At 42.8% G+C, this 126,010-nt stretch overlaps 1 protein-coding gene across 3 annotated transcripts; it reads left to right on the top strand.

The window, feature by feature from the left end:
• Positions 1-4,621: 4,621 nt before the first annotated feature.
• On the top strand, positions 4,622-68,228 carry Npr3 (natriuretic peptide receptor 3). Of its 3 annotated transcripts, none has more exons than XM_036207128.1 (8): positions 4,622-5,720; positions 14,498-14,620; positions 25,514-25,680; positions 53,744-53,879; positions 60,387-60,481; positions 63,392-63,527; positions 66,090-66,177; positions 67,173-68,228. In XM_036207128.1, the coding sequence occupies exons 1-8, from the start codon at positions 4,964-4,966 to the stop codon at positions 67,282-67,284; spliced, it is 1,614 nt and encodes a 537-aa protein (XP_036063021.1). In that variant the 5' UTR covers positions 4,622-4,963; the 3' UTR covers positions 67,285-68,228. The 3 variants fall into 3 exon arrangements, with proteins under 3 accessions (XP_036063021.1, XP_036063020.1, XP_036063022.1); XM_036207127.1 differs by having other exon boundaries at positions 4,895-5,720; positions 66,093-66,177; XM_036207129.1 differs by lacking the exon at positions 4,622-5,720 and adding an exon at positions 6,710-6,833.
• The last annotated feature ends 57,782 nt before the right edge of the window (positions 68,229-126,010 follow it).

The following is a 126,010-nucleotide window of genomic DNA, read 5'->3' as shown; positions in this document are numbered from 1 at the left end:
TATACTTTTCAGTTTTTTTTACATTTACATAGTATGAGTGTGAGTGTGTGTGTGTGTGTGTGTGTGTGTGTGTGTGTGTGTTGTGTGCCATGGAACATTTGTGGAGATCACGGGGCTACTTATAAGAGACTATTGTCTCCTTCCACTATGTGTCCAAGGCTGTTGAACTCAGGTTATCAGGCTTGGTGGCAGGCACCTTTACATACGTCTCCCTGGCCCATATACTTGTTTTTGCTACATTAGACAAGTTGTCTTTAACTTAACAACATTATATTGTTTGCATATTTTATGTCAATCCTCAGGCTGAGTCACAGATGGGCGTTATGGGTTTCAGAAATCTTGCTACTGTTATTGTATTCAGAACATCTTCAGAGAATGAAAACAATGTAGTAATAGATGGAAAGCTCTGTACTTTCAAGAGAAGCCCCCGAAGTCACATTTAATTATAGCTTCTAATTAAATTGAGTCATAAGTTTAAACAAAAATACATACTATTATTTGTAATACTGGCAAAAACAAATCACAGATTTGTGTAATAGAAAGGTTCAAATTAACAGAGTCCCCCTAAGGAAAGCTGAGACCCAGAGGAAAAATTTTAAGTTAGGTTTTTTTGTGTTCACTGATTTCTCTCTGACTTCTTGAATAACTCCCTCTAAAACATCAGCTGTCCATTAAAAAATGAAAACCTCCCTTCTCATTAAGCTACAGAAAGTTTCTTGGGTTGTGTCATGCTCTTTCATCTTCCCTGCCTCTAGGGGGAAGTGTGTTTTCAACAATTCTGTCTCAGGGAGGTAGTGCTTGTGGGCTAAGGCTTCACTGTGGTGTTATCTGGTGACTTAGGATCGGCTGGACAGTCCGCAACTTCCTTTACAGGCGTTAGCCAGGGTTCTGAGGCAAGGGGATTGTAGAGAAAATGCCCCAGATATTTTTACTGCATTTCAGAATATCATGGCAACTTCTCCACGTGGTTGTCTGTCCTGGTTGCAGCTGGTAAATGTCTGGACACAAACTTCACTCCACAGAACTAGAAACAAAATAGAGCTTGGATATTGATGAAAACATCTCTGAACTCTATAAAAGCCTATGAGGGTCTGTAATATCACATTTAACACTAGTTTAGGCATTCGACTGGCTAATCTTATTCCTTTTTTTTTTTTTTTATGACAATTGAAGTTGACTATTGAATTCTGAATGCGAAAAACATGGCCCCCTCCCCCAAAGGAGCAATACTTAAAACCTGGGTTCAAGGCGATTTCTGTTTTTCCCTTTTCTTTCTTCCTTCCTTTCTTGTTTTGTTTACAATTATGATTAAAATATTATAAGTTATATCATCAAATGGTGTTATTTTCACTTTTACTCTTCTGGAAAGCCTGAAAATTCATTTTTACACAAGTGGGTATATGTATGTGTGTGAGTGTATGAGTGAGCGTGTGTGTATGTGTGACTCTGTGTGTGTGTGTGAGTGTGTGTTACTAGGCACTGGATTCATCTCAGGGAAATTCCAGTGATCCATATACCCTGCTATCCTTCTCTCTCTCCACCTCTTCCCCGTCTCTCTCTCTTTCTCTCTTCTTTTTTAATCTTTTATTTGACAGGATCTTAGAAAATTAAATTGCACAGGTTGGTCTTGAATCACTCTGTGGCCCAGGCAGCCTTTGAATTTGATAGCCTCCCGAGTAGCTAGAGTTTCAGGCCCGGGTCACCCAGTCCAGCTATACGTGTGATGATACAAAGAATGCCACTTACAGTGGGAATCAGCTTGGTTACCAAACCTGTTTTACATAGTATTATAGGTGATTTTCCCAATAAAAAATATCCTCAGGGGACAAAGAGACATTTAACCACACCTGGCACGCTCTTTGGGCCACGGTTCTTCAACTACAGAAGCAGAGATGTCTTTTCCGGCCTGAGACGGCAGAACTACCTGGTAGTCGCACATGATAGTTCCCGCCGGTGCCTAAAAAACTCTTTGAAGCAAACAAACCCGCCTTACTCAAACCCATAGGCTTGTCTTACTGTTTTTAACCTCGTGCTTGTTTGCGTTTGAAGACATTCATTTATTCATTCATTCATTTATTTATTTATCTATTTATTTATTTATATTTTCAAATCCCAGCTTCTGTTCATTTGGAATCTGTAAGGACGCGTTGAACACAAGGCCAGCAACATTGTGGCCCGCTCCCCGCTGTTTCTGGGCGGATCCGCAGCTTCCTCTTGCTTGTGCTCTTTAGTAACAAGTTGGAAGCTGAGCGCTCCTACCCAAAGGCCACAGGGAGGCTGTGGTCCTAGCCATAACGTAATCGCACTGCCCTGCTGTTGACCCAGGGGCGAGGCTGGGCAGCGCCTGAGATGCGAGAGGCACTCACACAGGGTGCCACTGAAATCCCAGACTCTTCTAGCGAGCCCACACCGTACCCTGCACAACACATCGCTGTTGGCTGGTGTTCTCCAGACACAGGGCATACCGGGTAGTAATAGGAAACCTCCGGCCCTCATGTCTCCTGGCAACCGGTTGGAATCCACTAAGACCCTTGGAATCCAGGATATAACTGTTGTCTTTTTTTTCTTCTTAAATAACTATGAGCCTCTAAACAAATGTTTGCTCTCCCAAGAGTTTAGGAAGGATTTAATTGCTGTAAAGCGCTAAATGTCAGCTTCCAATGTGCGTGGATAACTCTTCAGAATTAAATTTTATATAGAAGCCTCTTTTAGTACTTGTTAGCAGCTCTAATTAAATAAACAAAAGCTCACTCAGGATTTAGAAACTCCTACTTAACAGCGAAGGTTTAGGGACCACAGTGCAGAACTAAAATCTAAATGGCTCCGGGTACGCAAAGTTACCCCGAATTACATGTTCACTGCTAGAAAGGGCGTTGGAGGGAGGAAGTGCTGATGTCTGGAGTTGCCATGTCCCCAGACACCTCAATTTGCCATTTCATAGTCACAGATGAGAGCAAAGACACTTTGGGGGCGCGCGCGCGAGCGCGGGGGTGGGGGGTTGTCTTGGAATTAAAAAAAAAAAAAAGCTCCGGGGGCAGCGGGTGAAGAATCTCTAGCAAGTTTCTGCCGAAAGAGGGCGTACGTTTTAGGCTAACAGAATTCTTGCACACACCGACGCTCAGCTAAATGAAAGAACTTTGAAAAACATTTTACATTAACTTCAGTTTGCGGGACTTTAGTGTCAGAACTACCTCGTGCAATACAGCCTGTTCCTACCGCAAATGTCTTTGCTGCGTGACCAAGAAAAGAGGGCGCACGTCCTTTGGGACCTGCGCAGCTGCGCGGTCCTGCGCGCCGCCGCGCCTCTGGTCTGGGACATCCCCACAAGCGTTTCTACTCGGTCTGCATCGCTGTGGTAGTTGGGACCAGTGGGATGGGATGATTGGGTCTCCCAGGCAGGACCTTTCTGGGCATCCTGGAACAGAAGCGGCTGCATCTCCCAGCACTGGGGTTGGAGCAGACTGCCGTTCGGTACTTAGGGATTCTCTGGGGAAGATTTTTTTTGGGGTGGGGGACGACAGTCCCTTTTAGTTACCGGATTTAGCAAATAGAAACTCGGGGGGGATGCTTTTCAAGGTTTGTGATACTTCCTGGAGTGGAATCATTTACCCACCATTGGAAGCAACAAGTTTCGCTTTTCTGGTCTTGGTGACCCTGCAGAGGGTCTGTGCCCTGAAACACGGCGTGTCCCAGCAGCCCGGAGGGAGAGGACCCACGCCGGGTGGGAGAAAGACGGATGCGGAAACCTCCCAGGCCAGATGGGCATACCAGGTCCGCAAATGAATCTTCCTGCACTGGGACCTTGTTCCCTGTTCCCCGACCTTGCTCGGGGGACCTGTAAGGTCAGGTGCGGGACAGGACTGCGTGCATCCAAACAGAACGAGGCCGCCGGAGCAAGAAAAGAGGTGAGAGCGAGTGAGACCTATGGAATTTTGCCCGGAAGCCACCAATTTGGAAACACCCCCCCCCCCCCCCCCCCCGTTTTTGCAGCGAGAGTGTATGCCTGTGTGTTTGTGCATGTGCGCGCGCGCATTTCTTTCCTTTCAAACATGTATACATTTTTTTTCTTTTCTTTCTTTCTTTCTTTTTTTTTTTTAAAAGCCGGAGGCTAGAGAGAGCAGAGCCAGCGAGAGGCGGGGACCTTAGAGTCGCGCTGCGCGGCGAGGGCTCCCGCGGGTGTAGACGTGGGCGGCTGCGGCTTGGAGCCAAAGCTGAGCACCGGCAAGGAGTGGGGCTGAGGGACCCGGCAAGCGCGAGTAGGCCAGGGGTGCGGGGAGGAGCCCTGATGTAAGAATGTTAATGAGAGGCTCCCCCAGCCCAGCCCCCACCCCTCCCCCCCCCTCCCCCCCCCCACCCACCCCACCCGCTGCAGAGACAAGCCCGGCCTCGGCGCGCCATGTGTGGTAACGCGCTCCGCCGCTGCCACGCTATTTAAACACCGGCTATGGATCCGGGAACCCGCGCGAATCAATGGGATCAAACGCGGAGGAGGTGCACCGTCAATTACAAGCACCTGGACAAGTCTAACTTTTATTTTTTTGCTTTTACAAATAACGCCTTCAAACGCAGTCTTAGCAACGCCCAAATAAGAAGCCACCTCTAAAGCCAAATAGCCTATGAGCAAAGGGAGGGAGAATATATATTTATAATAAGTCTATATGTATATTACAGACGCACAGGTTTACATTCGGTGAACTTTTTTCTTTTATTCTTTTCTTTTTCTTTTTCTTTTTTTTTTAAATTTGAAAACCCAGGGACACTGCAGAGGAGTCTTCCTCTCTCTCTTTTGGCGCGTTACTCAAGGGGGTATTCTGGTTTTTTTTTGTTTTTGTTTTTGTTTTTGTTTTTCTTTTTTTCGGAGCGCCCAAGGGGGCGCAGGGACAGAGTAGGGAGGAAAGAGGCAGGGTGGGCGGGGGGCAGAGGGCGAGCCGGCGGCCAAGGCGAAGGGCTTGCTGGCAACACGATGCGGTCCGTGCTGCTGCTGACTTTCTCGGCGTGCGTGCTGCTGGCCCGGGCGCCGCTGGCCGGCGGCGCGAGCGGTGGCGCTGGGGACCCCGGGCCGGGCAGCGGGCGCCGGGAAAAGAGAGAGGCGCTGGCGGCTCAAAAGATCGAGGTGCTTGTGCTCTTGCCCCGGGACGATTCGTACTTGTTCTCGCTGGCCCGGGTGAAGCCGGCCATCGAGTACGCCCTGCGGAGCGTGGAGGGCAACGGCACCGGGAGGAGGCTGCTGCCTCCGGGCACTCGCTTCCAGGTGGCCTACGAGGACTCGGACTGCGGCAACCGTGCGCTCTTCAGCCTGGTGGACCGCGTGGCGGCGGCGCGCGGCGCCAAGCCGGACCTCATCCTGGGGCCGGTGTGCGAGTACGCGGCGGCGCCGGTGGCCCGGCTGGCGTCGCACTGGGACCTGCCAATGCTGTCTGCAGGAGCGCTGGCCGCTGGCTTCCAGCACAAGGACACCGAGTACTCGCACCTCACGCGCGTGGCGCCTGCCTACGCCAAGATGGGCGAGATGATGCTGGCCCTGTTCCGCCACCATCACTGGAGCCGCGCTGCCCTGGTCTACAGCGACGACAAACTCGAGAGGAATTGCTACTTCACCCTCGAGGGGGTCCACGAGGTCTTCCAGGAGGAGGGTTTGCACACGTCTGCCTACAATTTCGACGAGACCAAAGACCTAGACCTGGACGACATTGTGCGCTACATCCAGAGCAGTGAGAGAGGTGAGCAGGAGCGTGACCTGGGCCCTTGGCTCCGTCCGACCCGGTGGTTCTCGGTGACTCCCCCCCCAACCCCCCCAAACCCCATCAACTCAGCCTTTTTGCAGATCTCGCTCGCCCCCGAAACCCGAGCACCCGAGGAGGGTGCGCGCGGGGACTTGTTGAGGTGTGAGCTGCCTGACCCAGGGGCGGGTTGAGGATAGTCCGTCGCGGTGGAAGGGGTGTGCCTAGAGAGTCTTGGGGAGGTGGACCTGGCCATTAGAGGGAACGTTGGAGCCTACTGCTAGGGCAGTCCCAAGTATGACAGGTGTTGTCAGACACCAAGGATTTCCCCTCTTCGACAGCTCCGGGGTCCTAAGCGGTCCAGGAATTTGTCACCCTGTCCATGGCTGTCGCGCGCCCCCTGATAGGGCGACGCCCGACAGCGGCACGCAGCTTTTTGACTACCTGGGGGTCTCCTGGCTTCCCTGGCTGCTCTTTCCACAGACCCCAGGTCTCCTTTAAAGGCTCTTTGTGTTGCTCTTCCATGCCCCTTCTAGTCTCATATAAACAAGCTGCTGTGGTTTCCACCAAAGTGCGTCGCTGTGTCTGGACTCAGGCGACACTCACTTCCCCCGGGTGCGTTGGGCTTCGCAGACTCGGAAAGAGCGCAGAACTGGGCTTGGCCGGAGCGCGCGCCGTAGGATCCGGTGCTGAGCCTCCTTCCCACGGGTCCCCTTCCCGGGCTTTTCTCTCCGGAGAAGCCCAGGGCTTGGAACAATCGCTAAACTAGACCTAGAGTTTAGGACTGGAGGTTGCGTTTCTGTAATGTAGACAGCTGAAGGAGCCGGAATCTCCGTATAGGGCAGTGAGTTGGGGTGTCCCGGGTGGGGTTCACAACACTGGGGAAATCCCGCCCGTGTTTTCCCTTGGTGCGCAGGCGCCCGGAATGTCAGTGGTATTCTCCCCCCTCCCCCTCTTCCCCGAAAAGCTTCCGATGCTCCCGGGTGCTGTCCGGGTGAGACCTAGGGGGACCCGAGCCAGCTAGGCACCCGGCTTGTCCACAATTTGGACGCCGGGGACCTGGGTCTGCCTGTTGCGGGACAACTTAGCGTGAAGCTTGGAGACTCAGAACAGGTGAGGTGGGCAGAGAGAAAGCTTCAAGAGTGGCGCCACAGCGGCCCCTCTCTCCAACTTGGCCACTCGGTGAGCATGCCCTGTAGAGCGAAGAGGTGTTGTAGACGGTGTGGACTGGACAAGTTTGACCGTAAGAACTCCAGGCTGTCTGCGCAGAATCATTGTTAGGTGCTCAGGCAGGGCACTGGTTATGTAAAAGGCAAGTTCTGTCCTATGGTGGCAGATTTGCCCCTGCTGGGCGAGAAAGCGTCATCAACTTTTCTCCCACTCTCAGTCCTCAGGGTACTGCAGCCTCTTACAGTGCAGTACCCGGTGCTCCTTCAGTTCTGGGCTTCCAGAGCCTGGAGACTCCCTGGGGCAGGCTGGGCATTTGGGGGTGTGTCCTCCTCCTGGCTAGATCCGAGGTTTGCAAACCCTGTCATGGCCTTGTTGACCCCAGTGAGGTGGCGACCTTGGCACAGTGGCCTGGGATGGAGGCCTGGCAGATCTGTCTGTCCTGCTGTGTGGCCCCGGAGCTGGGAGGACCAGAGTGTGATAGCCGGCTCAGGGACTGCTGTGTCCTGGTTTAAAAGGACTCCAGCCTGCATGCTGCCCATGTTATTATTTTTAAATACACCAAGCTTGGTGGGTATACTCAGATCTCTTCGCTTTTATTTCCTCTTCAGTTTAGTGGCGAAAGTTTGCTAGACAGGTGTGGTAAGGTTATGATTCTTTCCCTAAAATTCTCCCCTAACAGTGATATGGCAGATTTTCCAAAATCTAAACAAAAATGTTCCCCCCACCCCCAGGCTATCTTCCTCTCAATTTCCTACTCTTTTGTAGAGAAAGTTGTAAGCTCCGAATCTTTACTTCACCACCGGCAATCAAAGTGTTCACTAGGAGGTTAGTCTATGCTCTAAGTAGAGTTTGTGGTTCAGCCACTTGCCAGCTGCCAGGATCCTGGGCTGTGAAACTGTACCCCAGGGTCTTCAGGTAAAGCAGGCTTCTGTAACAGCCACATCTTGGGGATTCTGGGAGGGTTTAATGAGCTAAGCCACTAGAATGCCCTGAAACAATGCCAGACCCATGAAGGAAATGTGTGGCTTCCTTGTAGTGGGTGTTGTTTTATATATAATAATCACCTTCACCTAGAAGGGGAAGCCATGTCCTGGGAAGCATGCTAGGCCGAGAAACACATATCTCTGGATACAGCTTCTCTGCCTTGCAAGGCGCTGAATTTGGAATGTGTTTCTTCTCTGAAACAAGGAGCTGGATGAGAACTTGGGATTCTTCCAACTGATATTAAGGTCTGGATTAGATGTAAAAATGTAACATAGCATTCTGCCACAGAGGATCTTCTATCCTTATGAGCCCTCCCACTTCCTCTTTTTGGAAAGAACATTTCAACTTTAAACTCAAATTATGGATATCTGAATATCTTTACTGGTACAAAGTGACCTGTGGCCATCTCAGTAATAATATAACTACATTTTCTTGTGGCTACATGATGCCCTTTAGAAAGGAAAACTAAAAACCAACCAACCAACCAACCAAACATACCTTCCCCCTCAATCCAAATAATTCTTATCTCCTAGGGTTTACCATCTAAGTCAATAATTGAAAAACTTTAAAAAGTCTAATATAATTAAAGTACATATACCTGAGCGTGTGTGATTTATTAAAACACCAGTGATCTTACAACATGCATTTATACTAGTGGCCAAGGTGATGGCCCAGAGTCAGTCTCAACTCCCAGGCATGAGGGCAACAGAGTTTGCCAAGAGCTAGCTAGCTTCAGGCGGCTTCTAGAACTAGGGAGCAGGAGATGAGATTTCATAAGGGGCTGGTTGGCAGTGTATGGCAGTGTATCGTATTTATCACAAGATGGTGACCAATTTTTATATATGGGGTTGGGGTGCGTGGTGGAGGAGGAGAACACTGGAGAGTAAATTTTGAATATCCAAGTCTTTTTATAAAGTTTCTGTGTTTAATTTCAGATAAAAATTTGAGTGTAAAGGAGACATTATTGTTTCCCCAGAAATTCCAATGAAAACCGGACAAGATGACTCCTTAGGCAGGTGGCGAGGTCTTGCTAGCTTTTAAAAACACTTAGGATTTGTCTACTTCAGGTACTAAGGATATTCTAAAAACACTTTAGAAATAGATGTCTGTGGCAGAAATACACACACACACACACACACACACACACACACACACACACACAGGGGTGGTGGCACATGCCTGTAATCCCAGCATTTAAGAAGCTGAGTCAAAAGAATTGTGAGTTCAAAGTCAACCTGGGCTATAGAATGTACCCTGCTATCCCAAAGTACAAACAAACAAAAACAACGGACAAATGTTTTTTTACTTATTACTGGATTCACTTGTATAGCTGGCTACTGACCTCGATATGTCAGATGAAATGATACATTTACTATCAAAAGGACAGAGAGATATACTTTTCAAGCAGTGGAAGGTCATAGCTGTTTTGTTTATGTGTTTTCCAAGATACAGAACTAGAAGTGATCTACACACAAATGATTTTGTGTGAAAACTAGGTTTATTCTTTTGTTATTGCTGTGTTACTTCCTTGCACCTAGATAATGACTATGGAGATAGAAATATTTAATGAATACAGGAACAACTTATTTTTAGTAGTAAATGACCAAATAATTTGTCAGCAGAATTTTTAAGCAAAGAACCTATCATAAATCTACTTAGCACATATTACTAGGATAGAAAGTGCTACAGGTCACAGTGTAGAAACTGCGAGAGCCTTTGGAGTGGATAGAACTTTGTGAACTGTAGAAATAAGGGTGTGGTCTGTATTTTGTAAACAACATCCCTTGCCATGTAGTGTAAAAACAGGAAAAACTGCTTTAGAAAGAAATTGGATTTTTATTTTTATCCAAGTTAGGTATCTGATCTTACATCTATGTAAGATCAGAAAATGACATGTCTTATCTGGAAAAAAAAAATCCTTGTCACTTACTCCCTGTTTCGGACTTACCATCATTTCTGATTCTTGTGGATGCTCTATAGCAATTTGCCTTTAAAACTCCAAATAATATGCTACTTTTGATTTATTTTTTTCAGTTTTAGGTTTTATCTCTTGGAATGCCAGTGGAGAATGGTTGAGTTCTCCACTAACATCTACTATCCACTAACTACACATGCAAGCGTTTCCCTCTATCCATCCCTCTAATATGGTCATGTCAGCATTTTTTGCTTAGCTCTGGAGTCAGTATTGATATTTACATTACCTTCTAAAAGCTGTTCACTGTTGATCCAGTTGGTGTTATTAAAAAAAAAAAAAAAAAGCCTTTTTTGTTCCGTCTCCTATGGACTGACTGCTAAATTCATCTGTAAATTCTCTATTCCAGGCTCCTGAGCTGTTTCAGCTTAGTCATTTTCTTGGCATTCTGCACTCTCCTCACTCTGAGCTCTTTATGGAGTGTTTTCCCAAGACTTCCACCATCTCTCATTCTGAGCCTGTTCCCTGTCTCGTTTTGGTGGACCACATCATCCAGGAGCTTCCTGACAAAGGATGGATGAGAGATACATTTTGAAATGTTTCACGACTGAAAATGTTTTTATTTTGCCCTTATACATAATTGTAAAACTGCACAAAGTCAATGCTATATGTAATTCTCCCCCTCAGAATTTGATATCATTACTCCCTTGTCTTCTAGATTCTGAAGTTGCTGTTAGTTTGAATTGGTTTAGATTCTGGACTTAGTGTTTATTATTCCTCCCCCACCCAGAAAATGTTAGACTCTTCTTTTTGCTCTCTATAGCCTAACACTTCACCACGGCCACACTATTGCTAGTGTTTTGCTTATGCCTTGGTCGCCCCATGTCCTCAGAAGCTCAAGTCTTTTAGTTCTAAGAAAACTTCTTAAATGATTTCTTTGATAATTTTATTCCCTTCATTTTTACTATGCATTGTTAATTTGATGTCAGACCACCTGACTGATTCTCTGCAATTCTTGTTTTCTACTTTTTCCCCCCCAATGAAAAAAATGCCTTTTGTTTGGGGATTTCTTTGGGCTGCTCTCCAAAATTACTATCACATTTAAAATGTTTAGATTTATTTTTGTATTATTTTTATGAGCATTAATGTTTTGCATGCCTGTATATTGTGCATCACATGTGTACCTGGTGCCTAGTGCCTTGGTGCCCAAGGTGGTGATGAGCCTCCGTGTGGGTACTGGGAATCAAACCTGAGTCCTTTGCAACAATAAGTACTCTTAACCCCTGAGCCAATTCTCCAGCCTCTACTATTGACCTTTTCATTTCTGTGATCACACTTTCAGTATGCAGCATGTGGTACATTCTGCTCTGCCTCCATGCAGAAGCCCCCTCTCCTGTGTCTAAGTATAGACCTACAGGAACATGAGTGTAAGATTCAGGTGGAGAACATGGGAAATGCCCTTTTTATTGTTCCTTGAAACTAGTTGGAAAGCATGCATTTAAAAATGCTGCCAAAGAGGTCTTCTCACCATCCGCTGTAGGTAGGGACAGCCACAAACCATGGAGAGTGTCACTTACTTCAAAGTCCTCTTCCAGGAGCAACCCTTTACCCACATGTCAACAAAGTGCTGTATGCAAGTGGAGATACCTCAAAGGAGAAGAAAGAGCCCAGCATACCTCTCCTGCTCTTCCAGACTCATCATTAAGATAATTCACTACTTTCTCTCTTGCTGGGACTAGTGAAGGGGCACATGAAAGCCCTTGAGAGACTTACAGATGCTAGTTCTTTGGTCTCAGGGTACAGTCTGTTCTATCCTAGGGCAGGTAGAGCTCTCAAAAGGATGCTTAGGGTCAATACCCGGTGCCTTTGGATACTTAAACCACCTCACCAGCTTCTCTGATTCATATTGACCCCCTTTGTAGCATCCCATGACTTATAATTTGGCTCCCTAGTTATCATGCCTGGATACAGGAGATATTGACACAAGTGTATTCATGATCCTTCTGGCTCCCCGTAGAACTTAAGCAACTCACAGTTCTGACAATCTATAAATATCATGCAGGCTATGTGCCCAACGTACCAGCAGAATCAGTTTCTACAAGTGACAGTTGAGAGACGCTCAATTCTAGACAACTGATGCAGGTTGATAAAGGCTCCTTAGTAGACAGCCAATCCGAGCTTCCTGGGTCCCTCTGGAGCTATCCCCTCTTGGAGTCTGTGCTCTTTGGACTTGCTCAGCGTTAGCCTCTTGTTGGCTATTTTACGAGATGCCCTGCCTGTGATTTTTCCCATTGAAGGGGCTTGATCAAAAATGAGGGCCCAAGTTAGTAATTAAGAGTTTCTTTGAGAGCTTCTTTATTGAGACATCATGGGATTTTTCTAAAATCCCAAATGTATAATTATATTTCCCAAAGAAACAACACACCTACTCTTAGTGTTATGGGCTTCAGGAGTTAGGCATTGTCTCAAAACCATGGTTTCTAAAGTGCTGTTGCCCTGTGCATGAAGCCTTTCTGTAGTTAAAAATGTCAGTCATAGCCCGACACCCTGAGCTAATGTGTACAGTGAACGGTGTATCAGTAGGGGTCCAGGCCTCTGTGCAGAATGTCAAGGCTGTTCGGGTACAGCCTGCAATTTGTTTTATGTCTTTTAGCACCCCTACTTTTACAAAGAGCACACACATCTCAGAGGGCTGGTATGCATCCTGATAAGGCCATTTGCAAGCACCTAGGCTTCCGTGGCTCTTCTCACACTCTGTGTAAGGGGCAGATACAGTTCTCCTGGTCACAGGGCCTGCGAGCCAAATCCCAGCAGATTGACTGGACAGTGGCCAAGACTCCACTTCACTTTACCCTGTGTCACTCTTAGGTCATGGGCAACCATCTCTTACAGCTGTTTAGAGCCTCTTATATTTGACAGTGTGACTACAAACTGAGAGAACATGGAAAGTGAATGTGTGTGTGTGTGTGTGTGTGTGTGTGTGTGTGTGTGTGTGTATGTGTGTGTGTGTGTGTGTGTGTATACATGTATGCTGAGATCTTAATATCCATTTCCTCTGTGTGTTGGGCCTCCTTCAGAATAATGTTTGTAAATGAACACAGAAGAAGGTGTATACCTATGGCTGATTTGCCAGAGGACTGTTCTTTCTGAACCCATCCCCCTGCTTTCCCCGGAGAACGTGTTTACTGTGTTACTAAGAATGAGTACTCACCATTCTCCCCTGTCTGTTTTCATTTGCTTTGTTTTTCAGGCAGGGTCTTACAGTGCAGCTCAGGTGGCCTAGAGCTCACTATGTAGCCCAGACTACCCTGAAACTCATGGCAATCATCCTGCCTCAGCTTCCCTTGTACTGGAATTATAGGCACAAACCACCATGCCCAACTCTTCTTGCTTTAAAGCCTTCACTCAAATTTCACCAATTGTTAATACTTTGTCATTTTGTCTTAACATTTTGCATATCTCCCCCCTCTTTCTTCTGTCTTTTCTGATTTCATATATAGATCTCCCAAGGTAGCCTTGAACTCATGATTCTTCTATCTCTGCCTTCAAAGTTCTGGGATTACAGACATGAACCACAATGATATGAATACTATTGATATGTGTTTGTATAAACATACATATATACAAAATTACAAAGATTATGTTATGAAACGTTTGAGAATAATTTACAGGATCATGCTTCTATATCACTAAACACATTTCCTTTCTTTGAGACAAAGTCTTATTTAACATAGTCTGGCCTCAGATTTCAAGGAGGACCCACACAGAGCTGAGGTTACAGGGGTATACCACTGTACCCAGTTTTCTGTGGTGCTGCGGACCAAACCCATAGCTGTGGGCACTCTAAGCAAGGACTCTATAGACTGAGTCACACCCCCAGCCTTCTCAAAACATTTAAGAACAAGGATATTTACATAAATAACTGCAATAGTAGTCCTGAATGACAAGAGCTTTAATGCAAACACATCCTGCTGTCTAGCTACCGACCTTAAGTCAAGTTTCACCAACTATGAAATGTCTCATGACATCCTTACAGAAGACCTTTTACTTGTATTTTAAGGAGCATGGATGGATCACTCATCCTACCATCTCTTAGGCTGGATTTGTAGCCGCTTCCTTCTGACCAGATGCATTTTGCCTATTTGTATATTTCTGGCCTTCTGTGTGTTCCATCAGGAGGTTACTGTGTCTGTGTTCTCGTAGCGATGCTGCCTCCTAATGCTTGGGTATGGTGGTGTTTGCTAAGTTCCTCTAAGTTAAAGTTATTGTGGATTTCCCTTTTACCTATGGTTTCATCTTAGGATTTAGCTACCCAAAACCACGTGGCTTGAAAATTTTAAATGAAAATTTCTTCAGGCAAACAATTCATAAGTTTGAAGTTACTTTTGTTGTAGTATATTATTATAATTGTTCTATTTTATTATTAGTTACTATTGCTAATCTGTCACAGTGTCTAACTTAGAAGTGAAGTTTTATCATAGGTATGTATGTTGAGGGAAAACATGGTATGTTTTTCTACCCAACTTTTGGGAATGCTCTGGGATCTGGGATTGTACGTCCTGGTATAAGTGGTGACCATGAATTAGGTAGTGTATGAAGAGCTATTCAAGACTACATAAATGTCCTATTTTGCATCTGTTGTAACCTGGCTGTTTGGGGCTGCTGTCAGCCTGAGGTGTTTGGGTAACTCACACACTGTTTCTTTCCCCAGTGGTTATCATGTGTGCCAGCGGTGACACCATTCGGAGCATCATGTTGGCGGTGCACAGACATGGCATGACCAGCGGAGACTACGCCTTCTTCAACATTGAACTCTTCAACAGTTCTTCCTATGGTAACCGTGTCCAGCCTCCCCAACTCTCTTAAAATGCCAGAAAGAGGGATGAGAAAGAGTCAAAAGCTCTAGTGAGGTCTATAGATGTGATTTCAGTTACCACGGGAGCCACGTTTGCTTTTGAAAATTCATGATTCTGAGCACTTCTACAATGCCTCATAGTTTCTCAAGCTTTGCATCTTTTCCAAGAACCCAGTGGGAGCAAAAGACACCATGTGTCTGGGGTGTCAAGGAACTTCTGTGTGGGTCGGCATAGTCCATTCCTAACTCCACAGGAATATACACACAGGCACCAAATGTCCTTGTCATAGCAGATTGCCAGAATAATTTAAGTGTGGCTTGGGAAAGAATTTTAGGTATCAGGAACAGATTAGAACATAAGGCTATATGATAGAATATGTCAATGTGTGCCATAGTTAGAGTATGTATTGCTTCATAAAACTTTTTGTATTATAACAATATGTAAATATAGATAATATTTATTCATATTGCACATGCATCTCTTATAGGCTATAATAGAAAATAAAATAACAAATATTGCAAGTTTTGACAAAAGCACTTGGAAGTCACTATACCTTAATCCTCTCTTAAGTAGAATTTCATGAGCCATTGACATATAGGGTGAAGACATCTTTGATTCCTTATAATGGGTTTAGGGAAACTCCCAAGGTCTGTGTAATAGAGGATTATTTTTTTTTTTTAATAAAATAAGTATTTATCGTATCTGCTTGGGTGTTTTGCCTGCATGTATGTCTGTGCATCACATGTATGTCTGTGCATCACATGTGTGCAGTATCCAAAGAGGCCAATAGAGGGCATAGGATACCCTGGGAACTAGCATTACAAACTGTTGTAAGTCATGTGGGTGCTGGGAGTTGAATCTGGGTCCTCTGAGAGAGCAGCCAGGACTCATAACCCTTGAACCATCTCTCCAGTCCTCCATGTAATGGAAGAATGCTTAAGGGGCTCATCATGATCACAAATACAAGGCTTTTCCTCCCACTGTAATTAGGATGCTCTCAGAAGCAGACACTTCAGGACTGCAGGACATTTCCTCAAACATATACACTGGCTGCTCAAAGCCACACAGCTCTAAAGCTGCAGATCACAGATGGCATGTTTATGGCGAGCTCTACTTGCGAGTGCTTGCCGATGATATATAGTTATTTAGATAGGCTCCAAGCCTTTAAACATTCACTGTGGTTTCCTGCCCTGACTTCCTGGCTTACTTAAGCAGTGATCATTGTGTATATTCAGATAATATAACATACTTCTGGGGAATAAAGAAAAGTTGATGAAACAAAAGTAGCCACTGCTTCCTGTGATGAATAGCTCTGGAGATGTGGTGCTCGAAGGATAAATGCAATATTTCGTGCTGTTCACTGTCGTTACAGTCTCTCCCTTCCTCCTTTCTGTTAAGTGGGATGCTGTCCTCACTCATTGACTTAAGACCAGAATGTCATAATACTAGCAGCTGCAGCCTGGAGTTCTTTAACACAGGGGTCAAAACAGGTTAAACATCTATTCTGTCTTACAGGATGAAATACAGAATTGAAGTTGGTGTGTAAGAATGCATGCTATTAAGAGACACACATTTACATGCGTTATGCATGCAGTACCTAATAACAAGTATTACTACTAGGATTCTATTATTATAATAAATGAGCACTGCAGAAAATTTGGAAAATCTATAAAAACAACTGGAAGAAAATAAGTCAAAATTCTGCCACTCAGATAAAAAGTTACATTGCAATTTCTTAGACATTTACATATCTTAAAGAAAAAAGAAATATATATTTTGTCTTATATGTATGCATATTTCACAAGAATATTTTCAATAAAATGATCATATTATGGTACACCTACCTAGTACATCTTTAATTAATCTCTATTTCTTAACACTGCTCCCAGCCTCTTGTTATAAAGAACAGTATATATTGAATAGTCTGATATGTATATACACTTATAGTCACACAGTTAGACATATATTACATATTATACAATATAAATTCCTCGAGGTAAAAATGCTGGCTCAATTGTTAAATGCAAACATTGATAGGAATTGGTAACTTTCCTCATACAGAGGTTTTATCAATTTATATTGGATAATGATGAAATTTTCTATATTCTTGTATCCTTTATCAATTTTGCAAGTTATAACTTTATTTATTGAAATTTATATTTTTAATTTTTATCTTATCGTGTGTATGTGTGTGTGTGTGTGTGTGTGTGTGTGTGTGTGTGTGTATATATACACTTGCTGTGGTGTTCATGTGGCGGTCAGATTATAGCTTTATGGAGCTGTCTCTCTCCTTCCACCTTTATGTGAGTTCTGGGCACTGAATGCAGGTCATCAGTTTGGGTGGCAGGTGCCTTTACTTGCTAAGCCATTGTACAGGCCCATTTTTGTTTATTTATTTCTTAAATTTTATTACTATTATTTTATATTCTGTGTCATTTCTTCAGTATCACCTTCCAGTTTTATTTTTAATATACACATTGTAAAATTACATTTAAAATTTTTTAGAAATATAAAATTAACCACTTTTTAAATTTACACTTAATTTTTTTGAGCCAGAGTCTCTCTGTGTAGCCCTGGTTATCCTGGAACTCGCTGTGTAGGCCAGGCTGGCCTTGAATGCACAGAGATCCACTGGACTGTCTCCCAAGTGCTAGTATTAAAGGCATATGACACTGTTCCTGGGCAAAACTAACAACTTTAGCTTGAGCAACCTGTGACTTTTAGACTTATAGAAAACTTGCAAAAGTAATAGGGAACTCATGCGTATATATCTTTATTTTAGATTATTTATTTATACATTAAAAACCTTCTTATTCCATGGATTCAATTTTTGTTTTCTTTTCAATTTTTTTTTGTTTTAGATCTGTCTTTTGTGTTATGTGTGTATGTGTGTGGATGTTTACCTGGCATGTATGAATGTATATGTATGCATGTATGAACGTATGTATGTATGTATATGTATGTGTGTATGTATGTATGTATGTGTGTATGTATGTGTGTATATTGTATGTATGTATGTGCATGTATGTATGCATGTGTATGTTTGTATGTATGCATGTTTGTATGAATGTATATATGTGTATGTATGTAGGTATATGTATGTATGTGTGTACGTATGTGTATGTATGTGTATGTTTATATGTGTGGCGCCCACAGAGGGCGAAGACAGCATCTGGTTGTGAACCACCATGTGGCGCTGAGAACCAAACTCAGGTCCTCTGCTCCTAACTGCCAAGCCAGCTCTTTAGCTCCAGTTTTGTTTTCTTGATAATTTAGTTGCAAACACACAAATCACAAGGAATTCTTGATGTTCCTGATGAAATCGGCATCACTTTACATTTGACTGTAATGCTCAGACTTTGGGCTCCGATCTCAATTAGCCTGAAAGACTGACCCACATTCTAAGTCTTAACTGCTAAGACCTAAGAGTTAACACCTAAAAGACAGTCTTTGAACGTGAGTTAACCTGCCCTCCCCTGCCGCCTTAGTCTCTTCTAAGGATACATCATGCCGAGCAACACGGGAACACGTGAGCGGATGTTAGTTAACTACCCGGCAGACCTGAGGAAATGTAGAAACTATTTAACAAATATTTGTTGCTTTCTTTGTTAGTCCTACTTTTCTTTGACCTTGGAAACCTTTGACCTTAGGGATCTGAGTCTATAAGGTCATCGCTGTTACAAGTTTCTGATGTTTCCTGTCTCTGTTTTCATTTATCAAAGACTGTGGCCAGGGGTCATGCCTTAATTCTAGTGAAGCTAGGTCAAGGTTAGCAGATGAGAGATCCGTTCAGGTGGCTCCATTCTCTTGGTTGGCTACCATGGAGGCTCTACTCAACTTCTGGCTGTTTGAGATTGGCTACCCCTGGATAAAAGCCAGGTCAGAAATTGTATTCTCAGTTGGACTCCAAAACCAAAGTGGGATTCTGTGAGTGAGGAGGGAGAGATGGTGGGTGTAGTGTGGTACCTTTCTGTGTCTTCCACAGACCATGAAGTGTCTTCTTCCTTGGAGCAGGAGTGACCAATGGAATCATACAGTGGGCAGAGTCATCTGAACCAGCATTCCAGAGGATCCAGAGGCTTCTTTGATAATTTAAGCCCCCATAACCAGAGCTCTGATCCCAAAAGCTTTCCCTATGGCTCCTCACACAAACTCTATACTAGATCTGGAGCAGTGGTTTCCAACCTTCCTAATGCTGCGACCCTTTAAGACAGTTTCATGTTGTGGTGACCGCCCACCACAAAATTATTTCGTTGCTACTTTATAACTCTAATTTTGCTACTGTTATGAATCGTAACGTAAATTTGCAGAATATCTATCTACCATGTGACTGACAGAGGGGTCACGACCCACAGGTTGAGAACCTCTGTTCTAGAGGCAAGTCATCCATTTTCACTGGTACTTTTAGAAAACACAGTCGACCATGTGTCTATTTTCTTTGATTACTAAATGTCTCAATCTTGGTGAGACCTCAGAATTATCTCCGGACTTGCCTAAATTCTATGGCAACAAGAGTTCCGTGTATAATACAATACAGGGGAACTAAAGTGCTTGAAGGGATTTTAAAACTGGACTTAAAAAGAAAAAAATCTAGAGGGTAGATGATCGTATTGCCTCACAGATGTTTTCACAGCATCGGCTGGCATTTGTCTCTGGTCTTATTAGCTTCCTGGTGACCTTCTCCAGAGCTATACCGTGGGAAGAGACTTGCACAATCCCAACGGCAACTGCCTGGACTGTGGCTGCACTCCCCTTGCCTTCCTGAGAGCTCAAACAGCAGGAATTCAGGGGAGGTCTGAAGGAAAGTCGAACACAGACACAAGGGGAGGGATTGGATTTATAATGCTTTGCCACAAGGATGATATATGCACATTAATGTCAATTTGGAGCAAAGAGGAAAAACAAAGGAATTCTCATATAATCCTTTGGCTGTGGTGGGTGTCTGGCAGCATTTTAGGACTTCTCCTATTTTTCCTGTACTACCATTTTCTTTTGAACCCATGTGCTGTGCACGACACATGCAGTGTTACATCCTGGAGAGCCTCAGCTTGGAGGAGCTGAACATAGTTGGGACAGGGATCAAGCACCTGGGCTCTGGCTTGCATTTGCTCCTGTTTCTATGATTAATCTCCTAGCCCCTTGGTTTCCTTATTTGTGAGGCAATCTTTTTCATAGAATTACTGTGAGCATAGAAAATTGTGGGGTTGGGGGTTTAGCTCAGTGGTAGAGCGCTTGCCTAGCAAGTCCAAGGCCCGGGGTTCACTCCTCAGCTCAAAAAAAAAAAAAGAAAAAAAAATTTCAATGCTTCTGGCAAAGCGGCTGTATTGAGCTGAGCTGTGTGTGGTACCGTTGGGCATGTCTGGGAGTCTAGCCCCTGGTACTGTGTGACACTGGGACAGTGTAGAGTGGGTAAGATGAGGCAAGATTGGCGCTTTCCTTTCACTTACAGTCACTAGAGCTGAAGAGCTGCAGTGGCAGGCAGGCAGGGTAGGTGAATGACAGGCACTCAGTTCTCGGGCAGACATACATTGAAGGCCTACTGTGTGCTCAATCCTTGATAGGTGCTGGGAGTTGCAGGATGTCACAGTTATTGGAACATAGGCAGTAGTCATTGGAGCCAGCTTCCTGGCCACAGAATTGCTAAACACAGACTGTCTCCCCTTTCACACATGTTCAGGGTGTTGTTCACTCAGTGCAAGCTTGAGTTCCTGTACTATTAAAATCAAACAAAGCAAACCCAAGCACATACTTTCCCTTACTCTGAAACAACAGCAAAGAACCCTCCTCTTTTCTACCCTACTTCTCAGGATCAGACTTCTTTTTCTTCTTATTAATTCCTTGGTTAGGACAGTTGTGAAAACGCTACACTAGGGGCTGAAGAGATGGCTCAGGGCTTAAAAGCCCTTGCTACCCAATCGTGAGGATTGGAATTCAGAGCCCAGCACCCACATGTCAATCCAGGCATCCTGCACATACCTGTAATTCCAGTTCTGAGGGTTTTGATATCATCTTCTGGTCTTCATGCATACAGAGGTGTGCACAGACGTGCATGTATGCCTACACTCACATAGACAGATAGACACACAATTTTGTTTCCTTTTGCTGTGATAAGATACCCTGACGTTGATGGGAAGTCAAAGAGACAGGGATTAGAGCAAAGGACAATGCGCTGATGGATACACGCTGATGTTCAGCCTTCACTTTCACACAATCCAGAACAATCCAGGTAGTGATGCCGCCTGCAGTGGCTGAGTCTTTCTACCTATCAAGATAATACCCCCAGACATGGGGGAGCTAATCTAGACAGTCTCTGATTGAGACTTCATTGGCAGATGATTATAGCTTCTGTCAAATTGGCAATTAAATAACCATTGATATGCACGTAATTTTAAAACATATCAATGCATACTGCTCTCCTGAAAGTCGTTCCCATTCCCTCAAGGTCACGAGTAGCTTTATTGACAGATTTCTTAGTCTTGGTAAGGGACATGCCTCCAAACAGTGCTGTTTAATGGGACTTTCTGTTTCATTGATATATTTCATTGGGATGGTATACTCCTCATGTCTCTCCTTCCTCCCTTCCTGCCTTCCTGCCTTCCTGCCTTCCTGCCTGCCTCCCTTCCTCCCTTCCTGCCTTCCTGCCTGCCTTCCTCTCTCCCTCCCTTCCTGCCTTCCTGCCTGCCTGCCTTCCTCCCTTCCTGCTTTCCTCCCTTCCTCCCTGCCTCCCTTCCTCCCTTCCTCCCTGCCTGCCTTCCTCCCTTCCTCCCTTCCTGCCTTCCTGCCTGCCTTCCTGCCTGCCTTCCTGTCTTCCTCCCTTCCTGCCTTCCTCTCTCCCTCCCTTCCCTTGTTCCCTTCCATTCCCTCCTCTCTCTCTCTTCTATTTTTCTTCTCTTCCTCCCTTTCCTGTCCTGTCTTGTTCCATCCCTCCCTTTTTTGGTACATGGTCTTGCTTAGTTGCCCAGATTGGCCTCAAACCTGCCATCCTCTAACCCAGCTTGTTGAGTCCCAGCATTATAGGTATACAGTACCATACTAGGCTAGCTACATTCTATTTTGTGTTGCTTGGGTAGCCACTGGTCACATCCTACACATGGCTGACTATTGAATCCTTGAAATGTGGTAAATGTGATGAAGGAATTGAATTTTCAGTTAATTTGAATTTAAATGGTAACACATGCAGCTGGTGGCTGCTACATGAGATGATGTATGGTTTCTAGCTGCTCCTTTCTGGAAATCTTATGCTCCTGGCTTTGAGACCACTGTTCATTTTCTGGTTCTGTTAGTGCCTCTTTATCTCCCGTTTCTGTTCACTAACAACAGTCTGTGCTCAGCTCTCTCCTTTGCTTCCTGCACTTTCTTCTTTAGGGCAGACAGCCCCTGGGCTCCAACCCTGATCAGTGTAGAAATGGCATCCAGTGCCTTTTCTAGCTTGTCCTCTCTCTGGCTTCAGAGCTGTTTCTAACCTTAGCCTGGCAGTATCCTTTGGGCATTCTGCAGTGACACTAACACACATGATCCCCCCCCACATCACTCGGCCTTTTCTTCTAAGGACGGCTGGTTTTCCTCTTCCCTTTGCCGTAACCCCCTCTCTGTTGACCACCCTCCCTAGCCATTGTAGAGTTTGGGATTCCTCTTGTACAGTTGTCTTGTTTTCATTCTCGTGGGTTCTATCTCGTTTTATGACTATAAAAGTAGAAAAATACTTATTTTTTTTTTTAAATTTACTAACATATCAAAAATGCCAAAAAGAAAATAAAAGAAAAAGATAGAAAGGAAGAAAAGAAGAAAGAAAGAAAGAAAACAAAAGGAAACGTCTTAGTGACCCTGACCTCCTAGAGGCCGGTTTTGTGTTTCCGGCCTGTGACTTGCCACACATGACCTCTCTTATCCTCGTGCTTGGATTACTGTGGCTGCAAATGCTCAGTGGCTCCCCACACTAACCCTATTTATTTATTTATCTAATCCACTGCTGTTTCCTAAGGCCTGGTCCTCATCCTGTCATTCTTCTGTTCCGCTCATAAATCTCCAGAGGCACCTAGCTGTCTGCTGAATTAAATTTGTCCCCACTGATAGGACACCACACCAAATCAATCTTTACTTTCCTCAGGGTGTGGGAGAAGAGCTCACTGAAGAAGTTACAGTTGTGAACAGACACCTGCTTAGGTTGGTTTGAATTTATTCAGCATTATAATTTCTATTTTTTTTTTCTAGAAAATAAAACTCTGAAGTTATTATATTTTAAGTCATGTTTGCTGGCACTATTGGACTGGACTTAACTTATTTTTGAAACGTATTTTCTTCCTGTTTCATTTACTGAGATAATTGCTATTATAGTTCTGCATATATTTTCTAACATAGCCTAAGACCCCCACAAGGTTAAGAATTTCTCTTAAGTCCCTGGAGAAAACTGAACTCATCTCCATTAATGAAAACTATAATTTTGTTTGTCTAGGAAAATCAGTACTTATAAGTACCCCTACTTATGCCCTCTTAACCCTCGTCTGGGGATCAAATTCAGGCACTCATGTACCATAGGGAAGTAGCATATGTTGTACACCAGCTTCAGCAGAGTATTGACACGCTGATTCAATTAAAAATGAGCCAGTAGGGCCTAGAGAGATGGCTCAGCAGTTAAGAGTGTGTACTGCTCTTGCAGAGGACCTGAGTTAGCTTCTCAGTATCAATTTTTGGCAGTTCAACAATCCTCTGTCACTCCAGTTTGGAGAGATCCAATGCCCTCTTTTGGCCTCTGCAGGCTATGTATTCTTGTGGTGCATCTGTGGACAAGTAGGCACACATACACATAATTAAAACTAAATAAAATCGAAAACAAGAGGATTATTTAATTATTGCTTATTTTATGTCTGTAGGAAGAAGGTCCTTCCATGGGAACTCCTGGAATTTGGGACAGTGACTGCTGTGTTGTCTGGGCCTTGGGGGACGGACAACCCTTTCGGGTTCCTTTGCATTTGACGGAGAGCACAGCTCACTGGCTCCAAAGCCAGGCATTGCTTCTTTTAGGCTGTGGTCTCCTAAGGGTTTGGGAGAGATTGCAGAAGAGGAAGAGGAGGAGGAAGTAGGGGAGGAAGAGGAAGGATGGCTTTTGTCAAATTTTGTTTGGTGGCTTGAATTTTAGTTTTGTGGTCATTGAACACAGATTTAGTCTTTAACACACTAAGTTCTCAGCTCTGTCTTATTTATCTTTTAGTAATTCCCCAATTAATTGCTTAGTAGTAAGCAACGAATAAATGGTTGCTATTATTAGAACTCTGATGAAATAGATAGCTTCCACAAACACACTCTCCACTTCTGCCTTTTCTCATCTTCCAGACTGAGATCCATCTTCCATCCACTGTCTGCTGGATGCTATCTATACGCGTTTGCACCTTTGCCTGTGGTGTGAGTTCTGCCAGACATGCCTTTCCACCTTCTTCTCCACCTATGAAAACCCTAGTTACACATTTAGGACTGGACTCATTCCTTGTCTTCATATGAGACGGCTCCTGGTTGGAGCTCATTGCCTCTTTTCTCTGCTTTGTTTTTGTGTTCCCCACTCTTACAGTGTGCTATTTGGTTGTTTACTTGCTTCAAATCTCTTTCTCAAATTTGGTGGAAACTGTTGAAGACTTTTTACGCTGTTGTCTCTGGCTATTGTAGAGTTATGCATGTACCATGGACACAGTTCAGATGCATGTGGCTCAAGCTGAGGTGAGATCCCAGAGTCTTTCATTCTTCACCGACCTTCTGGAACTGTAGAGTGAGTACATGTCCACATGCCAAGAGGTCCCATGAGGTCCCAGAGGTCTCATATGGCATTGAGCTGTGAGCTTCGAGCCATCATCGCAGACTGGGGCTTGAGGTGTACAGTTAACTTTTAAGGTACTGTACCAGGCTGCAATCCTGTTTTCAGAGAGCTCCAGGGTTTAATAATGATGATTCATTCAAAGAGAACCTTTTATCATAAGATAGAGGTCTACACTGTCTTCAAGTCGCAAAGACGAAATCAAGAGAAGAGAAGGATACTTACCCAGGTGATTAGCATTCACTTTTGTGAGGCAGGAGCTGTGAAGCAACAGGCTGCTCAGTGTCTCTGTGCCTCAGTTTCCTTATTTGTCAAGTAGGAAGGATATTATGAGGACTGAGTTTGTGCATAAAAAGCATTTAAGATATCTATCATCCATCCATCATCTATGTATTTATGTGTGTATTTATGTCTCTATTACCTATCTATCATCAATCATCTATTATTTATGCTCAAAATATTCACTATACTTTACACACTGATTTAGCATTGTTTAATGAGAAATTTGGGTGATGCTGCCAACACCATTCAGATATAAACCCTCAAGTCCACGCAAGTCACTTCTCATCCCTGAGCAATGAAAGACGTTAAACAGCCCTAACTCAGTTCGCGTGCAATCCATCCTTATGTCTTACTGTAACCTGCCGTTCCAGCTCTGAACGGCACAATAATAGACTTAGTTCACCTCCATAATGTATTGTAGGGATTGAAAGTTCGTATGAATGGAAAGGAACAAAAGCTTTCCTTTGCTTCTGCAGTGCCGCAGTTCCGGGGATGGGATGAGGTGGGGTGGGGGCTGACAATTGCGGTTCCACAGTTATTATAAGACAATTACATCAACAGAGCTTGTCTGTCTCTCTCACATTTCAAAGGAACATGTGTCCATGGAGACTCCTTCTCCTTTAATGATTTTGACATTGTCACATTACACCTAAGTGCAAAACTATGACAATACCTCTTGCCTCAGCTGTCAGAAGTACCATGTGGGGACACATTGCAGTTGAGAAGAGAGAATGGCCTCTTTATGGTGACTGGCTTGGAATTATAAATATTTTCATTTCTCCCGTAGGAGATGGCTCGTGGAAGAGAGGAGACAAACACGACTTTGAAGCTAAGCAAGCCTACTCATCCCTGCAAACAGTCACCCTACTGAGGACCGTGAAACCTGAGTTTGAGAAGTTTTCCATGGAGGTGAAAAGTTCTGTTGAGAAACAAGGACTCAATGAGGAGGATTACGTAAGTGCTTGATTATGAGCCTCGCCCTTCAGCATCCTGCAAACAAGCTTCCAATTAAACCAGAGGTGACAAAGTATCCCATTCTGAGCCATTCAAAAATTCCGAGTCCCAAGTCTGAATGCCACTGTTGCCTTCTGTGTGTGTTTCTTTCCTGGCCACTTCCCCCTGCCCCCGCACCCCTCCATCTCATCATCGTGCCTGTCACTCACTTACACTTCTTTGCAGCAGCCGCAGGATGGAAAACTGCCTTTTCCTGGGGACCTGTGATGCAGAGCAGGGTGTCTGTAGACTCCCAGCAGTTACTAAGCAAGAAAGGGATTGGGAGGAGGCGGTTGAAGGGATGTCCAAGTTCTGCCTGGCTAATTTGTCCAAGCCTTGGTGGCAGAGATATTTTAGGTTTTGCAGGCTCTTTCTTTTGACAGTCTGTGTCCTCTGCTTGGTCGGTTTGCTCATGTCTCCTGCAGAGCAGTGGAGTTTTTTCCTTCTGCAGCAAGCTGCTTCCTACTTGGGTGTTCTAGGTCTTCCCACTCCGGTAGTGTTCTTGTTACTAATTCATCTTAAAGATGCTTGGTCCTGGCCTAAGGGTCAAGGCCCTCCCTGGGTGCTATTGTTTGGGCAGCCTTTGGCACTTTTAGAGATGTCCACAGTGTTGTAATGGCAAACTCTTTCTCAGAACAGGACGAGTAGAGGACTTCTGAGTCAGTGGCTTGGGGTGGGCATGCTGGTCTGTCTTCCCTTCCCTGACAATAATGAAAATATAAAGGCATTTTATGTTTATCTCTGTACTATTTTACCTAATGGTCCATATTAACGTTAAGATTTGAAAACCCAGTGACGGTGTTGATTTGTTTGGATTTCTCCCTGAAGTTGTTAAAGTTCAATTATTTCATCATGTGGTGTCTGACATTAATGAGACTCACTGGACGACAGTTGGCTTTTCAATATACTTCTTGGATATTCTGGATTATCACTTATTCTTGGTCAGAAAGCTAAATCTTGTTTCAATTGTAGTCCAAGCAAGGTCTCATTAAGAAGACGTTGTTACTGCAATAATTCTTAGTATTTTCCTAACCTGATTCTAGTGTTTTCAAGAGTATTTGCGTCTGTGAATTATAATACTGCCTCTCCATGCTGCTTGACTTTTTAAATAAATATAATTTATAATTTTAAGTAGTATTGGGGTAATTATAATAATTTATTCTAATTCTGAAGGTATTTTCCTTTTTTTTCCCCTCAGCGCGCTCTCTCTCTCTCTCTCTCTGTGTTCCACCACCCAACACTCCACTTTACTTTTTCATGCAGTGCTTTTGAGCACCAGTGGCTTCTAAGGTTAGTTTGTACAGTTGTTAGGCTGTGGTGTGTTGTGGGAGGGAGCAAAAGAATCAGAGTCACGAGCCTGGGCCCACAAGGACTCTAGACCAGTGTAATGGGAGATGCTTCTTCAATCTGAAGGCATCGCGCAGACTCAGCTTTCCTTCAAGACCTTTACCTTCTCGTATTTGCATCCATGGGCTATCCTATCTGTCTGTTCAGAACTGAGTTCACAGAGCCTAGCATGGGCTCTGCACCTCTGTCTTTATGTCATAGCCAGCAACTTTGGTGGACCCATTAGTTCTTATCTGCACCATGCTTTCCCCTGACAATCACGTGGTTTGGTGGCCCCATTTGCATCACGCCCCCCCCCCCCCCCGCCCCAGCATGTGGTCTGTGAGCAGGGTTTTATGGCACTGTAGCATCCCAACATGGTACTGAGTTGTCTGAACTTTAAAATGAAAGCGCATACAACAGATTTCTTATCTGTTTGTGTCACTACAGATGACATCATTTTGTCTGGCTGGTGCATGAAGCAAAGTGCTTACTATGTGGGGCACGAGAGAGCATCTCAGATTGAGAAATTCCCTTTTTATTTTTCTTTGTTGAAGGTTTTCTGATATTCTTTTTTTCTTTTTCTTTCTTTCTTTCTTCCTTCCTTTCTTCCTTCCTTCCTTCCTTCCTTCCTTCCTTCCTTCCTTCCTTCCTTCCTTCCTTTCTTTCTTTTCTTTTGGACAGAATCTCACTGTGTAAACCAGATTGCCTTGAACTCAGAGATCCTCTGCCTCTAGCGTGCTGGGACTAAAGGCATGTGCCACCATGCCTGATGGTCTCTGGATTTTCTTAAATGACATGTTTTCTTAGGATAACTGAAACAAAAATGGCGCAAGTATGGACTGCCTTGTCCAGGGTGAGGAAGGGCCTTGTGCCTTTGAAGTTTTGTTTTAGCACTGTAAACAGAATGAAATCCCTCATCCAACTTTACATTTTTGAGTCACATTCATATTGCCAGCACTCCTGTAAAAGTTATGATCTTTTCAAAAATGGAAAAATATGAAAATAAATTTTTTTAAAACAAACTATACTGCAACATTGGAAGGACAGAATAACAATGATTTCTTTTAACAGTAAAATGATTTGACCACTTTAATGGTACAATGATTTTATATTTTTGTTTACTAAACTTGGATGGGTTAATTCAATTTTTTATGTGTATGTGTGGACACATGTGTGTTCAAGCATGTGTGTCTGTGTGTGAACATGTATGTTGAGTTCAGCAGTTAATATAGGATGTCTTCCTTACTCTCCATCTTATCTATTTATTGAGGCAGCATTTCTCACAGAACCTGGTGCTTGTTGATTCGGCTAGACTGGCTGGTCAGTCACTCCCAGGGGTCTTTCTGTCTCTGCCCTCCCGAATCTGGGATTGCAGGTGCATGCTGCTATGCCTGGATTTTCACATGGGTGCTACAGGTTGTACTCAGATCCTCAAAGCTTTTCCAATACAGACACTATCAAATGAGCCATCTCCCAGCCCTGATTAACACAACTCTGCTTTTGTAAAATTGGTCTTCATCTCCATCACTTACTCCCTATTTAAAAAATATTAACAGTTTAATTAAGAAAAACAGGGGAAAGAGAGCCATTTCCTGTTGAGGATGTGGCCAAGAGTAGGTTGCCCAAGCTCCAGTGGAGGCATGTATATGTAGGCAGCAATAACTGGATTTTAGTGGGTTATAAAAAAAGGCATGAACTCCAAGCATGAAGAGATTAGAGGTGGGTGGAGGCAGATAGGATCACTTTTCATTGTACGAATGTATGAAATTCACAAAAATAAAGGAAAACAATGAAAAAAATAAATGGAGTATAAGAAACCATACAGAGAGATCCCTGCATAGAATGTTCAGTTTCTCCATGGTAACATCTGCGAAGATTATGTATAAAATGCCAGTCAGGTTATTGACACTGAAAAATGCACTCAGAATACTCAAGATTTCTTGTTTTACTTATGCTAGTATGAGTGGTAAGCTCTATGCTTTATTACCTGTGTTGATTTTCGTGTTTGAATTCCATCCAATGCCTTGACTTCTTCCTTCCTTCCTTCCTTCCTTCCTTCCTTCCTTCCTTCCTTCCTTCCTTCCTTCCCTCCCTCCCTCCCTCCCTCCCTCCTTCCCTCTCTCTCTCTCTCTCTCTCTCTCTCTCTCTCTCTCTGTCTCTCTTTCTTTAATATTTGAGACAGGATCTCATGTATCCCAAGCTAGCCTTGAACTCACTATGTAAAGATGTCTTTGAACTCCAGATACTCCTACTTTAACCTCGAAAGTGCTGGGATTACAGGTGTTGTCCACCATACTTGGCTCTATAACTGCTGTGACAATCAGGTTCTTCATCCTGTTATAAGATTATGTATTTGGTGTTGTTTTTCTCATTGCTGTATGTGGTGTTTTTTTTTTCTTTTTTTTAAGAATGGCCTCCATAGGCTCATATATTTGAATGCTTGCTCACTAGGGAGCAGCACTATTTGAAAGGATTAGAAGGATTGGGAACTGTGGCCTTGTTGAAGTAGGTGTGGCCTTGTTGGAGAAAGTGTGTCATTGGGGTTGGGCTTTGAGGTTTCGAAAGTACAAGATGTACTTCTTAGCTACTGCCTGCAACACCATGTGTGCTGCCATGCTCCTTGATAATGATGGACTAAATCTCTGAAACTGTGAGCAAGCCCTGAATTAAATGCTTTCTTTTTAAGAGTTGCCTTGGTCATGGTGTCTCTTCACAGCAATAGAACAGTGACTGAGACACGGTGACAAAATATCCCACAAAAGAAACTTAAGGAAGAAAAGTTTATTTTGGCTCAGGGGCATAGCCCATCATAGTGAAGAAAGCATGGCAGCAGGAGCACAATGAGATGGCGGGAGCACGGTGAGGCAGCGGGAGCACAGTGAGGCAGTGGGAGCACGGTGCACACAGTTAGGACACAGATGAGTTTGGTAGTTAATTTTCTTCCTTCCTTCCTTCTTTTCTTTTTTTCTTTCTTTGTTATATATTCTGGGGAGTCCAGGCCATGGAATGGTGTTGCCTACACTTAAGGTGTCTTTTCACATCAATTAACCGAACCTAGAGGGAGAATCCTTTGCAACTATGTTCAGAGGCTTGCCTCCTAGGTAATTCTAGGTCCTGTTGATGATTACATCAACCAGATTTAAATCTATGAATCACACTACTAGAGTTTTCTTGGTTAATTCTGCCTTCCTGTAGTAACTCCAGTCTCTCCTTTCCTGGTTCATACTTTGGAGAAATATAATGGCTTGGTGGGACTTGTCAAGCCTAGTCCTTTCAAAGGCTACTGGGAACCTACAAACGAGCAACCCTAAATCAAATGTCCCTTCATGGTCTACCAAACTATGGTGGGTGGTTGAAAGGTGCATGTGTGGTGTGATAGAAAGTAGGATTGCTTAGGCTGGGCTGCCATTGAGAATGCGGGTGCTGAACATCTGACTAGTCATGTAGTTATTACTGCATATGTCTTAGATCTCCCATATGTATTCTTTAAGGTTAATATAGTGTTGCAAACCTACAATGTCCTCTTACTTATTAATCTGGTAGAAGTCTATGCCATGTCCATTATCATGCTCTAATGGGGCCCAGTGGCCATCACTGAAGGCAGTATGGTACAGTGGTTAAATATGCATCTTTGAGTCCCAGGTTGTAATATCAGCACTTAGGGGCCAGAGGCAGGAGAATTTTCAGTTTGAGGCCAGCCTGGGCTACACAGTAAGACCTTATTTCAAGCAAAATGAAGCAAGTAAAACATGGGGTTGTATAGATGTGGCCCTGTCTTTAAATAGTTCTTATCTTGGACATATTTGTGAACTCTGCCTTAGTTTATCGACTAGAACATGAAGAAAATCACTAGTAAAGTTACCGAAAGACCCAAGAAACAAGACAAATAATATCCATTGCAGCACTAGGCATCTAGTAAGTATTCAGTGCATGGTAGCATGGTAACTACTATTTTTTTTTTTTTTTTTTGGTGGAGCTGAGGATCGAACCCAGGGCCTTGCGCTCACTAGGCAAGCGCTCTACCACTGAGCTAAATCCCCAGCCTGGTAACTACTATTCTTATTTCTTACATTCCTAGCTTGATGCTTCTAGTGCCTGGTGCCCTTAGTGTTCTACTTATCTTTCAGATCTCAAGGCAAATACCACTCTCCCAGGATGGTTTGTCTGACAGCCATACCACCTCTCTGTACAGTCCCTTTCCATCAGAGAACCCCTCTCAGCTGTGATCATACCCATGTGTGGGATCTTCTGCTGGGCTTTGGCCTCTGCCAAGCTCTGTGAGCAGGAGCCATGCCTGTGTCTGTTTATTCTTACATCTCCTCCTTGTATGCTTGGCACATAGGACGCGAATGACAAAGGTAACTGTTATAAGCCGTTTTGCATCCATAATGCAAAACTTCTGAACTCTGACACTGTCTAAAACTTTGAGTGCTGGGCTGACATCACAAGTGAAGAACTCACAACTTGTGGTGGCTTGCAGTCAAAATGCAGGGTCAGTTAAGATACTGTACAAAATTATCTTCAAGCCACATGTATAAGGTGTATAGGAATCACTGTACTTTGTAATTAGACTTGGATCCCACCTCCCAATGTGTGTATACATATTTACCAAAATTGACCAAAAAATCCAAAACCCTGAATCATACTTATGGTCCTAAACATTTTAGGCAAGGGATACTCAGCTAGTATTGTGCTTACCATCCTTATTATTAGTGAACTGGAAAGACATTAATCCCAACCTTTTCTCCTTCCAATGGCCAATACCAAGGCTCAGGGAGGTGTGTTAGCCTTTCCTGTATGTGTCTTCGTACAGCAATGCCCATCAGCAATGGGTTTTGTGTATCAACCTCCTTAGGAATACAGAGCCAGGGGTTCCTATTCACCAACACTGTAGGAAATGGTATCAGGGTGGCAAAAGGGTCCACCCCAGAGGTTCTGAAGACTCCTTGGGATCACTAGTAATCCAGACTGACAAGTCATGTCCCATTGAAGAAGTCCTTGTGACTCAAGGTCTGGCTCAGACAAGGTTTTGCCAAGTGCCTGCCTGGCCTTTGCCATTGGCTTGTATTGAGTCACCTACATGTGCATTGGCTCTCACTCAAGGGCATTTTAATGGAGCTGCCTGGTCTCTGCCCTAGGAGTGGTTCCAATTCCGGAGTGCTGGTATTTGGTTTTAGAATGCGCTGTGTGGCGGCCAAGCTGAGATTAGTTGTGTCCTCTGACTCCGGGGCCAGTGACTTTCTTTTTCCACTACATCAGTCTGATCCTTTTAACAACGATGTGCCCAATAAGGAGGTAAACTTATGACCCAAAGATTAAGTGTATCAGGCCCTCTGTGTGAGCCTGGCCAGGTCCACAGGCTGAAACATTTCCTTCTTTTCTCTGTACCCACAAGTCCAAAACACACACTTTGAATGTATCATTTTCCCTTTACTCTTTCATATGTTTGACAAAGTGTGGCTAAGATTCAATGTCCTCTTCAGCTGCAGTTGCCCTTTGCCCTTATTTTCTTGATTATCAGATGCTGCTTATTAAGTTCTCTGGGGGGAGCACTTGATCCTGGAAAGTGAGTGCTCCCAGATGGAATCCCGACCGTCTAAAAACTCATGAGTAAGAATAAAATATCCACAGCCTTGAGCTCTGGGGTTCCCATAAGAGATGCATCTTTGTGTCAGTACACAGAAAATGTCATGTTCCTCAGCACGGTGACATACGGTTGGTACTTGTAGCAGGCTGGACAGCCTTCTCCTGAAGAAAAACCGAAACTGTGGGCCCTTTCACAGGCTTCCAGCTTTCCATAAGCACTTTAAGGGGATTGAAGGTTTCTAGCCTTATTATGTATTAACTTTTTGTGATTACATATCAGACTGTGTAAGTGCATCATGTGTCCATCTGGAGAGAGGAGTCAGTGTTTCATTGATGGGATCTGTGTAGAAAAAAGATTGAGAATCACTAGACCACAGCTCTGGCTGGTTAGTATATCTTTTGTCCCGAGTCCTGTTCATTCACATGGATAAGACTGATGTTCATGCAGGGTTACATTGAAAAAAAAAATCATTTTCCCAGATGAAAAATGAGGAAAATGCTCAAGTCCTAACTAATCACATATTAGAGAAATCATTAGTTTTGTTTCTGAGATGAAAGAGGAATCCACTCACTCACTCACTCACTCACTCACCCACCCACTCATTCATCACTCACCCACCCACCCACTCATTCATTCACTCATTCTGGACTAGTGAGTCAGCTGACTTTCTAAGACCTGCTCTCACTACTGTTTCTTAAGACTGTGTAAGCCAAAGTTGCAGACACTTTTTCGGCCCTGGCAGCATCCTGGGGTTCTCCTTCCTGTAAATCCCACTTCTGGCCTCAGTCCATCCTTCCTATTGTGTTTGGCACTTTTGAGACCTTATTCACCCATTGGCCCTTTAACAGTTGGCTTTCTCCTTGGGTGAACTTCACCTTCTTTCCCTGATGTTGTTTAAATAAAAATAACACGTTGCTTTCCAGACTTAAAGGACATGATATAACGAATGAGAAAAGTAATTCATTTAATTAAAGATAATTTATAGTACCATAAGAATTACAGACATACACGAATTCCCCCCTAGTTTCTCCCCCCTGGGCTTCTGACTACACCAAAATGATTATTGTTAGTGTTTTCCTGATGTTGCCTGTGTGCTTTTAAAATTGACTATATTGTTGATATTGATATTAAAAGTTTGGTGCTATATCCTGATTCCTGAAATGGAGAAAAGATTAAATTATTTGACATACTCTTTCTCTGTTAGTATTTCTTTTTCCTTCTATACTCCCAATATTTTATAGTACAATTTCTTGTTAAAGAGGTTTTTACAAATTAAAGTGAAGAAAAGCTAAAAAATTATATTCAGGGCTTTTTTCATTATGCCCATGTAAATGCTTACAGCATAATCACATATTGCTTTATGAGCACCTATTGTTTCTCTAGTACCTTCTCTGGCATTTAATGATAATTTTCTTTTTTGCTCTCATATATTTCTCACTATTTCATTTTTATTGCTTTAGTAAAATATTGTTACATAATAATATTAACATTTTAACCTTATTTCTCTGCTCCAGTTTGGAATAATTTATTTTTATAGCATCAGTTTGGAGCTGCCCTTGAGTTTTCTCTTGTGTTGTGTGACCCTTCTCTTGGATATCACATCTCCTTTTTTGTTCTTAAAATTCTTGGGTGTTTTTTAAGAAAACAGGCATTAATGGAGTTTTTTGATACTTTTCACATCAGAAAACATTTTGTATAATAATAATAATAATATTATTATTATATTGTTATAATAATAATTAAAATGTTCAGTTGATAGTTTAGCTGGGTATAAAATTATAGGTTGAAGATTATTTTCCCTCAAGACTTTGATTACCCTATTGTTTTGTACCTCTTATTGTTGCATTCTGATTTTTTAAATGCTATTTTATTTTCCTCCTTAGAGGCTTTTAGTATTTTCTCTGTATGATTGATTGAGGATCTAGTCAAAAACAGAGCAGTTCAGCAGGAGTTTAATAGAAGGAACAGAGTTCAAGGTGTTGGAAGAGTTGAGATTCCAAATGGAATAGTAAAGCAAGCCAGAGATTAGAAATAGCAGAAAGTCACTAGATCTTAGAGCTAGAAGGACCAAGAAAGAGAGACTTTTAATAGGCCCCCCAAATTAGGACCTATTGCCTACAAAAGCAAGAAGGATGGAATAAATACAGTCTTTGCCAGAGGCATTACTCAAGGCAAAGAAAGAGTGGTGGGGAGACATGTCCTGGCTTTCTTCTTCCTTTTGGTTCTGTGATCCATATTGACCAAAGTAACCAGGAGCCACATGACAGTGAAACACAGCCCGGAGGAGTTATCTTTCCATGGTGTAGAGCAAAGTGAAGCAGAGGAGGAAGGGATGTGAATTAGAGGACAGAAAAACAGAAAACCGGACTGATGAGTGATCTGAAAATTTACAATGATGGGTCCTGGGGTGAGTTTGTTTGTTTATTTATTTTTTACATTTTGTTGTTTGGGGACAGAGTCTGGCATTGTAGCCCTGGCTGGGCTGGAACTCTCTATGTAGCCCACTCTGGTTTGGAGTTTGTGGCGAGCTTACCATCTCAGCCTTCTGAGTGCTGGGATTAGATATGTGAGCTGCCATGCTGGGCTTGAAGTGAGTGTTTAAAAATCTTGCTGCTATGCCTTTAATACCCTCCTTCTGTAACTCTTAGAATTTAGCTTTAGCCATTCATAGCTGGTTCTGTTATTTTCTCTTTTGTCTTCAAGTATATATGCTGTGAAAGCAAGTGTGATTTTTCCAATTCTGCCTTTTTATTTTCCTTTCTAAGAGATTATCTTAACTTTGTCTTCCAAACTACTGGATTTTAAAATGTCTGCTATAGTTTTGATTTTCAAGAGCTTTCTAGGTGGGTGTGGTTGTGCATTACCATAATCTTGAGAAACAAAACAGGAGAATCACTTTAAGTTCCAGGTCAGCTTGGGCAACATAGTCAGTTCTGGGCCAGCCAAGATTGTGGTACAAGACACTGTCTTTAAGAACCAAAAATTAAAAAGAAATTAGAAAACAGAAAGACAAAGAAAAACATCATCTCTTTCTCTTGTTTCCTGAGAGGCTCCCTAATTCAAAGCAGCACCCTGACTTTGATTCTTGGATATGGAAACTCAGCTCCTTGTATCCCTTCCATTAATCCTAGAGCATATGTTTTATCCATTTAATTATCTAAAGATGGGGCTTATTTTGTAATTGATTGTCATAATTTAATAGACAACCTAGGTGTATCTTTTTCTATCTAAAACATATTAAATGACACTCTATCTTTTTCTTCTCTTTCTTTCTTCCTTCCTTCCTTTCTTTCTTCCTTCCTTCCTTCCTTCCTTCCTTCTTTCCTTCCCTTCCTCCCTCCCTCTCCTTTTCTTTCTTTCTTTCTTTCTTTCTTTCTTTCTTTCTTTCTTTCTTTCTTTCTTTCTTTCTTTTTCTTTCTTTTTTTCTTTTCTTTCTTTTCCAAAACAGGGTTTCTCTGTGTAGTTCTGGCTGTCCTGGAACTCACTCTATTGACCGGGGTGGCTTTGAACTCACAGAGATTCACCTGCCTCTGCCTCCTGAGTCCTGTGACATTCTTTTTTTTTAAAATAATTGATAGTATTTTACATTTGTTGAGATAAGATTCTTCCCATCTTTTTCTTTGTTTAATCATCTTATATTGCCCATTTCTTTCAGGTTATTACTTGTTGTTGTTTGTTAATATTTATCATTTTGTCTTTCATATCAGAAGTATTTCTTAAATGATGTTCTGAGTGCTTCCTTCAGCACTTCCCAGGGCTCTGGATATATAATAAACCTGTCTAATGGTGGACTGTATTGTAATTCCATGACTATCAACTTAGCCATTTCAAAGAATTATGCCAAATATTACTATTTTGAGTAGATCTTCTCTCAGATTGGTCCATTTCATTAAAAAAAATTCTCTTCTAACCCTTCTGGAAAGTCATTAGGCCATATTACTTTCTGGAAGCCAGGGAGGAATGTCACCTAAGATCCCAGCCTTACAACTTTTAACATAATTCTCAACTTTGTACTTCACCCAGCCTCCATCTGTTCCAGGCACAGTCTTCTGCTTCTACATCTTTACTCAGTGACACACTTGTCTACTGCCAGGATTGGGGAGGAATAATTTCTTTTCTGTATAAGCTTGGGGGGAAGGATCTGACTCTCTCTCTCTCTCTCTCTCTCTCTCTCTCTCTCTCTCTCTCTCTCTGTGTGTGTGTGTGTGTGTGTGTGTGTGTGTTTACCAGAAGTCTTGCCTTCATTTTTGGATCTCAATACAAGTGTACAATGGTGTTGGCATCTTTTATGGCAGAGAGAAAGAGAGAGAGAGAGAGAGAGAGAGAGAGAGAGAGAGAGAGAGAGAATGAACACTTTTCTTTTTGGTCTAGAATTCTTTTTTTAAATTACATTTAGTTATATTTAATGGCTACTGTTTTCTTGAGTTACTAGATTAATATTTTTTCTCTTCCTCAGAAGCACACCTCCATCTTCTATGATTGTGTGTGTGTGTGTAACTCTTAGTTTTGAACTCAGGACCTTGTGTTTGCTAGGTAAGTGCTCTCCCACAGAGCTATATTCTCAGCCCTCTTTTTACTTTCATTTTACAGCAAGATCTTTCTAAGTTACTCAAACTAGCATTGAACTAACTCTGTAGCCTGGGTAAGCTTTGAACTTTCAATTTTCCTGCCTCAACCTCCTGAGTAGCTTGGATTATAGACCTGTGCCACCAATCCATTTCTTCTGATATTCTTTTCTTTAAAAAATAAACACACAAATAAACAACATTGTGTGTGTTTGTGTATATGTATGTATATACATCCATGCCACATCATGAATATAGAGGTCAAAGGGCAAGTTTTGGGAGTTGGTATTTGATTTCCATCTTTTTGAAATTTATTTTTATTTTATCTTCATTGGTGTTTTGTCTGCATGTATATCTGTGTAAGGGTGTCAGATCCCCTGGAATTGGAGTTACAGACAGGTGTGAGCTGCCATGTGGGTGCTGGGAATTGAACCTGGGTCCTCTGAAAGAGCAAGCATCTTGTTTTAAGACAAGGGCTTTCTTGTCTTTGCCTCTTGGGTGTGTTCTCTAGGCTAGATGCCCCAGTAGCTTCTGGGTGAGTGTCTAGTCTTTCTCTCCCATTGTGTGGTTGAATGCTGGTGTTGCAGAATGTTCCCACTTTTTACACTGGCTCTGGAGGAGACCTGAGCTCAAGTCATCAAGCTTGTACAGTGAGCACCTTTACACTGAGACATCTCCCCAGCCCTACTTCTGGAGATCTTCAGAAGCAATTGTACACAAGCAATAATTAGCACACATTAACTCTAACTCATGAAAAAAGAATTGTTTTCTTTATAGGCTCATATTGTTATATGAAGACTAAAATTTATTTTGCTTTATGCCTGAGGCTGGATTGTTACTTCTATTTTAGTTCTTATGTTGGCTTCTTTTTAAAGCCCTCCTTTTGGATACATGAATAGGAGCAATATAGGGACTCTGTTGTCTGTGGAAGTAGCATTTTAGGTTTTAAAGTACATTTTCTAAAAGCTTGGATGACTCAGTTTTAAAATTAATGAATGAATGAATGCTAATTGGGGATAATTACATAAAAGTAAGTGGAGATGTTTGTGTCCTGGGAGGTTATAGTATTTATCACAGTGTGGGGCAGCATTTGTGAATATAGAATTTCACAGATGCTGCATTGTAAAATAAAAAGATTCAGGGAAAAAAAAGTCAAGACATATGGGAACATAAACCCATCTTGAATACCCTAGTACAGAGCCCCACCCTTCCAACACCATCTGGGCTCACAGAGCACCGCCTCAGTAGTCCTGAGTTGTAGACAGTGCCATCCTCATGCTGGGAGGAAGAGTTCTGGGTCTTGAACTAGTGCAGTGGGTTCAGGCTGAGAGAGCATGCATTCACCTTGACTTCTGGGGCTTTCTCTGCTGGCCAACTAGATTCTAACATCACCCCAGAGAGTTTTTCTGTTCCAGGTCTCTGCCATTCAAAGCCCAAAGTGATTCCTAACTAGTCTTAGTTTAAAGGCTATGTCATTGTCCTTATCTGAGTATGGAATTTATTTATTCTTTATTGTAGAATCATCTCCCAGTCACCACATGCACAGGCCACTGTAGGTTTACACACACACACACACACACACACACACACACACACACACCACTGTAGGAGAATTTTATTACATAGTCAACACACACACACACACACACACACACACACACACACACACACACACACAGAGGCCAGTGTAGGTTTGCATACATACAGACCAGATTGCAGGAACATTTTATTATTTTTTAATTTACATTTATTTATTTATTTATTTATTTATTTATTTATTTATTTATAATTATTTTCTATTGTCAGCTTGATAAAGTATAAATTCTTATCTTAATAGTGAAATGTTTCATTGAGGCATGCTCAGTAATTGAATTAAAACTTATTATAAGCCACAGTCATCCTAGGGTCCCCCCTTCTATATATAGCCTCCATGATTCTGTGGGTTGCAGTCTGATTGTTCTTTGCTTTATATCTAGATTCCACTTATGAGTGAGGACATACCATGTTTGTCCTTCTGGGTTTGGGTTACCTCACTCAGGATGATTTTTTTCTAGTTCCATCCATTTGCCTGCAAATTTCATGCTGTCATTGTTTTTCTCTGCTGAGTAGTACTCCATTGTGTATATGTACCACATTTTCTTAATCCATTCTTCAGTTGATGGGCATCTAGGTTGTTTCCAGGTTCTGGCTATTACAAATATTGCTGCAATGAACATAGTTGAGCATTCCTTGGATATATGCCCAAGAGTGGTATGGCTGGGTCTTGAGGTAGTTTGCAGGAACATTTTATTACAGTAGAGTATTCTGCTGTGTGTAATACTACATCATAAAAGCTTCTTGGAAATTTTATTCTACATTTCAAGTATATAGAACCAGCTTTTCTTTAGCTCTAAGCTGGCCACCAGCCTGTATTGTTTGACTGCAAAGGCAAACTCCAGTGTTGGACACACAAGGTAAGGAATTGCAATGCTCTGTGTCTAGTATGAATTTGCAAAGACACAGCTGCAAGGCTTGTGGATGTAGAATTAGAGCTTAATTTTAAAGACTGGATCAGGATTTCTCCAATTAATTACAACCACAGCTTCTTCTGGGGACCAGAACTTGATTCCCAGAATGCACTTGGTGGAAGGACTCTTGAAAATTGTCCTGATTTCCATATGTAACATTAGCATGTCTTGTGTGAATCCTCTCACAAACAAACAAACAAACATTAAAAGGAAAAAAATAAAAAGAATGTGTGGTGTCCATTTTAAAGTAAGACAAATTTTGGATCCTTAGTGCTTTGGGGTTTTAAATTGAATTTTACAGTTTTCAGTGGGATCTGTTTTTAGCTTGGGGTAGAATTTGGTAAATACTATTTTTATTTCTAACCAGGTATTCTGAGCAGGAGGTGATATTACAACCTGGGGGTATTTGCTCATTTGTGGTTAACAGGCCACCCATAGCTTGCTGTTCCTCCTTATTTAAAAGTTAAAAATTTGACTAATTAAACAAACACTGCAGGAGAGTCTTATGCATGACAGTGTTTTGGGGCAGGTGGGGTGGAGGGTACTGGGGGCAGGCTCCCTATCCTAGGTCTCCCTGTGATGCTCACAAATGATTATGGGGCTAGGGAATGGGAAGCTTATCTAGGCGCAGTGTTTGAGAGAGGCAGGGTTTTGACTTCCAAACCAAACGTGCTGTTTCATCCCTTTGAAGAGGACTCTCTGTTTTGTGATGTTGTTAGTATGTGTAGTGATACAAATAACTTGAGCCACAAAGACATTTTGCAGCAATGGTGACACCACACTCAAATATTCAGGAGTGAAATAGCATTGTGGTGTGCGAAACCATTCACAACTGAAGGGCTAAAGTGAAATAACATTGTAGCATGCAAAACAATTCATGACTGAAAGGCTAAGGAGCTTTTTTCTTTTACTAAGTGGAGTAGAAATGCATGCCTGCTCATCTGGGCAACTTCCTCCCAACTGAAATGCAACATATTTCTTTTTAGAGAAGTCTAATCACCTCAAATCCATACTGTAGACCCAAGACCAGTTTGACCTGTAGGAAGAATGTGCATCTGCTTGAAGAATTGAGTGTGGGAAGGACTTGGAGAGAAATACTAGAGGAAGAGGCTCAGCTTATTATTTTTTTTTCATTTCTCATCTTTTCTAAAGGCTTTGTGTCTTCCAGGGCCTTGGTATCCCTTCTTCCCTTGGTGAGCTTCCTTTACACCAGGATGTTAGGGATGTAGATTAGCTTCACCGGAAGACTGAATTGAAAAGGAGAATCTGGAAAAGGAAGGTCTGAATTGAATGAATCTAGAAGTGATATTGTGATGTTCTTTGAATGTCAGGGCTTCTTCCTCTACAGGAGAGAACTACTCATAAAGTTACCTGATGGCTAGAGGAATATGGTACTTTCATAATTTAACCTTTCTTACATGAAAGTTTGATTTTAACTCAGTGTCACAGCAAAAATAACTCTACACATCCAATCACTTGACAGAAGGGAATGCCATATGTTCAGACTTCCAATTTGGAAGCAAGGAGGCTGACAGGCTACTTCCAGCTTCTCTGGCTACTGCGCTAACAGAGGACTCTGATATTGGATGCTGACAACATATGCAGGGTTTTGTAGCTATAGGCCAGAGATCTGGTCCATGAAGCCTAACCATTGATGCTGTCTGCATAGGTACATGTGGTGGCGGAGCCCACGGTTGTGGTTCAATAATGTTGGTTGATCTTGTTCAGCTCATGACTAGGCAGACACGTTTGTGAGACTTTATGGGTGTAGCTCCTAGGAGACATAACCTCACCCCAAACTCCCTGTTTCTCTAGCTCTTACAATCCTTTTGCCCCTTCTTCCACATCTATGCCTGAGCTATGTTAACATGGAAGAGGTTGGGGGAAGTCCGGGAAGCTCAACTGTACACAAAGAACTACAGGCAGCTCAGGAGTGCTGAGAGTGGGAGAATTGGTCTTCCCTAGGGAAGAAGAACACACCGATTGGTTTTCCAACACCAAATGGTCGGCCCTGAAAACACACATGCAAGTAACGTGTGTGTGTGTGTGTGTGTGTGTGTGTGTGTGTGTGTGTGTGTCTGTGTATGTAACAACAATTAATGGAAACAGAAGCCATGAAATTGAAAAAGAGCAAGGGGTATATGGGAGGGTTTGGAGAAAGGAAAGGGTACAAGGATATGATGGATTATATTACAATCTCAAAAAAAAAAACCCCAAAGAAATAATTTTAAGAAGTTAGTTTGTAGATAGTCCTTTTTAACTGTTATTTTGACACAGTGTGGACCTACTTGAGAAGGGAGATCCACTGAGGAATGTTCCAGATTAGATTGGCCTATGGACATGCCTCTGAGAGATTTTCATGATTGTATTAATTGATGTGGGAAGAGCCAGCATGAAAGTGGGCAGCACTAGTCCCTCAACTGTATAACTAAGAGGAGAAACTGAGCTGCGCACAAGTGTGCATGTAGCCATCACTCTTTTGACTGTGGATTTAACATGACCAGTTTTCTCAAGCTCCAGTCATTGTGACATCCCTGATACTAATGGACTTATGGATACTGATGGACCACAACCTGGAATTGTGAGTTTAGCAATCCTTTTTTTCCTTATTTCATTTTTTGTCAGGGTATTTATACCACAGGAACAAAAATGAAACTAAGACAATGGCCATTATCACAACCTATGACATAAGGGCACCGATATGCCAGAGACTTTAATCTGTTAAATGGACAAAATCTTATTAAATTACTCTCAGGAGTTAGGAAAAATGATTGGAGAGGGATTTTATAACTTTAAGTGCACTGTGTGAGGGTGGCCAAAGTAGAAAATCCCAGGCCCTGCAAGTAGCATGTAGTGTAGGCAGTTTTAACTGAAATTTTTCCTGGGATCCAGCACATAGTTAAACAGGAAGAACAGAATAACATACTACTCAGGATTCAACCCTCTTAACCAGCTTGCAATTTGAAAGTGGGTTGAGCTTTATGATATTATTATAAATGAATCTGTATGTTCTCTTTCCCCCATTGGAGCAAATTATTTAATTTGATAATGATCTAAAAATGTTGGCCCCCAATGGATTGTGATTTAGAGGTAGAGATTTTTATTTTTGATATAACAATTTGACTTTTGGCTTTAATTTGAGACCTTTTATCAATTACCCCTTCCACTCTGCTGCCTCTATGGGGATGCAATCAAATACCTGTGCTGCTATCATATCCTAAATATCTTAAAGAGATTGGAGTTATTCATTTAGAAGTCCTGGATCATATTAACATATTAATTTGAGCCCTTTGGTAGTATAGACTCTATTCATCTTAATCTTTGGGCATTTCTCCTTTTCCATACTCAGAGATGATATATATTGATGGTAACCATCTGCCCTCTCCTTGGATTGACCAGATTGAGGGCTGTCTTATTTATTGGGTGTCCTCTAGTGCATGAACCTTTGTACCAACCAACCACTTGACCTATGTGTCACCAGGGATATGTAGTTGAGCCTGAAGATATTTGTTGACTGGGCCTTTGTGGACTCCATCAAGCACTTACTAAGCTTGAGACAAGGTGTCGTCCTAGGTACTTGATGATGTAAAGAATTCATTAAGAGTGGGTTTAAAATGAGATCTGGTCTGTTTGCCTATCCTTTTAAGTTGATGCTTGATATCTGTAGGTATCTTTAAAAAACGTTTCAGTCCAATGATAAGGAAATGGCACAGAAATGAACGAAAAGTGCTGACCTTGTTGTTAGGATTTTCAAATGTTTTAAACACACCCATCGCTTCAAGAAAAGCTTTCAGAAGTTTCTGCTCCCCCTCCTCCCATTTTGGGAACTGATCAATAAAGAAGCCTTGTAAAGAAGGCTGGGAGTGGTGGCCTGTTCCTATAGTGTTAGCACTGGGGGTACCGAGGCAGAAGGATTGCCATAAGCTGAAAGCCAGTCTAGGCTACACTGTGTGTTCAAGGCCAGCTCTGGGTACAGAGTGACATTCTGTTTCTAATATCAGCAGCAACCCAAACAAACAAACAAACACACACACACACACACACACACACACACACACACACACACACACACACACAAACAAAACAAATACAAAAGTCCTTCCACAAATAGAGAGCCCACTAAAGTGGAATTCTGTGTGCTCACCACTTAGCATGCTTCTCCAGTGATTGGACATCCAATTTCAAGTATAATGCTAATCTACCTCAGACCCCGATAATCCGAGGCATTGCCAGCATTTCACCTGTGAATATTTTAGTATGTGTCTAGAATATAAACTGTTATTTTCTTAAAACTCATGTAAAGTTAAATCCATAGCATATAATATACTTTTGATACATATATATATATAACTACCACTCCATTGAACCCAGGACATTTGCATTTGTATGTGCACGGATGGAGACACACACACACACACACACACACACACACACACACACACACTTCCTTCCTTCATGTTGCTTTCTGCTTACCTCCCACCATCATTATTTTCATGGTTTAATTTTGCTAGTTTCTAAATTCACACAGCACACACTGTAGGAGTGGAATCCTGTATCCTTTTGTGTATGAATTCCCCCGTACCATATGGTGCTTCTGAAGTTTTGCATCCTGTCACAGGTATTTATATTTTATTCTTCTTGTAATGGCCGCATTCCATTCTCCCATATAAACACGCCATGGGTTTGCTTATTCTTTCAGTGGATGTATTTTTTTTTTCCAGTTTGACACTGTTTTGGTCACACCTGTGGTGAGCATGGGTAGGAATCTTTTGGTGTGGATGTATATTTTACTTCCGTTGTATAAATCACTTGGAATGAATCTGCTGGGCTAGTAGCATAGATACGTACTTAATTTGGTAAGAAACTGCTGAAGTAGTTCCATTTCACAGTCCTGGCAGCAGTGTGAGGGCTACATTCATTTTGCAGCTGTAGCCACAGTCCAAGGCACCAGCCTTTCAACCTTAGCGGTTTGGTGGGTGTAAAGCCGTTCCTCACGAGTTTTGGTTCTGTTCCTCTGATGCCTTGAGGCGTGGGGTCTCTTTGCAGGCGCTTGCCGGTTATGTCGTTTTGGTGACCTGCCTGCTGATGTGGGCTGCTTGTTTAAACAGGTTGTTTCTTTTTGCTCCTGGCACAAAAAGCTGTTCTTAAAATATTCTGGGTGTAAATCAGATGTCTCTCGAGTGGATATTTTGTCTCAGTTTTTCGTTTGCTTTTTGGTAGTATTGATTTTCAAGCGTTTATTTATCTGTTTGTTGTATGTGGGACATGTCCATGTGTGTGAATTCTCGCATGCATGCACTCTGGGATGTGTGTAGAGGTCGGAGGACAACCTCCAGTGTAGGTCTTTACCCTCCCCTTGTCTGAAGCAGGGTCATTTATAGGGTCACTGCTGTGTCCTCCAGACCAACTGGCCAATGACATAGATTCTGAGGATTCCCCTGTCTCTGCCTCCGTGTAGGCATGTTGGGAGTATAGGTGCATACTTCTGTGGGTTCTGGGGATCTGAACTCAGGTCCTCACATGTGTGTGACAGTCACATAACTCTAAGCCATCTCCCCAGCCCTACTTTTTTTTGAAGACATTTTTAAATGTTCAGTCCTTTTGTATTTTCTCTGTAACAAAAATTTGCCAGCACCAAAATCACAATGATATTTCATTTTTTTTTTTTCCGGGCTCGATAAAAGTTTTTTTTTCCGGGCTTGATAACCTAGCATGCTTATGTCTATGATTCATCTCAAATGAGTTTTTGTATCTTCTGTGAGAGTCAAATTTTAGTTTTTTCCCATCTTTTTTTCTGAGTCCTGCCATGTGCCGAAAAGATCCCACCCCTGACCCCATTGAGTTGCTCAGGTGTCTTAGTCAAACTCAGATGACTGTATCAGTGTGTGTGTGTGTTTTAGCTTACTTACTTTGTTCTACTGTTGCGTTTATCCTCATACAAACCTCACACTGTAGGCAAATAGTCACAATGTAGCATGCCCCAAAGCTGCCTGTAATTCTTCTACTTCATTTATACATAATTTCCAAAACGTAGAACACTGGGCTTTCTGTGGAGGCAGTGGCAATTAATTTAGTTTTATTATTTTGGTAGCAAACTTGACGGAGAAGATCTCTTAAGTAAAAATCCAGGCCCCTAATTCACCGGTTGAACTTGCTCCGTTCAGTACGAGCCTTTCAGTGTTGCTCTAGAAATCCTTCCCTTCATCAGCAGGTATGGAACCGACATCACAGCCATCTCAGCCAACAATGTGGAAAGAAGGCCTTTGAACAGCGAAAGCACAATGTGACCGATTGCTTTTATCATGAGAGAGGCCCTCGAATTCTAACTTGGAAACCATTTATTCTGTGTCTGTTCTGATTTTAAGATGGGCTCTCACTCTATTGCCTAGACCAGCCTCAAGCGTGGGGGCTCCAACAGTGCAGGGTCTCAGCCTCTGGAGTCCCGGGGACTATGCCCGCTTTATCCTCATGTTAAACATGTAACAAGCCCTGCGACATCTTCCCCTGGCTTACAGCATTTAGCGTTAGCAAGGGACCGAGAAAGTGGCATGCTAGAGGCGAGAGGGGCAAGAAGTGACAGCTGAGAATGGCGTCAACCCAAGTGAGTGCGGCTTCTGTATCAGATGCTGGGCCTCGGACCCAGGAAAAGAACTATGCTTGAGATGTGGTTTGTACACTCTGTAGCTGTGCAGTGCCACATACACAACCATGCACATATGCCAAAGAGCCTGATGAGAGAAACAGTACAAACTCGTACGTAGTGTAGTCTCAGAAGAAAGGAGGGATTGGCTGGCCAGAGAAAGTTTCAGTAAGGACAAGTGTAAGTGGACCACAGAAGGCAGGTGTATCATGCATGTCTCCAGGAGGAAAGAGAAGACATGGAAAATAACAGAACTTAATGAAGGTACTATTTGCAAAGAAGTGGGCATGGAGGAGGAGGGGTTGAGGAAAACCAGTAAAGGATGCCAAGCTGCTGTAATCCTAGACTGGAAGGGGTGAAGGAGAGAGAGAGGTCACCAAAACTGTAAGTCCTATAGCAATTGAAAAGAGCCTTCTGTGGTATTTGTGGAGAACAGCAGGCCCTGGCACCTCAACCTTTGATCTCTCTCTGACCTTCCTGTCTGCCTTTGCCTGGTCTCTCCTCTCTTCCTTTCCTGGTGTCTTTGTCACTGCCTTGCATGGTACCTGTTGTCTGAATCTGCCTTCGCCCATCTGAACATCCTCCCTTGAAAAGGACACAGATCACATGGATTCCACATAGTCATAGGGGGTTGAGTCACCAGCTTTCCAGAGACATCTACCTGTATATAGGTGAGATATCAAGGCTAAAGAAACATATCAGTCACTTGCTCATCTGAAAGCTAGTGACAATTATGCCATTATGGATATTCAACTAAGCCTTCCAGTAACATGAGTGATGAGATACATCTATAAAGTGTGTGTGTGTGTGTGTGTGTGTGTGTGTGTGTGTGTGTGTGTATGTGATACATTCAAAGGACAAACATATCAGATGATGCAGTTCCCCATGTGAACACTGGAAGTGCGTAAAAAAGGTCATTGCCACTTGTGACCTATGTCTGCCCACTCCCAGTGTGAAGCCCTAGAATCCCATTCATTGCTCTTCAGCAGACCTGGGTAGATTTCCTTGCTAGTGTTTGCTCAGGTCAATGAGTTCCACATGCCAGTCTTGTGGCCCCCAGGCTAAGTCTACACTGTCGTTCCAGTTACTATGAGGGATTAATGTGGACATTATTTTATGGTCTTTCAAAGACATTTTTTCCCTAATTCTTTGTGTTCTAGGTGATGGGGAGAAGAAACTCTTCCCCTGTAAATAGCCAACTACTCTCTGGTGGTTGGTCAGAGGGATGGAAGAGGTAGGAAGTCACTGGTGGCTGCTCCTTTGCTTCTCTGATCTTTCAGGATTTTACCCTGATATCCGACTCCTGGTTTTTATTGATAAGATTAATTAGATTTACACTTCACCTTAGCTCCATTGTTGGTAAGACGTCTGAACTTCAAGAAGCTACATGCATTATTTTCTTAGAATCCATGAAAGGTAAGGTGTGCAATGTTTAGATTAACTTCCCTCAAGGCTGAAGTAAGTCAGCAAGGGATCAGGGGTGAATTTTATGAAGACAGAACTGGCACAGAAGAGTAGGGCATCAGTCAGTAAGAGTGAGAGTCTGGTAGTTGGAACATGGTACTTTCTACTGTTGCAAGGTTATAGACTTTTAGCCTTATGATTTCAAGGGAAATTGAATGAAAATGGATAATACACAGAGTACGTTTGTGTGGTGTGTGTATGCATGGAGGTAAACATGTGTGTTTGCATATGTGCACACATGTATATAGAGGCCCGAGGTTGATGGCAGGAAGTCTTCCTTTGTAGCTCCCTACCTTATTCATCAAGGCAGAGTTTCTCAATTAATCCCAGAGCTTGCCTAAACAGCCAGTGCAGCTAATTGGCCAGGGATCCTGCTTCCATCATCTGAGCAATAGACTTACAGGTGAGCCACCATGTCCACCCAGCATTCACGTGGGTTCTACAGATCCAAACTCCCATTCTCCTTCTTTACTTTATCCACTGAGTTGTCTTTCCAGCCCTAGGTAATGTAGTTTTGAAATATAAAGTGTACATAAAATTATGTGTAAACAATAAAGAAGTGATGTATTGAGTGTTTCTCAAGTGTAAAATTATCTTTAGCCTTTGAGCGACCCATGTAGCTCAATGATGTCTGCTGTGTCAGTGGCACATGGGCATTGGACAAGACCCACTTTCAAGGCCTCACTATAATGTCCATTTGATAAGGTGATGCTGTCCTTGTTAACTGTGAAGGGGGAAGAACAGTCCACGGCTCATCTCTTATTAGCTCTCCTTCAAAATTCCACTTCTTTCCTCTATGCGATCTTCAGCTGCATGAGAGCTTAGAAGGCATGTCTTTTTCAGAGAAATTAACACCCACAGCTTTCCTCATTTGCATTGAGAACCAACGGTTTGTGGTAAGGAAGATAGAACCACCTTGTGACATGCCTGAGTTCATGTGAATGCCACAAGCAAAACCCCAGGACAGTGTAGCTCGGCCCTCCCCTCTGGGAGCTTTCTTCCCACAGCTTCCACCTGAGAGCTTTACAGACCTTTTTCGGTGTCTAGGCACTCCGATTTTACAGGCCTCTCTCGTGATACATAGCATTTGAAGCAGGCAGCATGCTCGACTTACTCACAAGCATCCAGGAATTCACCTAAACATGAGTTTGCCTCCCCAGAGAGAATGGGGAAGAAACTGTGTCGTGTAACAGAGGGGGGCGTGCTATGAATGCCAAGTCTATCTACACTCATTTGAAAACAGACAAATATGATTACTTTTATTCGGCTTCCTCCATTCAGCTTTCTTCTTTCTCCAAACAATGTGGCTGGCAGGGAAGAGGTCTTGTCATGTCTTCCATGTGTACAGCCTCTCTGTGTGGGACAGTGATTCTGTCTGGTGGGGATTGTAAACTGTCATGTTTTCTTAATCCAATTTGTTCATTATCTAGCTGGGGAGTGGCTGCATTTAGGAATGTAAGACCTCAGCAAGTGGTGTTAAGGGAGGATTTTCTGCCTCAAAGGATGCTATGATGGTGGGTTTTGATTGTCAGCTCAAGAGGATCTGGAATCTCTGAGAGACAAGCTTCCAGGGAATACCCGTAAGAGAGTATTTAGATTAAGTAAACCTCTAGACATGCCCGGGAGGGTTTGTCTAATTGAGGCAGGAGAAACTGCACTAAGGGGGAGTGTCAGCTTCCCTGGACTTGGGCACTGGGTTACATCCAAAGGAAGAAGCTAACCGAACACAAGCACTCATTGCTCTCTGCTTCCTGACGACAACAACATGACCAGCCGCCTCACGCGGCTGCTCCCAGGACTTTGCCTCCATGATGAGCTGACCCCATGAACTCTGAAGGCAAAATAAATCCTTCCTTCCCTCTGCTGCCTCTGTCAGGGTATTTAAGTAATGAAAACAGATGATGAACACCCAAACAAATTGCTTGGGTAAGGGAATCCCATTTCCTGTGATCAGTAACAACAGTGTGCTGTATCACAACCAGGGCCTTGAGGTTCAAGTGTTGTTCTGTCCAGAGACAGGGAGGCTGACCAAGTTGACCTGGCTCCTTCTAGTCTGGAGGTCCAAAGGAAAGTGTTCCTAATACGACTTAATACTGTCTCCCCCTCCCCCACCACCTCCATTTTTCTCCTTAATTTGCACTTGCAATTTACAGTGGTTATAATGTGCTAACGGGCTTCCCTCCCACTAAAAAAACACATGGGAGAGTGAGAATGTTCTCCTCGAGAAAAGACATTCTCTGGGGTTTTGCTCCTGACTCAAGGGCCTATGAGGTAGGTGTGATGAAGCCTCCTCCGCAGCAGGCCAGGGTGCCGGCAGCTTCAGCAGGGCAGCATCCTCCTCTGAAGGGATAGGGAGACTCTCAGCCACTTTGAGAGGGCAGGAGGTAACTGTAGTGATCCACTTGCAAATCAAGACACTGGAACATGGGCAACTTGGCAGTGACTCTGGCACTGGAGAAACGATTCCTTCTCCTGATAGCTTCAGGAAAACAAGGGAAACCTAGAGCTTCCTTGAGGCATCTACATCCCCCACATGCCGCAACTATGATTCTATGACTTTCCCCTGCAGCAAGGTGATTTCTATGAAGCTATGAGAGAGAGGCTAGACATGTGGGGAGAAATGATCATGTCTTGAGGATTAAATTTAACAGCTTAAGTCTACCTATTAAAATTCATCAGCATGTGTGCTTTCTTAAATCATCATGACTTCGTGGTCTAAGTGAAAATTTTGTGTTCCTTTGGAAAATTAAATTAGCATATTCAAGGCAGCTGAAAATTACCTTTGACTGGTTGATGTTATTTCTATAGCATTCTTTGCCTAAGAAAATAGCGTCTCGGAGACTTAAGTTTGACAGCTCAGAGAAAGAGCCAACATCCGCCCAAGGCTTTCATCATCTCCAGAACTTTCTTAGGTGTTTTAATACTCTAATTCATTTAGTATTAATCTCCAGAAAATCTCTGTCAGGTGATCCAGTGCTATGTCAAGTCCTTTACTTCACAATGAGGAATCGGGAGACTGAGAAACGGAGTGAGGTATCTGGGTGGACTGTGGATCCAGCTAGTTGCTGACTACAAGATCTCTGTGACCTTGAACCTGTCCTATATTCCACCTCTCCCCGGGGGTCAGTGGGACAGACCATCTTGGACAGTACCATTCTACTAGGCATCGTTAGAATCATGATGTTATAAGAGATCTGTCTTGGGCACCAGAGCGCGAAAGAGAAGCTGTACTTTCCATTAAGTATAAAATGGGTCAGTAAGGTAGGTCGCTTATTGGATGTTGCTGCTTGGAATTAGAAGCTAGGCAGAATCCCTGGGTTTGGTCCTCATCTCTAGACAACCGCGGCAATAACAGCTGACAGGAGGCGGTGGTGGCAGAGGCTGTTTGGGTCCTTGGCGTTTCTCAAGTTAGAGAAAATAGATAGCATTCTCGTGAGGAAGGTCCCGTCGTTTCTTTCATTTTCTAGATGAGGAATTGAAGGACCAGAAGGAGGTAGGATCACAGCTAGGAAAGGCAGCGCTGGAGCAGCCCAGACTCTGGGCTTTGGCAAATCTGAAATATTTGTTCCCATAGTGCAACACAGGGCTCAACAAGGGTTTGGATGAGGACAAAGGAAACTGGGCACTGAACTGCTGTCTGTGAGTGCACCCTAGAAACAGGGGATGCCTTCTGTGAGTGCACCCTAGAAACAGGGGATGCCTGTCTGTGAGTGCACCCTAGAAACAGGGGATGCCTTCTGTGAGTGCACCCTAGAAACAGGGGATGCTGTCTGTGAGTGCACCCTAGAAACAGGGGATGCCTTCTGTGAGTGCACCCTAGAAACAGGGGATGCCTTCTGTGAGTGCACCCTTGAAACAGGGGATGCCTTCTGTGAGTGCACCCTTGAAACAGGGGATGCCTTCTGTGAGTGCACCCTAGAAACAGGGGATGCCTTCTGTGAGTGCACCCTAGAAACAGGGGATGCCTTCTGTGAGTGCACCCTTGAAACAGGGGATGCTGTCTGTGAGTGCACCCTAGAAACAGGGGATGCCTTCTGTGAGTGCACCCTTGAAACAGGGGATGCCTTCTGTGAGTGCACCCTTGAAACAGGGGATGCCTTCTGTGAGTGCGCCCTTGAAACAGGGGATGCCGTCTGTGAGTGTGCCCTTGAAATAGGGGATGCTTTCTGTGAGTGTGCCCTTGAAATAGGGGATGCTGTCTGTGAGTGCACCCTTGAACCAGGGGATGCTGTCTGTGAGTGTGCCTTTGAACCAGGGGACACCATTGGTGAATAGGCCGCAGAGTCAGGCCGTACAGAAGGTTAGTGGAGGCATTTTCCTCTGGGTCCTCTGTACAGTGACAGGGCAGGCAGTTTCTCCCACAAGCATCTCCCAGTGTCCTCTGAGGAGTCCCCAATTCTTCCTGTAGCCATGGCTTTCTGTCACTAACTCGGACTTCTGAAACAAGGTACGAATATTTTGTGCCTTCTGTACAGAGTTTGTAAGTTACTCAGTGTTTCAAGATGGGACTTGCTCACTTTCCTCCAGTTTATGTTGTAATGGTGTAAATGTGGAAATGGGACCTGCTGGAAGGGACTTACTGTCTTTCTAAGGAGGATCATTTAAGTCAAGTGATCAGATGCCTAGTAAGGACAATCTAAGTTCCCCAAGGAGGACTTGATCTCAGGGGTCTGAGTTTCTGCTGCTTGTACATGTGGCTTGCCCTTCTGGCTCTAGGCCAGCAGAACAGTTGTTTTTAATGTAGCAGTGGTCAGGATAGGTCTTTGTCACATGACTCTACTCAGAGTGTTTTCTCCAACCTTCTGCCCTTCCAAATATCTGTTAATTTTCAGAATTCCGTTCAACTTTTGCCACCACCATTGAGTTTCTCTTTATCATCCTTCCCCAGTCTATAATACTAACTGCTCTATTTTATGTCTTTTCACTGTATTCTAAATAAGACTCAAGTACAGTACTGAGAACATCATACAGTCCATAAAACTAGTTGTTGTATAATTGATACACACCAAACACTTTATGCTGTGATCCCATATGATTCTTGCAATTACCCTTGAAGAAGGTTCCACACCATGTGCACAGGTACCAATTAGTGAAACAAAACTCAACATGATGAAGAACTTCCTTATGTTCAATGGACAATGTTTCCATTTATGAAACCAAGTATATGGAGAGCAAGGATACCCTTCCTGAGCCAGAGATTGAACAAAATGTATCAATGGTCAAGATGCATCCATTCTGCCCTTGGAGCTTGGCAGAGGATAAAGAGAGACTGAGGAGTTATTGCCAATATAGTAGAAGTCAACGCTGCCCCCTCCCAAGGCAGGCAGAAAGCACTGTGTCCATTCTTTGTATCTCTAGTATGTGTTGGCAACTGATAAAAATTTTGTTGAATATGAACAAATGGATACCTACATTTTTTGTTTTGTTTTGATATTTTGAGACAAGGTCTTGCCATGTAGTGTAGGCTGGCCTCAAACTCTTGACTTCTCTGCTTTAACTTGCCCTGTTACTACTGTTCTGTCCATGTGTCCTATACTCAGAATGTAAAGAGATCATATAGGTGGTGGAAGTTGGAGCAGATTCACCGGGGAGCTGGACTCATGCTGAGTTGAGGCTGATGGAAGATGTGGGCAGAAGAGGAACTGCATGAAAAGAGGGTTGAAGTTCTTGGAATAATTAACCTGGACAACAGGATGTTTGCTTTGACCTCTGTAATGATGTTTGCTCTCTAAATTCTCAAGTCAGGAAGAGATTTTCCTACTTAGAGTCAGGAAAACATGATAAGACTCTTGGTAGTTACTTTTGATAGCTCTGCCCACTTCCTCCATTTATCTCACACCTACAGACTCAGGATGGACCATTTTGTTTGCTGTGTCATTGATGACCATGAATCATCAGGTTCCTAGACTCACTCAGTGGGTTTCCTTTGCAGGTGAACATGTTTGTTGAAGGGTTCCATGATGCCATCCTCCTCTACGTTCTGGCTTTACACGAAGTACTCAGAGCTGGCTACAGCAAGAAGGATGGGGGGAAAATCATCCAGCAGACCTGGAACAGGACTTTTGAAGGTAGGGATTTGGTTTCCATGGCAGCAATGCCACAGCCAAGTGATTCACTGCTTCTGTGATTGCTTTTTGTGGCAACAAAGACCCTTTTTAGAGACTTGCTTTTTCCAGGTTTAAAGCATGGAGAATAAGCCAACTCACCTCACAGGCTTGTAAAAATAAGATCAAACAATGTAATGCATGTGAATGTGCTTTGAGCAAATTTTACTTCATTAAAAACTATCCTGTTCCTTGTTTATTTAGACAATACATACACTACGGTGTGTGTGTGTGTGTGTGTGTGTGTGTGTGTGTGTGTGTGTAAGCTAGGGCTTCACGTCAGGTTTCATTGTTCTCCAATTTAATTTTTGACGCAGTCTCTCATTGAATCTGGAGCTCACTGTTTTGGCTAGATTGGCTGGGCAGCAAGCCCCTGAGACCTGCCTGTTTCTGTCTCTGCTAGCACAAGAATTACAGATATGAACCAGTGTGCCCAGCTTTTCACATGGGGCTGAGAGTCAGAACTTGGATCATCATGCCTGTACAGTAAACACTTCACCCACAAAGGCATCTCCCTAGCCCTGTGTACTTAAAAAGAATCACATTTAACATAAGCCATATTCACTGAAGTACAATCAGTATGGAAGATCTGCAGTCAGGCTTAAAAATGTGTTAATCCAGGTGTACATCCCCGTGTTCAGACCATGTTGGTTTCAGTGAAATGCAGAAGATGTTAGCTGTCATATTCAACCTGGTAGTCAGAGCTGGTTAGCAGTTCCATACCCTCTGCTTTTTTTGACTTTCAAAGTAGTGAATATTAATTCCTGCTTAAAAACAAAATATCTTTATGAACACTCCTATTTTAAAATGAGAGTTAATGTGATTCTGCTGTATAATAATTTCCTTAAATTTTTTTTGTTTGTTTCAAGGCAGGGTCTTACTATGCAGCTCTGGCTGACCTGGAACTTGCTTATATAGATGAGACTGGTCTTAAACACAAGGCACTCCTCCTGCCTCTGCCTCCAGAGTACTTGGATTACAGGTTTCACCACCCTCAGCTTCTAATCTACCTTGGATTGGTGTTTCTTTCTGTTAGTTATTGTTTTTGTATTCTGCAATATGGTGTTATAGGCTCTTGTACACCTTGATGAATTTTTGTGAATATTTCACAGAGAACATTTCTAATGGTGAGGGTTTGGGTCTCAAAGTATGTTGGTGCTTTATAAAGTGCATTTAATATTGCCAATCTTCTTTTTCTTTTCATAGGCCTTGTTGATTCATTTACCACCAAAATGGGTTACCTCACTCAGGATGATATTTTCTAGTTCCATCCATTTGCCTGCAAATTTCATGATGTCATTATTTTTTACTCCATTGTGTACATGTACCACATTTTCTTAATCCATTATTCAGTTAAGGGGCATCTAGGTTGTTTCCAGGTTCTGACTATTACAAATAATGCTCTATGAACATAGTTGGAGCATGTGTTCTTGTGGTATGATTGAGCATTCCTTGGGTATATGCCCAAGAGTGGTATCATTAGGTCTCGAGGTAGATTGATTTCTAATTTTCTGAGGAACTGTCATACTGATTTCCAAAGTGGCTGTACAAGTTTGCATTCTCACCAATAATTACAACATTTCTCCTTTTCCTTTCTCCCCTCCAAACCCTCATATATACTCTTTCCTGCTCTCCTTCACACTCATGACCTCTTTCATTTTCCACTAGTTATTACTATATGCATATGTGTATATACCTATGTACATATGTATGCACACACATATAGTCTTAAATATAACCTGTTCAGTCAGTATAATACTACTTGTAAGTATGTTTTCAGGGCTGACTATTTGTCAAACATCTTACAGAAAATTCAGCTAATCTCTATTTTTTTGTCAATAGCATATATAAGGGGAGTGGTTTCCTCTTACCTCACCAGCACTCCAAACTGGCATGAGCTGGTTCCTGGAGCATGCATCAATCTATTCACTTGTCTGATACATTCAACAGGCATCTATGATATCCTAGGCACTGTTCAAGGAGCCAGGGGTGAAGCAGCGAACACAGATAATCAGTGTATCTTACATGCCAACGTGTGTGTGTGGGAACAGGCAGTGCCCTCACCCCCACCCCAGGGGCTGTAAAACGAAGCAGAGTGGGGAGACTGCTGGGTTAGAGCTGTCAAGCAAAGGCCTCTGGGCATGGCTGTTTGGGACCTGATGGTGGCAGAAGACATTTTAGGAGACTATACCCCAGAGGAGGCAGCAAGTGCATTGCAGTCTGAGTGTACGTGGTAGGAGATTGTCCCCCAAGGAGCTGGGAGGTCTATGTGGTTGATTGACATCTGAATATATGGGGTGGTGTGATGGGACCCAAAGTTCAAGATGCTCTGGGGCCAGACCCATGGACCTGGAAACCTGCTGAAATAGAAAGCCACTTTAGTTTCCATGGAGATCGTTTGCCCTATGGCTGCTCTGTAGCGTGCTGGTGAGCATCTTCTGAGAACTATAAACACAGAGTGCAGACTGGGGAAACTGTAAGCAGGAGCCTGCATCCTCTAGTACCCTGTTTTCTCTGTAAGGAGGTTGGGTAAGTTAACTGAAGAGGGCCTTTTCAGTTCTGCATCATGCCAACTTGTCCTGTGAGCCCTTTAGTAGGCTGGAGTATACCTATACTTACTTGTAATCACTTGAGTGAGACTTTTCAAATGACAAGAACAAAGCCAGATCTCGATTTGAGAGAGGAGTACAGGATGGTCCCCTCTACATTCCATGGCCTCAGCTTGTCCTCAGATATTAAAAGGGAAGGACAGTAGGAAGGAGTAGAACTCTAGCTTGGGTTGTCTGGGTAGTAGCTGTGGGGGCTACAGGTAAGTTTCTTTTCTCTACAGTGGTTTCAGTGAACGCCATGTTTTAATCTAGACAAGAGTGACAGCTTTCATTTTAGACAAGTAGTTGCTTGGGGTGAAAAACCGTCCTTGATGAACTTGTTTTGCCTGTTCCTGATTCAGCTGAGGGGCAGACATCAAATAGGGTAGTTCAGGGGGTATGTTAGGACAAAGTCAAATTTCCCAGAAGTTGTGCACAATACACCAAGAAACTGGTGTGTGGGGACACAACCTTGGTCAGGCACATCCCATTCTTAGCTCTTACTCACTGCATGGTGTGGTCATTTGTTCTTGGTATTCTGACAGCGGGACAGGAGCCAGAGTTGGGGATGAGGAGAGGCCCCACTGAGGGAGGTTGTTGAGAGAAGGGCAGGTGCCCACAACGGCTGGGATACAGTTTTGTTTAGAGCTAAGACAGACGCTACATGTTCTCATATATCGTCTCGATGGTTCCATTTTGGGGCTAGATCTACACAGTCAGTATGCACCAAGAGTATAAAAAATTGTATAGTTGAGTCTACAATTAGAATCTTCTATGTCCAAAATCCAAGGTGAGTTTGGATTTGAATGGATCAGAGAGTCCATTTTATTTGCTAAGCAGCAGTCCATTTGAAGGGAGCCCCTCAAAGAACTCTAAGGTGGATGTGTGAAGAAAAACTCAAACCTTCCTAACATTAAAAACAATTTTAATTTTAGTGGTTGCTGTAAGTGACCATTAAGTTGTGAGGAGAAAAAAATACCCTGGATGTTATTTGACAAAATTGGATTTTATTGCCATGAAACCTATGATCAACTTTCAAGACTTTCAATAAGTGGTCCAAGAAGAAGCGGTGTTTCCTCTGTGTGAGAGGTCAGAGGGGCAGGGTAAACAGGACTGTGTGTGGCTCAGGACGTAAGCTCCACTCTAGGCAAACAGAAACCGGGTTAGAAGGAATCATTGCTGATATACAGGAAAATTCTGCTGTCTCCTAACAAGTTCACCTTCTGCTTTATACGCTTAAGTGAAGTCTCACTTTGCAAAGCAGCCACCCCGAAACTTCTCACCCCATTTCTTGGCAGAATTGCAATAACTTAAAGGTGTAATGAGGTGTTGGATTACCAGGGCCACTGCGCCTTATAAAACATTCTGCAGAACACTTAGCAGGACACACCTTCCTAAACACCTCTGAACAGAATGACAAGTGATTTTGGATAGCCACAATGTTTGGAGAACTAATAAGTATATGTATATGTATATGCATTTATACACATGTATGTATTGGCATATGCACATTTACATATATATATGTACACACACTATATATAAAATTTGAAGTATTATAGGTTCTCAAGGATGCACGAGCTTGTGATAGGTGCATCCTTTGAAACCTGCCTGTATTAAGAAGACAAAAAATGAAGATGAATGGTAACTCCATTCTGTTTCCAGAAAAGTAACCCAAAGTCTGGAAAAATCAGTGGACCTTCAAACCACAGCCCAAAGGACAGTAAACCCAAACGCCTGCCCTCTCCAAACCACACAAGAGGATGGAACTTTCCCTTGGGATGCTTCTCGGCAGACATTCATTTTACAGCGGCAGTCATTACTTCTGGGGAGGACCAACCTGATGGCAGCACCAATTAAGAATGGCACAGACTTCTCCCATAAAGAAAATAAATGGCTTGTGTTAATTAGAACATGGCTGGGGCACACTTCCTGCTACTTAGTGAAGGAAGACGCAAATACAGATGATTTAATACCAGCCACTGTTCTCTGGTGACCTTTAGGGGATTAGCTGCTGTGAGCACCCACCATCACCAGTCAAGAGGGGTGGGTCCTCAGTGCTCAGGCTGCTCTGCCCCAGCCTTGTATCTCACAGGCTCTGTTCATGCAAATGGACCCCTTCATTAGACACTTCAGAGCTCTCTGGTTCTTTTTTTTGCCTTAGGGTCTTTGTAAATTAAACCAGGCCAGTGACTTTCACTCTTGATAGTGGTTTGAACCATAGGTACCCTTATAGAGACTTCATAATGCCTGCTTTTTTAAAAAAATGAATTCCAGCCATTGTGCTGAGTCGTCTGAGTGGTAGAACATGCTCAAGTGTTTTCCCGGCTACTGCAAGCACAGTGATGGTAACAGCAACTTTCAACCAGCATCTTCCATGCCCCAATTTCAAGCTCAAAAATGCCTCCACACTGGAACATTTTGTGTGTCAAACTGACAGCACAAATGGAAACCTCCTCATCATGGAGGTTTATCTCATGCAAAAAATTACTGAAAATACTATATTAAGATTATTTTCTGGCTATATGTAACAGTGTATATGAAACAAAAGATCCTATGTTTAAACTTGTGTCCTATCCCCAAGATGTCTCATTATGTATATGCAGATATTAAAAAATTTGAAAACATCTGAAATCGGAAACATGCCTGGTCCCAAGTACTTGGGCTAAGGGCTCCTCCTCAACCTGTAGGAATAATAATAGCAGCAGTGACACCGGGAGAGGCAAACAGCTGGCGTTGCTTAAGCAGCTGGTGGAGATGCCCTACGTGTTTTATCTCATGTAACCATCTCTACAGCCTCTTGGGAGGAACATGATCTTATGCCTGTTTATACTAGTTGTAGAGACTGAGGCTCAGAGGACTAATGCCTTGGCCAAAGTTGCAGAGGTAGGGATAGACAAAATGGCAAATTCAGTATTCTGATTCCTTAAGAAAAAAAGAAAGAAAGAAAAGAAAAACAGCTCAAAATTATATTATATTTTAAAACTTTATTTATTTATTTATTTATTTATTTATTTATTTATTTATTTATTTATTTATTTATTGTGTGTGTGTGTGTGTGTGTGTGTGTGTGTGTGTGTGTGTGTGTGTGTAATCAGAGGACAACTTTTGGGAGTCTGTTTGCTCATTTTGCCATGTGGGTCCCAGAGATCAAACCTATGACATATGTTCAGTTTGGTGGTAAGCATCTTCACCTACTTCTCTGGCCCCAAACAGTATGATTCTAATGGGAAAAGCTTAATCCCCAGTCCAGGCCCCTCCTTGATCAAAGAGTCTGTTTGCTATAACTTAACCTTTTCTGCATTGCTAATTCAGCACCCAGGAATCTTTCAGATAATGTTTGGATAAGCAATGAATGAACACACATTGGGCAATGAAGAATTGCTCTTTAGACATTGGCTCCAGGGACCCACCAACTAGGCTTCCTGCTCTCCTGTGTATTAATGCAGCCTGTATGAAGCATGCTCAGTGAATCCTGGGCCAGACTGGTTTTCCTTATGAGAGTTGTCCAATGATCATATGAACATATGTATGAGAAGACATCTTTACTTCTTGGCTACGTTTTAGAAAAAAAAATCAAAACTCTAGAATAAGCACATTGCCTTTAGCATTAGCCTTAATCTGTTCTTTTTTTTTTTTTTAATAAAAGTATTACCCAAAGATCATTTCTTTCTTTTTCTTTTTTAAATGGAGAAATGTTAAGAATTTAGGAATGCAGACACAGACGAAGTTACAATGTCTTTCCAAGTGCCAACATAAATGCTTCCAGTCTGATGTGATTCCCTGTGGCATGAATTTGTTTTAAAAAATCCCATCAATTCGTTTTCTTGGCAGGCAGAGGTACCATAAGTAACTGACACAGAGTTCTTTACCTCTCCTGTAGGTATCGCTGGGCAGGTGTCCATAGATGCCAACGGGGATCGGTATGGGGACTTCTCCGTGGTTGCCATGACTGACATGGAAGCAGGCACCCAAGAAGTGAGTAAAGGAAATGTCTGCACTGGTCACTCTTCTAAGTGGGGACTCTGACAGTGAGTGTCCTGGTGTCCAAAGCACCCTTCAAAGAAAAATGAGCCTTCCATGTAGAAAAAGCTCGCTGTTGACTGATGGAACAGGTAGAAGGCAGGACATACTGCCATGTGTGTTCTCAGTAGAGAAGTCCTACCTTCAAGCCGTCAAGAGTCACTCTTTCGCCTTGTGTAATAAGGGCATCAGTGGACACAGGAAGTGCAGCTTATTGGCCTCTTGCATTTCCAGATTTTTTTCCCTAGTGGTTGTTACAAATTTTCAGGTGTTGTTATATCAAAAGACGGGAGTTTCAGGACAGGGAAGTCTGTCCTGGACTGAAGATGAGTCTGTGACAGTCACCAGGGGTTCTCTGCTTCAGTTTCTTCAGCTATAATATGTGAATCATAATATTGTCCCAGATGGTCTCATGACATCATTCAAACCACATGAAATGAAACCTAGAAAAGTAACACATGACCTTGAATTGACAAATAAAGAGAAAGAAGTAGACATTAAATAAATATTAAGTGTTTCTGCTGAAAGATACATTTTCAGCAGATAACGATAATCGTCCTGTCTCCTTACAAGGTCATCACTCTTTTTTTTAAACTTTCTTTTTATTTATTCTTTGTGTCTTTCCATCATGAGTCTCAATCCCATTCATCTCCCCATCCCTTTGTATCTACCCTCTGTCCTTGCACGAGCCCCAAATAAAATAAAATAAAGTAAGATAAACTTTAAGAGGAAAAAAAGAAGAATCATCTTGTCATGGAAGCTGTAGTGTGACACAGTGAGTCTCACAGTATATCCTTTTGTCATATTTTTACTTGCAAGTGTACATTGCAAAGAGTCTGGTTTGAGTATAAACTCTGGTTTATGCTGTAGCATCAAACTGGGACCTCACCGGGGCCTCACTGGGACCTCACTGGGACCTCACTGGGACCTCACTGGGGCCTCACTGGGACCTCACTGGGGTTCCTCTTGGATACCCTATTGTCTCCTGGGGGTCTTGCAGCTTCGAATCTACAGGACAGGCCCCTCCACATACTCCAGCAGATCATAAATGGGGTGGTTATTGGGGTGGGCTAACTCATAACTCTGGTTTTAGGCTTGGGTAGTTGCAGGTTTGTTTAGCCCACCAACTACCCTAGCTTCCTCTCCCCCCATCCTCACCACCAGGGTGAGCTCTCAGACATTGCTCCAGCTAGTTCACCCTCTATAGCAACAAGCAGGGGCCAGTTCTCCTGCTTTCATGCTGTCAGAGGAAGCTTACCCACACATAGGCCAGCTCTACTGTGTTGACCCGGCAAGGTGCCGGGGCCCCTCTCCAGAGTGCTGCTGTCGGTGAGGGGCAGACACAATTCTCCCCACTTTAATGAAGGTCATCAGGGTTGTTGTGTTTGTGGGCACTGGCATAAGATACTTGTTGTTTTCCTGTGTGGGGTACGCCTTGCCTTTGTGGAGGGGGTGAGGGAGCAGGAACCCTCTAGCTATATCTCTCCAGTTCTAGGTCTTGTCCAAAGTCTAGTTTCCTCCTCTGGAGAAGGTGGCAAGTGATAGTCCATCTTACCTCACTGTGAGGTTGCAGTGCACTTGGGATATGCTCAGCACATAACAGTCACTGTCATATTTTATGAGGACCTAGAATTGTTTTGACCCTGTGTAGATACAGCCTGTGCGAGACCCTGCTGTATCTCAGTCAGGAGGGAGCAGAAATGTCACAGGCCACCCAGGAGCCACAAGTGTGTGTCCAAACAAAAGAAGAGAATCCCTAGAGGCTGTGTGTGAGAAGACACTGTCAGATTGGCTCATGTGACTGATCTAATAGTCATTTAACTGGAGTGTGACCCTGCAATGACATCATGAATGAATGAGGATTTTCCAGGGGTCTAAGGTGACAGATGAAACAGAGTTCAGTCTGGTAATGGCAGAGTTCACAAGAAGTGAATTCATTGGAGATGAGTGTGACCTCTAAGGGCACAGCACTAACCAAAGGAGGCTCAACCAGAAAGCTCTTCAAAGACACAATTTTGTAAATTCTATTTATCTATCTATCTATCTATCTATCTATCTATCTATCTATCTATCTGTGTGGTGGTGGTGGTGGTGGTGGTGGTGGTGGGTGTGTGTGTGTGTGTAGGTCAGAGGACAATTTGTAAGAATTGGTTATCTCATTCCACCATGTGGGTCTGGGGATCAAATTTAGGTCTTAGGGCTTGGTGGCAATGGCTTTTATCTCCGAAGCCATCTTTCTCTACATGATATTCTTTAGTGTTATAATAATATGTCAATTTATGTACCTGTCTTATGCTTAACCTAAGTATGTATGCAGTAACATTGGCTATGTTGCATATCCCTAAGGGAAAGGGGCCTTCTACATGGCTAACTGCTCTGTGGCAGAAGGCCAGACAGGGCCCTATGGAATGAGCCAGGACAAAGCTGTGAATTTGTGAATTTGTAGATTATTGTTTCATAGGGACATGAAAAACCCACCCTTCCCACTATGCAGTAGCAACTGATGAATAAATACCTAGGGACAACATTGGTGGGTGTAGCCTCCAGTGTAGACAGGACTCAGGTGGCAGTGTCTTTGTCGAGTTTACACCTTTTCAAGACTATATGACCCTGATTCTTTCGCTGCCATGAAAAGCCACTGTGATAGTCCATGTGCACAGCAGGGGAGCCCCCTCCCATTTCTCATGCGGTTTTTTTGAAGCACTGCTGTCACTTCCTGCAGGTGGTGATGCACAGAGGCAGCCTGTGTAGGCCAGGCTGTGTTTTGGGGGAGCTCCTGCAAGGCTGTGAGCTTTAAGCCTCCTTTGGGAACACATACCTTTGTTTGGCCTTTCCTTTTGTAATCTGACTTTTGCCTTTCTGTAGGTCATTGGCGATTACTTTGGAAAAGAAGGCCGGTTCAAAATGCGATCCAACGTCAAATACCCTTGGGGCCCTTTGAAACTGAGAATAGACGAAACCAGAATGGTGGAGCATACCAATAGCTCTCCTTGCAAATCGTGTAAGTTCAGAGACTTAACCCACTGTTTCTCCTCTTCTTCAATCCCAGGTTCATGTGAGTCTGACACGTGTTGTTCTCAGGGACTCATGTTCTGAAAGCTCCATGTTTTTACCTGATGTCTCCAAACCCATGGGAACTACTTGCAAATGGCCACCCCTCCTCTTTTCCCAGAAGCATCCATCTTTCTTCCCTTTATTCTTTCCTTCCAAATGGTAACATATTCTGCCAGGATTTATATCTCTTTCTACAATCTCTTTGTTATTAGAGGTTTTCACTTCAAGGAAAAATGAAAATATTAACTGTCTCTTATTCATCTACTATAACAATTCTCATTGTTGCTGTCAAAGTTTACAGTTGACCTCCAAATCCTCAGGATGGGACAGACAATGCTTTTTAACACCTGGCAACTTACAAAGTGGCAAATAAGGCTTGAATATATTATTTACGGCTAGTTTCGGGATGCAGATAGAGAAGCAAGTGTATCTTCCTCAGGGATAGGAATGTTTTCAGACTTGATTGTCTTTGAGGGGTATTGGTGAAATTATTAAGGCCATTCCACGTAGTTAAAAGGGAGGTTTATTTTGTGGGGTAACTTACAAATGAAGGGGTAGGTCGCAGAGTCTGGCAAAGGTATAGGGTAGTCCGGCGGCGTTCTCTGGAGAACTTTGCTCGGTCCACCTCTAGCGTCCCGTGTCCCCGGCCCCAAGAGAGCCACCTCCTCCTGCTCCTCCCTCTTCCGCTCCCTCCTCTGCCCCGCCTTGTGGGCGTGATCATTACTGAAGCCTCAATGGGTGTTGGAACTTCCAGGCCAATGCTGGGATGGCTACCCACTACAGAGGGGCTTTGGTAAACATCAGGAAGAACAAGAGGTATCAATCTTTCAGGCTAGTTAGTGATGTTGGGTGAGTATATGAATGAACATTATGTCTCAGAACTGTCTTTGTTTGTTTGTTTGTTTCTTTTTTTTGAATGCCGAATGACATTTATTGAAGGAGGGAGGAGGTCTTAAATACAGGCTTACAGCACAATGGGTGAACCCTGGATGGCAGAAGTTTGCTTCTGATATTTTCTTTTTTATTTTATTTTTGAGCTGAGGATCGAACCCCAGGCCTTGCGCTTGCTAGGCAAGCGCTCTACTACTGAGCTAAGTCTCCAATCCCGCTTCTGATGTTTTACAATCTTGCATCTAAGCTGTTAACGCCCAATATGCTGGATACACAAACAAGGAACTTCCCTTAAGCATTCAGGAGGGTGGAATCTCGCAGGGAATTAGCATAGGGAGGATATCAAGGTCAAGGTCAGCAAGCAATGCAACAGTTACCCAAAACAGGGGCCAGGGCCCTACAGGTCCTCCTCTTTTACTAAAAAATGAGCTTCTAACTTAGGTTGCATGGGACGTCAGCAGGTCACCTTACCCGGCATGGAGACACCTGTCTAGGCCACATAGGTGTTTAGAACTGTCTTTCAATGGTGAGGAATTTATATCCATGCAATAATTATGAGAAAGAATTAATGGAGGAGTGTGTTGACCACATAGTCTCTAGGGCTGGATCCAAAATCTGACTTTGCTTTTTGCCTGTTTGGGGACCCCAAGAGAGTTCCTTCAACTCACCAAGCCTTGCTTTTCCCACTTGTAAAGTGAAATGTACCCAGCTTTGATCTGAGGAGCCAATGAGACCTGAGGAGCCCATGAGACTGTGCTGTGCAGGCTTACTCTAAACTCTGCAAGGAGAGTAGCCTTTGATTTCTCTAGAACTGAGTTCCCAAAGAGAAGGGCTGATCCAAGTGGCTTACATTTTCATAAAGCTATGTAGGACATTTTGAGATGGAACTCTGGCTCTGGTGAGAGAACATCTAAAAACAGAATACTGACCCAAGGCAGTTTCCCCCAAACCTTCCAGCACTTTGAAGTGTCACCATCCACCTGTGAAAAACAGAAGAGCTGGGTCAGTGCCTCTGTTCATCCATGCATTTCTTCTTTGACTTTGAACTCAAAAAGGGTATGGGTGTGTCTGAAATCTTCAGTTTCCAGCCTCATCAAATCCTTCCTGAATCTGTTGTTTCCACATCCGTCATTCTTTTGAATCTGTCCTCCCTTCCTCCCCTTCTTTCTCTCCCTCTTCCTTCCCTGTTACAGACCTTGCTATGTAGGTTAGGCTGGCCTCAAACTTGAAATCCATCTTCCCAAATGCTAGGATGACTGCCATGTGTCCCCGGCCCAACTCAGAACTTGTCTTGCTACTGTTCTCTTCACTGTTCTGTAACAGCACATTTATCCAGTGCTTTCTGAAGAGCCTATATTAAGCCTTATAAACTGAGCAAGGAAGAAAGTCTAGGATTTCTCAGAATATATCTATATCTATATCTATCTATCTATCTATCTATCTATCTATCTATCTATATCTACACACACACACACACACACACACACACACACACACACACACTTGTCTATATACACAAAGAAAGGAAAAGTTGTTTCATCTGGGAGATAAACACAAATCCAAGTATTTATACTTATTTTTCAAAATGAGCTCTGATTATTGATGTTTCCTTTTCAAGCAGGTGGTCTAGAAGAATCAGCAGTGACAGGAATCGTGGTGGGGGCCCTGCTCGGTGCTGGTTTGCTAATGGCCTTCTACTTTTTCAGGTAGGGACCATTCATGAAGCTCAAATTCACTCTGTCTTTTTTTTTTTTGGTCTTCATTTCCTGTCTTTGCATAATGCTCCCTGTGATTTGCTCACACCATTTTTCCCCCAAAGAAGAAGGATGGTGATTAAAATATCAAAGCCATTCTTTGGTGCCATGCTGGGTCTGGTGGTCATCCTGGGTTATGGATTTCTATTGTCCTCTCACTACCATGGGCCAGAGAGTTGCTGGGATCTCTGGACCACAGATATGTTTATGAGAATCCCTTCTACCTACCAAATGCAAACGCAAAGAGGAAATCTGGACAAAGAATGAGCCTATGTCCTCTGACTTCCTTCAGTTCAGAAATAAGTGGCCATAGTCACCTTAAAGGTCTGGAGGGAGCTCCCAGTGAGCTCTGATCCAGGCTGCAATGTGTTCTGTGTTTGGAGAAGTCACATGCTCAGCTGTGGTGGCCCAGCCTCGAGGCTCGTAAACTGGTAATATGTACATGTGTTCAAGGTTTTGGTTGTTTGCTGCAGTGGTGGTGGTCCATTCTTTTGTAATCTTTGGTTGAATTCACGTCTTATTTGCAAGGTTTCTTCATTTTCACACGGATATGTAAGTCTGGGTGTATGTGGCTCTCTGTGGAAACAATCGTGTTCCTGTTCCTTTGGTCACAGTACACTTAATCTGATCTTTATCTGGGGGCATATCCTGGGAGTCATGTAGAGCTTCTGGGGCAGAATAGATAAGACTGAACCCACAGGCTCCGGGGAAGAAGAGGAAGGCTTGTTCTGCTAAATTTCGGAAAGCACGCCAATTTTCCTCCCTGAATAAGGACATGATGCCTCGGGGCGCACTGCTTTAATCTCTGACCAGGGTTTCATATTGTGTCACTTCCAATTTATCAAACCTAACCCAGATGTCCCTGGAAGGCATTCTTTGTGAGAGGAACCATAGTATTTTATTGTCAAGTGAGGTTTTATTATTGCATTTGTTCTGCTTCTACCCAGGAAGAAATACAGAATAACCATTGAGAGGCGAAATCAGCAGGAAGAAAGGAACATCGGGAAACATCGAGAGTTACGTGAAGATTCCATCCGATCTCATTTTTCGGTGGCTTAAAAGAACGCACCCCCTTTTGTCCGCTCGAGAGATGGATGGAAGGAGAGACATCAGTGGAAGAGAAAGGGTGTGCGTGCGTGCGTGGAGAACTCTTTGTTTTAAGCAGTAGTCATTTCACTTTAAATTTCCTTTAGAAGCTCAGGAATGATTATTAATCACTATCTGCCTCCCGGCCTTCCATCTCATGGCAAACAAGTATAAGGATAGGATGCCATTCTATTAGGTGTTCCCACTGCTGCAAGGGCATAGGACTAGATTTATGTTTTGAAAATCTGGTGTCTCCATATCTTGATGGCTTTGGGGGGCCTTTCACACGAGGATATAAAAATGTGGTTTTTCTGAAATGAAATGTTTTGTAGCTAGAATAAAACACTTTTTACGAGTAGAATATTCTTGGAAAGAATTTAACATCCAATAAGAGGACAATGGAATGAAAAAAAATCTCAAAGGCTGGGAATGCAGGGCTCCCCTCTCTGGAGCCGGCGGACAGGTTTGTGGTAGACAAGGGCTGCGTCCAATGTCCACATTCAGGTCTGACTTCATATCTCAAGAAAGGATCCTCCCTGTCTCTCTCAGTGTCTCAGAAAAGCTACTCTGGAAAACTGTAAATATTAGTGAGCTAGGAGGATTTATATAAGAAAAGCAAATCTAAAATGTTCCTTTTATGATGTAAAAAAAAAAAAGCCCTACTCATGCTAACATTTTATTTTTAAGTATTTTAATCTTATATTTTGGTATTAGAAATGTGTCTATTTTTTCAGTTTGAAGATTAAATTTCACTTATATTTTAAAAGCATGGAGAAAGTGTGTGAGAAATCCATGGTGGCAATGGGGTGGTCTCTCTTTCTCTACTGTCCTCTTTCCCTTGGCTATGGCCAAATACTAACTGCTTATTGCTACTGTGACTGCAGACATCTAGAAACATGTTCAGCTTACAAACTCTAAAGGCATACTTTTTTTTTTTTTTTTTTTTTTTTGGTTTTTTGAGACAGTGTTTCTCTGTGTAGTTTTGCACCTTTCCTGGAACTCACTCTGTAGACCAGGCTGGCCTCGAACTCACAGAGATCTGCCTGGCTCTGCCTCCCGAGTACTGGGATTAAAGGCATGTGCCGCCACCACCGCCCGGCTAAAGGCATACTTTGATGGTAAGCCATGTTTCATTTTTAATTGTTTTAAATGCTGGAGGGCTACATCCCTTCTAATTATGGCCAAATGATGCACTTCAAAACCGAGAAAGGGAAGTCAGTAGAGTTAAGCAGAGGTTACACAGATCGCAAACCTTTCCCTCAAGAGCAAACTGAGGATGAGAATTCACAGTGAAGCAGAGGAATGATAAATTCAAAGGAGTGTGATTTATCAAAATGTGGATAAAAGAGGGAATGTTGATTCCTGCCATGTCCCCTGAGCCCCACAGAGGTTTTCTGCCGCCACGAATCACCCACAGTGCGTTAGGATAGACAAGTGCATCCTGAATAGGACTGAGCCAACTTTTGCTGGGTATCCGATTTGCACCCAGTTCTGTGCATTGACTGAGGTTTAAATTTGAGTTCTCACACTTTATCGTTTGAGGAGAGAACAAAGGCGCCATCTTGTAATCATGCCTTTCTTAAAGGGGGAGAAATAGTATCACTCCCTCAGGTTCACTCATGAGGAGAGCTGAGTGAAAGTTCCGGAACCTGTTTCACGCTTGCTTCCCCGGGAAGGTCTGCCGCGTCTGATTGCATCTCTCTCGAGTCAAAGTGAACGGGCTGTTTCTGTGGGAGGTGCGCTTCTTTTTCATGGTTCAGGAAATGGGATGGAAAGCAGAGGATAAAAGAATTTGCTGTGAACATTAGGAGCAGCTAAATTGTGGTTCTGCATTTGGGAGGTTAAAGTGTTGACTTCAAAAGAGCCAAGAAAAGTAGGCAAGAAAGGTAAATTTCAAAATTCCGATGCTGGCAGAGAGTCTGGGAAGTAGGGCTCAGAAAAACAATGGCGGATGGTTGGGGACTTACATAATGAGAACAGTGTGGACAGATTGCAACTGCTTCAGTCATCCGAACCAGAGAGCTGATTCTCTCTTTTAGCTTTGAAGTAATCTCTTCATATATTTCAGAGATATTCATTTTGTAATTTTTATTTTTTTTGAACCTGTGTGTTAATTATAGGAGGGTGGTGTTGGGGAAAGTCCTCTACTTGGCTATATTCTTCGGTGTAAATATTTCTAACCTTCCTTGAATTTATATGGTGGCCCAATTCATGGCAGCATTGTTCCAGCTAATGTCTTTTATTTCTACTTCAGCTAGAGGAATTTTTCCAAGTTTAATAGCATACCCCCAGGTAAGATGTGAAAGATGAGAAGGGAGTCAGCCTTTTAAAAAAGACAGGGTGACTTATGACATCTCTGGAATATGGAGTCATTTCTTATAATTTTAAAGCAGTTCTACAATTATTAAGGTCATTTACATGTCCACTATGTAGTTTTTCTTCCTTAAATATCTTTACATGGCCTAGGCAAAGTGTCTTTAATCCTGGCACTTTGAAGGCAGAATAGATAGATTTTTGTGAGTTTAGGGCCAGCATGGTCTACATAGTGAGGTCAGCTGTGTTTACATGGTGAGACCCTGTCTCAGAAAAAAAATAAATCTTCATATGAGTTGCCCAAGCTACATCAAGTTTTGAAAACATCGCTAAGCTAGCAAACCTTTGCTGAGAATGTAGATGTCAGTTCCGTGGTGGCCCTGGGTTAGGAACTGTAGGGATTGTATTGTGGAACTTAAATTCCTAACTGCGAAGAGGCAGTTAGTCATTCATAATCTGCCAGTAGCCAACTATTATATAATAAACTAAATGAGACTTTAGATCTTAAGCCAGTCTATACATTTTTACTCTGAACTCCAATGCTTAAGATTTCAAAGGGGGATATTTTATGAGTATTTTTCTCATCTAGTCAAATATAAGTTCATACACAAGTTAAAATAAGCATATAGTTATGGTGTTGGAAATAAACACAAATTTTATAGCCAATATGTTTGTGAGAGAAGATAAACTCAGAAATAAAACTTCTGTGTGGAGACATGTCTCTTCCACCCAAACAGAGGTTTTAGAAGGAATCCCTTCAGCGTTATATTGCTCTTAAGAATCACTGGTGTGTCTTTTCCTGAACCACAGATATAGTTCCACAGGCCTTAAAATAGTTCTTTACATCTCAGAACTCGTGGGAGAGAAGGAGAATCCTATGGAACAAGAGCAGATGTCCCCCTCCCCATTTCCTCTCTCCTGTGAATGAAAAGCTTGGAATGCCAAGTCACTTCCTCCTGCTCACAGGCTTCCTGTGCCTTTGCAGATGGCACATGTATCCTTGCTGTCCCCAACTTTCCTCTTTTCTTCTGGTTGGGACTGATCGTAGGGATCTCTGATAGGCAGTGGGAAGTGAAAAGGGAGGTCTTGTATATCTCAGACACACAGTGAGTGGGTTCAGAAGCTGTTTCCAATGACACCATTGCTTTCCAAAGCTGAGTTACTTGTGCAGTTATTTTACACACACACACACACACACAAAAAAAAAAAAAAAAAAAAAAGAAAGAAAAGGAAAGAATAGTGTTTATAAATTGGAAAATACTAGTGCCTATGTTCTTGAGACACAAAGAACTTGGATCCCTCGTGGATGCAGCTAGGAAGGCAAATGCCAATTGAAACTTGGCCCCTCCACCTACAGGTCATAGGTTTGGTTTGGTTACACCCTGTGGTTCAGGACTTCAGAAGAACTGAGTTTCTCACTCAGTGGAAAAAGGAAACTGTCTAGAAACACAGGATGCTTTAGGGACAGCATAGAAACAGAATAAGCTGGTGGCACTGGAGGGACCGGTCTCTCTTTGAGTTGGTCTTTAGAACTGATGAGTAATGAATAGATTAGACCTTCTGTAATAGCCAGTCTCAACAAGAAGCATTGAACATACCCAGTGAGAAGAGTCAGAAGCTTAGTTCTCCCAAGGCAACAGAGAGAAGAACTTGTGAGCTGACACTGTCTCTACTGCTTTTTTCCCAGAGCCCCACCTACTATCCATCATGGCTCCATAGATGTGCCAGCATCTTTTCCATGCAGGTGGGAACTTGTGAGGAGACTTCCACACTTACTCAGAGAAAAAGACAAAACAGCACTGGCTGTGAGGAGGTAGCTGTCTTCTAATCAGAAGTCTTACAGTAACTTGGCCAGTTCAAGTCTGTGCTTTTCATGTACACTAATGAGCCTGGCTTTGGTTCTCATTGCACAGATTTTTTCAAATGTCTCCTATAGGCCGACGGGATGTAAGTAACTCTCAAAAGGTGCTGGGTTGGAGGTTGTTCAAATCTCTCATTAATTACTCATGTTAATTCATACCAGAGCATTCTGAACCAGCTAATGTTGGTGTTTATGTTTTAAGTCACTTCAAACACAATGAAAAGGATTTCAATGAGAGCAGAATCTCAGGGGTAAAAAAAAAAAAATCCATATGTTACAAAAACTCTTTGGTGTATCAGGTATGAGGTGATTCTTTGTGGAGAGATTTGAACAAATAGACCTCAGAGTTAATAAAAAAATGTTACATTTCTTTAATCCATATTTAAAGGCATAAATTTATATGTACAGGAACAAAGGGTCCATTTACCAAGCATGAATCACAACAGGCTACCAAATTCATTTTTCTTTTCTAGAACAAAGATATCATAGTATAATTATTATTGGGTAGAGAAGGAGTTATTTCTGCAAAGAAAGAAGAAAATGTGGATTTTGACATGGAGTATCTTATTCATGATTCAGTGCCTGTGTCTGAAAATGTTCAATGTGGTCTAGCATATAAGTCAGCAATGATGTGCCCTCAACAGGCCCGAGGTGCTGTGGTTCTAAGAATTGGAGCGTTGTTCCCTGTGCATAGCTGAAAGCAGGGGTCATGAGCTAGGCATTGCAGAGGGTCAGTCCTGGAGCCAGTGTCTTTTGAGCCATATTGTTCATGGTTAATTTAAACCCAGGACCACCAAACAACACAAACCTACCATGAACTTGGTAGAAAGGTCAAAGCTGCACTAACTACATACAGCTTACTATTCTAATGTAAGTAGAACTATCTGCATATAATGTGATTTAATTTATTGTCATTTGTGTAGAAAGTGAGAATTAATGACTGTGGATATAGCCCTGTTTTGTATAATATATTTTATTTCTGGTGCAAAACTGGTCTTTTAAACAATCTACTTCATTTGGTTTTTGGATATAAATGTGTATGTGTTCTTGTAAACGTTTATATTAAGCAAGAATAACATATATTCCAAATATAACAATATGTTCATTAAACATATACTCTACAGAAACAGTTGCCTGTCTATAATTTGACTAACATATATTGCATATATCCAAGTTTTCTGAGAATTTTCTATTATTTTTGAATAAGCTGAAGTAAAAGACCAATTAGTAGTTATCATGGATTATAAAGTTTGAATGACATTCATGAAAGGACTAAAGAATTTCTGTCTCACAAAAGGAAACTCACAAAGATAATGTCATCACAGAGTGCCAAACCCTAAGTGCATGGACTTAGCAGGTACAGGAAGAGGGTGGCATGGAGAACAACCACTCTTTTTGAACCTGCGCATCTAAAGACACCATGTGCTTCCATTGATATTACTGACTCATGTTATTATGCCCATCACCCACATTACAGAGACCTTCAGTCCTATTGTCCAAAGGGCTCTTAGGCTTCTGTGTACCAGGCAGAGTGACCAGCCTTCAGTGTCTCTAGCTTCATGTTGGCTGAAAAAAAAAGGCTATCTCTCTCCTTGGGAAGTCACCATAGTGATTGGTATGGCTGGAGCAGTATCCCCTTGGTCCTGATATCATGGTCAGTGAGGTCCCTGAATGATGCCACAGATGTTACTCATACTGGGAGTGTGTTTGAAGTGATGTGGTACCTGGATGCTGGTTGGAGTGAGGCAGCATGGAGAGGCGAGGTAGGAATAAAGGGCAAGCCTGGAGGTGTCTTCTAGAAACAGGTACTAATTCCTGCTGCTTTTCCATTCATCTTGGGGACCATGGATTCTTTGATCCTTTCTCTCTATCCCTACCACTCAGTCCCCTCTAAACATCATTTGCAGCCAGCAACTTTTGAGAGGCCAAGGATGCCTTATTGGGACCATGGAGCAATGTCTTATCAAGGAGCCCCAAGGTGACCTAAACACTACTGATTGAGGGCTCTGACCCAATCCTAAACCGTGAGCACCTAGTGTTGGCTTAAGTAGCAACTATTAATGTGACAAATGCCAACAGCCATACATCTTTAAAAAGGAGCTTTCCCCCAAATCATCTATTAGCATCGGAATAGAGCAATGGAAAAGAATCGCTGTGCAGGTTTAGTGTAGTCCTCATAATCACCAGAGGTGGAAGAGTTCAAGCATTGGAGGTGAGAAAGACCAGAAGTGGGTGCGAGCACAGACCTGTGTGCTACACACCTTATAGTAGACATGCTTCAGGATCACTTGTGTCCTTCCTGTTTCATAGCCTGGCTCTCGCCCTTGAGCTGTGTGACCTTGCATGAAAATTGAAAGCAATACTGGCACTAGATTGTCATGACCTTAGACTTAGCCACCTGCCTGGCATACTGTAAAACCTTCCACAAAATTGTTGTATTTGTCTGTTTCCATGGCATTAGGCAAACTGATAGTAATCTGGAAGACTTTCAAGGCGAGGAGGGTCTCGTCTAGTAAAAGTCACAGTCAGTTTCTTTTTCTTTCAGTCTGGTTTGATGGAAGCAGCCTCCATGTCATGATGGATGGACTGCACCTCTGAAGAAGGCATGGAAAAGAACCGAAAGGGGAGTCTGATAGCTACATGCTTTGAGAGGGCTAGAATACTTTCTTCCAAACATGGGTTCTGTCATCGGAGTGAAGGAGCCAATGTTGACTGCTTGGGTCATGCCACATCTGCCTTCTGTCCCCTGTTCCTTCCCTCCCCTACTGCTGAGGTAGTCTTTTGGATTGCCTCTCAGAATTCACTCCTGGGAAGCTGTGATTTGCTGGAGAAGATCCTTGTCTCTCAGTTGTCATAAGGAATAGCTTTCCTACTATTAGCTGCCCTCAGCCCCAGGTCTTCTATGAGTATAATGCTTTTGGGCAGCTGTGACCAACGAAATTACCTGACAGAAATGGAGGAAGAAAAATTTCTTTTGGCTCATGGATTCAGAGGGCTCAGCCCATGGTTTCTTGGACCCATGTTTCTGGACTTGTGCTAAAGAGAACACCATGGCAGAGGGCACATATAGAGGAACAGATAGGCTATTCATAGGAACCGGAGGAAAGGAATACAGGGAGGAACTAGGGGAGCCATAGCCCCCCAAACACACACCCAGTCACTTACTTCATCCAACTATACCCCACCTCCTACTTTAAACCAACTCCCAACAGCATCACCATATTCTGACTCCATCAAGGGATCAATTTATCTGCAAAAGTCCATCATCTGGCAATCAAAGCCCAAACCTGATCCTGTTGGCGATACTTCATATTTAGATAAGAACAGTGCAAATGCTGCCAAGTTCTTCTAAATGTGACCGCCATACCTCATTGAAAAGACGAGGCCCCTAACTGGTTGTCCTATGCAGAGTGGTCAGCCTGGAAACTACATACACACAGACAACACAAGTGGACTCAACAGGTTACATTTATGTGCATGTGTGCATATACATGGACACATATGTATGTAACAATAATAATCAAAAATTGCTATCAAGGAGTTGGAGAGCATGGGAGGGGTTTTGTGGAGTGGTTGGGAGAGGCTGGATGGAGAAAAGGGAGTGGGAAATTATATAATTTTATTCAATTAAAACATTTAAAATTTTTAATAAAGGAAAAAAAGGAGAGTGTTACCAACTGGCCGATTTCTCAGTGTAGACAAAAGGGTTTCTTTTTTGCATATTGCATTCCAAGGGACCAAGAGATGTGAAGGAGTATGCAGGCCGGTAGAGACCACTCTCTAGGGGAGGCTTGTGATTCCTGGTGGCCAGAGAGCCTTTCCCTTCCTAGATCCAGCAGCCCCAAAGCCAGGGTCATGACGACACTTACTCTTCCAGAAGTAGCCCCAAATGAGGCTGAATTCCAGGCCATAGCAACTCCTCTGCCTTGAGCACAGTGGCCAGTGCCAGGTGCTCTCTGGTGATACAGAGGCTGGCCTGGGGAGGCTTGAAAAGGACCAGCTGTTCAGGAAAGACATCCCCCGTAGCAGGAATGCCCTGGGTGGTTTTCAGGCTTCCAGGCAAACATCTAGCAAGAGAGAGCATATTGGAATAGAGTTCGCCACCTCACGTCTTAACTGTACTTTACTTAGCGTATGCTCAACATTTTATTCAGAAGGACAGTGAAAGTGTGCAGAGCACTGGCCATTCCCTACTGGATGTTGCTAAATGTCTACCGAGGGCTGTCTGGAGGCCAGAGTTGGGCTAAACACCTGTGCCCACTCATTCAATTCCCTCAGCTCTGTAATAAGGTAGAGGGGCACTTTGATTTTCTTCCTCTTCTCAGAGATATGTGAACTGAGGCTCAGAAAGGTGAAGTCACCTTCTCTGGGTCTTGAAGTGATTAAGTGGCCAGGGCTACGGTCTCAAGTCAGGCACCTGGCTTTAGACGGTGGCATCACCCATCTGTGTAGTCCAGTAAGCGATGGTCATTTTCTATTCTCTGTGAGTGGACCTCTCTTCCTTTCAGTCAGACCATCCTCCCCCCCCCCCCCCCCCATTTCACCACCACTAAGTGAGGTTTTTGTCTCCTGATCCAAAATAAGCAGGAAATAGATTATTCCTTCACTTTATTTCTAAGCATTCTTTTCCCCCTTCTCATTTCTCACACAACTGCTGTATTGGCATTCCTAAAATACTTGACACATTTGATACTGTCAGCCTCTCGACTCCCATCCTCCACAGGCCAGACTCCATCTTTTGTCACTCTGATACCTGCAGTCTGGTGGTATTTACTGATTTATTATTTCTCTGGTTCAGTCTAATTGTGCTGAATTTGATTACATAAACTGATTTATTTCTTGCACAGAGAACATCCTTTCACTTTCTTGTCAGAATTTTTATTTTGTCTTTTGAAATGACCTCACGCAGTCTCGGCTGGCCTTAAACATGCTATATAGCCAATGATGACCTTGAACTTCTGGTCCCTCATACCCTGACCTCTCAGGCGTTGGTATTGCAGGCCTGTACCACCATGCTTGATTGCCTGTTAAGATTTTATTTCCCACTGCTCTTACTGCCTAGGAACTCTTTACTTCCTGAGCTAATCCATCCTTTATCTGAAGTTCAAATCCAATTTCTTCTGTAAGCTTCCCTGTCCACCAGACTCTCTAGGGAGGGGTTATGAGTGGGTAGTCTGTGGGTTCATTTTGTTTGAAAAGACAGTTCTCAGAAAGGAAAGGGATGCCTGTGGATGGAACCAGTGCTCTCCAATTTGCCCAAACCCCCGCGCTCCTAATTTTCTGACACTTTTCCTTACTTACTTATATTAGGGCTTCGGGGCTTGCAAACTCTGAGTGCACAAATAATCAGACAAGTATGGAGGCCTTGGCGGCATCTCTTTGGTCTGAATTTTCCTCTCAGCATCCTGCATCCAAGCTGCTGGTTGCCATAGAATTTCCTGATGCTGGTTCTCTTCCTTCAGCTTCCCTGTTAAGTCAAGTTCTGGTTCCAAAACAAAACATTTCTTATATGTGGGGAGTCATGACTCGAAGAAAGTCCAATATGGTTTTGTATTGTTAATATTTAACCTATGGAGCTGGGAAGATGGCTCAGGGGGAAATAGTGTTTGCTGTGTGTGCCTTTAACTCTAGCATTGGGGCACAGAGGCAGATGGGTCCTGGGAGCTCTTTTGAAAGCCAGCTTAGCTGAAATGACAAACTTCCAATTCAGTGAGGAACCCATGACACCAAGATGGAGCGCGATTAAAAAAGGAAAGACATTCTATGTCTACCTTTCTCAGGCCGTTACATCTGTGTACATGGGTGCATGCACCCACACATTCACATACATGCAACACACACACACACACACACACACACACACACACACACACACACACACACACACACACACACACACACGCACAGAGAGAGAGAGAGAGAGAGAGAGAGAGACAGAGACAGAGACAGAGACAGAGACAGAGACAGAGAGAGCCACCCTATAACATTTCTGCTTTGTGAACCCAGTTCCTCAAGAGGGGCTTGAGAGCTCTAACTCTCCTCCTTCTGTTTATTAGCCAGTGGCCTCCCAAACATAGCATCTTCAGATCCTCTATTTCTCTCTTTGTACAATCACAAAGATAATGAGGACATTGTAGGGTTCGGAAGCACTGTACTCCAAGCTCAATGAATGATGGCTTCGGCTTTCGATGGGGTAAATCTTACTAACTGTTCCTCAAGTTCTTGGGCTCCCCAGTGTCAAGACTGGCTCATCAGTGGGGTGCTGGAGCCTTGTTAGTGTGTGGCCTTGGAGCAGGAGTCTCTTTTCCAGTTTCTAGTTTCATTCTTCAGCTGGAGACAGCAGGCACACATGGAGCAGGTTCAGCTTTTCTGCTATGTGGTGCTCTAAGTTCTGCACGGCACACAGTACTCACTTCTGTCTTGGGCAGCAGGAACTGTGGCTACCTCTGAGACAGAGTGAGAGGACCACTCTTCCTGGTCATGTGATGGGGAAATGAGAGCCAGGACATGCCAGTGAAGAGTGGAGTGCCGTGTAAGCTTTGGAACACACATGCCGGCCACTCTGCATGTACCTTCTTGCTTTCTAGGCCAGTAGCTGAGAGGTCTCTGTAAGGTAAAGCCTCCCTGGCTGGTTCTTTCAAGGGCTACACAAAACTTACGTCACTCTTCTTTTTATTTCTTATTTATTTATTCATTCATTTACTTATTTAACTTCCTGGCCACAGTTTCTTAGTTGGTTTTCAAAATATTGATTTCTGTGCTTATGTGTGGTGTGGGTATTCATGTACACACTTGTGGACCTGTGCATGCTTATGTGTTACCTGAGTGTGGAGGCCACAGATCAATGTCATGTGTCTTCCTCAATCTCTTCCCACCTTTAAAAACACTTATTTATTTATTTATTTATTTATTTATTTATTTATTTATTGCGTGCGTGCGTGCGTGCGTGCGTGTGTGTGTGTGTGTGTGTGTGTGTGTGTGTGTATCAGCCTGCACATGCCGTAGCACATGTGTGGAGGTTAGAGGACAACTTGAGGAAATCAACTCTCTCTTTCCATCCTTTGGTTATCGGTTATCGAACTCAGATTGCCAGGCTTGGCATCAGGAGGCTTTCCCCTCTGAGCCATCTCACCAGCCTCTCCCCACCACCTTAGTTTTTGAGGCAGAGTCTCTTATCAAACCCAGAGCTCATTGATTTGGCAACAGATTGGTTAGTGAGTCCCAGGGAATCCTTGGGGGTGTCTTTGTCATCTCTGGGCTAGGATGACATGTGCCACTGTGCTCAGCTTTTTTATGTGGGTCCCAGGGCTCTGAACTTAGGTCCCTATGCTTTCAAAGCAAGTACTTTATTAACTGAACCATCTCACCAGCCCCAAACACTGACCTTTTGACTACAACTTTCAAGCAGATTCTATAACAGACTAGATCAGGAATGAGCTGATTTGAATGATAGCACTTAGTAAGACACAGCAGCCATCTGTACTTGGCAGACTTTCCAAACCACAACATGGACGGACACATTTCTAAACTTGGCTCCTTTGGCTTAAGAGCCCAAAAGAAAAGTCCCTGATTTTAATTCCCTGCATCTCAGGGTGGATACTTTTTGCATTTTCTCTACATTTCTACCCATTCAACATCCTATATCCTCACATGCTAGGAAGCTGTGTTTCCAAGCTATGTGTCAGAGTTTATTTGAGAATTAGTTGGTTTGGATCATACTACCTTATGGCTACAAATGATTATAATTTCAGGAACTTTGTGAGCTGGTGGGTAAGCAGTGTTCTTTTAAAAATTGAAATTATACTTATAATGAAATAAATTTTATGAGAAGCTAAGGTAATAAAAATTCAAAACACATTGCTTGCTAATTTGTTTTCCTATTGCGTTTGTTGCATGAATGAGTCCCATCTACCAATATCTATGGTAAGAATACTAAGTAACAGTACATCACTGCCACCCCCCAACTCCATGCCAGCAATATCATATTGCTATCTTTAAACTGGCCGTGGTATCAATATTTACACCACAGGAATCAGCATTGAAAATCATGGCACTTCCTCTTATGCCAGGACATGGGGGGGTGATTAGCATACTGTGGCTCATCCTCCTCCTCTTGGTACAAACTTGATTCAGCATGGCGAAGACATCCATGCTTTAGAGAAGAGGAAAGCTGTGGTTTTTGATGTTGACTGATCTGTTCATAGGCTTTAAGTTGGGAAGCAATAAACTCAGGTCTACACCCCAGAGATTCAAAGCCTGTCTAGTGCTCAATGAGCTGGAGGATGAGAGATTCTTCCAATTTGAAAAAGAATCTTCAGATTTAGGAGGAACCTCCTACTTCTGCGATAGCTCCAAAGAGAGTTTTGTTGTAGGGCTTTGCCAAGACATCAAAGATTTTGATTCTTCAAGCAGAAATCCTTAAACACCAAAATGCTTTTAAGGCCTCAGCTGAGAGTCCCCGACTCTTGTCTTGGCAGAAGCTCTTGGGGAACAAGAATGAGAGAGTAACACAAAAGGACCAAACTTACCTGGAAAATGACAACTGGAGCTTCACTGTTGAATGTTTCAGGCCTCCTACCTCTTCCTAAACCTAGCGATTCTCATCCTGTAGCCAATGCCCCACATGTATAGTATGGTTGTAAATGTGATAAAAATATAGGAAATGAAAATTCAAAATTATTGAGACATAGTAGGCTTTTAAAGTAAAGTCTCAATCCCTACTGCTTGAACATTAATGTTGGGTATTTGAAATACTATGCAACTATATAACATAATTATATAATTATATCACTAATATAAGTGCATTGTTGAGCAGAGACTTTTTTTTTTTTTACAGGCTTCTCTGAGATTAGGGTCATGGTTTCTTTTCTTTTTCTTTTTTTCTTTTTCTTTTTTTTGGAGTTGAGGATTGAACCCAGGGCCTTGTGCTTGCTAGGCAAGCGCTCTACCACTGAGCTAAATCCCCAACCCGGGTAATGGTTTCTTTAAAACAAAATAAAACAAAACACTTCAGCATTAGCTTCCATTTGGAAACTACTGTATATTAACCAACCACTATCAACATTTCTTAAAGAGCAGGAAGTTTTTAATATACTTACTTTCATTTCTATCAGATTAGTAAAATGAATATAATTGATAACAAATTAATGACTTACCTCATATATTTAGGATTTTATTTCATAGTCTAGCTACTGTCCTCAAAACACTGGCATTTTTGTTAGTATTGTTAAAGAGATGTAGGGTAATGATCCTTCCATACTTTTTTAGTGAACAAAATAATGCTGTTATGACCCTTTCATACACGTATAATATGTACCTAACTCATAATTTCCCCCACTGCCTTCTCTAGATGGTTGATACACTCTCCTCACTAGTCACAGACACAGTTTCCATAGACTCATACATGCCTCCATAATGGTATTTCTGACTCAGTACACCGTATTTAAAACCAACTTCTTACCACTCAAGTCCTATCTTCTCTGCCTGAGGAACTCAGGCACATGGTAAATCTTTCTAATATGACTTTGTTGTTCCTCTAGATGCCATGCTATACTAAATTTAAAAAAGAACTGAGAATGTGCTTTATGCCAAGCCATAAACTTGGACATTCAAATTTCAATGATTCTCCAAATTATAAAGTATAATAATACTTTATTGTATTATTTCATTGTATACACATGCAAGTCCAGGAATAGTCAAGAAAGTGAGAAGAATCCATCCTGGATCTCACTAACCATCAGGTACGTTGGCATGTCATTCACATGTACTCATGATTCTCCTAGCCTTACATACAAACCTGTACTGGACAGTATAGGAAGCTTAGCTTGTTACACTTAGCACGGAACTTGCCTTTAAGAGAAGACCTATATAGATAGCCTAGGTACATTTTTATACTGCTGCACTCATATGTCATTTAGAAGATAAAGAACACATGCCCATGCCGCCTCACTGAAATCCTTCTCTAAACAATCACTATGTTTGCTGAGGAGGATTTCTCGTATGACCTGGAGCTCTCTCACTGTTTGCTTAGAGGTCCTCAAGGGCTTCATTCTTTAAATCCCTTTCAGGCATGTACAGGGGGCATTCCTGCAGCCTACTTAGGAGACTATTTCTTGAGGAGCAGTCGTCATATTTCTGAAAAATTATGGTGGCAGCTGATCCAAAATCTTGGCCTTGAACTCCAGCCAATGTTTTCTTGACTCCAAAGTGTCCTGCCAAAGCAAAGTAATTGCACAGCTGACAGAACCTCTCTTGTTACCTCTTAGGAATGACCATAATTTACAGCCACTAATGCCAACGGGGGTCTCCTGGTGAACTTACCGCTACTCTGAGTGCATTGTGATGAGTCATCTTGGGCTGACTGACCTTCTCATATTTACCCTCTCAGGGAAACATGGGATTCTTTGAGGAGAATGAATGCCACCGATAAGGAACTCTGTTTTTGCACTTAGCATGGGCTTTTTCCTCTTGCATGTGTGTGTTAGTTCCCTGACTTAATAATGGTTTGGTATCTTTTCCTGAGACATCCAATTCCTCCAGTTTGCTGGCTCCAGACTTAACATAACCATGACCCAAACTACTACTATTGAGATTTGTTGGAGGAAAGAAATAGTATTTTGTTTCAACAAAAGGCAAAATCCTTCTTTCTAAAAATAATTGAATGATATTGCAGAAAGAACATCCAAGTCGTAACAGGAAGCTTCTTTTATTGCAAAGTAGAATCTAGACTATGGATTCTAGAATCTAAAATAATTTGTGATAGGCAAGGAAAGTAGAAGATTTACTCTTAAACTTTGTTAGTCTAGATCTGTTGAGGAGCTATGAATATTTGTGGGTCACCAGATGCTACCAAGGCTGAAAGGCACCAAAGTCCTCTAGTGTGTGTCACTATGGCTTAAATGACCCATGCTTTCCAAAAGAGAAAAGTGTGTCTAGGAGAAAGGTCAAAGTAATTCCACTGTAATTTCTCCACTAGGACCTAGCAATAGGAAGAAGAATCTGGGGCAGGTTCACATCAGGAAGCAAGATGTCATCTTGAGTCACCCACAAGAGATACCTCATCCTGGCCAATTTTCTCTATTTTAGATGTCTTTATAAGTGGAATCACACAGCACTTGTTCTTTTATATCTGACTTAAATTACCATAACGCCCTCAAAATTCACCCGTGTTGCAGTAGTTGACAGATTGTCTTCTTTTCAAAGTGATTAATATTCATATATATATAACAAAATTTTCTCATTCATTATTTTTGTTTGGCACTTGAGTTATTCCATCTCTGGATTATTGTGAATGATGCCACTGTGAACATGGGTGCTGTTAAGGCTCTCAAACTCTCTCACTTCATTTTTTTTCAATCTATTCTCAAAAACAGGATTGCTGGATCATGTAATAGTTTTACTTTAGATATTTTCAGGAAAACTCCACTCTGTGTTCTGTAGAGGCTGCACCTTTCCCAGTCTCTCAAACAACAGATAGGAACTCCAGTTTTTCCTTGTTCTCACCACCATTTGTTATTACTCTTATTGTTTCCAATGCGGGCATCTTAACAAGTATGAGGTAGTAATATCTTCCTTACATGTCTTCGTATAATCCCTGGAATGAAGGATGTGTGCTGGTAATCCAATTAGTCACCTGTGGGCAGCCCCATTCTACTTTCAAAGGCAGTAGGAGGTTTGAATCATACTCAGGTTGCAAAGACATTTTGACAAATTAAAAATTTTCTGATCAAGAGCATAAAGCATGCAGAATATTCACACTTGATTCTCTTCCAAAATTGTCACTCAGCTAACATTCATCACCAAATTCCACCTGGTTTCATTACTTAAACTGTTGAGCTGTCCTTACATGCCTTTTATTACTAACCCCAGTGATTGGGGAGTCCTCTTCATCTTCAAGTCCATTGAAGAAGAGTCATATGTCACATATCCTCAGGTTAGACCAGAGCTACAGTCATGGACTCCCTCCTGATCCAAAGTCTTCATCACTTCTCCAGCTCAAGTGGCTAGCTTAGTTTGGAGCTCACAAAGGCCATTTTTAGTATCTTTAAGGAATGACCACAAACATTTTAATATCTTTCTTGTCTATCTGATTTTATTTGCAGTTGACATCGAGTCAGAATATAGAATGTTTAGTTTGGCAACTTTATATTCCCATCAGCATCACGGAATTCCTAAACAAGGAGAGAGGGACATACCTTTGGTTGTCTTGTGTTTCCAGTTAGCTCAGTGTGCCTCTCCTCTGTGTGACGCTAGAACAAGGAAATCATACTTTTAATATTCTCCTCTACTTCCTCATTATCTGCTGATCAACACAGAAAGCACAGGGTGAATGTAGACAAATGACTCATGATTATTTTATTTGATTGTGAGATAGCTCAGAGGCATCTCAGTGGGCCACAGATGCTTGACTAAAACAAGTCAATGGTTCAGTTAAATATAACCAAACGCTTCTAATCTTGAAACTTTTTGTCTTCTAAAAATAAATTAGGGAGGAACTGTGATACTTTTTGGTCATGTGAGGAGGGCAGTTGTTTGCAAAACTGTGCATCCTATTGAGGCAGTTGAATCTGTGAACGTCATGTTTGAAAATTCCTTGAAAAATGTATCCCACTATAAATTAAGGGATAAAACAAAGGCAGTTTAGATAACAGTTCAGTGAGGTGTTGATAGGGAAAATATTTTTCAATATGACCAAAACTATAATGAGGCCAATCCAGAATTCTTCAAAGGCGGCAGGAAACTGGGTTCTTGATGTTGATGATCGACCTTGAACCACCATTTTCAGGCACTTCTTGTTGAGTGGCACCATTGTTACTGGACCTGAGTGAGGGTCGTGGGAAGGGACATTCTGCTGTTTCGGCACAAAGCATCTAAAACTGTGCTGTCACGTGGAGGAGTTAGCCTTTCACTGACGAGCAGTGCGAACTGTGCCTTGGAAAGATGTGGATTTAAAGATGCTCTCCTTTCAGTTTGGGAAGACGGGGTCCTAGAGTTTAAAGATGGACGCAGGAGGAAATAGAAAGTGGAGCAGGCTTGAAGGGGGAAATTATGAGGCACATGTAAGACACGTTTGTAAATGGACTTTTGACTTTCTAGGTCGCCAAGAAGTCAGCGACACATCTAGAGCTCAGAAATGGGGACTAGGCTGGAAAGAAAACAACAGCGCCATTAGTCACACGGCTACTTGTTATCAATGTCAAAGCCAATCTTGATTGTCGCCTTCATTGGATCCAGAAGTGCCCAGAGTCTAGAAAGCTCACTTCTGGGTACGTCTTGTAAGAACATGTCCAGAGAAGAAGGAGAAGGCTCATGACTGGGTGGCACCACCAAGAGGCTGGGGATCTTGATGGAACAAAAGGGGACAGGAAAAGCTGCCTCACAAGTCACATGGTATTTCCTTGCTCCCTGACTGTGCCAAGGTGAAAAACTGTGCTCTGCCACACTCTTCTTCCATGTCTCATCTCATCTCACACAGACACAACAGAATCAGATGACTATGGAATGAAGCTTCCAAATGGAAGGAGCCAGAATGCCTGGTATGCATAAGGCCCTAGGGGCAGTTGCACACACCAAGCATGGTCGCACGTACTTGTGATATTGGCACTCAAGAGGTAGACAGGCAGGAGGATCAGAAGTTCAAGGTCATCTCTGGCTATGGAGTCTGAGGCCAGCCTGGAATATATGAGACTATCTCAAAAAGTATCTTCCTTTTAAGTTGTTTTCTCAGGTTTTACTAAGTGAAGAAAAATCGTTTAACATACATACCCATGACTTCAACAGTTAAATAGACAGTTGATATGGGTATGTTGAAAATAGTACAGCAGTTAACCTCTGTAGCTAAGTTAAGCTTCGAAGGGAAAACAAGGATTTAAACAATTTTCAAGTTACAATGAAGTTTTGACAGAGAAAGTCCTCTGATCAATTACAGAAAACATCCAGAGAATCCATTCTTGGTTTTCACCCTACATTGCCACTCTGTTAGAGTTTGCCACCAAATTCCACATGACTTTATTACAGGATGAAAGCTATGAGTGGATGTGGGTGGATGGGCCTGGAATCAAGACTGTGGAACGTCCGAATCTTATAGCAGAGATACGAGGGTGAGTCTCCAGGGGCAGTTGCTAGCATTTAGACATCCCCTGGCCGGCCCCTTGGGGACCTAGCCAGTAAGCAGGCAGTTACCTTGGCCAGCTCAGGGTCCTGACAACGTCATCCTACGTAGCCCATTTGTGCATGAGCTAAGCCTGCTTTAAGAGGCAGGCTCTGCCCACCTCTCCCTCCCACTCCCTCTCCTTCTTTCTCCCCATGAGGTCACGTCTCTTTTACCCCTTTCCTGTCTTCTTTCTTCTCTTATCTCCAGAGGTATGCTCTGCATCTCCCCTTCCCTTCATAAAATCCTCTACGTGATTTTCCACCATTCCCCTTGGTTCCCACCCGCCAAGACCACACCCCAGCTGTTTTTAAATTTTTAAATACAACATTTGGTGCCCGTGAGGGAGCAATGTTAGCATTTAGACATCGCCTGGCCAGCTCCTTGGGAACCTTGTCAGTAAGCAGGCAGTACGTTGGCCTGCTCAGGGACCTGACAATGTCATCCCACGTAGTCCGTTTGCATAGCCTGTTTGTGCACGCGCTAAACCTGCTCTAAGAGGTGGCTTTGCCCACATTTCACTCTCTCTCTTCCCATGAGGTTGCATCTGCACCACCACCTCTCTAACCCCATTTCCTGTCTCCTCCTCCTCCTCCTCCTCCTCTTCTTCTTCTTCTTCTTCTTCTTCTTCTTCTTCTTCTTCATCTTCTCTCCTTAGCTCCCCTACCCACCAATAAAATCCTCTACATGAGCGCTCTCTGCAGTGTGAGTGACTTTCCTGTGATACCCCTTGGCTGCCACCTGCTAAGGAGTACCGCTGCCTGCCATTTTTAAAAACAACAGCAGTGGCCGTGTATGCCTTTAGTCCCAGCACTGGGGAGGCAGAGGCAGACAGATGTATGAGTTCCTGAAGCCAGCCTGCTCTCCAGAATGAGTTACAGAACAGCCTCAACTACACAGAAAATCCCTATCTCGAACAGCACCCCCCCAACACACACACAAGAAAAAAAGAGAAGTTGAATCTCCAAGAAGACTTGAGAGGTAATATAGGATACTGTAGAGACCTGGACATCATGAAGCCAGTCCATGGCTTCCCACTTCAGAACCCACAGGATGCAGAATTGGACCTGATTTCTCCAATTGGCTTGATCTTGTACAGGTCTTGTGCAGGCACCCACAGTTGCTGTGTGTTCATGAATACAGTGGTTCTGTCATGCCCAGAAGACTATTTTGCTGAATTCTTAAATATGATCTAGAAAATATGACTGAACTCAATGATAAATAGAAAACCCACTCGGAGGTTATCTACAACTCACAAGGTATATAGCATGCCTCTCACCAGTGAGAGTGAGGATCCAGATGTCTTGCTAATATAGTAAGATCAGGACCAGGATGCCTCAGCTTCAATTCAATCAAATGATCACAGTATATAGAAGGGAAAACAGTCCATCTTCACCAGGCATTCTTAGACCCTTCCCTCCCAGAGCTTGTCATTTTTCTTTTTCATATGGTACTCCAAAAAGGGTCCCTAATGAGTCGAGGGAGGAATTTTGTATTGACTAAAGAAAGCTTCAACAACAGATTAATTATACAAGATAGTTAATTATCAGCTTGGTTATTATAGTTCAGTTTTGTTATTGTGTTTGTGGTATGTTCAACCCAAACAGTGCATTCAGAATTTAACTGAGTTAATCACAAAACCCAAGAGTTGGCAAAGTGTTGACCCAGTCTTCCTACATGTCACTTGACTAAAGAAGAGAGTGGGAGATGAAATTCAATGTACATTTATTAAACCCTTCTCCTAACTGGCCTCTTTGACATTGTTCTTTCATTTGACAAGAGGAAAGAAAGGCATATGCACATATATTTTTGTTTTACATTTCTAAGTAATTAATAATTTGAATATTAGTAGAATAGTTACAAATAACTATGAGTTTAAGATTAGGAGAAATGCGATTCAATGATTTTTTTTTTTTTTTTTTAGTCCCAGGGTGTTAAGAACTCAAGATTGACTTTTCTGTTTTTGCATTTCCAACAGTCTCTCAAAATTCCTTTTCTTAAGCCATTGGCCATCAAGTTACTCTTAAACCCACACTAAGTGCTATTTAACATGGGGGACAGAAAAGCCAGATAGGTCTGGGTTTTGGTGTCAGTAGTGTCTTTGTTGTAGAGAGATGTTAGTTCCCAAATTCTCTCTGCACTGTACAGACCTCTGTCCCCCAGGCAGCTTTATAGTCAAACCCTGCTCCTCAGGGACTTATAGCAACTTGTAAATCCATGAGGAATGTTTCAGCAAACTTCTATTTCTTAGTTTATTCATGGATTAGGCTTGTAAGAGTAGATTCATTCTAAGGGCCTAATGAGCAGGATTTTTTTTCTCACACTGCAAAGAACACTTCTCTATTTCCAACATTCAGCCGCACTATGGTTTTAGAATTTATGCTGTCAGTTATATCCCCCAGCGACTTTGAAATCTTAAAACCTACTTACCATGGCTCCATTGAAAGCCTTTCTTTATGTAGCATCAGAAAAAGGAGACCCACCAAACTATTTCACATGAGTATGCTGCTCCGGCTTCCTTCTAAGAACATTGGCTCTGCTCTTCCTGCTAACCAGGAGTCAGGACAGCGGTCTAATAATGAAGCCATGCCTGTTATTAGGGAAGGGGTGTGTGTGTGAAGTGGCATTCCATGCTCTTTTTCTCAGAATTGGGCTGAGGATAGAGCTTTTAAAAATTTCAACAGAAAAAAAACCCCTAAAACTTGAGTTAGACCTCCTTCAATAAAAGATTTCTTCAGAATATTGTCCACAAAAGAAACTTGGAAGTGCTGGTGTCCCCTTCACCAACTTGGATGATAGGCAAATAGAGATCTATGGCTGTTTCACTGTTTTTAAGGGCTATCTCTATGTGTGTCCTCTGACTGTCTCCTCTGATCAGGATTTGTATAAGTCTTCGATACCTGCTCATTTCTCTCCCATTATTTGCATGCCAATTCCCAGCTAGATTCCAAGGGTATCACTTTCCTCTTGAAGCACATCGCACAAGTCCTCTTGACCTGACAAGTTCCTTGGTGTTGCCCAGTTACAAACCCCTCATTGAACAGGTGAAGAAACCTAGATGCAGAGAAGGAAAGGGCATGGGTGGACATTAGACTGCTCTGTGGGGTTTACCTGGATCTCAGCTGAGTTTGACTTAGCTGAGAAATGACCCAGCATAATAATATTTCACAGGGGTAGGAACAAGCACATCTGGACAGTTGGTTCTTTTACTGTATGCCCCTGAATTAGTACTCATTGTTATGCAAAAATTGTCACAAACACGGGTATCTTAAAACAACATATGTTTGTGTCTCGTAGCTTCCGAGGATGTGAAGTCTGATCAAAACTTGTCTAGAGTCTCTGGATTCAGGACACAACAATCAATGCAGCAGCTGGGCTGGATTTTCATCTGTGGCTTGATGGGAGAGGATCCTCTTCCAGACCTACTCACATTGCTGGCAGAGAATATTTCCCAGTGGCTCTTAAACTGAGTGCCCTTAGCTACATTCTGGTTGTTGACTAGAGGTCACCTTCACATCTTTGCCATCTATCTGCATTTCATAACATGCCTACTTCCTTCTTCAGAGCCAGAGAGGGAGCAAGGCCTTGGTGAGATGGAATCTTTCCTGACTTAATTATGGGAGAGACAGAGCAACACTCTATAGAAGCAAGATTTAGGTGACACCAAAACCCAAAGAGAGATGATTGAGGACACAGATACTGAAAGATGAGGCTCACTGGCAGTTGCTTTAGGATCTGTTGAGAGGGCCCAAAGGACTGACTTCTCTAACAGGAGTAAGTTCCAGGCAGGTAATATTTTCACTGTGGGTCACTGTTAAGTTGAAAGCATATTTCTAGTGTGCTGCCTTTCAGAGCCTTGTCTTCCATGCTTAGTCACTTTATACCAGCAATCCCATGAAGATTCAATAGGCAAATATTTGAAATTGTTGAATAAATGTAATCAAAGTATGAGCAAGTCATTTGGGTGTGCAATTAGCCTCCAGTTTTATTTCACTGCTAATGTGAAGGGGATAGAATATTTGATATATAACAAAGTGACCTTGTATTTGAACATCTCTTCTGTTGAGCTGAAAGGACCCATTTAATTTTAGATGAAAGTAGCCTTATTGGATTAGAACTGCAAAAAGCAATGATTGACTTTTATATTCTAAATGGAAACTTTTGTGTTTGAGGACTTACAATATTTTACAAAAGGTAGAGTTTAGTGAAAGAATTGATTTCCTAACTTTGTAGCCCTCAATTCTGCCCCCCTCCCCCCACACCTCCCTCCTCTAGTCCAAACTGGCCTTGGCCTCCTTTGTAGCAGAGGATGATCTTGAACTTCTAGTATTTCTGCCTCTATTTCCCAAGTGCTGGGATTACAGGCATGGCAGTCACTCCCTGTTGATGTGGTGCTGGAGGTGGAACCCTGGCCTTCCAGCATGGTCTGTAATCAGTCTACCGACTGACCGTCACCCTCAGCCCTTCACTGCCATTCTTTGTGGTTATTTGTCTTTACTTCTCTGTTATACTTTGTTACTTCTGAGAGGTTTTTCCTGTTCATTAGGCTTTTGTGCATAAACTGTGTTATAGCTGCATAGAAATTGCTTACTTGTTTTATGCATTTAACTCTAGACAAAGAACTACAGACACTTACAAGGAATGCCAGAGAAAGAGTCTTCCCCAGGGAAGAACCTACCAGTTAGTTATTTGATGCCAGATGGTCAGCCCTGAAAACATATACATAGAAGTAACATTATATGGACTGACCAGGTCATTTTTATGTATTTGGGAATATACGCATAAGCATGTATATAACAACAACTAAAGAAAAAGAGGTCATAAATTTCAAAGACAGCAAGGTGGGGAGTACGTGGGAGGATTTGGAGGAAGGAAAAAGAAAAGGAGGAAAAATGTAATTATATTATGATTTGAAAAATAAAAAATTAAAACATAAGTTAATTTTTCTCAAAACTTTATACAGTTATAATGAGTTCTGATAATTCTCAACCATCCCTCTTTTATCTTCCTCCCACCCTTTAACCTCTCTTCCTTCCTACAACTCCCTTTCCTATGTTGTGTGTGCATGCATGTGCGCATGCGTGCATGAGTCCTATTGAGTTTAACTAGGATAGTCTATATGACCATGGGTATGAAACTATCTTCTGGAGTCTGGTGGGCTCATCTGTAGGTACACAGTGCAAGATAATTCCCTTCCTCACATATGCATCCATAGCCAATAGTTCCCATGGGGAGGGCTAAGGCCCTTTGAGCCCCTCCCCAATCCATTACTGATTATTGACAGGAAGGTCTTCTGCAGGTCTGGTGCAGGAAACTGCAGCTGCCGTGAGTTTATGAATGAGGAGGCTGTGTCATGCAGAAGATGGCATTTCATAGTCTATCTCCCGTCATTGGGCTCTTATATCTTTCTGTTCCTTCTTTCATAATGTTCCCTAAACCTTAGGTGGATTTTCTAAGTACCTGTTTATCAATACCATTCTTAATTACAGAGTTTCAGTGTAAGGAAGAAAGAACTTAGTAATGATGCTCAGAAGCCTATGCCAAGGAGGGGCAGCTGACCCATTAAATGCAAATGGACAGTGGAGAGGAGGAAGTTGTCAGGGCAGGATATGGGAGTCGGATACTAGAGTTCTTAGAGACTGCCATCAAAAGAAAATTTCAGGGCTGCAGAACTACCCAGAGAGGTCACACTTGGACTGAAGGACTTGTTTCCTTGGGTGTAGCTGGGAACTAGCCGACTTCATGGATGAGTCTTGAGATTGGTTGCGTCTATTGTGGGAGCCCGTTTTCAGGTTCCTCTTGGCTTTACCCAGCAGGTCTGCATAGAGAGGATGATTAGGACCACAGGCCTGAGTGCAGGTGTCTGAGATGGTCTGCACTTGGCTGTGCTGGGGGGAAGTTTTTTGCTTCACCCCTTGGTGTCTCTATAAATACCCTGGGGCAGAGACAGTCAGGGCCCGTTGGAAAAGGTTCCAGGCCCTCTCGAGGCTATCCTGTATTTTCTATCTGATTATCTCCCAGTCTAAATCCTTCTATCTAACATTTCCTGCTGCTCACACTCAAGAAAACTCTGGGGAACTGTGGGGTTGGTGGGTAAATGCCCCGCAATCTATACAATTTCCAACATGTGGTATCACTCACAGGGAGGCAGATTAAGTGTTCAAGGAGCCATTCTTACCATCCTGTGATCTCACTGATCTCCAAACCTGGGCATTCCCATATGACTCAGAGAGGCACACAGACACCGACAGCTCTTGGAGTCTCAGGTGAGGTTTGGAGAGCCTAACACAAGTCCTATGATTTTGGAAAAAGAGGTTGTTTTAGAAGTCTGCTCCTCCTACGCATTGTGAAGAAGTTCTTGGGTAAGGAACATCCTGCCCCTTATGGCTTAGGTTAAAAGTCATAGATGCTGTCTGTTCACTCAGGACAAGGCCACAAACAGACTCTCCAATCTCCTTTTTGGCCATAATTAGCCAAACTGTGTGTTCTTAGGTGAATTAGAACAAGACACTTGATAATCATACTTAGGATTCTTTCCTAGCCCTAGGTTTCTGAACTTTGACTTCCTGGAGTCAGAGGCAGCATTAAAAGTCTCCCCTCCCCTGCAACCATCTGGCTGCAGGATAAACATGCTTTGATCATCTGGTCTACCACCTAACTTGACTCTTACACCTTACTTCCACATACCCAGGGATTTTCAGGCTTGTCAGTTCTCTCTCCAAAATAAAACGCTTGGCCTAAGTTCTGAACTTTGCAGGAGGTCTGATGCTGGCATTCTGATCACTGGCATATTTCTTTCCCTTTTTTACAAGAATATTTTGAATAGTTGTTAAGCCTGGATTGTTTTTTGTTTCCTGACAGCATATAGTGACTTTGTGACTGAGGCAAATGGCCGGATTCTTGAGTCCAGCTGTGGATGATGGTATGAAGCCTGCATGTTTGGAAGAGATGTCTATGTCCAAGTTGACATCAGAAATGTAGCCCCATGGAATGGGCCTGTATTAACCAGACAATGTCAATTATATTTGGAGTGCCCTTGTCCTCTTCTTGAGGTCTCAATCAGCCCCTCTTTTAGCCAGTTCATATTCTGGAGAATAGAGACTAAAGTTCTCCAAAGGGCTGACCATTTACTCAAAGGAATGTGAGTCAGTTTCTTACAATTTAAAAATTTACTTTTCTGAATGAGATCTGGTCTCTGCAATTTGTTTTCTTGCCATGGAGTAACTAGCTATTTCCAAAAATTGACTAAAGTCATGTTTTCTCGCCACAATGGACAACAATATGTGCAAATTTGTGACCAGACGCTCCAGGCCAGGAGTCAGGTTAAACAAGACCTATTCCACAGGAGTAAATATGAGACCCCGCATTTGAGTTAAAAAAACAAAACACGTAAATTTACAGGACGTGAATATTTGGTTTAGGAACAACATGGTAGCGCCCAGCAAGAAACAATTAAGGGTTGTATTAGTCAGGACTTTTTTTTTTTTTTTTTTTGGTTGCAATTTACAGTAACCCGGCTGGAATTAGGCAAAAGGCAGAAAGGGAATTTATTGGCTCTCAGAATGCAGGAACAAGCTGACTGAGGGAAGGGAAGGGACGCGCTGAGGTTTAGGGACAAATGGGGCAAAGGACAAAGCATCCCTGCCTGGGCTTCCTCCACTCCATCCCCAGCCTCAGGGCCTCTCTTTGGGTGGCCCTTCTCTCTCAGGGGTTTTCATCTCTGTCACTGCAGACTCTCTGCCTAGCTCAAGATCATGGCCCTCAACTGCTCCAGTCTTACTTCCTCTGATGTTTGCTTCTGGCTGGAGAGAGGCTGTCTGTTTTAGATACAGCCAGAAAGATCTGTGTGAGAATTCTGATAGGAACCCTGGTAAGGGCTCTTCTGCAGTCCAGGAGAAGAGAGGGGAGGGGGAGAGAGAGAGAGAGAGAGAGAGAGAGAGAGAGAGAGAGAGAGAGAGAATGCTGTCAAAATGGGAGTTGTTAAAGTAGCATTTCAGACATAGAGGGAAAGCTGAAGGACTATTAAATTTCAGGATGTGAATGGGGTTTCTGAACAAACAACCTGTCAAGTCCATGCATAAGTGTGTGACCAGTGTTATGGTTAAGTCGGTGACTGTGGTTTTAGAGACGGGGGCATGGTTGGTGGCTGCAGGGGAGGCTGTAAGGAGTGTAGGGTGTAACAGATGATCAAACGCTTCTGTCCTGCCTGCTGCTATCTGGTGGACATCTACACATGCATACTGAAAGACCCAGAGCGGGGCTGCCTGATAGCACTGCTGGAGAGGAAATGTGAAGGACATTCCACAAGGTGCAACAGGCTCACAGAGGGAAGGAGGTGGGGGCGTATCCACATAGGCCCCTGGAGGTTCTGGCTCAGCCCTTTTCACTTGTCCAGAGTAATTTCCATTCCTGCCCTGGATACAAGGAATGGAAAGGCACAGCAAGTTATCCTGGGTGGTGGTGGTGGGAGACTGAGGAAGCTTTCAGCCTGGATGTGCTACACTCACATACGGGACCAAAGCCTAAGACACTGAGGCACACTAACCCTCCCTCTCTCATGAAATCATCATCCCTTCCCTCATCCACCCTCATCCACTCACGTCTCCTTTCTCCAGTGGGATGGAGGACATGGTGTGTCAGATGCAACAGAATACACAATGCCGGGTACTCTTATTTCATAAATATAGTTTATTTAAAATTTTAGTGAGAATGTTTTTGACAAAATGACATCCTCAGTTGTATTTGGTGTCTCAGAAGTGGGAGGTTTGTAGGATTTGTGATACATCTACCTTTTCCCCCTTCCACAGTATTTTCCATATGTTGGGTCATGGAGAAGAAAATCAACTTTGTGAGTCACAACTAGTGGTTTTTGTTATGGTTGTTCTGAGGATTGAATCCAGGGCATTGCACAGACCAGTCAGGCTCTCTACCACTAAAATACACACTCCTAGCTCAACACTGGTGCTTTTATAAGACCAAAATATGATTTAATAGAATGGAATAGGACAAATAAAGCATAAAATTACTAACATCCAGTAAAGGTGAATTAATACAGGTAGATACTTGTGTTTGGGCAATATGTAATAAATATTATGATTATATAATTTTTATTGTATATTATACTTATACAGTTTATATTACATGTGTTGTCTTATTTTATATATGAGCATTTTTTTAAAATGTGGATTAGTCAGACAAATACCTGAAAAGTATTATTTTAAATTCTAATTCTAGGACAGATTGATTTATTTTTGAATGGAATAATTCATCCTTTTTTTTAGAATCAAGATAGTTTTCACTAGTCCAGCTTGCTGGATGGTGGGCTCAGAACACTTTTTGAGCTTTTCCATATCTGTTTGAGAGGAGTGAATGCTGCTCATATTTTCCAAGTCCTCTCAGGAAACAAAACTCAACCCTTTTTACTGGGCTGAGGGAATGACTTTTGCTCGAGCTCCCCGCCTCCCTCTGAAAACTTGGCTCTGGACTTGTAAGCAGCTCTGAGAAGTAGAGTCATCCATGGTGCCTATCTGCCATCCCCAACAGCAAATGCGGATTTCCTACTGAACTTTTCCCTTTGCTGTGGGCAGAAGGCTTGTTTAAGTTAAACAAGGTTACTGTTTGAAGATGGTTATCTTCCGGAAGGGAAGTGGGAGTCACTAATCGTACTGTTGGACTCCGGAGTCCAGGGCAGGAGGTGATGGCTCAGAGGAATGCACAATGTGTGTGCTCATTGACGGTTACAGTTTGGGCACGAGGTGCGCACAAGAAAACTTCTTGCCGCAACCGCCCTATGAGCGTAGAGGAGAGGTACAGAAAATTCCTTTTCAACCAACCAAGAGGCTGGTTAAAAAGGCCAAACTGATTAGATGGTTTGAGATGAAACAGACTTTATTGGAGGTTTATAAGGACAAATTGGAGAGGTTTTGCCCCAGAGAAACCACCCAGGACTGTAAACTTATTGCTAGTGTCATGAAATCTGCCCGGAGCCTGTGCCCACCCAGATACAAACCAAACAAAACAGAAAGCATCCTCCAGCCCACAACCGTTCTTTGGCCAAACTGACAATGAGTAATGATTACAGAATGTTCTTTGCCTTGGCTCAATGCCTAAGAGAAAGACTGTTTCTTGAAGGTGGCTTCCAGGGCCTTTGTACACCTCCTCATTCCCAAAGAGATGAGAGCTAGCCATTCATTTCCTTTCTTCCTGGTGCAGCTCCCTGTGTTAGGCGCTCCCACAGGTCCAGCTGCATCCTAGTTACACCGTGACCATTTCAAAAGCGAAACTCTAGGAAGCCGTGGGCCAGTCAGCAATTCCTGAGGATTCTGAGAGTGGCCAGGCTTATAATCATTAGTGGATATTGTAATACATTATGTCATGACACATGAAAACATATCTTTGATGCTCCCTTCATGGAACTCAACACTCATTTGGCACCAAGTAAAAGTCAAGGCTGGGGAGACAACATGGTTCATAAAGCAGTTGGCTTGCAAGCGTAACACCCTAACTTTGGATCCTTGCAACCCCCATAAGATCCTGGATGCAGCAACCTTCACATATAATCCTAATCATGGCAAGATAGGAATAGAAACCAGCAGAAGTAAGGATCAGCATTTGAGGCTGTACTTTGATCTTCACACACACTGCTTGTGTGCACAGGTATACACACATACACACACACACACACACACACACACACACACACAGTTGACGCCAATACACAGGCTTGCATGGACTGGGGAAGCTCAAGAGGTCTCAGTTCTGCATGAAGAACTACAGTCAACTAAGGAATGCTGGGAACAGGAGGAATAGTCTTCTCCAGAGGAGAACGCATCAATTGGTTATCCAATACCAAATGATCAGCCTTGAAAACATACACCTAAAAGTAACATGCAAACTAAGCAGGTTGTATTTATATATTTAGGAACACACACACACACACACACTCAAATGCAACAACAAAAGAGGCCGTGAATGTGAAAGATCAAGGTGGGGGGGATGTACATGGGAGCGTTTAGAGGGAGAAAATAGAATGTAGTAATGGTGTAATTATATTATAATCCTCCCAAATGAAAATAATATTAAAAAAGAAAAAGTGAATAAAGCATTATTAAAAAGAAAAAAGAATAGTTGGGGAAGGCTGGGAATCTCAAATGTTACTAGCATTCACCTCAGATTTAGCTGTAGGAAATTCATGTTGGCTCGTTCAGTAAACAAGGGTTTATTAAGGAGTGATGAAACCAAGGAGCCGCAAGCAGGGTCTCAGTAGTTGCTATTTTTGGAGGATGCAGGCCACCATGGTTATCAGAGGGCACCAGGGTGCTGTGATTGAGGATCCTGACAGAGACTTGGCATAGGAAGTTTTTCAAATGGAAAGGTCTGCTTCAAAATGAATGGTTGTCTCAGAGTCTTGCAGTTACAGGAATCAAATCAAATGCGATCCAAGTTTCACTGAAACAGTTTATGGACCAGAGAAGTATGTTTGGAGACACAGTTGAAGAAAATTCAGTAAAAGCTTTGAAATGTAAACAAAGCTGAAGAGGTCGGAGCCTTCCATGAATGTCTGCAAGGATTCCTTCCCCAACAGCATGCTGGGGACGTCAGGCTGCAGCTGTCAGTATCTGCAAGTCAGAAGAATGCAATTCTCTGCGTGCTGCGATTGTTATGTATCGTGCCTCTCTGACCTCCTGGAGAGAATACACATGATTTCCAGATCGGTCTTTGAGGAAGGAAGGAAAATGGAAGAGAAAGAAAAGCAAAGGGTGTATGGGCAAGAATGAAAATGAAGGAAGAAGAGGAAAGAACAGAAGGAAGAGGAGAGTGAGTGATGGGAGGAGGGAATGAGGCGGGGAAGCAGTTTGAATCAGAGTGCTGGAAATAGAAATCAGACAGAGACAGGCGTCCTGTGTCCTGTTCTCAGCCCGAGGCTGGGACTGGCATGGGTTTCCTGGCTCTAGAGCAGGGGAGAGATCTCTGCCTGGTTTTGGGGTGAGGATGAGAGTGGAACATTCTAAGTGTTCAGTGCCCAGGAACCCCTTCTGAGAACTGATCTGTGGAAGCACATATTAGCTAGGTACAAGGAATAAGAGGAAAGCGAGGTCTTAGAGGCTGTGTGTGTGTGTGTGTGTGTGTGTGTGTGTGTGTGTGTGTGGTGGGATGATGCAAGGGAGTTTATTCCTTATCTACACCACACGAGATCTGTAGGTTATGCTAATAACACATACCTACGTTTGGGCATGGCATAAAGTAGGAGCTCAGCAAACAGTCGCTGCTTGTGGTCTAGTTAAAGAGCCTATGGTTGGCAGAGCATTAGGTGCTAGAGTTGGGGTGTTTTTCAAGCATGTTGGTATCTTTTAGGTCTCAGATCGATGTACAGATTATGACTTGGTGAAGGTAATCCTGGAAGGATTTGTTGGCCATGTATTCGTTGTCTTTTTGTTTCACTGTGATCATGATATAGATAACTTGCTCTCTCCTCTCCGCTCCCCTCCCCTCCCCTCTCCTCCTCCCTTTACTCCCCTCCCCTCCGCTCCCCTCCTCCCTTTTTCTCTTCTCCCCTCCCCTCTGCTTCCCTCCTTCCTCCCTTCTCTTCTTTATCCTCTCTCCCTTCCCAACTTCATAATAGAAGCAGAGAGAATTTATTAATGAGGAATTCACTTCTAAGGGAATACATGGCCCTGAGCTCTGAGGAAGGTTAGAACCCTGACTGCCCTGTTCCCACTTGCTATTTTGAGACTCCCAAGTATTTTTTTTTTTTTTTATTATATCTTATTTTTTTGGTGAATCATGACCAAGTCAGGGGCTTTGCTCATTACGACTGGCATCCTTGCTTCTGAAGGCAAATCTCCTTTATTTCCTCTTGTCTCCATACCCACTCTTCAGCCACCATCGTCACCCAGCATGGACTGGAACCACCCTGTAATAAATATGTGAGCACCTGACGCTGTTTCCCATGTTTACTGAAGACTCGGTTTTCTGACACCCTACCACTTGCTGTCTCCCCTGGAGGCTCCATGCTGCCTCTGGTATTCTCCTCCACTCATTTTTTGTTGTTGTTGTTGGGAGTCCTGCCCATGACCACCATGACTGGATGAGAAGGAGTGAAGAGGGACCTGAGCCACCACACTCCGCAGTTCTGCTCTGTCACTTGGGTGGTTTTATTCTAAAAGCAAAGTTGAAAACTGAGAAGTTTCATGGTATTCTTACCATCCTTCAGGCACAACAGGAGGTGAGAAGGCGTCTGGGGATTGGCTCACAATCTGACCACAATGTTTTTATGGCAAATTGGTTATTAATTTGCTAGCAACTAGCCTATAAACGACTTGGTAGAATGAGATACATTATGAATGAAATTGAGTGTATGCTAACAATTTAGTATTCTGTACGAAACTCAGATGGCTCTAACTGGCCCGAATCAGTGCCTTCCAATAAAATCTATTGAACACATCCTATTCTGGCAGCTTTGCCCTCCTCCCAGGCGGCTCTGTCCATAGGGAGAGAAACAATGAAGGCTAGTACTCTGTGGTACTAACACCTTCACGATGTTTGCAGAGGGAATGACCTTGGGCCAACTGAACAAGACAAGGGGAAGTCCCCCAACCACTTCCAAGGGCTTGAGGCGGAAGAGCAGATGTCTTCAGGCTGCCCAAATGTCTGCCACATGACCCAGCAATGTTACCACAGCCGAAACCCCAAGTCTACAGCTCAGGGTGGTCTGGAAGGAAAGGATTGTTTTCCTGAGGGTGGTTTCAAGAATGTAGCTCCTCACCTAATAAAAGGAATGTGTGGTGATTAACTGGGCCTAATATTAGGATCTGCAAAATAAAGAGCCACTGGGCCTGAAACGAGAGAAGAAGTACCGCTTGCACACACTGCCAGGTAAAGTCTGTTCTGTCTCGGTCATAAATCTTTCTTGGACGCCAGAGAAGAATTTCACTTCCGCCAGAAACAGCGAAGGGACCAGAGAAAAAGAACATGTTGTTTTGGAGATGAAAGCATAATGATTCTAAAGCAGATGTCTTTTCTGTCCACTTTGCTGGCTTCTTTCTCAGGGCACACTTGGCTGTGACTTGCATTGTTTTGTATAAGATGGGTGAGTGCTGAGGCCAGGTCAGGGTGAGCCATTTGCTTCTGGCTTCTGCTTTAGTTAGAGAGCATGCATTTGGCACTGAACCTCACCGTTCTCCTGGCAGGCCATTGGTTAAGTGTCGTTGAACATCAAACCCTTGATAATTAGTAAGGATACATTGACAGACTTTCAGGTGGCTTATACTTAGGAATGCCACTGACTACAATGTGGAAACGGTATAGACCCCTTCATGAAATAAAGTTACCACTCTTGCTGAACCCAGGCTCAAATTACTATAGTCACTTTACTTATATTATCTAAGTAGCCTTTGCGAATCCCTTTGATGTCAGTTCTCAAATTATGGTCCCTACAACATCAGCATCACCTGAGAAACTTGTGAGAAATGTGCATCTTTAGTTCCCTGTGCAGACTTACTAGGCTGGCAATGTGAGCTTTAGCAAACCCTTCAACTATTTCCAATGTGTCCTGATGTTCAGTAGTGCCTATGTAAGAAACATCCACCCTCAGCTTTATTATATATTGTGTCATGAATCTTTAAAGTTCCCATTAGTAAAAATTTCAGTGTTAAACTTTGGTTACCAGTGGTCTTTAGTACCCTGTGTGTAGGAGTCACATGTTACCCTGGGGCTGGAGAGATGCATCAGTTAGTAAGAGTACTTGCTGCTCCTGCAGGGGACCCAGGTTCAGTTCCTAGCCTCATATGAAGGCTCACAACCATCTGCAACTCCAGTTTTAGGGTATCTGATTCCCTATTGTGGCTTCTGAGGTACCTAACACATCTGTGCATGTGCATACAAGTAGACAAATAATCATACAAATAAAATATAAACACATAAATTAAAAACATAATTTTTTAAGTAAATGCTGGGTATCAAGGCTGAGGCAAGATGATTCAAGCTTCAAGTTCAAGGCAAGCCTGGGCTATCTGATATCACTTTGGGGACCATCTGCTTTCTCTTTGCATCTGGATTAGATGGAGCAGATAAATGGATCTTGTTCCTCCTGCTATTGGTGCATAACCCAAGTGACTCTCTTTCTGGATAGTGAGATTGGTTCACGGGTATTAGAGGGACACTGGGACTCATGGGGTAGAGGAGAACAATGTGAACCCTCTGGTGGAGGAACTTTCTATTCCTGACATTGTGAGCATCAGGAGAATTTGCAGAGTTGTGAGGTCATTAGCTTCTTCATGGAGAATGTCTGGCTATGAGGCTTCCTCAGAGAATAGCAAAGCTGTTGTTGGAGGGAGAGAGGGACAGGGAGTCAAAGATTTCTTCTGAGTCCATAGATTCATCATGTCATTGATGACATTGTCTGCTATGCCCTTCAACTTCTGTGATGAATTCAACATTCCTTGTGAATATTTTAACCTAAGAGACTGTAGATATCAATGCTAGTACCTTTTTTCCTTGATTACAAAATAAAATTTTAAGTTCAGCAGAATAAGGTTCCTGTAGAAGATACACACAAAACATCTGTCATTACTTGCTCTTTCTTGATAATGAATACACGAACTTCTACAGATTTCCTTCTGAATTTTCTGCAAATACATTAAACAACATCCATCTCTACAGAAGAGTTCAGAGATTGAAGATTGGCCCTGCTATTATTAGCCCACAAAGGGGGCTATTAAATCCTATGAGCTCACAAGGAAAATGGGCTAATGTCAGCAGAGCTTGTAGTCATAGTATCAGTAAGGTGTGTCCCGAGGGTTGGATGAGGACCACTCTGTGTTTAAGATACATTTGACCTTCAAGACATCAGAGAGTTCATAGGCAACCAACTACTTGAATTTGAGAGTATAGCACTTGTCTCTTCATTTATCCTGAAAGCTGGCTCATAACACTTGTAGGGCAGAAGGGGAAAGAAGCAAAACTAAACTCATAGATTTAACTTGGTTCTCTTCCACCTGCCAACTTTTTCTAGCTGGCATCATAAAACAATCATATTGTATACCTGGTTTAGTTGACATTCAGGAAAGCTTTTCTTAAAAAAAAAGTCCTGTGACAATTACACACACACACACACACACACACACACACACACACACACACACACACAGAGAGAGAGAGAGAGAGAGAGAGAGAGAGAGAGAGAGAGAGAGAGACCCTCATTCTGATCACTATTACCTTCATCCGCTCTTATTTCCTTTGAACCCCACAACTCCCTTCCACAAGTACTTTTCCCACATTCATGACTCTGCTTTGTTTTGGGATGCTCTGTGCTTCATCAGGGCTGTCTGTGTCCATGGGTTTGATACTATTCATTAGAGCATGGTGAGTTGACCAGTGACTTCTGAGAATAACATCTGCCCCTTCCACAGAATCCACCAGTGGATCGTATTTTAGGAGGGAGAAGTAGGGGCAATTGGGCTGCTCCTTGACCTATGTGTGATTGGCTGTCAACAGGAGCAGTCTTGAGCAGGTGCTGCTGGCAGCCACCACTGATGTGACACTATGATTGCATTAGCTATGTCATGCCAAAGGATAGTATCTCACAACTCTTCTTTTTTTTATCTGTAGGCTCATCCGTTCTTTCCATCCCATTTTCCTCATTGTTCCTGGAGCTTTAGAGGCAGTGGTATGAAGGTCCTACTGGGCAAATTTGACTGTCACTTATTCTCAGTATTTTGAACAGCCATGCCTCTCTGCATTTGCTGCCTTTAAGTGCAAAGAGATTAAATCTGATTAAGACTGAGCATACAGAGGATGGAGGACACCAATGAAACAAGTTTCTAAACACAACAGGACCAATGCATAATGAACTCACATAGATGGGGGCAGCATGCACAGGCCTGCACCAGACAGGTCCTGGCGCTGAAAAGAGAAGTGGACACATGACCCTATCCCTAATCCAGAAGCAGTCTCCAATGGATAACCATGTCCAAATGAAAATTTAGTTAGATTTCCAAAGTGGCTGTACAAGTTTTCACTCCCACCAGCAATGGAGGAGTGTTCCCCTTACTCCATATTTACACCAGCATGAGGCATCACTTGTGTTATTGATCTTAGCCATTCTGACAGGTATTTGCATTTCCTTGATGACTAAGAATGTTGAACATTTCTTTAAGTGTTTCTCTGCTATTTGAGATTCTCTATTGAGAATTATGTTTAGATATGCACCCCATTTTTAAATTGCATTATTTGTGGGGTTTTTTGACACTTAGTTTTGTGAGTTCTTTATATACTTTAGATATTAGCCCTCTATCAGATGTGTAGCTGGTAAGAATCTTTTTTCCATTCTGTAGGCTGCTGCTTTGTCTGAATGATGGTGTCCTTTGCTATACAGAAGACTTAGTTTCATGAGGTCCTATTCATTAATTATTAATCTTGGAGCATGTGTTAATGGTGCTCTGTTCAGAATGTGGTCTTCTATGCTAATGAGTTCAAGGATATTTCCAACTTTCATCGAGTTTTATGTCAAGGTCTTTGATCCATTTGGAGTTCAGTTTTGTGCAATGTGATAAAAGTTGCACAAATAGATGTACTCTTCTACCTGCAGCCATCCAGTTTGACCAGCACTATTTGTGGAAGATGTTGTCTTTTTCCAATGTGCACTGGATTCTCTATAAAAAATCAGGTGTCCAAAGGTGTGTGGGTTTATGTCAGATAGACAATTCAATTACATTGATCAATATGTTTGGATAAGGGTTTGTCAATCTTACTGATTTTTTTTTTCAAGGAATCAACTCTGTGTTTCCTTGATTCTTTGTATGGTCCTTTTTGCTGAAGGTCAGAAGGTCTCTTCTGCCAATGCTGGTCAAGGTTTGTGGAGCAGTAGGCCTTTACCCACTGGCAAGCTGCTGTTAAGTAGGGATTCTGTGTATGGGACAGGCTCTGTCCTTATGTCTAATGCCTGTTTTAACCCAGAATTACTCTTCTTTCTTAAAAAAAAAGAAAAAGAAAAAGCACACTTCTGTCATTCCACACAGTATATTACTGAGAGAGGGCAAACCTCAGATTACCAGATAAAGTACAGGACAGTTAATTTGAATTCAAGTAAATAATGGATTACTTTTAGTGTAAGAATGTCTCAAACTAGAAAAGTTACTACTGCTAAATTTTAACTGTGCATCTTATATTTTTGTTTGCTAAATATGGCAACCCATAATCTGGCATCCTGGGCAAGGAGCAGTTGATGGCCTAGCCCTGGCTCTAGAATCTACTAATAACTATGGGACACAGAAAACAGAGGGTTGGAGCTGGGCTCCATTGTTTGGGAATATCCTGGGTCCATTGCTTGCTGGGTTTCCTAACGTTCTTGAGCTTCACTGTTCCCCTTTGAGAATCAGTGGACAGCAGCCATCCCCATTTCCTCAGATAATTTTAAGAATTAAGTAAAGTAATAGAGAATATCTCTGGCATGGAAATGCTCCATAAATTGTATGAGTTTTGCTCTATGCTCCTCTCTAGAGAGCACAGTGAGACCAAACCTGTAAATATCTGTAGTTTATGTTTATATATCTACCTGTATCTCTCTCTTTATTATATAGTATGCATTACATATCCATATATAAATGCTACATAAATCTGTGTATATATGTAAATACTAAAAGGACTCAGCAGTCAATCATAACTTGCAGTTAGTTTTAGGTCTGAGCCCAAGGGTTTCATTGTTGGCAATGAATAGAGTAACAGCTTAGTGCAAAGTGTGCAAGAATGAAATAACTCATATCATAAGCTAAAGAAGATAAAAAGAGAGTAAAGAACCAGCTGACATGAAGGTTTTATGGATCATTTAAAGTCAGCCTTGGGACTAGGGCCATAGCTCAGTTGATAGCGAGCTTGTCTAGCCTGGACAGAACCCTGAATCAGATTTCCAGCACTACATAAGCTCAGAATGATGCCATTTGCCTATAATCTCAGAACTCAGGTGGTGGAACCTGAGGACCAGTTCAAGGTCATCCTTGGCTATACAAGGAGTTCAAAGTTAGAGATTCTCTCAACAAAATAAATAAAAAATAAAGTGCTCTTTATAAGAAAAAGGGAAGTATATTGTATTCAATTAAAAATTTTAATATAAGTGTTATTAATTTTGTGTTATTTCATATTTGTGAACATATTGTATGTTGCATACTTTAAATATGTATTTGCCAACTTGAAAGCTATTGTTTTCTCACCTTTCTTTGTGAATATAGACTTTTCCATTAAGATCAACCCCAAAGATCACATTTAAAATACTGTTCCAGCCATGACACTATTAAACAGCTCTTAAAGTTTTAAAAATTATAAGTTGTAAAATATTTCAGACATACAAAAGATATATAAAGTAGTATTTTAGCTTAAAGTAAAATAATTTTTCACTTTAGATGTTACTTTCATATTAAATACAGAAAATCTCTTTATTTTTTATTACTTTTAAAAACACTTCATATACTATATTTTGATCACACTTTCCCCTCCCTCCAACTCTTTCCAGACACCCATCTAATTTCATGTTCTTTCTCTCTCTCAAAAAACAAGTAAACAAACAAAGCCGACCAAACAAAAAGCATACACCATTAACAAAGTACTCTAGAATCTGTTTTGTTGGCCAGTGACTTCTGAGCATGAGGTTTTGCCCTGAAGTGTGATGGACATACCCAGTGTCATTCCATTGAGGAAAACCAATGCTCTTTCCCAGCAGCTACCAATTGCAAATAGCTTCTTGGTTAAGGATAGGAGCATGTGCCCACTGTCCCTTCTCCATGCTGGGATTTCATCTAGATTTAATCTGTGCTATTCCTTGGCGTTGCCCAATACCTCTGGCTCTAATCTTTCTGCCTCTTCTTCCGCATAGACCCCTGAGCCCTGAGGAGAGAGGTATGATAGACTTACTCTCTGCATGTCCTGTTGCTTGGTTGTGGATCTCTACTACCTACTGCCTCTCTGATGAGGGTTGAGCAATGCTCTGCTCTATGGGTACAGCAATATGTCGTAAAGAGTCACAGCAACTACAGAGATTCTGTTTACCTGTTCTGTTGGGATTTGCTTATGGAAGTCATGTCTTTGAGAAACCAATCTGTTTGCATCCATCAAGAGTTCTGAAGATATTTCTACCTTTGCCCCAGTAATTCTGCATCTGAATAACTAGCTTAACAACACAAGGGCCAGTTACACACATCTAAATGTTCTTGTGCATGTCCAACGTCCATCTGTTCCTCTAAACCTATATATGTTTTTGGGAAAAACCCATGTATTTTTTTAAACATTTATCTATTGTGTTCATATTATGTATGTGTGCACGTGTGTATGCATGTGTGTGGGTTGGGGCATGAAATGGTACATGGATGCAGGTCAGAGGACAACTTGCAGAAGTTGATTTTTTCCACCATGTGGCCCAGGGGATCAAGTCCAAATTCTCATAGCTAGCAGCAAATACCTCTGCTGGCTGAGTCATCTCTACTGTCCCAACTTTTATGCTCAAAAGAATTCTGCAGCAGAGGGAAATGAAGCTTGTGTTACAAATGGCCACTGGTCTAGTTGTACAAGAACCCCCTGTGCTCTGAGAGGGGTTAAATATTGGGGTCTAATGTGCTGTGGTTGCCATTCTGGAGTTAGTGCTAAGTAGGGATACTGGTGGGAACACAGACTGCCTGCAAGGGTTTGGAACCTTGATCCGCTGTCTTCTCAATCCTGCTACTTCTGTTCAGTGGCTGTTCTGCCTCCCTTGCCCAGGAGCCCATTAGATTACTGCTGTTATTGTCCGCCTCTGCTGGGGGCCTGGGAGAAGGTGCAGGATGGTGTGAGGTCCATATTTGTCTCTCCATATTTCTTCCTGAGGCTGCAGACACCTATGAGACTTTCAACTTGGAAGTCCCTGATTCTCCCAAGACAGTGTGGTGGTAAATAAAATAAAAATAAATAACAAAGCCAGAAGGTGGTGGTGCACACCTTTAATCCCAGCACTCGGGAGGCAGAGGCAGGCAGAGCTCTGTGAGTTCAAGGCCAGCCTGGGCTACAGAGTGAGTTCCAGGAAAAGGCACAAAGCTACACGGAGAAGCCCTGTCTCGAAAAGCAAAATAAAATAAAATAAAATAAAATAAAATAAAATAAAATAAAATAAAATAAAATAAAATAAACAAACAAATAAATAAACAATAAACAACACCTTCGTACACCAAAAAGGGAACCACAGAAGGAGAAACATCTTCCTTGTTGTTTTAGACAGGATGTCACATTTTCATTTCACACGAGGACTCATAAACTGTGCAGCCACTGGAAGAAATATGCTAGCAGATAAAACTCAGAGGCCACGGGGGAGGACCCAATACAGCTTCATCAAGAAATAGATAAAGTAGGAAGAAGGAAAATTCCTCCTTTTAGCTTTTAGCTCAGGCTGCAGGAACCCAGCCAGGAAGGGAAAGAATGTCTACAAAAGTCCTGAGGACAGTTTATGGTTTTTCCCACACTGAGAAGAAAGCAGCGTCAATTCTTGGCTCTGGGAATTATTGCCCTTCTGTAGTACATACTTGTGTGTGTGTTTACATGGAGGGTGGAGGTATGGAAGCCAGTGTGTGAGTGCATGCGTGTAGTGAAGTATAGAAGGGAGATATGGAGTTACTTTTGTGAGTATCTTAAATGTGTGTGTGTGTGTGTGTGTGTGTGTGTGTGTGTGTGTGTGTGTGTGCATGTGTGGAGGTATGGGTGTAGAAGGAGGTATGGAAGCCAAACTGTGTAATTGTATGTGTATTGGGGGGGGGCGTGAATATACATGCGTGAGTGTGTGTTTGTGTGAGAGTATATGTGTGAACATGTGAGTGTAGGAGAAGGTACATAAGCCAGTGTATATATATATATTGTGTGTGTGTGTGTGTGTGTGTGTGTGTGTGTGTGTGTGTGTGTGTGAAGGTTTTGGGGCAGGTGGGAGGTACAGAAGTCAACATTTGTCTATGTGTATCTGAGTGTGTATCTGTGCATCTGTGGAGGCATAGGTTAGGAGCAGTTGAGGAAGCCAGTGTGTGACTGTATGCATGTGTGTGCTTGTATGTGTACCAAGGAGAAAGGTATGGAAGTCAGTGAGTGTGTGTATGTGAAAAAGTGTGTAGGTGTGCAAGTACATGATGAGTGTACATGTGTGCACAGGTCTGAGTGTGTATATGTGGGTGTAGGAGGAAGTATGGAAGCTAGTGCTCCTGAATTACTTTCTGCAATATGTCTTGCAACTTTTTTATTTTCCTATTAATCTTCATTTAAAGGAACCATCCCATCATTTGTATCAGAGTTGTACCCAGTGAGGTGTTTTTTGTTTTTTTTAACAAAAAGAAAAAAGAAAAAAGAAAAGAAACCTTGATGCCTTGTGAGGGAAGATGCAGCACCCCAGGTAGACCCATCACTCTTGTGTGTAATTGGGTCTGCCATGATTGGTGAGTAGCCACTTGAGAGGAAAGTACTCACCCTTGTGCAGTGAATGAGCTCTTTCAGGGCCCTGGGCCTGGGGGAGGGCTGTGCCATGGCCTCCTGCCAGGAGGCATCCTAAAAGCCTGGCATGGCAGCGGGCTCAGCTTCAGACCCGGGAGCACGGTGTTCCTCTGGCCGGGCAGATAAGCATCTGTTTGCTCTCTGTCTTCCTGGTCAGCAGGGCTGGGGTCCCTTTAGAGAGGCATTGACATCTAAACATCTGGAGGTTTGGGTTACAGGAATGGGAAATGGATTCACCAAAGGCTTGAGGCACTTTTGTTTGACGTGGGAAGAGCCAACAACAGTAGTTTCTGACGTCAAGGTGAAGGCTGATGAGGCCGTTCCTTCTTCCAGCCCCTTATTCTCCGGGGCATTGGAAGCCAACTGTTTATAACAAAAGGCCAACTACACTGGAAGTTTCTCCAGAATTGTTCTAGGAGATTGGCGCTACTTTTGTGTGCCCTAGTCCAGAGAAGGCCTTGTTGCCCATCCACATTAACATCACCAGGGACCTGCTTTCATTAAGCTGAGGCGTTGGAGATCACTGAGTTGATAAGGAAGTGGGATTCCTGTGTTTATGCCTTCAGACAGTTAACTGAAAGAACACCCAGCTGCCTCTCCTTCCTGTTTTCCAAGAACCGACTGTTTAGGAGGCTGATGGCTGAGTTTACATCTTCAGCAGTGTGTGTAAGATTCGCTGTGAAGGTCTCTTGACCGGAACCCCCATGGCTGACATCATGTGAGATGTCTTGGTGCCTTGGAGAAATCAACCAGTGACTTTTCAATTATAAGAGAAAAAAATGAATACAATTAAGTAAAACACAGGCTTTCTGGGATCGTCCACTTGAAAGGATATAGTAAAACAGTCTCCCTGGAAAGGACTGGGCTGTGCAAAGACAACTCACTGAGATGAGTCCTTAATTCAGCTGAGGACAAGATTGCTGAAAAATATTTTAAAAGCACCGTTTTCTAAATCTCTTAGCAGTACTCACCTTGAACTGTGGTTTTGTATTGAGTTGCTGATTCCATTTGTCTAAATCCTCTAGGCTTAAATCTGGAACAAATAGAATCCCCCAAGGCTTTGTGAGTGCAGGAATGGATGAGAAGACTCATTTCTATATATTGTGAGATATAGAAAGAAAAGGGGCGCTCAGGGTATGGTGACATCCTGAGCCAAGCACTGGATGTTTTTTTAAGGCCTTCATCTCAAGGAAACCAAGAAAGCACCCAGTGGGGGAGAGAACGGTCCTTGAGGGGAGGAGTGCACGGGCAACACCCCAACTTGATAGATGACCAGGAATCTGAAGCATAGATGCCCCTGGGAAATCAGCCAAATGCGCCCCGCAGGGCTGGGTATCTTCAACCCACAGGAACAGCTTGGACAAATGGAGTTTTTCTCAGCCCTGACCCTCCGCAGGGCCTCTCCTTGGCCAACGCTGCTCTCCTTTCCCTTTCGTGTTCTCATTTTACTCCCAGGAAGAGAGCGAACTGTTCCCATGAAGTTTTATCTTTAACTTTCTCTGGCTAGCGGGGAGAGGCCAAGGGCATGTGTCAGGGGAAATGGAAGGAGGCAGGTGTGGGAGCGGGGTGTGGGGGTGTGGGGGTGTGGGGGTGTGGGGGTAGGGGTTGGGGCGGGGGTCCTGTTTCACAGCACCAAGTACTTGACACTTTATAATAGTCTAAAAGGAGCAACAGCAAACCTGAGGTCTTTGTCTAACTTTGGGAAAACATCAGGTTTTGAAGAACGTCTGTTCAGCAGAATCAAACGCCTTTGCGTTTCTTCATCTGTCATCTCAGCAGACTCGAAAGGACATCCCAGAGTAACGATCTTCCACTGCCAACCTGATGGGACAGGAATGTTCATCAAAGAACAGAGTTCACGTCAGGCACGGGCGCGTCCAGCTGCCTCCTTGGCTGCCAGTGATTAATTTTGTCGCAGCTCAGGGCTCGTCTCTTTTTTTCATGGTTTACCCTTTCTGACAGCTGTTACTGTGGGACCCTGACATCCTTTGGATTCCTCAGAGGCAGGTTAACTTGTCTCATTCCAGTTCCAGCATCATCCAGATGAGAGATATTTAGTAGGCATGGCTAGTACAGGCGAGGAGGAGAATAGCGAGGGTCAGGACACTTTTTCTCCCTGCTATTTTCAGTGGGGCTCATTTATACCTGAGAAGTTGAACAGAACAGAATGGTTTCTTCTGGATGACCAGTAGCTCCCAGTTGTATGTACCAGGGCTTCTCTGTAACCATCCCCACAGTTGAAGGTAGTTCTAGCTCCAAAGACAGGGAGCCTAGGAGCAGCCCCACAACATGGCAGACTTTTTTTTTTTCCTCAAAAAGGGCATCTTTGAAAGGAGAGAGAGGGGGCTAGCATTAACATAGCCAAGGAGACATTGCAATTCCCCAACAAGGCCTTTCCTGCCAATGCAAACCCTCTGAGGGAAAAACCATGCCCTCAGAAGGCGTTCTGTGGCTCTGCAGTAGATTGCTTTTGCCTGTAGTCCAAAGCCTCAGTTCTTTGACGTAGCACTCAAAGTCTCCCTGCTCTGGCCTTACTCACCTTTCTGCCTTCATTTCCGGATGCTTTAGTCTCAGACTCTGTGCAGTGGCTACTCACTTCTTTTAGGTCTCTTCCTTGGTCCACAGTGTTAAAACTGTTCTTCTGCCTTATGCTTCCTTTGTCTGACTAATGCCTCCTTTAGGCTTCTCATCAAAGTGTCGTCTTGTCTATGAAGTTCTTTCAAGACTCCAAGAATGGATTAGGTTCTCTAATACTTCTGCTTCTCTGCATGTCTGCCTTGAGAATTCTGGATGCTTCTCTGTCTCTCCTTCCTGTCCTATGGAGGACACTGATCTCTCCAGGGTGAAGAAGAACATATCTCCTCAAGATAGTAGAGGTGTCAGTGGAGATAGCTTTCAGCTGTGAGCTCGCTCCCTTCAGGGATTGTCTTCATTGCAGAGTCTGAGGCAAATCACCCCTTTGGAATGTGTGATGGCTCTGTCCTTAACCCCAGGTGTGTTCCAGTCTGTATGGTCACCAGAGCTTCCGGGCTCCCTGCTTGGTCAGTGGAGTGTCTCCTTGAAACTGCACCACAGCCCAACCTCTCCTTGTAGCCATTTCTGCTTCTCTTATGTCTTTCCACGCTTGTGGATGTCAAGGACTTCTTACCTGCTGGCCCCCATTGCAGAATGAGTTTCCAGAGTCCGGAGGAGGGAGGGGTGCATGGCTTCATCTGATGGGAGTGACTTGACATTCTACCCATCGTCATGTTTCTAGCACCCAGTGGTATCTATCACGAGGAACAATGGTCTCAAGGAATGTTGCTAGACAGATTAGCTAAGGGAGATTGAAAACAAGGAAGCAACTATGTTTCCTCTAGGAGGTAGATAGCTGCCCTGACTGGCAAAGTAAACTATTAACTATGGAGGAGGCTTGCACTTGGTGTGAACAAATGGAGTTTGAGTCCTGCTCTTCTACGTGTTATGTGGATTGATAGGTTCCAGCATGAACCAGATGTCACACTCAGTCCAGGTGACTGGAGGACACTTTAATACAGGAGCAACCAAGCTTTGAATGCTTGCCTAAGGCTCCTTAGAAACTTAATTATGGACGTAAGCATTGAAAAGTAGCCCTTAAGACAGTGGTTCTCAATCTTCCTAATGCTGCAACTCTTTAATACAGTTTTTCACGTGGAAAGCCCCAATCCATAAAATTATTTTTGCTGTTCCTTCATAACTGTAATTCTGTTACTGTTCTGAATCATAATGTAAATATCTGAAGGATATCTGAAATGCAACCACTGTGAAAGGGTCATTCAGCCCCCAAAGGGGCAACAACCCACAGGTTGAGAACCATTGCCTTAAGAGGCAATTAGGTTATCTGGGCTCTGTTCTTGAGGATTGGTGGTCTCATGAGAGTGGGTTAGGATTCTTAGGAGTGGGCTCCTCAGAGATCAGTTTGGATTCGTTTCTCCCTTCCCCTATCGTTCCCTCCCTCCCTCCCATGCTCTTTTATCCTTCTGCCTCTTTCCAGGGGAGCACACAGCAAAAAGACCCCCATTCCTAGCTTCCAGAGCTACAACAACAAATCTGTGTTCTCTGTAAACTATCAAACCTCACATATTCTCTCACAGTAGGTCACAAACAGACCGAGACAGGAACGATTGGCAAGACCAAGACTGAGTGAGTCCAGGGAAAGTACTAAGCGACAGCACATTTAGGGCTGAGTTCTCATCACTAGACCTAAGAGGGGCTGTGTCTGTGTGCACCTGGAAGGGTGCAGCTTGTGCCCTGTGACTTGGTGGGAAGGAGAAGGACTCAAAAGGTCTCCCTTCTACCAGTGCCTGCTGCCGCAGACCCAACGGGATTAGCCTTGTAAGGCCCCCAGACAAGAAGAGAGAATGGGAAGAGGGAGGAGAGAGGAAAGTGGGTTTGGAAACAGAAGACTCTCAGCAGAGACACAGGGGACTGAAGAGTTCCAGTGATTCGTCTCCTTCTGGGAGAAGAGACTTGCACCTAGCTCCCCTCCCCATTTCTCTGGATACTTAAAACAGACAATGTAAACCAATCCTGAGATATGTGTGTGGCATATTGACTGGAAATGTCCTATTATTGTTTCTGCGTGTGGGTCTCCATACGATTAATGCCTGCCCAAATTGCCCAGGACTTACAATGGGTATTTGTCATTCACTAACAGGAAACTACCTCCATGCCTGCTGGTTCTGCTGCCTTTGGATTCATGGGAACCAGGGGATGGAAAGGTCAGCTTGCAGAGTCCTGACATTCTGCCCCCAGAGTTCAGTTCTTCAGTTCATTCACAAGCATGGAACGTACTTTCCTCTGAGAAGGACTTCAGAATAATGGGCCTCAGTTCAACATTATTGGGAAGGATGGTTTCACTGGGTTTATTTGTTTAATATTCATTTAGAAAAAGTCTGTGTAATAGTTTCTCTGACTCATATTATAGCTTTAATTTTTTCCCCTCATCTAGTGAAAAGTGGCAGGATTTTAAATAATGTGCCCTTGGTGGGGGTGGACACAAGAAAGTTAAAATTAGTTTGAAAACAGTCGAAGTCTTTTCTTATTATTGTCCCGTTGTTTGGTGCAAATATTTGTGTAAGTGTGCAACACTTAAAACCCTGGAGAGTCTGAATTTCCTGTCTGTCTCCCCTCTTCCTTCTTCCCCTCCTTCCTCTTCTTTTGGTACATATGGACATTGATTTTATGCATATTTACTGAATACTTACTGCATACCACGAAGCAGAGATACAGCAGTGAAGAGACTGAGAAAAATGTTGCTTATATTCTAGTGGGAAAAGACAGACAATCCACAACACACATCAATAAAATCTACATCATGGGAGATGGTGACAGTTGGTTAAATAATAAACGAAGAAAAGGATGAAAAGAAGGGGGCTTACATCTTTTCTGAGTGGTCAGAAGTGCCTAGATTTCACTATTTAGATGGTAATAAAGCAATGTAAAGTAACTTGTGTATTGCAAGCAGAAACATGGGTTCCTAACCCTTTAACCACACAGAGACTGCATACACTGAGATCCTGAGTCTTGAGTTTCTTGCTTCTTCAAGTATTACCAGTGTGTCAGGACAGAGAAGGGAGATGTATTCCAATGACCTTTAAATGATCAGTGAAGAATACAAACTCCTATTTCCTTTATTAGCCTCCCCTGGTTTTTCCTCTGTCTGTCAGGCAACTGTTTTAGCTCTGCCATTAACGACCATCCAGAACTGGCCATGGTTTCACTTCCTTCTTCCCCAGCCCCAAGAGCATGCCGTCTCCCCTGGATCATTGCAATGAACACCCACCATGACTACTCCAGTGCTGAGCCCCACACGTTGGCTGGGGCAAAGCTTTAATATGTCATATTCCTGTGTTCAAACTTCCTTTTTTTTCAAAAAAAATTTTTTTATTCATTTTACATACCAACCACAGATCCTCCTCTCATGCCTGGTGTTCAAACTTTCAACGCCTCATAATGCATGCAGAATAACTACCTGGCTTCTCTGTAGGGTCACCTTGGAGGCCACTTAGACTACCCTCTCCACCCCAGTCCACATTAGCCTCTTCAGTCCTTGAGCATCAAAGGTTTTCCTGTCTTTTATACCTCTGCTTTATTTTCCCTCCATCTGGAATGCATCTGTTTGCTGGGACTCTGACTCCCTGAGAGCAGTCACCTCGTCTGTTTGTGCACTGAGGTGTCTACATGCTTGCCTCAGAGAGGGGTTTAGTAAATAACCTTTATAGGAATAGTGAATGTCCTCTTGTGTGAGCTCATATGCATAACATACATTCACACATAGACAGACAAACGGAGTCTCTCTCTCTCTCTCTCTCTCTCTCTCTCACACACACACACACACACACACACACACACACACACACACACAGAGTCACACACACAGAGTCACACACACAGACTTTTCTCCTCATTTTTCTCAGAAGCCCTCTCCCTTACATTCCTTGGTTATAGCCCACTGTTATGGGATAAATGGTTGTTTCTTTCCTGATTCATATTTGAAGCTGTAAGCCATATTGTAGCTGTTTTTGTAGATGAGGCTTTTAATGGAGTATTTAAGTTAAATAAAGTCATAAAAAGCAACACTGTAATAAGATTAGTGTCACTGTTAGAAGAGATGCCAGAGAGTACTACCTCTCTCTCTCTCTCTCTCTCTCTCTCTCTCTCTCTCTCTCTCTCTTTCCCTCCCATCTTTTCTCTCTCTTTCTCCCTCCCCTCCCTTTTCTCCTCTTCCTTTCTCTTCCCTCTCCCTTTCTCTTTCCTCTTGAAGGTACCAAGGAAAGGCCATGTGAGCACAAGAAGGCAGTCTTCTACTAGCCAGAAAGAGGGGTTTCACCAGGAACCAAACCAGTTGACACAATTGGTCTGGGGCTGGCGGCCTCCAGAAATGTGAAAGGGTACTTTTCTGGTGTTGAAGCCATTGAGCCTATGGTATTTTGTTACAGCAGCTAGAACAGACTAATACACTTCTCCTGCTTTAGACTAACCCAACAACTATCCCTTCCCCCAAGTCATTGTCCACGGTCATCCCACAGACAAATTCTCTTACTCTTTACACAGCCAGGTGGGGGCTAGGGGTGGGGAGGGGAGGGGTGACTGCCAACTTGCTATTTTCCTGCTTCATCCCCTTGACTGCTGGGGGTACATGTATGTGTTATAACATGAAACTCCATTTCCTGACTTTCCACAGCGTCTTTGTCCGTACACCACTTACGGAGTTTGGCTTTAACTTGTATTACTTGCCTTCTGATGTGTGCTTGCCCCTGGTCACTCACAAAAAATATAAGCTACTGTATGGGGGAAAAGACCAAGGCAAACATGAACCCATGGTGCTGGGTTCACTTGGTGAAAGCAACAATGGTCTTATTCATGGGGAATATTATAGGATCATTTTGCAGTGTGGAGGTATGTAAATAGTACTGAAAGAGAATGGGCCCAGCCAGGTTCTCCTGAACATTAATTCAGGACTTCACTTTGGAGCAATAACCAGGGCTTGTACATGAAGATAATCAAAAAGTAATGTTGAGTTCCTTTGTAAGGGAAGCCTTTGTAAAAATGTGTCTGTGACCAAAGGTCCTTCCTAAAGATACCAAACATATCTCCTGACACCGGTAATGAATACAAGTCAGCATGTTGCAAATGAGATCCTGGCTCATGTCTCATCTCTCAGTTGTCTTTTGTTTCTCCACCTCCCTCTGGCTGTGCAAACAGGGGAGGCATTGATAATGGGGCTGATGAGGAGGGAAGGACTGTGAGAAAATGAACACAAAAATTATATAACTGAATGAAAAAAACCCAAAGAAATCTTGTATTTACCGCTAATGATTAGGAAAAACATCACTCTAGGGGGAGAAAGTAGATGCATTGTTCTGCTGAACTTCTAGAATGAAATTTGGGGGAGGGGGGGCTCCAGGCTTTTGAGAGGGCTTCTGTACGCTGTTCATTTTCACTTTGAAAAGCACATTTTTTTTTTCTTATCTTGGATAGTAACATCATTATTTTTTTTATCTATAGAACTACCAAACAGAACATTTCAGGCATGCGCTGAAGGAATTTTATTTAGGTATCTGAGCAAGGAGAAGTAAAGAAAAGATTCAAGAGAGCTTCACTACACATTAAAAAAAAGAATTGGCTTGATATCGACCCAGAGATGCATACAAGAAGGTGTAGCAGGAATCTTAAATGGGCTTATTAATAAAATCAAACCTGAGGCCAGTTATTGGGGTGAATGCTGGAAGATCAGAGAAGCAGAATAAACCATGGCTACCTCACCTTGCCAGTTCCTCAGCTGCTCCTGTTTCCTCAGACTGGAAGCTTCTGAGTCCTCATCCAAATGGATCTCAGCTGAACTGCTGCTCCAAAGCCTAAAAGCTTAACCAGCCAAATGCTTCTAGCTTCTGGTCTTCACGCCTTATATATCTTTCTACTTTCTGCCATCACTCCCTGGGATTAAAGGCATGTGTCTCCATGCTGGCTGTATCCTTGAACACACAGAGATCCACCTAGCTCTGCCTCCCAAGTGCTGGGATTAAAGGCTTGCACTACCACCTCCCAGCTTCTGCTATGGTTTGCTCTGACCCATTTTCTAGCCACCATTTTTGACTCTGTATCTAGTAGCTGTTTGTTCTCTGACCCCAGATAAATTTATTAGGGTGCACAATATTTTGGGGAACACAATACCACCACAAGAAGGGAGGTGGGCAGCTGAGATCATAGCCCAGTGACTGTAGCTGAGGCTGCAATACAGACTGCATAGAAACTTTGGTCTGCCTTCTGGCTCTTGCTCCCTCTACATGTGACTTCCTTAGCTTTTCAGCCTTAATCTCATCTGAGAAATAAATGCAGCCTTGCTATCTATCACTGGACTAGTGTGAAGTTGAGGTGAAAAAAGAAGCTTGAAAAAATCCACTTCTGCTGCTATGGTGAGATGGTGGAGTAGGAGATGGAGGGACAGGGTCAGGGACTGACTGGCTGTTATCTGGAATGCATTAGAGGTGGGATGTAGTGGGGAGGTCCCAGGAGAAAAGTGGAGTGGGGGAGGATGTGCTTGCCTGTGCTGTTCCTGTTAGACTCATGTAGTGGAGATGAAATCTGTTTTGCAGAATTTAGCAGAGCTTCCTTCTTCTTCTTCTTCTTCTTCTTCTTCTTCTTCTTCTTCTTCTTCTTCTTCTTCTTCTTCTTCTCCTCCTCCTCCTCCTCCTCCTCCTCCTCCTCCCCCTCCTCCTTCTTCTCCTTCTCTTTTTTTTTGAATTCTTTCACACTGAGGAAGTTGCTCAACATCTTTGGTTTCTTTATCTGCAAGAACTATTGAGTTGAGAATGTTAAAAAGAAATTAGGGTCGCAACCTCAGGGCACCATCCCTGAGCAGTGTTTAATAAAGTACTGTATCCATGTATCATCTCCCCAGGGCCTCAGAGTAGAGCCAGTCACAGTGAGAGTGAGCAAACAGCAAGGATCTTCTCACATCTTCCAAAAAGAGAGCTCACTGTTTGTGTCCAGTTAGGCCCACCCCGAGTCTGATGCCTCAGCATGGACCTTTCTTGTTTCTCTTTTGCTTCAGGTTTATCAACTGGACACACAAGGGGAAGGGCAGACAGAGAGAGGCTTTTATCAATATATATTTATTATATATTATATATCAGTAGCTACCCAGATGGGCTTCAGTACCTGGTCCCTCACTAAGATAAACAACTGATCACATTAAAGCTTTGCCTTTTCCTCTGTAACTCATTAGTGCACCTCTGAATCACGTGATCCTCTCTTATTCCTTGGTTTGTACAGACTCCCTCTTGAGTGCTTGTTATCACAGGAGTGTTTGGCTGACATTCCCTAATCAACCTCACAGAGCCTGCTGCATTCAAGTAGGATGGCTTCATGCTCCTGTATGGTCCTGTATGGTCCGAGAGAGAATTTTAAACATTTTGCACTTAAGCACTTTTAAAACCTCATTGAAAAAGAACTGCGGGTTGGCTCTGACATAATTAAGTCTTCCAGTTTTCTATAGAAACTAAAATTTATGGGAGGGAGAGAGAGAGAGAGACAGAGACAGAGACAGAGAGACAGAGAGAGTTAACTTGTTATTTAGTGTGACCAGCACTATTCACTACAAAAGGAAGTGGAATTCATGGCGGGGCCTGAAGATCCTTGCCAGCCCTGAGGAATCTCTACCTAGGGCTCTAGAGTCGGGGTAATGGTTTCCCTTACTCTGTTGTCATTGCGGTTGTGAGTCTAGCTGGCCTTTGACAGTCCAGCCACCTCTCCAGCCCCCCAACTTGCTGTTATAGAGAGCCCTTCCAGCCTGAGGCATGGTCCAGCTCTATTGTTTTCAAGGAGAGTTAAGCCCACTGGGGTGCTGAGTGGAATATTCTAAGAATCTTTAAAATCAACAGCTCTGCTCTCTTGACTAGGAGGAATGTGCCCTCCCTGGGGATGCCTGGAGAAGAAGGAATGTGAGCCAGCAGTGGATCCTTGCCTGCCCTCCTCCACCTCTGCTGCTGCCCTCTGCAACATGAGAGAGGGACCTTAGTATTCTGTGCATCTGCAGGAGGGACGAAGCAGAGAAGGAAAGGAAACCAAGCCTTTCAGCTATTCCCTCCCAATGACATCTTCCACAATCCACACTGCCCTCCGCACTGCCCTCCGCACTGCCCTCCGCACTGCCCTCCGCACTGCCCTCTGGGTTCTCAAAGTGTGTTTTAAGAAGGAGGCTCTGTACCAGCTTGCAGGCTGACAGCCCATTTGTCTCTACTGACATAACAGTAGCCAGCACAGGTTATATGCCATGACTTATAGATCTTAGATTTGAAAAGAATTTACATGGTCAGAATAATAGAAACATGGTTTTGTGAAAATTAGCTAACATTATAAAGTGTATCAAGCAGTGGAGATGAGGTTTCCATGTGTGAGTGAAGACATAATCATCCTACATTATGTACCTCATCATATAATTTCAAGATGCTTATCAAGAAGAAAAAGACTCCAGTTAATAATTCCACAAACATAATATTTACCTTTATAGAACACCCCCAGAAACTCACAGATCAACTGAAAAATATACAATTAAATGGACTTTATCTGATAACTACATGCAGGATTTTGAACCAATGATCTTAAATACATATAAAATATTTATAATTTAAGCCCATATAGGGAATCTGAAGCTAGCCTAATAATTTGATATCATCTTTGCACTGTGGTAGAATATGAGAGGGTTCTTGGTGATGCTCCATGGCCTTCCATTGGAGGAAGGACAGGCACCATAGTTTGCTTCCTAATTTATAGAATATGGCCAAAGTAGTGACTATGACTCCCATAAGCATATAACAACCTATGTGTCCTGTCTGACTAGCAGATCCTCTGGAGATGCTTGCTCATTGAAATGAATGACCATATTGTCATTTGTCAATGGACTTTGAGCCATCTCTAAAGGACTGCAGGGCATCTCTAGAAGCAGATGCTGGTCTCTAACAGGAAGCAAGATTTACTCATGGCTTTAGCATTTTTAGTCCATTGTAGTGGTGTGGTGGAAATTATGGTGGCTGAGGCTTACCACATCTTGGCAATTTTAAGTATACAGTTGAGTAGTGTTGTTTATTTACATTGTGAAAAAGATCTCAGTGGTGGTATTGTTCCCCAATATATTGTGTGTTCCCCGAAATAAATTTATTTGGGGTCAGAGAACAGACAGCCACTAGAACAAAGCCAAAAATGGTGGCTAGAAAATGGGTCAGAGCAAGCCATATCAGAAGTTGGGCTGTGGTAATGCACGCCTTTAATCCCAGCACTTGGGAGGAAGAGCCAGGTGGATCTCTGTGTGTTCAAGGCCACTTTAGAAACAGCCAAGCACGGTGACCCACGCCTTTAATCCCAGAAACCCAGCCTTTAATCTCAGGGAGTGGGGGCAGAAAGAGAATGGTACATAAGGCGTGAGGACCAGGAACTACGTTAGTAAAGCTTGTAGTTAAGCATTTGGTTGGTTAAGCGTTCAGTCTTTGGAGCAACACAGTTCAGCTGAGATTCATGTGGAGGAGGACTCAGAAGCTTCCAGCCTGAGGAAACAGGATCTCCTGAGGAACTGGCGAGGTGAGATAGCCATGGCTTGTTCTGCTTCTCTGATCTTCCAGCATTCACCCCAATAACTGACCTCAGGTTTGTTTTTATTAACAAGTACCTTTAAGATTCATACTACAGATCTCTGTAACTTCATCCTGCACATCCAAAATTCTGCCCCCATCAAGCAATTTCCCTTTTCTCTTTTCCTCCAGCTCCCAACAACCAGCACCTTACTTGCTGTTTCTACGAGCTTGGTGGCTTCAGGCTCCTCACAGTGGTAGAATCCTATAGTATTTGCATGTATATCTGGTTTACTTGATTTTGCATGATGTCCCACAGCTCATTGATGGAAGATGTGGCAGGATTTTTTTCCTTTTAAAGATTACCTTATACATTGTTTTGTTTACTAATTCATGTGTCAGTGGACATGTATGTTTCTTTTATCCCTCGCATATTTCAAACAGCGCTACTGTGAACATGGGTATGCAAATGTCTCTTGGAGAGTGCTTCAGTTTCAAATATTTTCTTATTAGATAGGTTGCTTTTTCACTCTATTAAGTATATCTTACAATGCACAAAAGCTTTTAAGTATTAAGCATCCTGAATTTTATTTGGGACATTGATAATATGAGGTGTGCAGAGGTTAGGATTTTTCTGATTGATACTACTGGTATAGCAGACAGAAGAGTGTTTTAGAAATACATCAGGAATCTGAAACCTTCCCCAAAGGGCAATTTTATTTCTTATCAGGTTTCAGATTATCCAAGATGTTTTGAGGATATTGAAAGCAAAAAAAGCAATTTTGAAAATATGCCCACAGTTCAGAAAAAAAAAAATTCTTGACCTAGTACCATGTGTAGTATACTTCTATAACCACAGAACATGATAGAAGTATCCTATTGCTGAACATAGCAAATGCTTGGGTCACATGACTTGTAAAAAAGTCAAGCTAATACTGACCTGAAATCTTCCTCCCTACCAGCTAGGATCCATAGTGACAGATTGTGTTATTCAGGCTGCAGACGAGAAAATCAACAGTCTTAACCAGATGTGAGCCCTGTGAGCTACAATAATTACCCTGGAAAAGACATGCACATTAGGACAACACTGGCATTACTGTCATGGGAGTTACCAACTACTCTCTGATTGGCTTTAAGGCCTCACAGGACAGATCTCATTCCTGATAAAATTAACTTGACCAAGAACCCATAGCTCCCAGGGAGAACAGTCTACTACTATTTTGATAATGAATATAGTATTAAACTGCCTTCTAAATACATATCTTTATACTCACAGCTAAGTGCAGCTCTCAGAAGCTTCTTTTTTGCGGTAGACAGAGGTTAATATAGAGACTCACAACTAACTGTTCAAAGAGCAGAGAATAGAGGAGTGTTCAGCCCTAAAGGGGACATCTGCACCAGACCCTCTTTCTCCAGAGCTAATGGAACACTTCAGAAGGAGGAGTGGGAAGAGCATAAGAGTCAGATGTGTGGGAGGATAACTGTGAAACAGTGTCGCTAGACATGACAAGGTCTTTGTACTCATGAACTCATCGAAGCTGTGGTAGCCTGCACAAGACATATAACAGGTCAAAGTAATATGAATTCCAGCATGGTTAGAGAGCGGCTCATGAAGCCCCACCCCTAGCTGAGAAGCGATTGGCAATTAATGACTGATAGTAGAGAAGGAATTCATTTTTTTTTTTTTTTAAAGAATTGGGCCCCTAGTAGGCTGCCTATGCTCCTATGGATGATCCTACAGATACTGTATATGGGCAGCATTGATTGAACCCAGTGGGTTAAAAGAATAAGAACATGCTGGGTGGCAGAGGTGCATGCCTTTAATCCAAGCACTCGGGAGGCAGAGCCAGGAGGATCTCTGTGAGTTTGAGGCCAGCCTGGTCTATAGAGCTAGATCCAGGACAGGCACCAAAACTACATGCAGAAACCCTGTCTCAAAAAACAAACAAACAAACAAAAAGAATGAGCACATACAATTTGGAGGGAGATGTAGTGATAGGAGGTCTAGGAGAAGTTGGAGGGGAATGTGGGAGGTGAGAACAAAATTCTCAAGGAATAAAGATTATATTAAAGAAGAAATGCTTGAACATTATATCTGAAAGTAGAAGACAATGGTGAAATCATTTTATTTTAAAATTTAAGAGTTTGATGCTGGCTATAGGGCAATTTATTGACAGAAATGACAGAATCATCCATCACAAGGTATGGCATATACTGGTGAAAACTGCTCTTTTTGTTTGTTGTTTTTAAAATAATGTTTTATTATTCTTTAAGAATTTCATACAATGTATTGTGAACATATCCACTCTCCTCTTGTTACTCTCCCCACTTCTCTACTCACTCAACTTCATGATCACTCCCTCACTTTCTCAAGCTCATTGAGTCCAATTTGTGTTGGCTGACTATTCCTGGTCATGGGACCTAGCCTAGACTATTGTCAATATACCAAGTATCACATCATTAAACAAACAAACAAACAAACAACTGACTTTCCCTCTCCCTGTAGTAATCAAATGCCAAAAGCTCCTCAGTTAGGGGGTGGGACTTTATGTCCACATCTTCTCCTCCAACCTGAGATTTGTAGCTGACGTTTTCCTGCGTCCTGTGTGGTCCACAGCTGCTCAGAACCAAGTAAACACACAGAGGCTAATATTACTTAAAACTGTTTGGCCATTAGCTCAGGCTTTCCACTGACTAGCTCTTACATTTAAACCCAGCTCATTTCTATTAATGTATATGTTGCCACATGTTCCATGGTTCTACCTGTGTGCCATTACATGCTGCTCCCTAGATGGTGGGCTGGCATCTCCTGACTGGCATCTCCTGACTCAGCCTTCCTCTTCTTGTCTGCTTATCCTACCTATACTTCCTGCCTGGCTATTGGCCAATCAGCATTTTATTTATCAACCAATCAGAGCAACACATTTTCAGCATACAGAGATTCTCTGGCTTGAACTTGTGCGGGTCTTTTGCATACTGTCAAGATTATTGTTGTTGATTTGTTAACCTGGAATTTTGAAGTGTAAAAGAAATAGACATAAAAAATACACTGTAATTTTTGTTAGCCATTAAGTCAGCCTCTTTTAAAGGGAACACAAACATAAACATGGTGTCAAATGTAAAGCTATCACATATCTGCACTAATTTGTGTAATCTTACAGGAAACAAAAAATACAATTTCTGTTTTGCCCATGAGAAAAATATAAGATCAACTATGAGCCACACAACAAAGCAGTTCATAAACACTGAAGCAAAAAAGTACAAATTCCTGCAATTCCTTAACTATTTCAATGGTAATCAGAGAATATAAACCAATTAATAAGTTTGATCAATGAAATGATAAATATAGAAAAGTAATATTGGTTTTGAGACTTTCTTAGCAGTAACAGAAATTTAGGATTATAATTGCCCTGCTTTTCTATCATAAAAAAATCTAGATTTTGAACCTTAAAGACAGATCATGGTGGATTTAGTTCTGATGTAGCCACCATCATTGAGGCATCCATCCATTCATTACCTTGTTTAGCCTATCACCCAAGAAATAAATCTAGTATTTATCAGGCACCAGGCCCTCTTCCAGGTCTTAAGGAAACAGTGGTGAAGAAGTCAGAAAGGACTCATATCTTTGAGCTAAGGGACAATGAAATCAGAGCAATAGCGTGAGGCAAATGCTTTGGAATGGCAGACCTGTGAAACATATAATCACATCCTAAGGCTTTTATGAAAGGGTATGTTTTGAAATCATACAGGAAGAGAGTTGAGAGTGTTATTGGTCTCTCATAGGAGAGCTGTTTCTCTAGAAGATGGAATTGGAAGCATCATTATACTTATTTTAGAAGAAAAATAAATATGTCCATCAATCAAGGTTGGTCTTTAATTTAAAGGAAGGGCATTGGGATGGCTGTCCACTGTTGCCATGCTGGCCCACACCTGTGACACTGAGCCAACATCAAAGAATTTAACATGCTAAAATTAAAGTATCCTGCCAGGAACCAGGATGAAAATATCTCTGTGTAATATATGATGGTTATATGTGTTAATACCAGGCAATCAATATTTAAAGGGACCTGGAAAGTCTTGTTAAAACTTAACTGTCAGTTACACACCTTTTTAAAACTTGTGACTTTTGCTTATATTTAACTTGGAACAAGCAGGCTCTTGACTCTCTCATCTTTAAAAGAAGACGAATGTCTTAAATCTGCTTTCTTGGCCAACTGGAGTGACAAAATACCACTACTGGCTGTCAAAACCCCAAGTGATACCAATTTCAAAATACCGAGAAATACAGATTGAGTAACAATGAAGGATCATATTGAGTTTATCCCCCAAACTAATTCTGCATAAAGTTTAAGAAGTTTTTAAATAAAAAAATTAGGTAATGAAACAGAGATATGAGAACCATGCAAAGATAAGGGCTGTAACCTGATTTTCTTTAAACATGACCACCATGGTTTTCTGATACATGTGTTGAAAATAAATCCATATTGCATGAGAAAGCCCAAAACGTCAGGATTTATGTCCCTCATGGCACCAACATCCTAAAGCAGCCGTATTAATCTAAATCTACAAGATGCCAATAGCTGGGTTTGGAGACATCATCACACTGCAAAGGTGGACTCTGTTGTAACCACTTATTAAAAACAAGCCAAGCCAAACTTGTGGTTTAAAAATTGAGAACAGATGATGCTTAATAAGCATGAAATGCTTTTGGTGTTACAAATGAGAACCAGGTGTGGTGATAGGCAGCTTTGAGCTGAGCAGGGCCACCTACAAGCAGGACTCATCTTCCTCCCCAGGGGTGAGAGATGGTCACCAAATACAGCCCATCTACATCTCTGTGTTCCTGTCATGAGCAGTCCATCTGAGAAGTTAGAAATGGACACTAGAACATCTGGGGTGGGGGATGGAGGTCTGGGGATATAGTTCAGTCAAAAGAAGGCTTTTGTAGCAAGCATGAAACATAGTTTGATCCCTAAAATTGCATAAAGAGAATGTGGCGGTGAATGCTTTTAATCCCCTTGAGGAGGTGGAGGGAAGAAGTTCAGAAATTCAATGTCATCCTCAGTGACATATCAAGTTTAAGGCCAGTTTGATGTTAACTTTAGATGCATGAGACCCAGTTGAAATAAAAAAAATAAATAAATAAATGGAAGAGAACAAACAGAAAGAGGGAAAACCATGGAGATCATCACTTTTAAAATGAATATGTGTTCTGAAATTGAAGAACCCAATAGAAGACAGGGAAGAAAGGAAAGAATTATCCAATGGTAAAGCAATCAGCAGACACTGTAAGTAGGGTGGATGCTTCCCACTTACTAATTGCCTTGTTGGGACAGGTACCCAGACATGGGGCAATTCTGAGTTTGACTTAATAAACCTTTTTCTATCACTAATGTGGGGGCAAAGAGGCTAGGTGATTCATGGTAGATCAGTTTGTCACTTTGGATCTAAGTTTTATCATTTGTAAAATGTGTAAATAGAATGTTCTTATTCAAGGTTACTTTCAGCATTATGATCTCCAAGGTGTGCATGTTAAAGGGAGCATCTACTTCACTTAGATGTCAAGCTTTACTTTTTTAGTATTATTGGCTCTGACTTCAAAGGAGTAAGATAAACAAATCCATTGCCCAATGGGGAAAATTAATTTTGTTCTTTTCCCTCTCTATTCATACAAACCCATTTAAAGAAAATCCTAAATCTAAATATTTATCTTCAGTGGTTCTGTATTAAATAGTATACACCTGGCTTGGAAACAATACAAGGTAGAAAGTAATATGGGCTCTGCTCTCAAGAGGTTGATGATGT

This window comes from Onychomys torridus, chromosome 15 (genome assembly GCF_903995425.1).
Source record: "Onychomys torridus chromosome 15, mOncTor1.1, whole genome shotgun sequence".
Classification (NCBI taxonomy): Eukaryota; Metazoa; Chordata; class Mammalia; order Rodentia; family Cricetidae; genus Onychomys; species Onychomys torridus.
Note: the sequence above shows the minus strand (reverse complement) of the source record. Positions and strands in the feature narration are given on the sequence as shown.

Coding starts and splice junctions, on each gene's coding strand:
- Npr3 (XM_036207128.1), top strand. CDS start 4,964: ATGCGGTCCGTGCTGCTGCTGACTTTCTCGGCGTGCGTGCTGCTGGCC. Junction 53,880..60,386: donor CTGGAACAGGACTTTTGAAG/GTAGGGATTTGG, acceptor CCTCTCCTGTAG/GTATCGCTGGGCAGGTGTCC. Junction 66,178..67,172: donor ATGGCCTTCTACTTTTTCAG/GTAGGGACCATT, acceptor GCTTCTACCCAG/GAAGAAATACAGAATAACCA.